Below are 144,179 nucleotides of genomic sequence, written 5' to 3' on the forward strand. Positions count from 1 at the left end.
GGTGTGGGGAAGGCTGGGAAACATTGACTCCTGCATTTTCAACAAGTCCAGGTAGAGAGAAAGATGGAAAGTGAGCCCGAACAGAAAGGAACTTGCAGAAGAAAACAGGTGAAAATAACCAATGCGAGAAAAGAGTTCTTAGGAGATACCAGGAAAGTGGTGTCTGAGGGCCACATCTAGTACTTCATTTGCTAAAGTGTATGTAGGAAAAGTGGTTTCCTTCATCATGTTCTTCTTCTGGGAATTCTGTGGGAATTTCCCGGTGCTGTGGGAGTTAGAAAAGCAAAAAGAAATAATTTCTGTTTCTGGAAGTAGTACAATCTACATGACCTGAAATCCCTCTTCACGACAAAACACCTAGCGAAGCTGGATAACTAGTGGGCTGTGGTTGCCACCAGAAGGCGCAATCCATCCCAACAGCAAAACAACTGAAAACAAACAACAAACAAACAAAAAAACAACACAGGGATTGTACTAAGAAACGCCTAAGATCCCTGCCATCCATTTCTATCATTCTCCAGTTCTTATATTCACTCATTCGCCTGAACATTTACTGAGCACTGATTCTATATCAGGTATTGGCCTGTGTTGTATTTTGATAAATACAAGTTGAAGGGCATAGTTCTTGCACTCGAATAGCTCACCATTTTGTGCAGTGGCTCCCAACCAGAGCTGCACATCAGAAACACACGAGAGGGTTTGCAAGAATGCACATGCCTGCCCTCCCTGCTGCCCTCAAGATTCCAACTGCAGCCTGGAGGGAAACAAATAGGCTGAAATTCTTTCTGTGGTAAACTCTAAAACCCGGAGCCTGAAAGGAATTCAAAGCATTAAACAATGTTGTATAGAAATATGAAGGGGTAAAGAGTCCTTTCAGACAGGAAGGTTCCACAAGCTTGGGGAAGGTGCAGAAGAGGCGCGGCCTCTCTTGTTCCCAAGAGGAGCGTGAATCTGGGCCTTGCCGCTCCCCAGCAATGCCAAGGAGAGAAATAGATAGATTTGACAGGCATTTCGAAAGTGGGGTGTACTGGACTTAGTGCCCGATTAATTGTGAGAGACAGGAAGGCATCAAGTGTGACTCCTAGATGATCGATTTGGCCAGCTGAACACACCTTGCTCATGCAGGGAATATCAGAAGAGAGAGAGCTTGGAGAGAAGTTGTTTTCAGTCTTGGATGTAGCTGAGTAGGAGGTGCATGTAGAACATGAATGTGGAGATGTCTAAGAGGCAATTGCAGACCCGTATCTGGAGTTTAGCAGTGTCCATTCTTGTACCACTTGTGTTATGTCATATGTAAGTTTTGCATTATTCCTAATCCCTTTTTTATTTTATGAATAAAGCATAATAATCAACTTTACACATTTCCTTTCAAAAGGATACACAGAATCAGTTATCTGTACCTCAGGGAATTGTAGGTTTAACTGTATTTTGAGTATGCCCAGTAACTTCTGCAGCTTTCAGCACCTGCTTCTATATGGCCCCAGGTAATGCATGCACTCAAACCAATCTTGTCTTACTACCATTTGGCTGGGGTCGGACTCCCATCATGACAGGGTCTTCATGTTTTTCCCCTTCTGATCCTAGGGCAGTAACATCTCACAAACATAACCAGTTCATAACAGCTCTTGCAGAAATTTCTTGTAATATGTGGCTTTGGGCAATTAAGACTCTTTCAAACCCTGGCCCCCGATTACCTTAGGCTGTCATTGGGTGTCTAGCGTCCCAGAGGTCTAACCCTTCTCTGAGGCTACATAGTCACGAAAAATGTTCTCCATCATTTTGGCCATCTTCCAGAAAACTTGTGGGAGCTTCTCAGTGCTGTGTGAGTTATAAAAGGGAAAGTAATTTCTGGAAATAGTGCACACTAGGTAACCTGAAAACTCTCCTGCTACCAAGTGCTTTAAAAGGCTGGATGAAATTTAATAAATATCCCTTCTGATGCACATGATGAGTTTGTCATGGAAAGTGCTCTCAGGTATCAGAAAACAAAAAGGATCAATGGGCATTTGAGTTTATGTTAGGCAGTAGGCCTTGACCATCAGGGAGAGGAGAAAAGCCCTGGTACCTCCTCACAAGGACTACACAGGCAATTAAAGGGTGGACTAGAAAGGACATTGGCCCATCACCTTGGGGCGACGACAAGGGAGTTTGGTCTCTTCATGGGTTCTGGTGGAAGAAAATAAAATGCTTCCCCTGATAATTTGTAACTCTAGCGCTATTCTCATCCTGATCTAGGGTTGGAGTTAATACCTCTTGTTTAGTCCAGGAAACTCCAAACTTACAAATTAATGTAAAAAATATACCATCCCAGAGATACCCTGAGGTCTCCTGGCAGAAGTAAACACACAACCTCTCTGGGAGACACATCCTCGGTTCAGATCTCACAGAAGTCCCACTGATGAAGCTCTGCTCGAAACTCACAATCAAAATGATAAAACACATAAGGAAAAAAAATCTGTGATTGTCAGCATGATGCGCAGGATTAGACCACCAAGAACCTCAGATAATTGAACTACCAGAGTATATAAAATAAGTTTAGGATACTTAGAAAAAATAAAGAAAGACCAAGATTCTGTGGATAAAAGAAGAGGCTGTTTTTTTCAAAGAACCAAATGAAACTTCTAGAAATGAAAAACAACATGTCCAGTAACATCGAAAGCTCAGGGGATAGGTTTAAAGGCAGATTTATCTGCTTTAGTGAACTGGAAGATAGAGCTAAATAAATTATTCAGAAGGCAACTAGGACAAAGGGGAAATGTATGAAAGGTTATGAAATATGGGGGGGGGGGAATGCAACGGACCAAAAAATAGCTAGTAGGAATGACAGAATCGGAGAATAGGGAGACAGGTATAAACCAATATTCAAAGGGACACTGGCTGGAAATTTTCCAGATTTGCTAAAAGATGTGATTTCTCATATTCTGAAATCACAAGCTACACAGAGAATCAGTAAAACCAAATCATGGGAAAACTGCAGGCCAACAAAGACAAGAGGGAGATCATAAAAGCAAGCTAGAAAGATGAGACACAGGACTATCAGGGTAATAAAAAACTGACAGCAGATTTCTCACCATCTGCAATAAAATTGAATTCATATCACTAATGCACCCAAAGGGGAAATTAGCAGGAGTGTCACACCCAACTCAACTATTATGCAAAGATGAGGGTGAAGTAAAGATATTCTTTTGAACAAAGATTGAGAGGGATGACCACACACAAACCCTCACTTAAAGAACAGCTTAAAGATGTTCTTCTATTACAGGTAAACTGAACATAAGAGAGAGAAGTAAGATGCAACAGAGGAATTGTGAACAAAGAAACCAGTAACCATGGCCATGAGTGTAAAACAGGATAGACTATATAAAATAGTATAATTAACAAAGTTATAACTAAATGTTGGACAGCATTGACTTGTAAAACATGGTTCTCGTATTATTTGGGATGAAATGGAGATGATGATTAACATAAGACTTGATAAAATGATAAAAATGTAAGGACCTTGATAATCACAGATCCATTAGCGTCCCACATATGAAAGATTAGAAATCTTACATTTGTCTAAAACTAATTAACTCAAAGTTAGCCAGAATATATCTCGAGGGAAAAATTAACAGTTTAAAACCAAATGAGAGATTTCTTTGTAAAAGATGGTGGAGTGAAGAAAGGTAAAAAAAAAAAATCTCCCTTTACCCATCATACTTAATAGATGAATAAGAAATGGTAAAAAGCAGGAGAAGAAGAGAAGGAAGGGAGGAAGGGAAAGAGGGAAAGAGGGAAAAAAGAAGGAAAGTGTCTTCCAAGGAATGGAAAAGAAAAAGAGTCTGGTAAAGAGAATCTTGTTTAACATACTTTGTATCTTGCCCCCATTCCCCAGAAGCAATACTGAAGGAAAAAATGTGCATCAGTTAAATTTTGCGAATGAAACTTAAGACCTTCTAACTTTAAATGGACTGAGGCAATATGTAGGAAAAATTCAAGTAAATACCTCTGTGAACAGAGGAACCCTTAATTGCTACTGTTAGAATTCACCAGCAATAGGAAGGCTCTAAGTTCTTTTCATTTTCCAGTGTACTGTGCTGAGTTGAGGGAATAAGCCCAAACCCTCAGAGTAGGCTAAGAGTTTGATAGTTTCTCAGAAAGTTCAACATAGAGTCATTTCTTGAATGGGATACTGCCGCAGCTTTCTAACTCCAATCTCAAACTTCTCTATTCTATTTTCCACACAGCTGCCAGAATTGTCTTTCTGGAAGCAAATCAGGTCATGTCACCCCCGAGCTTAATGACTGCAGTGGGCTCACAGTAGCCTACAAGGCATTCCAAACCCTGAACATAGCATACAAGGACCTTCATCTTGGCTGCTGCCTGTCTCTTCTCCAGCCACAACCACCACTGCCCACCCACACTCACCCTACTCGCCAGCCATGATAAACTAATTGCAGGTTCCCCCAAGCGCCTTGGCCTCATCATGCTATGGACACACACACACACACACACACACACACACACACACACACACACGTACTCAAGCAGCTTGCCTGGTGAATGTGAGGTTGGTTTAACATGAAAATCAATGTAATATACCGTATGAATAGAATGCAGGGGGTGGGGAACCTCATGCTCATCACATAGATGTCAAGGGGAAGGAAAGCATTTGACAAAAGCCAACACCCTTTCATGAAAATAAATTCAACAAAATAGAAGTAGAAGGAAACTTCCTCAACCTGATCAAGAGCATCTATAAAAACTGACAGATAACCTCTGGAGGTGCCTTCTTGGCTATTCTCTGCAGATGTATTCCCCCTACAGATACTGGTTGGCCTTCATCAGCTGCAGTGCTACAAAAGTAGGCTCATAGACAAGAATTTTGGAATGCATTTCAAGCCTACCTCATGGTCATTATGTGGATGAGGTTAGGGCAAGCAGAGAAGCATATTGTTTCCTTTTTTTGGTCACTACAATGTTAATTCTTACCTGACCTCAATTCTCTAGTAAAAGCCAAAACCACAAACTAGTTCAATGAGTAATACCTATTTAGGCTCTATTGGTACTTCAGATAATCAGTTAAAATGATGCATTTTGAATAACTGTGAGAAATAGTCAATTTAAGTTTTTTTAAAAAAACTTTTCAATTACAGCTGACATACAATATTATATTAGTTTCAGGTATACAGCATAGTGGTTAGACATTTATATAACTTTGAAGTGATCCCCTCGGTAGGTCTAGTATCCACCAGACATCATACATAGTTATTACAATATTATTGACTATATTCCTTATGCTGTACTTTCCATCCCTTGACTAGAAAATTGTCTTTTTGCTTTTGCTTCTTTCTGTTTCTTTCTCTGGGTGTGGATCTCTCTCTCTCTCTCTCACACACACACAGGGCTCTTTATTTATGAACAAGGAGAGTCTTTAATGAGTTTGAGGCTGGTCATTCTGAAATCCAGTGCCATTGTGAGCTGGATGCAGACAAGTGAGGAAGCACAAATGGCTGTTCCGGGACAATTTCTGAGCTGCACAGTCTCGCATTTTCCATTAACACTGAGTTGCCTGTGTCTGGCGGTTGTACCGGAAGCAGCCCCAGAATTTTCATGTGAGTTGATAATTTCTGATGCTTTCTCTTCTTTTGACACTAGGACAGGCTCCATCCCTACCCACCACACATTTGGTTCTGCTTATTATGTTATTACATTTAGTTATTTAGGTATTACTTATTACTACTGTAAAATGATCATAGGAAACATTTGTGAGTTGGTATTTCCTGACCTCATCTGATCAGCACCGCTGAAGGGGAAGGGGGATGCCCAGAGCCAAAGTTTCCTTAGAGCACAGACAATCGAGCTAATGTGGGAGTGAAATGTAAGGTAGAATAAGAAAATTGATGTGAGAAGAGGACAGACTATGAGAGGAGACTTTCTTCTTATCACAAACCCAAGAGAATCACTTGAATGCCCCCCACCCCTTTGCCAAGCATTTGTAGTTCTTCTGGGGACACAAGGGCATATGTTTATTTGCAAGAGGAAGGTGTATGATGTCGGAGAACCAGTAAATCAAGAAAAGGATGTCAAGAATAAATAGCCTGTGAGGTCTTCTGAGAAAGATAACAAGTACCTCTTTTTTCTAAGGGTCTAAGTATTGTTTGGCTTTTGTGAATGTTTCGAAGGCAGGTCTCTTCCTGTTGATACCGAAAATATCCGAGAGCCCAAGTTATAGAAAAACATTTCAGAGAAATAAGTGGGTTCCAGACCAAATACTTCCCTGGAGAACAGAAAGACAGAGTGTTCACCAGCGGGGCAAAGGAGGTCTTCAACACAGTAACCTGACTGATATAGTCCAGATGTCTTGGCAGGGCGAACACATTGGCACACTTTATCTGATTTGGAGGATTCCATGCCTATATTAACCAAATTCACTACAAATCTATCCTCACAGGCGGTTTATGTAGCTGCAGCTCTTGACAGTCCTTCCCTCTGCTTCTCTCCAGAGGACTCTTGGGGATACTACATAAAGTAACACTGGTGAACATCGGCCCTGGCCTGTCAGGAAAACATATTCTTTCCTTACTGCACAGATAGGGAAACTGTGCTGGATGAAAGGCAGATACTTGAGCATGGGAACAAGCAAGAGGCAAAGCCAAGTCCATTCGTTTGAGAATATGAGGATTTGGAGTGTCCACAGCAGCACTAGAATAGATGAGATCACTGGCTTCTTAACTGTTTTTCAGTTCATCCTGAAGCAAGCCCCTGGCTCATGATTTAATGTTGGAAACTTATAGTCCCTGTTAATTAGTTGAGTCAGTAGTTTAAATGGCAAATTCCTCCCCCCCTCCTCCGCCTCCCTCCCCACCACTCCGGTTCAAGCCGTTGTTTCTCAGTCTAGTTGTGTAGGACACAGTTCCCTGACCCAGGCTGGTATTATGAGCCTTGCGCTCCCCCGGCTGAGGCAGTCGGTTGCTGGTCATCAGTTGGCTGCTCACAGTAGCTCACGGCAGCTCTCACCGGCTGCCGGCCACTGGCCGCTCCTGGCAATACACGGCAGCTCACCGCAGCCCCTGGCAGCCCAGTTCCACGGAGAGCTGTTGTTCACAATCTTAGCTGTAGAGGGCGCAGCTCACTGGCCCATGTGGGAATCGCACCGGAGACCTCAGCTTTAGGAGCACAGGTGCTCCAACCACCTGAGCCACGGGGCTGGTCCTAAATGGCAAATTTGATGTTATTACCTTTTCCCGTTTTGTTTCATTTTTGAGGATTGTGTTTTTGTTGTTGAAAGTTTCATAAGGTTCTTGTTCGAACTTTAGAAAATATGATCATACCCAAAGCCACTAGGGTCCAGAGCCAACCCCAGGATTATTATTCTCTTTGGATAGAAGAGGAACTTCAGACACAGAGAGGTTAAGTAACTGAGGAAGGACGGAAGGTGGAGGTCAGTGCTTGAGGTCTAGTACCAAGTAGCAGATATGAGGAGAAGGCCTCAGTGTGTAGTAAATAAGAGATGAAGTTTAGAAGTAGGTCGGTAGGTAGAGAGCACAAAGGATGCAGTTTACCAGTTCAGGACAGAGGATGTGAGGCCCTGAGGGTTGCTGTTTCCTTTGACTGGGCAGATGTTTACATTTGACAAGTGCAAGATTGCTGGCTGCCATGGCCCTACTGTACTCCACCTTCTCCCCTCAGGCCTTCTCTGCTGAGCAGGTCAGATGAACTCTTTCCCCGATTTTCTCAGTGAAAGGCTGCATTGTAATCTGGATCAGATTTTAGGTATGGTTCCTCTCCTATTAGATCTTACATCAGAATTGGCTTTAAGGACAACAGATTTCTAGGATTCCTATGTGATACACTCTGATCCTCCCTATCCTGCTGTTTTGAATAAACACAGTGGTGTAGTAGTGTACAGTGTAACTTGGAATTAAAATGAGCTAAATGTACCAATAAAAGTTGGAGATGAGTGGTTGTGTGTGAATCCAAGGGCAGGGCAACAGTGTAGACTTTCTTCAAGTCAACTATCCCAAGATTTAAGTTCTAGCTCCTCAACATATTTGCTTTTCTCGGATCATTTTCACATTTTTTGTTGATTCTCCATATTCTAAAAACATTTTTTTCTTGCTAGCCCTCCTTGTAATTTATATGATTATCTGTAATGATGACTTATCTTTGTTGCTTATGTTGGTTTAATCTGTAGTGGTTTTATTCTTTTCCTTATCTTCTCTCTCTAATCCACATACTTTCTAGTTTCTTAATTTCCTAATTTTTCCATTTTTAATTTGTACATTCTTATGCACATGGCTTTCATTTTATTTCCAGCTTTTCATTTGATTATTTTCTGTTTGTTGAATGGTAGCCTATTCCCGAGGAACATCAAATATCAACTTGTTAGCTTTCCATTGTCTGTCAAATATTTTCTAGTTCACCTTCATTAATAATTTGATTTATACACAAACACATTATTCTTAAATTATTTACCATTCAGTTTTTATTATCCATAAAGTGGAGAGTATACCAACAATAAGCATGCATCTCCTTTTCACCTAACTTTGTTCTCTCCTTATGCTGTCCTAGTTCTGTTGCAAACAGGCCTCTTTTCCAAAACAATCTCAGAAAATGTATTCTGTATTTTGTAGATTATTATTATTTTTTTTAATTTTATTAAATTTATTGGGGTGACAAATGTTAGTAGATTATTATTAAAGATATGCTCCTTTTCTGAGTTAACTTGCTGCTCTTCCTGTCTCGTTTTCATTATTTTTTTTATGTAAGGTTCACATTAGTTGGTTTTTTTCTCTTTGCTTTTTTTTTGGGAAATATTGGGATTTCTCCAGATCAGTTGTCTTTAGCTAGAGTGAGTTAACTACCTTTGGTTCCATTCTCTGTCTGCTTGTGTTTTAGTGTACTCTCCTTTTGATATCTACAGTAAACTACAGTAATATTTTAGCTTGAATAAAATTGTAGCAGTTTTCACTTCATATTACTGTACACTATTGATATGGCTGCTTTATCCTCTCCCCTCCGCCAGATTCTCTGGCATCACCACATCAGCCAGCTACCTGGTGACAGGTTGATTACATCGGACCACTTCTATCAGGGAAGGGGCAGTGTTTTATTCTTACTGGAATAGATACTTACTCAGGATATGCATTTTCCTTCCCCGCACACAATGCTTCTGCCCAAACTACCATCCATGGAATTACAGAATACCCTACCCACCGTCATGGTGTTCCACACAACACCGCTTCTCATGAAGGAACTCACTTCACAGCAAATACTGTGAGGCAGTAGGCCCATGCTCCTGGAATTCACTGGTCTTGACACGTCCCCCAACATCCAGAAGCAACTGGCTTGTTAGAACAGTGGAACGGCCTTCTGGAGACTGAAGACTTAGTTACAGGGCCATCTAGGAGGCAATACCTTGCAGGGCGGGCACAAGGTTCTCTAGAAGGCTGTTTCTCCAAAAGGCAGGATTCACAGGCCCAGGAATCAAGGGGTGCAAATGGAAATGGACCACTCACTAAAGGTAAGTAGCATCACTTGCCTTTAGTGATCTGTTAGCAAAATTTTTGCTTCCTGTCCCTGTGATCTTATGCTCTGCTGGCCAAAAAATGAGTTCCAGGGGCATGAATGCTTCTGCCAGGCGACACAGCAATGATTCCATTGAATTGGAAGTTAGGACTGCCTCTTGGCTACTTCGGGCTCCTTGTGCCTGTGAATCAGCAGGCAAAGAAGGGAGTTAAGGTATTGGTTGGGGTGATTGATCCTGACTACGAAGGGGAAGTTGGACTGCTACTCCACAGTAGGTAATGAAGATAAGGACTAATATGTCTGGAGTATAGACAATCACTTACGGTATCTCTTAGTATTACTTACCATGCCTTGTGGTTAAAGCCGGTGGAGAACTACAATAACCCAGTTCAGGCAGGACTACAAATGTCCCGTACCCTTGAAGAATGCAGTTTGGGTCACCCCACCAACTAAAGAACCACAACCAGTTGAGGTACTTGGTGAGCTCAAATGGAATACAGAGCAGACAGTGAAAGAAAGTAATTATGAATACCAGATATGGCCATGTGACCAGTTACAGAAATATGGAATGTAATTATCATGAATATTTCTTCATTTTTTTATCACTATGTTTGTGAATGTGAGTATGTGCGTATAAAATATCTTTGTTTTCTTCCCTCTCTTATCCTCCTATCACATAACATAAAATGTATTGACTTTATACTATAGTATTTAAGTATTGTCAACTTTACATCATAGTATTTAAGTTTCTGGATATCAAGGATGAGAGTAAACATTACCCAAAGACTTTGCATCCTCTACTGGGGAAATGATTATTGTATCTTCAGTTGTATACAGGATATTTGTATCGTGTTAGGTCAAAGTGGGACCTTGTAATTGTCCTTTTTAGGAGTTTAAGTATGTTTTAAGGAGATGTATCTGGGTGCCAAGTTGATAAAGGGTGTACTTGTGATGGTTACTTTTATGTGTCACCTTGGCTAGGCCACAACACGCAAATATTTGGTCAAACATTATTCTAGATGCTTCTGTGAGAGTTTTTTAAGTTAAGATTAACATTTAAATTAGTGGATTTTGAGTAAAGCAGATTACCTTCCAAATGCCTCATCACATCAATTAGAAATGTTAATAGAAAAAGACTGACCACCTTGGAAGAAGAGGGAATTTGGCCTGCGGATGCCTCTGGACTCCATCTGCACCTCTTTTCTGGGTCTCTAGCCTGCTGGCCTACCCTGCACATGTTGGAATTTCTAAGCTTCCAATCATGTGACCCATTTCCTTAAAAATCTCTCTCTCTCTCTCTCTCTCTCTCTCTCTCTCTCTCTCTCTCTCTCTCCTGTTTGCTTTGTTTCTCTGGAGAATTCTAATTAATACTGCTTGTATACCCAATATCTGGCTCCCTGGCAATCCCTGCCCCCACCTCCTCAGTGCAAGGCGTTTAGACCAGAGGCCTAAGGAGGATTTTTCTTAAGCTCAAATCCAAATAGTATCACCATTCACATTATAGAACTCCTAAACATTCGTGTCATAAGACAGTGAGGCAGCCAGCCAGCCAGGCCTGCACCCTGTTGAGAAGAGGGTACCAGAACAAGCAGAAGCCCACGGAGCACGCACCCTTACCGGTTTTGCAGTAAACGGCACTAGGCTTTTAGGACTCCGAAGGACCCTGCCTGGCAGCCAAGTGCGAGTGCAGGAACGGTGGCTCAATCTGTCTCAAACTACTACCCTGTAGTTCCTTACCTATTGCTTCCACACTGTTGAAATAGAAGTAGAAAAGCATACCCCAAAGGTCCCACCCATTTTGAGGCACTTAACTCATAGTGACAACTGTCCCCATGCCCCCCAAAATGCAAAACAAAAATCTATCCCCAAACTGTGTCCTTAAATCTCACCCCAAAATATCAGTATGGCATACAACTTCAGCCTAAAGTGCATTCTCCCAAAGATAAATGACTGAGAATGAGATTATACTGGGAAGAGTTCTTGTTATCACTCTTGAAACTGTAAAGAAAATAAGAAAGAATAGAAAAAAACCCAGCTAAGTCAGTTTGCATGTAACATTGGGACCAAAACGCCTATTCCAGTTAAGTAAGCGTTGCAGGAAGATCCCTACTACAAATAAGAGGTCACAGACATTACAGGTCCCTCCCAGGACAGAACCAGAAATGTGAATTCCAATGCACACCTGACACATCTGCGTTGGGCCCCCCCTCCTACTCCCCCCAACCCGACCTTGCACGGGACACATTTGCATGGCAGCTGCCTGAATAAGGACCACATCGCAAATGATCTCGTACACTCACTGTCTGGTGTGGTCCGCAGGCCGCATACTAGGCACACTGTCAATTTCAAATGAATGCATACATCTTGGAACTGAAAGAGAATATGTTTGTTCTTTCTGCCTCCTGACATGTAGATAAATTATTCCCATTTTAGAGACGAAGTAAATCTAAACCACAAGTGTGTAGTACTGAAATGGCTTTATCATGGCATGGACTTAGGGCTGTAGCGACAACAGTGATGTACAGAATCAAATAATTCCCACAAATACGTAGGGGGAGGATACACAGAGGAGAAATTGGATGATCACATATAGAATACACCCAGAAATTACTCACGAGAAAAACACCACATAGCTTAAGTATTTAGACAGAGCTGTGCAAAATAAGATCCAGACTATGAAACAAAGACGGGGGCGGGGCAGGGCAAGTTGGGTGGAAGAGGAAAGAGCTAAAAGGATTGTCATATTGATGGTGCAGTTTTGGGGAAGAGAGTTAGTCCCCCACTCTGAGCCTAGCGTATTGTTCTTTTCTCCTACTATTGTGGAAAGAAGTCTTTGGGAGACAGGTAACTTTCAGTCAAACAAATCCCTGTGGTGGCAAGAGAAAGAAGCAAACAAAGGTAGACCGCTGGGATCCACGTCCTTTATTTCCGTCCAAACGCAAAGGCGGATGCGTGAGGTTTGGTAACACGCAAAAAGTAGTCACTCGGCTAATGGCTAATGGGACTCTTCAGATTCCCTCTCCTGAGGGGGAGATGGTTTCTTGCAGAACGAGGTGAAGCAGGTGGTTCTGCTCGGCACTCAACAGTGGCCACATCTCCACCTGCAGCGACTTGACAGCTTCCGTGTCCTTTTCGTGGGTAGCCATGACCAAGGACTGGAGCAGCAGGAAGAGCTCCTCGGGAAGCTGGCCGCTGCTCTCCTGCCCGTGGCTGTCGAAAGCCTCCCAGGAGTACTTCTCCAGGGTGTGGGCATGCTCCGGGAGGAGCTTGGCGGGCGGTGGCTGCAAGAGCAGCAGCAGCAGCACGCGGGACACCTCGCAGCGGACCAGCACGTCCGAGAAGGCGCCCAGGGCGGCGGGAGAGGGCGCGGTCGCAGGGCCGGCGTTCGGAGGGAGCGGCGCAGCGGGCAGGGCGGGGCCCGCGCCGGGCCCCTGCTGGGGCCCCTGCGGCTGTGGCTGCGGCTGCAGCGGTAGCGGCGGCGGCACCGGCTGCACCGGGTGGCTGCCGTGCTCCCGCGCCAGGCGCTGCATGCGCGTGAAGATCGCCAAGGCACCGGTGTAGTCGCGCGCCAGCAGCTGGCAGGAGGCGGCGTCGCCGAGCGCCTGCAGTGCAGCCAGGGGCAGCAGAGGCAGCTGCAGCTGGGCGGCGCGCTGGAAGTGGCCGGCGGCGGCGGCCGGCTGCCCCAGGTCGCGCAGAGCGGCGGCCAGCTCCAGGCACAGGGCGGCGGCGGCCGCTGGCTGGCCCAGCTGGAGGTGCAGACGCACAGCGGCGCCCAAAGCGCTAGCCGCGGCCTGCAGCGGCTCCCCGTAGGCGGCGGGGCAGACGAGGCGCTGGCGCGCGTCGCGCTCTTGCCGCAGGAAGAGGCGGGCGGCCTCGGTGAGCGCCAGCGCCTCCCCGGGCCCGTGGAAGAGCGCCTGCTGGCAGCGCGCCACCGCCAGCTGGCACCAGGCCGCGTATGGCAGGCACTCCTGAACGCGCAGCTCGCGGCCGAGCTGTCCGAACTGCTCGCCGGCCTCCGCCACGTTGGGTTTCCGCAGGAACCGCTTCTTCAGTTTGTTCGACACCTGGCGGTACCTGGCCAGGAAGTCCCCGGCCTCGGGGCCCGGGCCCGCACCGCCTCCCAGTCCGCCCGCGGATGCCGCCATGTTCCCAGCCCGAGCGCTTCTGCTGGGCGGATGTGCAGGCGCTGGCAGCAGGCTGGGACTTGCCCGGCATCCGTCTCGGGTCTGGCCGCGCCACCGCGCCCACTCGGGAGCCCAACGCCACCACATTGCCCTGGTGATATGCAAAATACTGGGTTCCTGGGGCGGGGCCTTCCTTAGTGCAGGCTGCATATGCAAATCACGGATCCTGGGACCGGACCTGGCCTTGCGCCCGCTGTTGTTAGGTGGTGACAGCTTGTTTACCAAGGTTGCTATGGGCATCTCCTAGCATCTCTAATGGAACATGACCAAAATGAAACTTGTGATCGAGCATGATCTTTATACCGACTTTTCGTCTTTCTTTTTCCTTTAAATGAAAGGTTTTTTATTTTTTTAAAAACTGCAAAAATTATGAACGAGGAAATAACCTGGCCAATAGAATGTGCTATATAACATATACTTATCAGATATATAATAAAAAGGTTATCCATAGAGGTTTGCCTATTGTCATTTAAGAACTGGAGAGGCCTTGAAATTACAGGCTCACATCTTCCCTAGTATTTCAGGCTTGTAACTAAATATGAAAAAAATAGTTAACTTTGCATCTTCCTGGATTGTCCCCTCATCATTCCTCAATCTTCCTGTCAAAGCTGCTGCCCCATGGGAGTCCCTGCCAACCTCTCTGTCCACCCCTCGACCCTGCAGCACCCTGTTCGCCATTGCAAGTTCACCCTATCACAACGCCGCAGTCATGGTCTTGTGCTCCAACCCAAGGAACTTTATCCTTCTGGGGACTTTGCCAGGCTCTGACTTGCTCAAGGGCAATGGCACAGTCTTCCGTAAGTCAGCCTCACCCCCCACCCCAGCCAGCCTCTCCCACCCAGGTCCACCCCCTGCACTGTCACCATGAGAGACTGCTCCTCTCTCATCCCTGACTCCAGCCCCCCGCCCCCAAGCAGACACCCCCGCCACCCCATCCACCCAACGAGTTATGTCCCTTGACCACCTCCCACACAAAGTGACTGAAGAATGCACATGGGTTCCTTTAAACAATTTATTGACCTTTTAAAATGACTTTCCCAAGGCACAAGACGGGCCCAGGCTGCCCGGACTGTGAGCAGGCCTGGAGCCCTAGGGCTGCGGCCTGGGGACCCAGGTCGGTCATGGGGGCAGCTATTGCTGAGGAGGAGCCACCTGGGAGATGGTCGTGTTCCGGAAGAAACCGCTGAGGAGCGAGTTGTTGTGGACGGCCATGTCGATGAACTCCGGAGTGATGCGGCTCTGACCGCTGCTCTGGGCCTCATTGCCTGCCAGCTCCAGGATCTTGGCCGTGAGGTACTCGATGACCGCCGCTAGGTAGACCGGTGCGGTGGAGCCCAGGCGCTGGGTGTAGTGGCCTTCTCTCAGGAGGCGCTCCACGTGGCTCACGGAGAATGGCAGCTCAGGTGCGCTGCTGCGGGAGCGGTTCCGCCTCTGGCGACCAGAAGACCCTCCACGGCTCCTTGGCCCCGGCATTCTCGGCGTCGGGTGCGCTGTCTCCGACCGGCCTAGTTCTGCGGTGCAGTTCGGTGAGGTCCGGTCCCGTTCAGCGAGATGCAGTGGGTGAGGTAAAGTGGGACGAGGTAAGGTGCGATGCGCCAGGCGGTCCCAACCTCTGAAATGGACGTTGCTCAGGTCCCTACTCTGTATCCTAGCAACCACGGAACGGCCGCTCATTGGCAGAGACGCACTCTACCTGGAATGTTCGTTGGGAGGGACCACTGCTTCCCCATTGGCCCCCGTGGGCCTGGGCCTACAAAAAAATGGCGCCTGCAGCAGCCTGCTCACTGGAACCTCTCTTTGAGGCGACTCGGACTTTCCACTGGACAGGGACATTGTGCAGATAAAACAAATGTGTGCCATCCATTGGCACTAGGTATACACTCTGGTGCTGGACGGCCATCACAACTCTCTAGCTGGCACCACTGCAAAAAGTAACCGCTGTACCCGTTGGGCAGTCACTGATTCTTTCTGTACCCCCCCCCACATCCCCTCCCCTGTCCCACCCCTAGACCCCAGGCAACCACTAACCTGCTTCCTGTCCATAGAGTTTTGCCTATTGTGGAGACCTCTTAGAGATGGAATCCTACATACAGTAAATAGGTGGCCTTTTGTGTCTGGCTGCTTTCACTTAGCATCATGTTCTCATTATGGTTCATCCATATGGTAGCATGAATTAGCACTTCATTCCTTTTCATGGCCGATTAACATTCCATTGTATGAACAGACCACATGTTGTGCATCCATTTGTTCATCAGTTGATGGACGTTTAGGTACTTCCACCTTTTCGCTATTGTGAATAGCACTGCAGTGAACATTCCTGTACAGGTTTCTGTTTGAACACCTGGTTGCAGTTCTTTGGGGTATATATCTAGGAGTGGAATTGCGAGGTCATATGTTCAACTTACTGAGTAAACACCAAACTGATTTCCACAGTGGCCATATCATTTTGCATTCCCAGCAACAGTGTATGAGGATCCCAATTTCTTCACATTCTCACCAAAATTTATTTCCTTTTTGTTTTGTTTAATAGCCATCCCAGTAGGTGTGAAGTGGCATCTCATGGTTTTGATTTGCATTTCCCTAATGGCTAATGACATTGAGCATCTTTTCATGTTCCTCTTGGCCATTTGTACATCTGCTTTGGAGGAATGTCCATTCAAGTCCTTTGCCCCCCTTTTTTTTCTTTAAACTGGGTTGCTTGTCTTCCTTTTGTTGAGTTGTAAGTGATATTTATGCATTCTGGAAAATAGATTGTTATCAGATATATGTTTTGCAAATGTGTCTCCCATCCTGTGAGTTGTCCTTTCACTTTCTAGCTATAGGCCTTTGCTGCACAACGTTTTTATCTTTTCATTTGGATGGCATATAATTTGTCTTTGTCTTTTGTAGCTCTGCTTTTGCTCTCATATTTTGTAACTGTTGCCTAATACAAGGTCATGGGGATTTACATCTATGTCTTGCTCCAAGAGTTTTATAGTTTCAGCCCTTACATTTAGGTCTGTGATCCATATTACAGTCAATATTTGTACATGGTGTGAGATTGGGGTCTGTATTCATTCTTATGTTCGTGGATATCCAGTTGTCCCAGCACCATTTGTTGAAGAGATTGTTCATTCATCCATTGAATGGTGTTGGCTCCCTTATTAAAAATTAGATATTGATAGATATAGGGGCTAATTTCTGATTCTAAATTCTAAAACATTGTCCTGTGTCTCTATTATTATGGTACCACTACACTTTTTAGGATTGCTGTAGCTTTGTAGTAAGTTTTGAAGTTGGGAAGTGAGAGTCCTCCAACTTTGTTTTTTTTGTTTTTTTGTTTTTTTTTTCAAGATTGTTTTGGCTATCTGCATCCCTTGCATTTCCATGTGAAATTTAGGATCAGCTTCTTACAAAGAAGCCAGATTGTATTGTAATAGGCATGGCATTGATTCTGTATATTGCCTTTGGGACTGTGGTATTCTTAACAATATTAAATGTTCAATCCACTAATGGGATGTCTTTACATTTCTTTAGATCCTCTTTAATTTCCTTCCACAATGTTTTACAGTTTTCAGAGTACAAGTCTTGCACATTTTTGTTAAATTTATTCCTCAGTATTTTATTGTTTTTTGATGATACTATAAAAGGAATTAGTTTAACCTCATATTTGGATTGTTCAATTGCTTGTGTATAGAAATACAACTGAATTCCTGGTCAAGATGGCAGAGTAGATAAACGCTGTGCTTATGTCCTGTCACAACCACATCAAAATTATAACTAACGTACAGAACAGCCATCATTGAGTATCACCTGAAACCTAGCTGAAGCAAAGCCCTACAACTAAGGACATACAGAAGAAGCCACCATGAGACTGGTAGGAGGGGTAGACATGTGGAATGGGCTAATCCCACACCCAAGTGTGACCATTAAAAATGGGAGGGATGGTAGGTGGCTGGTTTGCTCAGTTGGTTAGAGCATGGTGCTGGTAGCACCAAGGCTACCAATTTGATCCCTGCATAGGCCACTGTGAGCTGTGCCCTCCTTAAAAACAGTGGGAGGCTTTCTTGGCTGCAGAGGTCTTTCTGGAGGAGGGAGGGGTCACAGCACTCCACCAAGCTCCCCAGCTTAGGGTTTCAGTGCCGGGGAGAGAAGTGCCCATAACTTCTGACTGTGAAAACCAGTGGAGATTGTAGCTGAGTGAGAAGAAGGCGGCTGCAGTCCCAGGTGATCCTCTTAAAGGATCCACAGATGGACTTACTCACTGACGGACTCACTCACTCACTCTGAGCTCCAGTGTTGGGGCAGCAGCTTGAAAGGTGCCAGGAACATACTGGGAGAAACTGAGTTGTCTGTCTTCAGGGCAAGGACTGGAGGAGCAGCTTTCTCGCAGACAGAGGAGCTGGCAGAAGCCATTGTTATTTTTGTTGAGCCCTCTCCCTTCCCAGCATGCAGATGCAGGTGGCTGCCATATCTGAGCCTACATCAACCTGGCTACCACTGTTCATTCACCCCACCCTGGAGATTCTGAGACCCCACCACCCAACTTTTGGGCACATCAAATCAGCTTCCAGTGGCTTTTCCATACAAACTACCTGCCTTAGCTCATGCTGTACACTTTCCTAAAATCTCACAAAGGTTCACAAAACCCAAACAAGCAGCACCTGGCTTTGGCATGTCCTGTACCTCAGGCTGAGCAGCCCTAAGCTCGGCACTAGTGACAGCCAGCTTTGGTTCGTGGCTTGGCCTCTCAAGGCACCTCCAAGTATAGCACAGGCAGTGGCCATCTGTGGATTGCTTTGTGGCTCATGCCAGGTGGCCCCAGGCAGGGCACAGGCTGTAGCTGATTTTGGCCAACAGTGGGTCCCCTGCCAGGAATCCCCAGGGCTGGCATGCCTGCCTCCCAAGTTTGGATTGAGCCAGAGCATCACCTGGTCACCTCTAAGGATGACACACTCAAAGGGGAGACTATACAGGTACCAGAGCCCTGCAAAAGTGAATCCTGCTCTGTAGGTTCATCCCCTGCACTACAGCTCCTCCAATGTAGTCACAGCCAGTCCTAACAACCAATGAGCCCAAGGGTCAATCCCGCTCACTGATGTGGAAACAGCAACCAAGGCTCAACTACAATAGGAGGACACACAACCCTCACAAGAGATATACTTGGAACACCCGGTTCCAGTGACCAGGGAGACTGTGCAACTGGGCCCCACAGGACACCTACTACGTAAAGCCACTTCTACTAAAAATGGGAGGCATAGCAGCTCTATCTAATACATAGAAACAAACACAGGGAGGCAGCTAAAAATGGGGAGACAAAGAAACATGTCCCAAATTAAAAAAAAACAGAACAAAGCTCCAGAAAAAGAACTAAGCAAAATGAAGACAAGCAATCTACCAGGTGCAGAATTCCAAACACTGGTTATAAGGATGCTCAGTGATCTCTAGAACTTCAACAAAGAGATAGAAAACATAAAAATGGGGAAAGAAAACGTAAAAAACAACCCGTCAGAAATGAAGAATACAATAACTGAAATGAAGAGTACACTAGAGGGAATCAACAGATTAGATAAAGCAGAGGATTGAATGAGCAATTTAGAAGATAAGGTAGCAGAAAACTCCCAATCAAAACAGCAAAAAGAAAAAAGAATCTAAAAAAGTGAGGACAGTTTAAGGGGCCTCTGGGAAAACATCAAGCAAACAAATATTTGAATCATAGGGGTACCAGAAGGAGCAGAGAGAGGGCAAGGAATTGAGAACCTATTCGAAGAAATAATGATGGAAAACTTTCCTAACCTGGTGAAGGCAATAGACATACAAGCCCAGGAAGCATAGAGAGTCCCAAGCAAGATGAACTCAAAGAGGCCCACACCAAAACACATTATAATTAAAATGCCAAAGGTTAAAGACAAAGAGAGAATCCTAAAAGCAGCAAGAGAAAGACAACTAGTTACTTACAAGGGAGCCCCCATGAAACTATGAGCTGATTTCTCAACAGAAACTTTGCAGTCCAGAAGGGATTGGCAGGAAATATTCAAACTGATGAAACGCAAGGACCTACACTAAAGATTACTCTACCCAGCAAAGCTATCATTTAGAATCAAAGGACAGATAAAGAGCTTCCCAGATAAGAAAAAGCTATCGGAATTCATCACCACCAAACCAGTATTACAAAGAATCTTAGAGGGACTTCTTTACAAGGTAAAAGATAAAAAAATATAAATAAAATGGCAATAACTACATACCTCTCAAAAACTACTTTCAATAAAAATGGATTAAATGTTCCAATCAAAAGACATAGGGTGGCTGAATGGATAAGAAAGCGAGACCTATACATGTGGCCTACAAGAGACTCACTTCAGATCGAAAGGCACACACAACTGAAAGCAAAGCAATGGAAAAAGATATTTCATGACCCTGAGTGCAAGGGGAGGCAACTATACACTTTGGAGGCATTACTGAAGATAAGGGCTGAAGGAGAAGGTCCAGTTTTGGGTGGGAAGATTAGTACAGTTTGGAGTAGCTGAGATTTGAGATGCCTGTGGGATATCCAGATACAAGTGAAGGACAAATGGCTTGGGAGTACAAGAGCGAGGTCAGGGCTGGAGGAACTATCCTGATGACTCTCAAATCTGTATCTCCAGCCCTGACCTCGCTCTTGTACTCCCAAGCCATTTATCCTTCACTTCAACGTCCCTGTCCAGTGGAAAGTCCAAGTCCCCTCAAAGAGAGGTTCCAGTGAGCAAGGTGAGCAGGCTGCTGCAGGCGCCATTTTTTTGTAGGCCCAGGCCCACGGGGGCCAATGGGGAAGCAGTGGTCCCTCCCAACGAACATTCCAGGTAGAGTGCGTCTCTGCCAATGAGCGGCCGTTCCGTGGTTGCTAGGATACAGAGTAGGGACCTGAGCAACGTCCATTTCAGAGGTTGGGACCGCCTGGCGCATCGCACCTTACCTCGTCCCACTTTACCTCACCCACTGCATCTCGCTGAACGGGACCGGACCTCACCGAACTGCACCGCAGAACTAGGCCGGCCGGAGACAGCGCACCCGACGCCGAGAATGCCGGGGCCAAGGAGCCGTGGAGGGTCTTCTGGTCGCCAGAGGCGGAACCGCTCCCGCAGCAGCGCACCTGAGCTGCCATTCTCCGTGAGCCACGTGGAGCGCCTCCTGAGAGAAGGCCACTACACCCAGCGCCTGGGCTCCACGGCACCGGTCTACCTAGCGGCGGTCATCGAGTACCTCACGGCCAAGATCCTGGAGCTGGCAGGCAATGAGGCCCAGAGCAGCGGTCAGAGCCGCATCACTCCGGAGTTCATCGACATGGCCGTCCACAACAACTCGCTCCTCAGCGGTTTCTTCCGGAACACGACCATCTCCCAGGTGGCTCCTCCTCAGCAATAGCTGCCCCCATGACCGACCTGGGTCCCCAGGCCGCAGCCCTAGGGCTCCAGGCCTGCTCACAGCCCAGGCAGCCTGGGCCCGTCTTGTGCCTTGGGAAAGTCATTTTAAAAGGTCAATAAATTGTTTAAAGGAACCCATGTGCATTCTTCAGTCACTTTGTGTGGGAGGTGGTCAAGGGACATAACTCGTTGGGTGGATGGGGTGGCGGGGGTGTCTGCTTGGGGGCGGGGGGCTGGAGTCAGGGATGAGAGAGGAGCAGTCTCTCATGGTGACAGTGCAGGGGGTGGACCTGGGTGGGAGAGGCTGGCTGGGGTGGGGGATACAAATTTGAAAGTCATCAGGATAGTTCTTGAGGTCGTGGATGTAGTGAGATCATGCAGGGAGAGCACATAGAGAGCACACAGAAGGGAACCAAGGACAACTTCTTTTAAGGGGCAGGCAAACAAAGAAAAAATTCATGGTCAGAGACTGGAGAAGTGTCTGCACAGAAAGAGAACGGTGAGAGAATTGAACCAGAAGGAGAAGGGAGCAAGGGCTCAGAAGGAAGACAGAACAGAGCAAAGAGTGGCAAACCTGGAAATAGCTGCTGAGTTCCAGAACAATAGGCATTAAAACGTACACTGAATTGGGCAATGAGAATGTTGCTTGGGACCCTGACAAGAGCAATTTCAGTAAAGGGGTTGCAGGCAGCAACCAGGCCAGACTTGTACTAGGAACTAATGGGGAACTCTGAGACATATGCTTCCAATACCTGGCAGCACGATAAATGTCTGTATTAGACAGAATTGATCAGTACATCACTCTCAAGCAAAGTTTTCTGCATGCCTAGTGGATTCTCATACTGAAAACATATTTCAGTGTGATAAGGGTAGGTCTGGGGGCAGCAAATTATCCTACTTTTCTTTCATCTTACAATGACTTGATTTCCCCTGCGTTCTTTAAGGATAATTTCACTTTGTAGAGGATTCTGGTTCTTCTTCTTTCACCACTTGAGAAGTGTCGTGCTACTCCCTTTTGACCCCCGTGGTTTCTCATGAGGAAACACTGCCGTTCTCCCTGCTTTTCCCATACTAAGGTGTTTCTCTCTTGCTGCTTTCAAGATTTTTCTCTAGGTCTTTAGTTTTCAGATGTTTTACTGTGACATATGTTTCAATGGATTTCTTCAATCTTATTCTTTTTGGGTTTCACTCAGTTCTTAAATCTGTAGGTTTATGTCTTTTGCCAATCTTGGAAAAAATTCAGCCATCATTTCTTTGCATGATTTTTCAGCCCATCCCTTCTCCTCACCTGTGGTATACCAATGAGACAAATGTTGGCTCTTTTGTTATATTCCCACTGGTCTCCGAGTCTCTGTTCAGTTTTTGCCCATTTATTTGGGTTCAGGCCACCTGTTCTGATCAGCTCTCTATGGTGTGTGGCTTACAGTCAGTCCTATTTTGAAAGACTTTGCAGTGCTATTGCGTTTGGTGAAGCATGATCAGCAATTTGGGAGCTGGCAAGGTCTAGTTCAGTCTCAGTCTTTGCTATGTTGTATAGGAAGACATCCATGAATGCACAGCTTGGTGCTGAGCCCCGAAGTTCATACACAGCTTCCTGGCTTTATGTTCCCAAGCTCCTACCTTTCTGCAATCTCCCCAGTACTTCTTGCTTCCCTGAGCTTCCCCTTTTCAATCTTCTAGGTAGAAAGTTGTGACTTTAGTTAACCTTTGTCTGCTACACACTTCCTGTGCCTTTGCCTTCTTCTAGTGTCATACAGTGAGAAGACCAAGAGGGCAAACAAGTCATGTGTGTGTGTCTCCACCCTCTTGGGACCACAGCGCCTATAGTCAGAGAGGAAGGTTACCTTCCTTCAGAGTGTTAGGTACCTCAAGGCCTCTGCAGCTGTCACTATCACTGCTTTCTCTGTCACCACCGCTGCTGCCACAGGACTGCCTGTGGACCGGAACATAAGAGGACAGAGAAAAGAAAGAAAAACTGGGGATTTCCTTCACGCTCTGACTTACCGTGTAAGGAATGACAGTTCTCAGTACCCATCCCTCTCCTCAAGTCAGAACTAGAGCTGTGTCCATAGCATTGCCCACTTCCAACTTTCAGGCTATGCTGAACTGGGATATGGATGGAAAAAAAGTGGTGAATTCACCACTGTTTTAGTGGTACTTCAGATTGTGGTCTTCTTCCCCAATCTGCCTGCTTCTGTTTGCTTTTCAGTCCTCAAAGAGCGGTTCCATGACCATACAAAACATGTCCATGTTGTATAACTGCATTTAGTAGACCATTCTTGCTCCATCTTTACCCAGAGCCAGAAACATTCTGTAGAGTTTATATTTTACTTTTACATTTAAATGGAACCAACTTGTTTCCTTGCAAGTGATTGTTTTTTTCTGTGCCTAGGTTCCTGGAGAATTCTTTCTTAAAGTGCCATAAAAACTAGAATATATCTCAGTATTGATTGTCCTGTATCATCTTTCCTGGAACTCTCTCATACTGTATCTGTGGATATTTTTCTGTTCTACTTATTAGGTTCTTTACTTAAGGCATGTAAATTATCTTAATGCTGGCTCAACAATATTGTGATCATCTAAAGTCCTTCCTCCATGTTCTTATTTCAGTTTTTAAGCATGTCTTGTCTGTGCCTTGCCCTTCATAGTTTACTTCTTTGATCTGCTATGTGGTTCTTTGCATTCTGTTGTATATTGTTTTTCTTGTATATTGCTCCTCTCTCTCTCTCTCTCTCTCTCTCTCTCTCTCTCTCCCCCCCCATCTCTCATTGTAGATAGTTATCATAGTTGCTAAACCAATTATTCTTTTTATTTCAATAATGGGAAGGATTATCTAGACTTTCTATTTGCTCTAACATTGTGTGAGTGAATTCTTTTCACCCTGCACACCTTACTATCTCATACTGTAGGGTTTAAGGGCTGGATATTGATTTCAATTTACTTTTTCTTCTAATATCTTACTAAATGTCATGTGCTCCACTCCACCCATGCAAGGGTGTAGCCTATGCGAGAGTTAACTATTATTATTGGTCATTATTATATGCTGCAAACTTCTTATTTAATAATCACAGATTTGTTACAAAATCCTGTGAGGCAGGTATTTTCCTTACTGTACCCATGAGCTATGAGAGGTCAAACAAAATTACAGAATGGCAGAGTCTTTACATGCTGCCTCGTCCAAGACCTCTATTTTCAACCAAAGAAGAGAAAACTGAAGACCAAACTGTAGTTCAAAACAGGGGAGGTACATGCTTCAAGTCATTTGGTAAGTCAATGTCACAACTGGGCCTACAATTCAGCAACAGGGGTCTTCCTTTCACTGGGTGTCACACTTTGGCAGGCATCAGAATCCCCCGGAGGGCTTGCTTAAACAGAAACTGCTGGGTTCCACCCCCAGAATTTCTGGTTTAGGAAGTCTGGGATGGGTACTGAGAACTATCATTCCTTACACGTTTTCAAATGATGCTGCTGATCTGGGGATGCTGCTTTGGCAACCACCACAATACACCATAGTTCATACATCTTTTTCCTACTCATCATACACTGCACAGGTTGTGATTCCCAAAACATTTGTACAGAAATGGGAACCAGTGATGGAAACTAAAGAAAAATATACAGCAAGCAGCAAGAAGGTAGGATGACCAACAGTCCAGCTTTGTGTGAGAATTCCCTAGTTTTAAAAGTAAATTCTGCAGCCCCGGAAGGCCGTCAGTCACAGGCAAACTTGGCTGCTTGGTGACTCTAGATGAAGGTGAAAAAAATTCAGTGCCAGTTAATTGCCAACCACAGAAGAACATACAAAGAATGTGGGAATTTCTGGTGAGTTTGTTTGAAAAGGACTCATGTCATTAATTAATTTTTTTAAAAAAATTTATTGGGGTGACAAATGTTGGTGAAATTACATAGATTTCAGGTGTACAATTCTATATTACATCATCTATAAATCCCATTGTGTGTTCACCACCCAGAGTCAGTTCTCCTTCCATCACCATATATTTGATCCCCCTTACCCTCATCTCCCACCCCCCACCCCCTTACCCTCTTATTTTAACAAATGTACATTGTGAAATGACTATATTGGGTATTATGAAACTGTTAGGTACTGTGCTCCTGGCCCTATTGGTCCCATCCCACCAAATCAAAAGGTAAAAGTTACTCTGCGGTGAGTTTCATAGACATAGGCCCATGCTTACATTCTCGGAGACACCAGAAAGACCTATAGAAAAGAAACATCTCACATAGAAAGCTTTCAGTGCATCATGATCAGCACTCAGATAATTCTGTTCCCGAAATCTTCCTCTGAAGGGAGTGCATTATAGAAACGTTTTGATTAAAAATTTAGGAAGGTGAGAGTGAAATAATGAATAAAGGTCCCAGGGGAGACAAAAGATAAAGGGAGTCCTTCTGTAAGGGGGAAGAATGATCTGTGTCCTTATCTCTCCAGGGTCATGAATATGTCCTTTGCTTATTATGAATCAATGCTGACCTCAGTTATAGTGTAATTTTCAAGCTTAATTTAGGCAAAACTTCAAAAAAGGTAAATATCATGATGAAGATTAATGGTGACATATTTTAGGAGTACAAAATAGGAGAGGTAGAAGATTGCATGTTAAAATGCTGTTGCTTCTGTTCTGATTGCTAAAGACTATACGCTTTAAGACCCAAACTTAATTTCCAATCCTTTGACCTAAGAGGAAAACACATTTTGTGGAAGACCCCTAAAGATGCCTATTTATTATAGTACAAGTAAAATGCAGAAACATTTTGAGAACATATCCTGGAACACTGGGTAGGTCAATAAGATAATGTGTAAACTACTAACCATAACTGAGAACTCCTTGAAAGCCTCAGATTAAGCTCTATTCTGTCAGAACACTGACTTTTCTTTCCTTTGTGTCTCCTACCCTCACTAGTAATGCTTGTTTTCCCTCTTGTGCGCATCCTAGCCTGGATTCTCTCTCATCATTCTACAGTGGTCAGTGCCGTTATTGTCCAGCTTCACTTTCAATGGAAGCTGCGGGAAATAAGCCTCATGCCTCTCTTTCAATCTCTCTCTCTCTCTCTCTCTCTCTCTCTCTCTCTCTCTCTCTCTCTCTCTCTCTCCCTCCTCCCCCCCACACACACATATAAAAGGAAGCCATTAAAAATAAGAGAAGCATATTATAGTTAATTGAGTCAAATTTTGGCAATTAACATGTAAAGTATTTTGAGGAGGGGGGAAGAAAGAGATCACCAGAAATGGATGAAAACAGATTGCATCCTAAATCGCATCAAAAGCCAAAATACAAATTTGGATAGTAATCTCTAGGTCTTTGGAGGCACATTGTTTATCATGAGTTCCCTGAACAATCTGACAGACTAACCCTCTGCACCCTCTCTTGTGTTTTGTGTGTGCATGTGTATGTGTGTTTGTGTGTATTATCATACACATTTATAAGTCTCATACACTTTTTGCAGTTATCCCTTACAGAATCACCAAACTTATGGGTTTACTCCACAGCACCTATTGTGATTTCCTAGTGTAGCTCCTTAAGAGATGACTTGGATGGAGATAACCCTTCTAACAAGATAAAACACTATGTTTGTATTCAGTTCCTACCTTATAACTTAGGTTGTGCTATCAAGCAATTCCTACAGTATCTGTAGTTCTAGGAAACTGTTGAGAAAAATACTGGGTTTCAGCTAAACTAATCCACAGGCCTATGGAAAGGACTGTCTCAAGGTATCGTCCAGCTCACTGGTTCTCAAAGTGTGCTCTGAAGATACCTGGAGGTGTCCTTGACACTCTTTTAGTGGGTCTGTGGGTCAAAAACTATATTTTATAACACAGTACAATGATAATTGCCTTTTTCAATCTCATTATTGTACAGAGGACTTTTCCAGAGGCTACATGACATGTGATGATAGCATCTCTCTGATAGCTGAGGGATGTGTGCTTTTGTATTATTGAATGTTAAACATTCTCAGCCTTAATATCTAATACAATCAATATAAATAGATATAACCCACACCTAAGAATTCTTTAGGGGTTTTCAGTAACTTTTAAGATGTTAAGGTGTCCTGAGACCAAAAATTTTGCAAATTATTGCTTTATTAAGATTTTGTTATTTCTAGAATATGTCTGTCTAACTGATCTAGTTGCGCCAAATTTTTACCGAGTGATTATTACTGTTTCCCCATCAATGTGGAGATTATATTTCTGACGTTTATTCACCAAAATTATATCAAAAGTTCTAAAAATCAAATGAGCCCATGTTGTAATTTGGGGAAGAGAGCTACCACCCTAGACGGCTGACATAAGATAACTCAGAGGCCTTTCTCTAACAGGTTTCTCTATCAGACATGGGTGGCTTCTGTTTCGTGTGGTGAGGTAAGGAGACAATTTGAAGTAGGTTTTGACATGACGTTATTTTGCTGATATGAAATTTTGGTAGTCAGGGTGTCAGGTGTGTTCATAATCCCACTGCTGTCAATTTTAAGCCTGAAGCCCCAAGAGACGAGCTGTGTTTAATACGTCATCCCTTGTTAAATAGCAGCCACAGAGTTGACGATAGCCAGTGAAGGAGTCCCTGCCATGTAGGACACGCCAGTTATCTATAAATAGGACCTGTGAATGGGCAAAAAGAGAGATAAACACCATCAGAACAAGGGCAAACCAAAGGAACCCTAAGTCAGAAGAGATTATTTGAAAGTAAAGCTTTATGTTGTCCTCTGGTTACATTCCATGAGGTAGTGTTCTTTTGAGATTAGGCAAACAATTGGAAGCTATGATGTGCATAGCCCTGTGGTGGGCTAAGTGAAAGTTACGAAGGACACAGTAGGTAATAGGCCCCACACTTGAGGAGTTTATGCTTCTTGAGTAATTGTTCTCTTATCAAAACAAATCAGATAATTGGTTTCTTTTTCTTTTTCTTTTTTCTCTTTAATTCTTATTACATACTTTCTCAAAAAGTAAAACTATTCACTATGTTTTATGCTAAGCTGAAGCTATTCTTCATCCAGAGGAAATATCAAAAGCAAAAAAAAGAGAAAGGAATCATAAAGCTAGAAGAACCCTTAGTGACTACCTATTTCAACCCCCTCCTCATACAAATAGTCACTGAGTGATGCCTAGATATGGGGTGGGTCCTGCTTCCAGGTCCTTCAATGTAGCAAGACCAGAGCCAACACCCATGACTGACTCTTTTTTTTCCTTTGCAAGATTGCAACTCATATTAAACAAGTACCCATTCGTCACTGCTTCAGTATAACAAGCTTAGTTGACATCCTTAGAGTTTGGCACCCACCCTGCCAGGCGTTAGTTTGACCCAAAACTCATTCTCAGGTCTCCTCAGCTCTATTGTTAGAGTCCGATGTGCTGTATACCAACGATGGACAACATCATAAGGTACAGTATTGATGACAGACCGATCATAATTGTTGTACCTAAGATGAAAGTATGAGAAAGAAAGATCTCTTCATACTCATGTTAAAGAAAGATATCTGTTGTTTATTGAGCAATTTTACATAAGGCTTTCCCTATATTCATTACTTGTCCCAAAGATGAGGTGACAAGTCAGAGTTCTCTCAGAACCATAGGATTGTAGAGAGGAGCTCCACTGCCTGTTGACTATATTTTGTTTTTCTTTGGAGAAAATGGGCGTAGGGGATGGAAGTGTGTTCTAGCTGGTTTCTCCAATCTTAGGATATCATGTTTTATCTAAAGCACATTCCCTTTCAAATTCCACAGAAGCATTAGGGAAAGATCCAAGATTTCTTCTCACCAAGCTGAGATGCACAAGAGAGGTTATACTAACAAAGCTTTCATTTTAGCAGGATTACTTATTACTTCTCTGGTGTTTCCCCTTGTGGGAGAAATCCCAGCTATAGTCAAGTGTACATATTACCCAGGGATCTTCACTCATTCTTCATGCATTCAACCCTAACATTTACTGTATTTTGCCATGTATAATGCGTACTTGTTTGCCCAAATTTGTGAGGGAAAATAGGGATGTGCATTATATGTGGGTAGTACTAATCCCATATCTATATAAATATTTTTAAATCTTTTATTTATGCTTATGAGTTAAAAGTGTAACTCTAGAAATCAATAACGATATCCGTATATGCAAGATAATACCCTGGATTACGATCATCAGTTTTGTTGAACTTATGACGTACTTGCAATGACGAAGAGTTCTTGGCCTTCTATGATGCGTTAGCTATCGTAAATTTGTTCCTGGTACATAAAATATATTGTACCATAATATATTAAAAAATAAATGCTAAAATTCCTTTATAATAAAAACACAAGTACCTAAATGTAAACAAATAATACTTTTAATTAAAAAATAAAAAAAAAAAGATTTTCTTTCCCTGAAAGTTTAGGCCAAAAATGTGGGTGCGCATTAAACACAGGAGTATATTATACAAGGCAAAATACGGTACATGAACACCTGCTATGTATTAGGTGGTGCATGAGGCATTAAAGATACAGTGATGAATATAGCAGACATGATCCAAGCCTTTGGGGAGTTTACTAGGTCCTTTCTCTATTGAGAAAGATAGATGATGAGCAATTAATAAATACATAACTAGTTATAGATGCTATGATGAAAAATAGTGTTATGTAATAAAACGTGACTGGAAAGTCTATTTCAGATGGAATGTTGGACTTTTTTGAAGAAGTACACTTGAGCTTGTACCTGTATGATAAGAAACCAGCCATGTGACAAGCTGAGGGAAGAGTGTTCCAGGCAGAGGGAACAGGAAGTACAAAGTCTTGGGGGTAGAAAGAAATTTTATTATGTTTGCAGATCAGCAAGTTGGCGTTGTGGCTGGGGCTGAGTAAGCAAGAGGAATAATGGTAAGAAATGATGTGGAGAAGGTAGCCATGGGTCAGATCATGTATAGCCTTGTATGCCATCGTACGGACTTTGGATTTTATTCCAAGTTCTATGGAAAGCCACTGAGAAACCTTTGTTAAGATACTGGACTTTTTTTTTTAACCTAAGGCAAAATAACTTTTTACTGAAATACTATATGTGTGTGTGTGTGTGTGTGTGTGTGTGTGTGTACACATATAGTACACAAATCATAAGCTTGATAAATTTTTCATGATGTGAACATATCACTAGCATCCACGTCAATAATAGATCATACCCAAAGCCCAGAACACTCTCTTGTCCTCTTTCCCATCTTGTCCCCCGAAACCAGGAATAACTACCATCATGACTTCTGTCGCCAAAGATTAGTTTTGCTTCTTTACAAAACTTTGTATACATGAAATACTATAGTAAGTACTCTTTTGTATCTGACTTCTTTTATTCAAAACTATACTTACGAGATTCACCCTTGTTGTTCTGTGTAGCATTAGTTCACTTATCCTTAGTGCTGTATAGAATTTCATTGTGTGAGTATACCACAATTTATTCATCTATTCTACTGTTGATAGGCATTTAAGTAGTTTCCAGTTTGGAGCTATTACAAACAGTACTGGAGGTTTTAGTCCATGATGGCAACACAAGAGGCTCCTGAACTCACCTCCTATGGACACACCAAATCTACAGCTACACATGGAACAATTCCCTCTGAAAGAATCTAGAAACTAGCTGAGTGACTCCTAGACATTGGGCAAATGAGAAAAAAGCCACATCAAAATGAGGAGGAAAAGCTGACACATATCAGCACCTACACTTGTCATAAACCCCACCCCTGATGCAGTGACATACAATCAGGAGGGAAGTCAACTCCCAGTTTCTCCCTGAGGAGTGAAGGGTTTCAACCCAACATAGTGCCCCAAGTTTGAAGACTTCCACTTGAGGGATGGCCCCCAAAACACGCAGCTTTGAAAGCCAATGGGACTTGCATCCATGAGGCCAACCAGAATATAGCAAACAAATACCAGTTCTTAATGGGCTTGTGAGCACTCCCCATGGCTATGGTAGGCTGAGCACAGAGACAACAGACAAAAACACCCATAACCCAGTCTTTCCCTAAAAGAGGCCTATTTACATACTATAAAAGCCACCGCCTGAGGGTTAGGCTTCTAATTTAGCACACATCTAGGACAGACTGTGATCTTCCCTGGATAAGGGGAAGGCCAGCAGGCATCATCTCCACATTCTCCCTCTGCTCCACTCCAGGTCACCAGTGCCTTCCCTGGAATAAGCCTGTACACGTGTCTGGCACCCCAGCGTTCTGTGGCTGCTGCCCAGGGGACACAGCCTTTGATTTCCTGACTCTCACAGACAGCAGAGCTTGAATTACAGATTCTGTGGGACTGTAGCAAAGAAAGAAACACTTCTTAACTGCCCCTTCCAGGGCTCAGTGCAGAGGGAGCAGACAGAAACATCCACCTCCAGTTTTACCTGAAAGACGTCTACTTGCATACTTTAAAAGCTGATGTCTAAGAGTATAGCTTCCAATCAGCCTGTATCAAGGTATTGACTGGTATTCTCCCCTTTGGGACACTGACAGGTCTTAGAACACCCTCAAATTATGAGGAGCTGCTAAAAACAAAGAAGGTGACTTGGACAATCACAAAGCTTTGAGAGACCTCCAAAAGCTAGGGCTTAGCTGAACAATAAAGTTCATCTCCTACAAAAGACTACTCTGTCAAGACTGGGAGAGTTGGCTGTTTCATCTAATGTGCAGAAACCAACACAGAGAGTCAAAGAAAATGAAGAAACAAAGGAATATGTTTTAAACAAGAGAAGAAGATAAAATTCCAGAAACAGGCCTTAGTGAAAGGAGATAAATGATTTATCTAATTAAGAGTTCAAAGTAATAGTCCAAAGGTGCTCACCAAGGTCAGGAGAACAATGCATAACAACCTGAGAATTTCAACAAAGAGATAGAACATATAAAAAAAGTACCAAACAAATATTAGAGCTGAAGAATACAATAACTGAACTGAAAAAGTCAATTAAGGGATTCAACAACAGACTAAATAAGGTAGAAGAAATTTTTATTCAGATCAAAGACAGGGCAGTGAAATTCATCTAATCAGAAGAGCAAAAAGAAAAAAAGAATAAAGATAGCTTAAGGGAATTATGGCACTCTATCAAGCAAACCAGTACTTACATTATAGGGGTCCCAGAAGGAGAAGAGAGAAAGAAAGGGGCGTAAAGCTTATTCAAAGAAAAAATGGCTGAAAACTCCCCTAACCAAGAGAAAGAAACAGACATACAGATCCAGAAATTGCAGAGTACCAGAAAGATGAACCCAAAGAGACTTACAGCAAGACACTATATACATAAATCCTCACCTAACATCATCAATAGGTTCCTGGAACTGCAGTGCAACAACATATAACAAAGCCAATTTTTTGATAGGCTAATTGATAAACAAGAGTAACGTTCTTACAGCATCTCGTCGATGTTATAATAAAACAATGTTGAATGGAATGACATTATTCAAGCACCCGCTATGATTAAATTGTCAAAAGTTAAAGACACGGAGAGATTTCAAAAGCAGTAAAACTAAAACAACTTGTTATGTATAAGGGAACCCCCATAACACTAACAGAAGATTTTTCAGCCCAAACTGAAGGCCAAAAAGGAGTGGCATGATATATTCAAAGTGCTGAGAGAAAAAACTTCCAACCATGAATACTCTCCCTGGCAAAGTTGGAATTCAGAATTGAAGGACAGTTTTCCAGACAAGCAAAAGCTAAAGTGCATCACCACTAGACCAGTCTTAAAATGAATGTTAAAGGGATTTCTATAAGCTAAAAAGAAAAGGCACTAATTAGGAGCAACAGAACATATAAAAGTATAAATCTTGCAGGTAAAGGTAAATATATAGTTAAATTCAGAACTCTAATGTTGTAACGGTGGTGGGTAATCCCTTATAAATCTAGTGTAAAGGTTAAAAGACAAAAATAGTAAAAATAATTATAACTACAATAATTTGTTAATGAATACATAAGGTAAAAAGATGTAAACTGTGACATCAATAACATAAAACACATATAGAAGAGATTAAAAATACAGAGCTTCAGTATGTGTTCAAGCTTAAGTTGTTAGCTTCAAATAGAATGTTATAAGGTATTTAAGCCTCATGGTAACCACAATACAAAAGCCTATAACAGATATAAAAAATAAAGAAAGAAAGAAAGAAAGAAAGAAAGAAAGAAAGAAAGAAAGAGGAAGGAATCTAAGCACACCACTACAGAAAATCATCAAATCACAAAGGAAGAGAAAAAGAGAAGCAAGGAACAAAGGAATTACAAAACAGCCAGAAAACAATGAACACAATGTCAATAGTAAGTCCCTACCTACCAATTATTACATAATGGACTAAATTCTCCAATCAAAGAGGAGCTGAATGCATTTTAAAAAAATGAGGCCTAGCTATAAGCTGCCTACAAGACACTCACTTCAGCTTTAAGGACATACACAGGCCGAAGTGAAGGGATAGAAAAAGACATTCCATGCAAATAGAAACTAAAAGAAAGCAGAGGTAGCTATACTTATATCAGAAAAAAATAGATTTTAATCCAGAGACTGTAATAGGAGATAAAAAGGTCATTACATAATGATAAAGTGGTAAATCCAACAAGAGGGTAAATAAAATAGCATGCAAACAATAAGCATGAGAATATTAACATAAAATAAACTTGAAAGTCAACTTAAAGAGGTACACGTCATCGTGACGAAAGATCAGTTTATGAGGAAGACATAAAAATCACAAATGGGTATGTGTTTAATAACATATTAAAAAATACATGAAGCAAGAACTGGTGGAATTAAAGGTAGAAATAAATAAAATCACGATATTATTTGTTCTCTCAACTTGACAGAACAATTAGACAAATCAGAAAGGACACACTATCAAACACTTGACCTAATAGATATTTATAAAATAGTTCACCCAAGAAATGCAGAACACATGCACATGCTCTTTGAGTGCACATGGTATGTTCACCAACCTAGACCATTTACTGGGCGAAAAACTAAGTCAATAAAAATGAAAAACTTCAAATCTATAATATGTTTTCTGATGACAACAGACTCTAATTAGAAACCCATAAGATACCTAGAAAAAAACCTCAAGTATTGGGAAATTAAAGAATATACTTCTAATTAATACATGGTTAAAAAAAAGCATAAGGGTAACTAGAAAATATTTTGTACTTAATGACCATGAAATTAAAACATATAAATATTTGTGGGATACAGCAAAAAGGGCTTAGAGGCAAAAATATAGCATTAAATGATTATGTTAGAAAAGACTAAATGTATAAAATCAATGACCTAAGGTGCTACCTCAGAGAACTAGAAAAACGAGAATAAATTAAAGCAAAAGTATGTAAAAATAAGGGAATAATGAAGATAAGAACACAAACCAATAAGACAGAAACAAATAATGGAATTACCAAAGCAGTAAGGTGGATCTTTGAAATGAATAACAAAATTGATAAAATCTTAGCTAAACTAAACAAGAAAAAAAGAGCACAAATTACCAATACCAAGAATCTGATATCACTATAGAGACTGTAGGCATTATGAAAATGATAAGAGAATATTACGAATGACTTTATGAATACAAATCTGACAACTTAGATAAAATGTATAAATTTCTAGAAAGAACCACTAAAGAAGAAAGAGAAAATCATATTAGCTCTATATCTATGGAAAAAATTAAATTCAACATCTAAAACCCTCCCATAAAATAAACTCCATCTCCAGACAGTTTCCCTGGTAAATTCTAGCAAATATTTAAGATGAAAATAGCACTAATATTCCATAAACTCTTTGGTAAACCAGAGCTTTACAAAGTCAATATAATACCAACATGTGACAAACTTGAAAGAAAGAAAGAAAGAAAGAGAGAGAGAGAGAGAAAGAGAGAGAGAGAGAAAGAAAGAAAGAAAGAAAGAAAGAAAGAAAGAGAAGGAAGGAAGGAAGGAAGGAAGGAAGGAAGGAAGGAAGGAAGGAAGGAAGGAAGGAAGGAAGGAAGGAAGGAAGAAAATTGCGGACCAATATCCCTCTTGACCCCAGATGCAAAATTTCCCAACATGATATTATTAAGCTGAAAGTAGTTATGTATATGTGTCAGTTACTAATTTACTGCTTCTCAGTTCCATGTGTATCCTTACATCCATGTTCTCCATATAATAATTCCTGTAAGCATTTCTCCTTTACAGCAAGGACATATTAAACTTTCTCAGTAGAGGGCGCAGGAGGGACGCTCCAGGAGAAAGAGGTTCTCTTGCTATTTCTGTCCCCGGCCAGGGCTCCCCTGTTTAGGTGTGAGGACATCACCAGCCCGTGGGGTCCAGCCCTTGGTCCCTACATGACCTTGCAGCCTGAGCCTGGTGATGACCTTTCCACAACCCTCTCAACGCGGTGAACCAGAGCCCCTGCAAGACCTAGATGCAGCTGTCTGTCTGGACTCCCTGGGCAAGCCCCCTGCATGACCTACCTGCAGCCTCCTGTGTTCCACAGGGTCATACTGCAAGCTCCCAACCTTTACTCCCATGTCGTGAAATCTATGTGCTCTGAAGTCCTGCTTTCACTGACCCAGGCATCCTTTGCACACTCACACCAGCAGTTGGTGATCATTTGCTCTCTTGCCTGCACTCTGGGAGCGTGGCCTATTATTGTTTGCTCAGCAATACTAGACCAGCTCCTGCCTGGCCACACCAGCAACTTTCTCTGATAGAATATCATTGTCTCCATAGAAAAATCCCAAGAAACGTAAAAATACTTAGGAATAAAATTAACAAAAGATATACAAGATCAGGTTATGTTTTGACAGTATTGTAAGATAACAACAACAATAATAATGATGTTATTTTCCAAGAGTTGTGGGCCAAATCCAGCTCACTGCCTGTTTTTGTAAATAATGTTTTCCTGGAATAGAGTCACACAGATTCATTTATGTATCATCTCTGGCTGTTGTCGTGCTTCGACAACAGTACTGAGCAGTTGCCATAGAGACTATCTGGCCCTTTACAGAAAAGTTTGTGGACCCCTGATCTAGGACATCCAAAATAATCTTGAAAAAGGACAAAGTTGGCAAACATATTACCTGACTTCAAGAATTACTGTAAACCTGCAGTAGCCAAGACAGTGTGGAACTGTCATAAGAATCTACAAATAGATTAATGGAATCAAACAAAGAGCCCAAAACCAAATGCACATCTATATGGTTATTTGATTTTTGACAGAGTTGTAAAGGCAATCCAATGGGGGAAAAAGGGGTCTTTTCAACAAATGATACTATAGCACCCAGATATCCATATGTAAAAAATATCAACTTCTGACCCTACCTCACGACACAGAAGAAAATAATTTGAGACAGATCACAGACTTAAATGGTAAAGATAAAACCATAACACCTTTTGAAAATGTAGGAGAATATCATCATGTCATGGGGGTTGTCACAGACTTTTTATACATGTCACATAATCAATGATCATTGAAAGAAATTTGATCAATTACAATCCATTAAAATTAAAATTTTCTGCTCATCAAAAGACACTGTTAAACAACTAAATAGATAAGCCACAGACTGGAAGATAATATTCCTAAAATATACATCCAGTAAGAACTGGTGACCTGGGTATATAAAGAACTCCTACAACTCAATAAAAATGACAATCCAATGAAGAAAGGACAAAAGATTTAATCATATGCTTCACAAGAGAAGATATAAATGGCCAATAAACACGTGGAAAGATGTTGAATGTCATTAGTTCTCAAGCAATGTAAATTAAAATCCCAAGGAGATACCCACAATAATGGCTAAAATTAACAAGACAGACAACATCAAGTGTTGGCCAGGAAACGGGGCAGCTGCAACTCTCATACACTGCTGATGACTGTAAAACTGAACAACTACTTTAGTAAAAGTTCTGGCAGTTACTTATGAAATTAAACACTCACCTACTCTATGAGCCAGCAGTTTCACTCTTAGAATTTACCTGAGTGAAATGAAAACATATTATCTACAAAAATACTTTCACATGAATGTTCATGGTGGCTTTATTCATAATAACCCCAAACTGGAAAGAGCCTGGGTGTTTATTCACAAAAGAACAAATTCTATGGTATGAATTTCTAGAACAGGCAAAACTAATTTATGGTGGGAAAAAATCAAGACAGTTGTTTCCTCTGGGGTGTGTGAGCAGGACTGGACTAGGAAGGCATATGAGGGTCCTTTCTGCAACGATGGTAATATTCCACCTCGTCAGGGGTCTGGGTTACATAGGTGTATGCATAAATTTAATAATAAACTCAGAAAGTGTATATTTAATATTTTAACATCATTGTACAAGTGTTGAAGTACTTCAGGGGGACATGTACTCATACCTGCATTATACTTTAAAATGAACCAAAAAGAAGATTAATTGATAGATGGATACAGAGAGATGAATAGATAGGAAATAAAGCAAGTATAGTGATATCTTAATGGTAGAATTTAGATGGTGATCTATGGGTTTTCATTGTAAATGCTTTCAACTTTTCTATATGTTTAAAAATGTTCATAATAAAATGTTGGAAAAAATATCAAGCACCTTCATTGTTTTAGGCAGAGGATATAAGAGCTGACTGAGGGAGAGTTTTGCAGGGGAGCTTATCCAAGTGAAGTGAATTAGTATTTCTGTAGTTCCTACTACAATCCTGGGGCAAAGGTAGGGACACCAATTGATTCTCATCTTCACAACAACCGGGTGTGGAAGAGCAGGCTTGAAATGAGTGGAGAGAATGAGTTCAGTTTTGAATAGGGTGTGCTTTATGATCCTAGGTATCTAAGTGGCGACATCTCGTAGACTGTTGGCTATACAGGTTAGGAGATTTGCAGAAATCTGGGATACAGATAAATGCTGTGGATGTCATATCTTTGGGTACCTTAGCTGTTTGGTCACTGAGCACAATTTAATAACTATTTCTTATTTTAATAATACTTTCATTTTAAAATACTATCCAAACATCTGCTGCCCACCCCCGCAACTAGTAGTCTTTGCTTGTTGGCCTATTTATTATTCTATGGGAATTACAATAAGAATAGAAATTGTACAAATAAAAAGCTGTAGAGTAGCAAGATTAAAATGTAGCAGATATAGGATCTTAGGAATTTCCATTACATTTGATGGCTAATATTTGGTAAGTACATTTATACTGGGGGATAATTCTTTGGTACTCACCTGATCAAATAGAGCTCTTTATTCCATGGATAGATATTTAAGACTGGCCCAACCCCAATCATGTGGTTGTGACTTTCTCCAACATTTTCAATATATTCATGCTTCAACGGCACATTGCTGAGGAGTTCAAATTCCTCAGGCGCCTTTTGCAGGACCTGCTGTGCTGCATAGAATCCATCTACTAGCAGTGTCCTGCCACCTGTTCCTTCATGCTTAAGACAGTGAAACACTTGAATGCTACAGAGGGAAACAAGTTCAATTCTTCTGTTCAGTGGAGACATGAGAACATATCAACATTTTAGAAAATTATATATGAAACGATGACGGAATCTACTTGTGCCATTTTCTTTTCCTGAAGAAGTAAATCTCATTGTTAATTGCTTTTACCTCATAGCTAGTTGTACTTTTTTTGTGCTTTGACATATTCATGTCATTACATGTATCTTTTAAACGTATTCAACATGTACTGAAGCCTCTATGTGTCAGGCCCTGGGAATACAGGCATGAATAGGATACAGTCTCTGTTCTCAAGAAGCCTATAGTCTAGTGGAAAGAGATGAAGCAAATAACTACCAATAAAACACGATAGGTATTATAATCAAGTTGTATACAAGATATAGTGGGGCCACAAATAGAGAAATCATTCTAGTGGGGTATTGTATAAAGAAATGCTTTGGAGGTGGATGACAATGGCTTTGCTAAGTCTTAAAAAAATGGGCAAGAGTAGGGCTGGAATGAGACTGAGGTGAGGAGAGGGCATTCCAGGCAGAGAAAAAGTGTGACTAAAGATACTACTGTAAAACAACAAGATATATTCAAGAAAGAGGATAAGAAGTTTCGATAGGCACAGCACATAGAACCAGAAGAGGATTTTTAAACAGGGAAACTCTATGGTTATAGTAACATTTTAAAGACTTGGTTATGGTAATAGCATGGGAGATGGACTGGTGGGAATCAAGGTAACAGAAAACTTGGATACCTGAAATACTAGAGAAAAACGCTGAGGGCTTAAGCTCAGAGAAGTGTGTTACAGAAAAGAGGACACACCTGAGACATACTACAGAGGTAGAATGGGCAAGATCTGATAACTGATTAGATGTGGAGGATGAAGAACAGACAAAAGCCTAGAGTGACTCCAGGCTTTCCATTAGGTTACGTGATGGATGATGATGCCATTTGCCAAGACAGAGAATGTAGGCAGATGTGTAATTGGATGATAATGAAGGGGTCAGAGGGGTTGGGGAAGAAGCTCTGTTTAGAGGCATGTTGAAAAACTTGAATCATACATATATGGCTACAGATGTTAACAGGGAAAGGAAAGGTGATGATTAATGAACTTGAAAACTAAAGTCTTTAAAAAGTCTTTAAATACTCTTAACAGAAATTTAGAGAAAAAGCAAAAATAAGGAAAAGTGAACACCAAAGTAAAATAATAAATGCAAATAAAGATGGAAGGAATAAAATCAAAGGGAACCTAATATAAATACAATTAAAATAAAAAAAGTCAGTTCTGGCCATGTTGAGCTTTCTATGAAACTTCTAGGTCAGGGTTATTTAGTAGCAAGTTGAACATGTTTAACTCAGAAGAGAGGTAGATTTTGAATTGTCTGTAGGTGATAGCTAAAGCCGAGAGCATGGAAGAAGTCATTTGGACAGATTATTTCCAGTAAGAACGGAAGGACAAGGTGAAAACCTTGAGGAACAACAATATTTAGGACGTGCTCAGAGGAAAATAAGCCAGCACAAAAGGCTGAGGGAAAATGCTCAGAGATATACCATAGGAGCAAAACCAGAGGAGAATAAATATTTAAGAGGTAGTGGTTAATGTCACGCCCCAGGGGTCAAGTCAGATTAAGACTGAAAGATACACATTGGGTATGGCAATTAAGTTCTCTGTTGGTGACTGGAGAGGATAATCTTAATTGGGAGTGGGTAGGATAAACTAGCTGACCATAGGTTTGAGGAGTAAATGAGAAATGAGAATGAAAACATATTGAATGCAGATCATTTTAAAAGTAGTTTAGCTGTGAAGGGAAGAGTAAGACGGGGCTGTAGCTGGAGGGAGACCGAGTCCAAGGAAGGGTACAAAAGAAGAGATTTAAGATATGAGAAGCTGATAGGAAAGAGTTGATAGGTGTGGAAAGGCTGAAGATAAAGGAGAGGAAAATCCCCAAAGAGGTTGTGAAGGATAGATCTACACCAAAGGTAGTTTTAGGAAGGACAAGGTATTCTAGTCTTTACTGAGCACTTAATATGTGTCAGGTAGTATGCCAAATACTTTCCATAAATCATGTAATTCAATCCCTAACCTATACTAATGGATAGGTTTTATTAGTTGTCCCATTTTACAGATGAAAAACTGAGGCACAGAGAGGTTACGTTACTTTGTCCAAGATCACAAAGCTAATGCACGTTCCAGCTGGGATGCAAATCCCAGTCTGGTTGAGGCCATAGTCAGAACTCTTAACCACTCTTACTATACTGCTAAAGCAGTTGGTCCTTGCCATTCATTAGAAAGGGTTAAAGGCACAGACAACTGCTTATCTCTGGTAGTGGTCAGACACAGAAAAGCTAGTCGGTATTTGAACTTCAATCCCTGCCCAGCTGCTTCTCTTCCCATTTCCTCTTTCTTTATTCTGCATTCCCTAGAATGAGGAACGCAGGACTCTTCGTATATCAATAACATTAAGCAGGATCTCTAAAATATGCTTTATTCTTCCTCCCCAGAACCAAACATTCTTAAGTTCCAACCCCCTAAAGGAAATCAATGTAACCACAAGCAGTTGCATATTATCACCCTCTCATATTGTCTTTTTAAATCCATACATACACTCACTTTTACTACTGTCATTGTGCCTCAGGCTCATCACCTACATGCAGAAGCAAGATCAATAACAACAACAAAATAACAACCACAGAGGTACCTCTAATAAGTGGCAAATGGTAGGAAAATAAAGTATGATATCTATTCATCATGAACATAATTAACATTTGTTCTTTGTGGTGAGAACATTTAAAATCTTCTGCCTGTTAGCTATTGTGGTAATTATATTACCATATATAAGTGTATCAAATCAACACATTGCCCACCTTAAATTTACACAACGTTAGATGTCAATTATATCTTGATAAAGCTGGGGGGAATGTATGGCACATATCATTTTTGGCTCAATAACTTCTGGTTCCATGTGAAGGTTATTTTTCATTCATTCCTCCTCTCCAACTTGTTGTAAAATGGATCCAAATTCCTCTTATACCATATCCAAAGCAGCTGTGTTTGGAACATTGACCCCTTTGCAATATAATAACTAAATATAAGAAAAGTACAAATTCCAAAACTAACGGTTAACCAACACTCTTTTTGGTAAGTTATTTGTTATCACTTTTAGAAAAAACAATGTAAATTAATTTAAGGTTCATTTATGTAGTAAGGTGAATTTTGAATCATTTCAAAAAAAATGTATTTTTATAAGTCTAAGCAAGGGTGCTTCAAAATGATCATGTTTCTAGAAGAGTCAGAAATAGTCATACATGTCATCAGCAGATATGATCTTGGTTCAGATAGAATGGAAAATGATTAAGAAACTATTCAACATCATCACATTTAAAGGCCCTGCTCTGGAAAATTCTAATTCACTTACCCACAGGGCTCTTGAAAATAGGTAGTGTCAGTATGCCGATCCAGAGCTAGCTTGGTGTATGCGGTGTCACCCCTGGAAAAGTCGGAAGTGAAATACCACATCCTCCCATAGATGGTTTCCCTGTCAAATGAAATACAGGAAGACCTTTTAGCTATTTGAAATTTTCATCCTTATCTTTCAAAACTCTTTGTAATACTTTCATTATTCACAAATAACAATAGAGTTCTGGCTCTAGATTTCTATCTATGAGGTGAAGATGACAGTGGAAAACACCACCAGCCAATTCTGTCACTGATTAATATTCTAGGAAGTTGGGGAGGGGGGCTGGGGAGAAACTACGGAAGTATAATGTAGTCTGAAAGCTTAGAGAATCATCTCACTCTGTCTATGTGCCTACTTCTAATAGCTTTCCATTCAAGGTTCTTTGCTGTGCTCAGCTTCCTTGCATAGAAAAAAATGTTTTTATGCAGCTGCTTTTAGAAGTTATTAATGAAGCTACTCACCCATCTTTTGGACAAGGAGGAATAAGAACAAGACAAAAGGATAGTTTATGTTAGCAAGTATTTAGTGAGACTTGCTGTATCACTGTTCTTGTTTCTCTCCCTCAGGTATATATCATAGGTTTAGATTTTATAGTTATTTTCCTGGTGAGCTCAGATCTGACTAAAGGTCGCTTTAATTCTTTAGTTTTCAAGTTCATCTATTTTCTGAATCCTCAGAGTCCAAACGGGAAATGTTCTTCCTCTTCAACTTATAATCTTTACAGCGCTCTCAATTTGTTGCTTACCAGCACAGCTTCTTGTACTTGAACTTTCTCAGCCTGTGTTTCAAACTGAGTGGCTCACAAATGTTGGTTGTGCTCTATTGATGTAATACAGAATTCTACACCTGAAATCTATGTAATTTTACTAACAATTGTCACCCCAATAAATTAAAAAAAAAAGAATAGGGCGAATGACCCAGCATACTACCTGGTGTATGCAGTGTCCCACAATGAGCTATATCTGTCTCTTCTTAATTCAAAGGAAAGCACCAATTTCTAACAAAGTAGGTTTACATCACATTTAATACTACAGAAAATCAATCTATATTGAAATATAGCAATGCAGACTAGCAAGTGGAAACAACACTGTACTTAGGATCAAGAAACCTGAGCCATCTGAATTCCAGCCCCACTGATTACTAGATGAGCAATACTGAGCAAGCCACTTAAAATATCTGAGCCTCAAATTCTGCACCCATAGAACAGGGGATAAAATACACACTTATCTGGATTGTTATAATGACCAAAGAAAATAATAGGCGTGAATATGCCGGTTAAATGGTATAAGGCAGTATTACTAACAACCAGTCTCTGAACCAAGCCTTAGGAATGAGAGAAGGTCAAAACAGGACGATCTTTTGACACCATTGTATTCAATCCTCTCATTGATCAGATGGGGAAATAGAGGCCACTGGGGGTGTCGAGAGAAAGTTTTGTGTGTAATGGAGTTGCCTATGTTCCTACAACTGCTTGATGGTAGAACTCAGACTAGTACCTGGTTCTCTTTACTCACAGTTAGTGCTCACTCCAGTGTACAATGACATCTCTCACTTTGAGCATTGCTGGGCTCAAAAAAAAAGTATCAATGATTTTGAAGTCTTTACCATATTTAACATATAAGCATCTTCAGAAATTAAAAATCTGCACCTCAAATAAAGAACTATCAATGGGAATCTTCTTATTCAGGACAGAATATTATCGATTAAAAACAAGGGTGACCACACCTGCTACATGATTTTATTGGTGTTCATGCTCTGGAAATCAATCACTGCAGATATCAGGAAACTAATGAATTACCTGATCAAGCTGATCCTTTTTGCCAACTTCTCTGTGTGTTCTTGAGTGGGAGGGACATTTTCTACAAACGCAATTCCATAGAGCAGAAAGTTTTGCATGAAGTTCTTCAGTCCCTCATTGGTTTCTAAAAAGCTCTGGCAATCTACAGATGGCACTTGGGCTTGTTGGTAGATTTCCGAGTTCCATAAGATTCTAGGTTGGATGACCTTTTGTTTCTGTCCTTCATAACTGTTTCTCACCAGCCAATCCAAATCATATTTAGTCACATGATCATCTGGCCCTTTGAAGGGAAAAAAAATAAAAGGCATTAAAATAATAACTATAAATGCTGCCAATAATTTACTGGTTAAGAATGTTATTTTTAGCAATCATTCACCCAGTGCTGTATTGTTTATGAAACCAAATAAGAATGAGTGCCTATAACGTTCCCGAGAAAGAAATATTTGTAGGTTGAGTAGAATGAATTATAAGTGAATGAATGAACAAATAAATCTTCCCAGCAGGTAGATAAGTCTATGGAATTGTAGCTCTGGAGCATTTATCAAGTCATCAAAGAATGATAATGAAAAAAAATCCCAGTTGGTTTTTAGTCTACTTCCCTCCTTCTCCCCTTGCCCCATCCTCACCTCTCATCTACACACAAACCTTTTGAGCTAGAAGGGATTAATCTTTACTAATGGAGAAGAGTTAGTGACTAACTCAAGACCACACAGCTGAATAAGTATTACAGCTGGAACTGGAACTCTGGCTTCTTACTTCCAGCGGTTCTGTACTACACTATGCTGTCTTCCTCTTCTAAATGAGTTAGGTCAGTTTGGTCTATTGATACAACATCAATACAACATGTTAAAGTGATGTCATAAGTGAATTTGCCCACGGTGCAAACAAACAAACAAACAAACAAACAAACAAAACAACAACAAAAAAACAGTGCCCAAAATTCTTTTGATAAAATCTTCAGGATAAGCAAAGAATACAAGAGGAGTGAAAGGCTATAGGCTATGCTGGCATCTTCTCTCTCCCTTTTCTCTCTTTCTAGCTCTCTGTATTAGTCTCTGTTTGTATCTCTTGGCTTCCCACCCCCCAGATAATTAATGTATCATAAAGAATATGCAGGGCCGGGCCGGTGGCTCAGGCGGTTAGAGCTCCATGCTCCTAACTCCGAAGGCTGCAGGTTCGATTCCCACATGGGCCAGTGGGCTCTCAACCACAAGGTTGCCAGTTCAACTCCTCGACTCCCGCAAGGGATGGTGGGCAGTGCCCCCTGCAACTAGCAACGGCAACTGGACCTGGAGCTGAGCTGCGCCCTCCACAACTAAGACTGAAAGGACACTTGAAGCTGAACCTCACCCTCCACAACTAAGATTGAAAGGACAACAACTTGACTTGGAAAAAATGTCCTGGAAGTTCACACTGTTCCCCAATAAAGTCCTGTTCCCCTTCCCCAATAAAATCTGGAAAAAAAAAGAATATGCAAAGCATAAGACACTATGAGGAAATAAAAAAAATCACTGATACTTATCATTCTACCACCCAGATGAAACCACTATTAACAGCTTGGCATCATTCCTTCCAGTTTTTTGTTCTATGCATTATTTTACTTTATAAAGTTTGCCATATATGTGAATATATATATATGTGTGTGTGTATATATACGTACATAATATACACATATATATACACACACACACACATATATATTTGCACCCTCCCTTTGTTACTTAACATATTAACAATAATTTTATCATTGAAAATCTCCATAAAATAAATTCTTATAATTTGCAAAATATGGACTACAAAAATTTACTTAATCAATCTGTTCTTCTGGGGCATGTAGTTTGTTTCTTGAAAAAAAATCCCATTATTTGATAGTGATCATCTTTGTCTATTTTTTTTAAATATTTATTTTTTACTTTATTATATTATTAATTTTTTTTTATTGGGGAAGGGGTACAGGACTTTATTGGGGAACAGTGTGTACTTCCAAGCCTTTTTTCCAAGTCAAGTCATTGTCCTTTCAATCTTAGTTGTGGAGGGTGCCGTTCAGCTTCAAGTTGTTGTCCTTTCAGTCTTAGTTGTGGAGGGCGCAGCTCAGCTCCAGGTCCAGTAGCCGTTGCTAGCTGCAGGGGGCGCTGCCCACCATCCTTTGCGGGACTCGAGGAGTTGAACCGGCAACCTTGTGGTTGAGAGCCCACTGGCCCATGTGGGAATCCAACCGGCAGCCTTCGGAGTTAGGAGCACACAGCTCTAACCGCCTGAGCCACCGGGCCGGCCCCTTTGTCTATATTTTTGATAATTTTTTTCAAAATATACACATAGAAGGTGTAGTTGTTAAATCCAAAGACATACACTTTTAAGAGTCTTGACACATATTCATATAACCAAATTACTTTCTAGAAAGTCTACCAATTTTCATTGCCTCCAACGATATTTGTGTGCCCATTAAAGTTGCATATTCTTATTTTTAAAATATATTTTTCTAATGTGGTAAGCAAACTGCTCTTACTGTAATAATTTTAATTGATTCACTTACTAATAAGGCTAATAAGAACACTTGTTAGACATCTTATTTTTTGTTTCTGTTTTTTTTTTTTTTAATGGCAGGTCAAATATCCTGAAACATACATGTATTTTGATAGTCTTCTAATCCCAGTTGAGTTCAAGTATTAAAGTAACACGCATGAGCTAAAAGAATTCAATATTGTTTCAAGGCACTTACTGTATCTCCATAACTAGATGAAAACAAGGACAATTAGGATGGACAATTAGACAGCATGTACTATAAAAATAACTTTTTGCTTACAATTTACAACACGTATTATTATTATTAAAATTTTTCATCTCTGATAACTTGCAATGCTGGCTTCATGAATCTAGCAATTTTAAAATTCAGAAACTATTTTCTAAAACTTCAGGGCAAATAATTTACAAATAAGGTACACAAAGATTTAGACCATGCAAAAATTTTATGACTGCAATTTTATCAAATCATATCCCTACTTGCCCTGTCTATATACAAAATCATGCATACATGATAAAACATTAGCAACAGAGTAGACTTTAAAATCAACTTATCATAGAAGTATTACTATATTAACATGTCTATAAGCAGCGTGTAACAGGCTTGAGACATCAAGGCAATAACACTTGGAGTTACAGAAGAAACCATGTGTAATACTTTTTCCTAAGTGTAGTATATGGCAGGTAGATGGTCCCAGCAAAAAATACTAATGTAACAATCTACCCTGGTGTTAGTCCCACATTTTTAAGATGGAATACAGTAAATCTGTGTTTCAGAGGCACTTGAATTTTCCAGTATTATTTAAAGTGACTTTAGTTCCCTGAATCATTACTATTCTCAAAGTAGATCTCTTGGTCCTTTGGGTTTTCCACAGCAATTACCAAAACCAGTGTCTGTGACTTCTGTTGGACTTTCTGATATTTGATCTTTCTTGTTACTGAAAGTAGGTAGACAGTCTACACAAGTCTCTGTGTGAGACCTGCTGGATGATCCCATTTTTCACTGCCAGACGTTATCAAGCCTTCAGATTTGTTTTGATCAGACTCTTTCTGACTTTGAAGTTCACTCCACTCAGATCTTACAGGTGTATTATGTTCACTTGCTAATACAAAAGATGTGGGAGTTCTTTCAGGTAGGGGAGGAGGTGAATGAATCTTCACTGACAGCATCTTTCTCCGCTCCCAAATGTGTTGTTCCTGCTATAGTATGTGTAGCATTGGATGTTGGCAATACTTTCCTTGCAGAAATCCTTTCCATACTAGTGGCAGCAGAAACTGCAGCACTTGCTGTTGAAATATGAGTTTTATTCTTGGTCACTGGACCATCAGAGTTCCTGTCATCAGAGTGAAGAGGGTCAGTAAAACTGAAGGGTGCTCTGAAGAGAGGTCAACTCTTATGATACAAAGATCATGGGTTTCAACTAGTATTGTGGGGCTTGGTATTAAAAGGACAGTTTTCATTGTTTGGCTGGGTATCTGAGGCTTTGCTTTCTGAGGAATCAGGCATAGGTGGGATATTTTCAGGTCCGAGAAATGACCATATTACATGTCCTTTCTCATCAAGAGGCAAGCGGCCTGGCCTTGGAGGTGTGTCTAAATTCTTCTGTGATTCTTCTGGTGGAATACCTGGAACTTTATTTCATTGTGTTGCCCGGTGGTCCACGCAAGAATTCTGAGAAATATCACCAACTTTCAGATCCCCCGAACTCAATTCCTGTGACTGAGAGGTTTTATCAATCATGCAAGGTGAAGCCGATTTAATTTTAATTGCATGTCCCCAATTCAAGTGTGTTTCCATCAAAACCTTTTGGTCCCTCTTGGAAAGGGACCTTGTTAATCTCAAAACTTAAACTTCTCTCTAGTTTTTTATCTACCTATTCAACAGTTGATTCATTTTCCCCTGGAAGTTCTGTTGATTTACTATAATTTCTGTTGAGGTCTGTTGAATGTCGTTCTGATGAAAGCATGTGCAACAGTGGCTTTGGATGGTATGTGTCATTGTCCTGCCACACAGTGGTGACTGTTGGAAAAGCTGAAGGGGGAGAAGGTATCAAGATGGGTGGCCCTGGGTGAGGTTCCATCCGGTGGCTGCAGTATTTCTTCCTTAGCATCCCCTTAAACAAGGCAACTGCAGGTCCTTGGTGGTTTTGGAGGAGAAGAATCTTGTTTGTCAGGATCTATGGAGCTGACCATAGACCAGTGTTCATTTCATTCACTCCATTGGCAATGTTCTGGACTCCACGAATTTCATATAGTTGTAGGTGTTTTTCTTTTTTTTTTTTAATTTTATTTTATTAAATTTATTGGGGTGACAATTGTTAGTAAAATTACATAGATTTCAGAAAAAGCAGAGAACCATGTAGGTGTTTTTCAAACAGTTGGGTCATAGCTCTGTGGATAAGCTCATACTGCTCCTTAGCTTGTACTGCAGAATGCCTCTGTGTTCTCATTTCTTGTATTAAATTAAGTACAATAAATGCCTCTGGTATTTTCCCAGCCTTTAGTAAATTCCACGTGTAATCTACAGCCCAAATAGTACCTGCTTTTCCCCAGCATGCACTGCAATGAACACAAATAGGCACATCTTCATGTTCTTGGTATTTCCTCCTCAAGCTTGTCCTATCCAGAATAGAATCCAACGATGAGGGAACAGCATGGTCTGGCCAGTTCACATAATAAAAGCGACACAGCCTATGATACTCGTTCTGAAGTTCAAGTAAGCGTGTCCTAATGAAGTCGTCTGTTCTTGCTTGTTCAGATTCACAAGAAATTTTAAGTGGTGCAACTGTTACAGGGTCTTCTCCATACTAAGGCTGATAGCGCCCATATTTTTTCTTTCCATCTCAATTTCTCCACAGGGCATTACAATGATTACAACATTGTCCTCCCATGGCATCCTCCGAAAATCCATTACTGTGTTTGCTAAAGGTTCTTGGGTTGCCACATATGCTTTTGGCCCATAAAAACCCTTAATAAAATTTGCATTGATATCATCTGAATGTGAAGGAGTCTTTAAAGTCAACTTAACTCGCTGTGATCAAATGGCAGTATGTCTTTATACCTGCTCTTTTTGACATTTTCTTCTTTTCCTCCAGTGGCTATGGGACAAATCTTTTCTGTTCTATAGTTGGTAGACAATCTCCTTAATCGCATGAAATCCTGAGCTAAGTTGTCCTCCCCACTGTCATCTGGACTCTCTGGATGAATTTCCCCAGGATATCCACGTACTCCATCCAACCTCCCGAGTCCCCTGCCTGCCCAGCGCAGAGCCAGCTCACTCCCCCTGCCCCTCCCCTTCCCCCCCCATCCCTACTAACCCCAGCCGCCCCCTGCTTCACTCCACTGCCCTACAACTACTGGGCCAACCTTGCTCTCCACTGCTGCTAGCGCCAACCCCAACCCCAACCCACAGCTTGCTCCATCCTCCTTCTCCCTCCTCCCATTATCCTCCGCGCCCGCCCTCCTCCTCCCCCATCAGAGATGCTGTCTTGCCACCAAAGCCACAGGATCAGGGCTCTCCACTAGCCCTGCTCCGCCAGCCGGTACTTCCAACCCCCTTCCCCCGACTAGCAGCCGCAGCCACCTCTCCTCATGGGTGCGCCCCCATCCCGACATCTGTATTTTTTAAATCCAAGGATTACCAAAGTGTGCTCCAAGGGCCAAACCTGCCCAGCACTTGCTTTTTTCACACCTATTTTAGAACACGTGTCCATTTGGTTACATATTGTCTATGGCTGCTTTCACCCTACTACTGAAGAATGATAGCTGGGAAGAGCCGTGACAGAGACCTTACAGCCAGCAGTCTAAAAATCATTGCTATCTGGCCCTTTACAGAATGTTTGCTGACACGTGCTTTCATGATTTGTCTGTTCACTTCTTTCTCACATTTTTTTTTAATTTTATTAAATTTATTGGGGTGACAATTGTTAGTAAAATTACATAGATTTCAGGTGTACAATTGGGGATCGAATATATGGTCACATTTTTTTAATTGGAAAATTGGTGTTTTCTTACAAATCGGTAATAGCACCTTACACCTTATGGTTTTCAGTCTTCATCATTTTGCAAATATTTTGCCAAGTCAGTTGTTTCTTAATTAACCTTTCTATAACTTTTTTTCATTGTAGAGTATTAGTAGTCAGATGTCTTTATTGTAAATGTTTCTTTCCTCCAATGCTTTTTTTTTTCTTAGCTTGTTATTTTGAAATAATCATAGATTCAGAGGATGTTGCAAAGAAATGTATAAGGAAGCCCTGTGCATCCTTCCTTGAGCCTTCTCCAGTGTTAACAGCTTACACAACCACAGTACAATATGGAAACCAAGGAAGTGGCATTGGTGCAGTCCAGAGTTTGTTCAGATTTCATGAGTTATACAGGTACTCGTGTATGTGGGGTGTGTGTGTGTGCAGTCTTATTATGTGTGTAGCTTTGTGTAACCACTAGTACAGTCAGCATAGTCAATTCTACTCTCACAAGACTCCCTCATGTTATCTTCTTATAGCCACACCCCTTCCTCCTCTCACCCCTAACTCCTGGCAATTGCTCATCTGTTCTCCATCTCTATAATTGTGTTATTTCACAAATGTTACATAAGTGGAATCATGCAGATTTGTTTTTTCCTTCACATAACTAATTCCATCACATAACTAATTCCTTTGAGGTTTTTCTAAGTTATCATATGTATCCACAGTTCATTCTTTTGTATTGCTGAGTACTGTTCCATTCTATGGATGATTTGTTTAATCATTCAGTCATTGAAGGACATTTGGGTAGTTTCCAGTCCTAGGCTATTACAACTAAGGTGCTGTGAACATTAATGTACAGGTTCTTGTTTGAACATAAATTTTCATTACTCTGGGATAAATGCCTAGGAGTGCAATTGCTAGGGTGTATGGCAGTTGCATGTTTCATATTTTAAGTAACTGACAAACTGTTTTTCATAGTAGCTGTGCCATTTTACATTCCCACCAGCAATATATGACTGATACAATTTCCTAAAATCTTTTCTAGCATTTTGTGTTGTCACCATTTTTTATTTTAGTCATTCTGTTAGGTAGGTAGTGAAATTTTATCATGATATTAACTTTCATTTCTCTAATGGCTAAGGATGCTGGACATCTTTGCATGTGTTTATTTGCCATTTGTATATTCTAGTCAGTGAAATGTCTGTATATGTCTTTTATCCACTTTCTAATTGGATTTTTTATGTTGAGTTTTGAGAATTATTAAGTCCTAGTCCCAGTTGGGACCCAGTTCTAGATCCTGAAGATGTTCTTCTATGTTCTTTTCTAGAAGTTTTATAGTTTTATGTTTCACATTTAAGTCCACGATATATTTTGAGTTAATTTTTGTGTAAGGTGTAAGACTTAGGTCAAGGTTCTTTTTTTTTTTTTTTTTTTTTGCCTATAGATGTCCAATTGCTCTAGCACCAGTTGTTGAAAAGACTACCCTTCCTCCATTGAATGGCTGTTGCACCTTTGCCAAAAATCAGCTCACTGCATCCGTGCAGGTCTCTTTCTGGGTTCCTTTTTCTGTTCCATTGATCTATGTGTCTGCCCCTCGACTAACACCACACTGTCTTGATTACTGCAGTCTTAACATCAGGAAGTGATTCTTTCCGCTTCATTCTTTTTCAAAATTGCTTTGGCTATTCTAGGACATGTGCCTTTCCATTTAAATTTTAGAATAAGCTTGTTTATAGCTACAAAAAAAATCTTGCTGATATTTTGACAGAAATTGCATCAAAACTATAGATCAGTTTGGGAGAGAACTGACATCTTTACTACGTTGGGTATTCCAATCTGTGACCATAATTTGCCTCTCCAAGTATTAGACCTTCTTTGATTTCTTTCATCAGCATTTTTCACTGCTCATCATATAGGTCCTGCTCATATTTTTTTACATATATACCTAAGTATTTAAATTTCAGTGAATGCATTGTAGATGGATATTTTTGATTTCAGTTTCTGCATGTTAATTGTAAGTATACAAAAATGCAATTGATTTCTGCGCGTTGATCTTGTATCCTACAACCTTACCACATTTACTTATTAGTTCTAGTAGTTTTTGTAGACTATTTGAGGCAGTCTATATAGACAATCATGTATCTGCACATAAAAACAGTTTTATTTCTTCCTTTCTAATATGTATGCACTTTATTTCTTTTTCTTCCCTGATCGTAATGACAATTTCCAGAACTGTGTTAAAAAAGAGTGGTAAGAGTGGACTTCCTTGCCATGTTCCCTATCTTAGAGGGAAAGTGTTCAGTCTCACCATTAAGTATGAGGTTAGCTGAAAAGATGTTCAGTATCACTAATCATCAGGGAAAAGCAAATCAAAACCACAATGAGATATCACCTCACACCTGTTAGGATGGCTGTTATCAACAAGACAAATAATAACTAGTGTTGGTGAGGATGTGGAGAAAAGGGGCCCTTGTACACTGCCGGTGGGAATGTAAATTGGTGCAGCTGCTATGAAAAGTTGTATAGAGGTTCTCAAAAAGTTAAAAATAGAACTACTGTATCATCCATCCATCCCTCTTGTAGGCATATAATCAAAGGAAATGAAATCACTATCGCAAAGTGAAATCTGCACCTTCATGTTCATTGCATGATTATTTACAATAGTCAACACATGAAAACAATCTAAGTGTCCACAGAAAGATGAATGAATAAAGAAAATTATACACACAGACATAGACACACACACCAGGGGAGCCGAAAAATGTATACAAGTGGACACTCTGGTCAACGTTGCTCAAGCAGTAGTTCACATAATCAAAAGTGTCTGGACGCTGATGGTAACCACTTTGAGCACCTCTTGTAACTGCAGAAGTCAAATGTGACTTGTATTTATCTTTTGTTATTGGTGTATATTGAGTATCACAATTTTAATACAGTTTTTTTCTTTCTTAAAATGTGTATACATTTTTTGGCACCGTGTGTGTGTGTGTGTGTGTGTGTGTGTGTGTGTGAAATTCAGCTATAAAAGAAGTGAAATAAGTCAGACAGGAAAAAAAAGAAATAAGTCAGACAGAGAAATACAAATACTGTACTTACATGTGGAATCTAAAAAACAAAAAAACAAAAGCAAACACATAGAAACAGAGTAGATTGGTGGTTACCAGGGGCAGGGGGTGGGGGAAATGGGTGATAGTGGTCAAAGGGTACAAACTTCCAGTTATAAGATGAATAAATTCTGGGGAATCTAATGTACAGCATGGTGATATAGTTAACAATACTATATTGTATACTGGAAAGTTGCTAAGAGAGTAGATCTTCAGTGCTCTCACTACGGACACAAAAAAGGCATCTACGTGAGGTGATGGATGTGTTAACCAACCTTGTTATGGTGATCATTTCACAATACATGTGAATATAAATCATCACACTCTATACCTTAAACTTACACGATGTTATATGTTAAATATATATCTCAATAAAGCTAAAATATAATTTGAAAAAGCATGATATTAGTTGTGGATCACAACAGTTTTATTTTAAAAGATAAAAGGTTCAAAAATTAAACTATTCCAAAGAAAGGAAAAAAGTAGAAGTAACCAAAAGAATATTTTGGAAAGGGGCAAACCATTTTTTTTTTTTTTTTTTTTTTTTGCGAAATAACTGTTCTTTAGAAGAGTACCCCAAAGAAGACCAAATTTCTTGTCCACTCACAAGTGAAAAAGAGTGTGGTCTCATCCCGACGAATGGTCTTTGGCTTGATACATAAATCTATGCTGGCAGTGTCCAGGCTGCGCTGGTGAGTCTTACAGTTGTAGCAAGATGCTGAATGGCAGTGGTCGCGAAGCCAGACGTAATCAAAGCGCATCACGGTGTTTGCATATTGCAGTTCTAGGGGGGGAAATCACATTTGTTTATATTATTTGATTAGTTTATATTGTATAATTTATACAAATTAATGACTATTTAGGAAAACTTAAAAAATATCAGTAGCCAGAAAACTCATTTCAAAAAGTCTACCAAGAAAGAAGCAAGAGCAATGAGGGGAGCACTGGGCTTCTACCAGATATTAAAACGTACTATAGAACTTCTACGATTAAAATAGTGTGGTGTTGCTATAGGAATAGGAAGATAAAACAATGGAAGAATATAAAGTCCAAAAAATACCCGAATTGAAATTTGGTATGTTACAATTGCTGGAGAAAATATGAACTTTTAAATAAATGGTTGGCACAAATAGATAGCCATTTTAAAAATATAAAATAAAATTAATTCTGTACTTCATATTGTCACCAGATCTCTAAAATAAATTCAAACTAGATCAGAGTTCTAAATTTGGAAAATAAAACCATTCAAGTATTTAAGTAACGCAAATACTTAAGTCACCATGAGCTCCATCGGCAGTTCTACCAGGTGGACAGAGGATATTAAGGAAGTCCTTGTACTATTCTTGAAATGTTTCTGTTAGCTTGAAGTTATACCAAAATAAAAAGTTACCAAACATTGACTTTCCTATACACCAGGTTACTCATTTAGAAAAGGTAACTGAAACTGAAATCAAACATACATAGGAACAAAAGCTATAAAATATCTGGAAAGAAACAAAAATGTGCAAGACTGCTATGGAGAAATCTATAAAACTATCCTGAAGGACTTGAAAGAAACCTGAATGGAGAAATGTGCTCCAAGATGGGCAGATTCAATATTGAAAAGATACAAATTCTCCCCCAAATTTATATACCAAATTCCACATATTCCTGGTCCAAATCCCAGTAGAAATGTTCATGTACCGGACAGGCTAATTCAAAAAATCATATTCAGAATTAATAAAGTAACAATTTTGAAAAAGGAGAAGGAAGGAATGGGGGGACTGTCTTACTATGAGGTTGGTGCAGAAGTAATTGCAGTTTTTGCAATTTTTTTTAACCCTTTAAACCACAATTACTTTTGCACCAACCTATAGATATAAAAAAAATATTACAAAATTATAGTCATTTAGAAAGCATGGTATTTGTGTGGAATAGGTGAACAGATCGAGGAAACAGAACAGAGTCCCAAAAGAGACCCACGTGTACGTGGAACTATGGTATATGTTAAAGGTGGCATTTCATAACAATGGAAAAAAGATGGATTACTCAATAACTAGTTTAGGAAAAACGAATACTTGAAAAAATAGATTCTGGCTTATATCATTCAAAACAGTAAATTACTGATAGGTTAAAACATAAAAAATAAAACTATTATATGTTGACAAACTTAAGGTAGAAAAGACCATTTTAATACAACACAAAAAGCCAACAAGATAAATTTGTCTATATGAAAATAATAACCTTTCGTTCTGCAAACAATATAAAAAAGTTAAAAAACAAGTAACAGGAAAAATTTTAAACATAAAATAATTAATACCTAGCATATAGAATAAATCCCTGTGATCATTAAAATAAACACTCAATAGAAAAATGAGTGACGGATATCAATTGGAAAGTCACCAGAAGTGACCAATAAACACATGAATCCCCAGCCTTAGTGGTAATCAGAGAAATGGGTATTAAGATACCATTGTGTGTGTGTGTGTGTGTGTGTGTGTGTGCGCGCGCGCGCATGTATGTAGTCCTGCATTTTTCTATGGAGTGGATCCAGAACTTTCAACAGAATTTCTATGGGATCTATAACCTAAAAATACTGAAAACCACGCCCTTGGGGTGACAAAAGTGATAACACAGAGATAATCTGGGCTTGGACAAACTACAGCCTGTGGGCCATATAGTATATAGCCCATGGCCTGTTTCTGTATGGCTTGGAACATAAGAATGTTTTCTACGTTTTAAAAGGGTTTTAAAACAAAAAATATCATGCAGCTTAGACTGTAGTCATATCCTGCTCAGTGGTTACATCCTGGAAGGAGTCATTTATAAATTTTCATTTGGGGTTAGGTACCTCTCCCCTTTGTTCTTCTGGCACTCTGTATGTTGCCTAAAAGCATTTATCACACTGTCTTATAACTGTCTATGTGTTTGTCTCTGCCACACGACTGTGAACACCTTGAAGATAGGGGATGTGTCGTCTTCATCAATGCATCTTAGCACTTACCACGATGCCTGGATCCTGGTGGGGGCTCATTAAATATTTGCTGAGTAGATCAATGAGTGGTGGTGAGGCTGCCTTATTGTTCACTCTACTACAGGTGACACCATAGAAATGAGAAGGATCTTTTCATCAAAACTATGAGTGATATTCTCCTGCCCTACAGATACCCAGTAATCCTGACTGCCACCTGCTATATCCCATTTTCACCTTATGACTTTCTAGGCACATACAATACGCATATAGGAGTGGAATAACTTGTACTGCTATGTGGCTGGACTCATTTCTTAAGCTGTAAAACATCCCCTCCATTTTGGTCAAGTTGGTATGCTTATTGTCTTTCATTCCATGACTGGAGTTCATGTTTGCCTTTGCACTTGCCATTTTTCTCCTTGAAATCACAAGCTCTTCTAATTAAATGACTATCTTTTCCTTCAAAATCTAGCTAAAACTCCATGTATTCCAGGAAGCTTCCTTGAATAACCCTACATTTTCTTTGAAATTAAGTATTTGGAAGGTATCAACTTAATTTGCATTTGCATATGGCATAAGCTATTTATGCTTCTTATATTTATTTACTCATTTTATGTTTCATGGATACTGCCTCTTACATTAAGGCAGAGACTATGCTTCCATTTCTGGTTTTCTAGAAGTTCTCAGATCTGTATAAAACTGACACTAATCACATGTTTATCAATTAGGTCTTGCCAAAATGTCGATACAAAAGAGAAACGGGACTCATCTTGACTCATCTTTCTCATAACCTACATTTAATCAATCACCAAGGTTTGTTGATTGCACCTCCTAAATCTCTGAAATCCATATGACCTCTCCATTTCTACTCATTTCTCCTGCCACATTCAGGCAATCACTGTCTCTAACACTAACAGTGGACCTCTATAAAGAGATTTTTAAAATCAGAGTAGTAAAATCGAACTGTACTTTGGAAAGAATGCTCTAGTTTCTGGATCATCTGGGAGAAAGACAAGTCTGTACTGATCCTGTTACAATAGTTGCCTCCTTGTCCTTTGAAGCTCATGCTGTCCTGTATAACTCTACCCCTCTTCATTAGGCTAATCAAATAGTTCCTGAATCACTCTATAGTTAAATAAGTGAAGATCAGTTTACTGTCTTCCAACTGTCACCCGTCATCCCTTTCCCTGTCATCATTCTTGGCAATTCCATCACCATTAATTGCAATACCTTCATAATTTTCATTTCAAACTCCCTACACTCTGACTACCTCTTGTTCCCTTTCCAGCTCCATTATTCGGGCACTCCTCACTCCAATAATCATTCAATCCCACAAAGAGCTTCAATCCATTGACCATAAGCTCCTTTCATTATCCATCATCTTATCTCCTTTAATGTCTTCACTTCCCTCCTTATAGAGTCCAGCTTCCATGGTCCATCATTTTAATCGATTCCTCGCAAACACCCTTAACTCCCTCACCCCCCTCTCCCTCTGCCACACTTCCTTGACAAAGCCCCAACTCTGATAAACTCAAGTCCTCACCTCTTCTGTGCCTACAGGCAAGCAGCTGGACATTGCTAGCGAGAAAAAAAAATTAAACTGCATTGGCTACTCTCATTTTAAAATTATCACCAAAAATTGCAAATGAGTATTCAACACTGCCAAACATTCCTTGCATAATTTCCTAGTAAATTCACTCACTCACTCTCCAAGAAGATTATTTCACACTGTCCTCTCCTCAAACTGCCAACACTACCTCTTCCTTCCCAATTTCAACTGATGACCTTGGTTACTTCTTCAAAGAGAACATGGAAGCAATTAGAAGAGAATCTCCACAAACTCATGCCCCCCACCCATCCACTTACCTGCATCTGCGGCCTATAGTCTGCCGTCCTTCCTGTTACTACCGTTGAAATATCTGTGCACTGAACCAAGGCCAACACTTCCATTTATGAATTAGATCCCCTCTCCTCTCCTACTCAGGCACTACACTTCTGAAATTGTTCTATCCTTTTGCATCATCAAAATTTTCCTCCCTATTTGATCATTCTCATCAGCAAACATGTTGTAATATCTCCCATCTTAAAACAATATTCCCCTTCACTCTATAAACCACTCCCACTCCCACCCCACCTCGTTTAAATTCCCTTTCATAGCGAAACTTAAGGCTTTATGTTTTCACTGCCTTCTCCAATTCCCTCTCTTTTAATAAAGTTGTTTGAAGTTTTCGATTTACAGAAAAGTTGCAAACACACAAGTTGCCATATAGCCCTCATCCAGTTTCCCCTATTATTAATGTCTTACATTAGTGTGGTACATTTGTCACAACTAAGAATGAACACTGATACATTATTTATTAGCTAAATCCCATAATTTATTTGAATTTTATTAGTTATCCCCTAATGTCCTTTTTCTATTCCATGATCCCATTCAGGACCCATATTCTATTTAGGCATCATGTCTCCTTAGGTTCCTCTGGGCTGTGACTTTCCTTGTTTTTGATGACCTTGAAAGTTTTGAGAGATACCAGTCAGGCATTTTGTTAGAAATATCCCCTGATTTGGGTTTGTCTGATGCTTTTCTCATGGTTAAAGTGGCGTTACAGGTTTTGGGGAGGCAGCACACAGAAGTGAAGGGCTCGTCTCACCACATCACATCAATGGCACATGCTATCAATATGACTTATCACTGCTAATGTTAACCTTGAATACCTGGTCAATGCAGTGTTTGCTAGGTTTCTCTACTTCAAGTTACTCCGCCCTCCTTCCATATTCTGTTCTTTGGCAGCAAATCACTAAGTGCAGCCTACGTCATAGGACTGGGGAGTTATGATTCACCACCATCATTGGGGGAGGGAGAGCACCTACATAAATTATTTGGAATTCTCCTGTATGGGACATTTGTCTCTACTCTCCCATTTATTTATTTATTCAATCATTTATTTATATAAGCATGGAATCAAGGTAATAATTGTATACTTTGGGTTATAATCCAATACTGCATTATTTTCATGCTCAAATTGTTCCAGCTTTGGCTGTTGGTAACTCTTTTAGTTAGTTCCTGTGTTGCTTTACCATTGCCACATAATTTTTTTTTCTTAGCATTTCCTTCCTTTCTGGCACCACAAGACGCTCTGGGCTCGTCTTGCATTTTCCCTGTCCCAGCCCTGGAGTAAGCCATTCTCCAAGGAGCCCTTGGCTCCTTTTATTGGAGACTGGTATCAGAAACCAAGATTCGGGAGTGCTCATTGCTACTGGGGTGTCATTGCTTCTAGGTCCTCTCAGTGGACAGAACTAGGAAATATAGTAATATTTATGTAAAAACATGTCTATAATTATTTCTGTCTCTAGCCGTCTGTATCTATATTAAGCTAAACATGAGTTTGTACTGATGTCTCCAACTCTGATCCAGTATCACACGATTCATTCTAGCCTTTCCCTCTATGCTTATCTGTAACCACACTCTCTAGTGGTGAGAAATCAGGCTCCCACCATCTGCCATGCTTTATGTGTTCAATTTCAGGACACATATATAGCAGTTTCAGAATTGCAAATCTGTACTCATGTAACAAACAAATTTACCAACTAGAGTACAGTGTTCATGTATAGTTCTTTGTCTGTATCCATATGGTTTCCAGTCAAAACACCGTTTTACAATGTTACTTATACCAGCACCTACTCCTCTGTTCCCTTCAATGACATATGTCATATATTTGTAACAGGGTCAGATTCATACATCACAGGCTGCACTCCATCCTAGTCTCTGACCTTCAAGTAGATTTTTAAAAAATTTATGTACAGTAATGTTCACTTTTTGCTCTAAAGTTCTATGGTGCTTTTTCTAATGCACAGAGTCATTGCCACGACACAGCAATACAGATTAGTTCCACCAAAACGCTGGCAACCACTGACTTGTTTTTTGTCCCTATAGTTTTGCTTTTAACAGAATGTCATATGAATGGAATAATACAGTATGTAGCTTTTTATGGTCAGGCTTCTTTCACTTAGCAAAATGCATTGAAGATTCATGCTGTCATTGTGTGAATAGCTCATTCCTTTCTGGTGCCAAATAGCATTCCAGCATATGAATGGGCTACAGTTTATTTATTAATTAACCAATTGAAGGATATCTTGGTAGCTTCCCATTTTTGACAATCATGAATAAAGCTGTTATTCGTGTGTGAGTTTTTGCTGTAGATATAAATTTTACAACTCAGCTAGGTGAATACCTAGGAGTGCAACTGCTGGCAAGCCTACGTCTAATTTTATGAGAAACTGCCACACTGCCCTCCAGGGTGGCCGTGTCATTTCTGCATTATCCCAGCAATAGGAGTTCGTGTTGCTCTGCCTCCTTGCCAGCATTCAGTGTTGTCAGGTTGTTGTGGATTTCAGTCATTCTACTAGATATTTAGTAGTATCTCACTCATTGTGGCTTTCATTTACATTTACCTAATAAACATTATACTGGGCATCTTGTGCGATGTTTATGTCCCCTTTGGTGAAGTGTCTGTTCATATCTTTCAACCTTTTCAAAAACTGGGTTGTTTTTTGATTAAGTTTTAAGAGGTCTTTAATATATTCTGCATACAATTCTTTTCTCAGATATATGGTTTGCAAATATTTTCTCCAAATCTGGCTGTTCTCTTCATTCTCTTATCAGTCTTTCACAGAGAAAATGTTTTGAATCTTGATAGAGTCTAATTTATCATTTTTTCTTTACAGATTATGATATTTGAAGCTGTATCTAAGAACTTTTTTGCTTAATCCAAGGTAGCAACCATTTTCTCACACAAGTTTTATAGTTTTGCATTTTACATTTAGGCCTATGATCAACTTTGAGTTAATTTTTACACAAAGTCTGAGGTAGGTGTCAAGGTTTTGTTTTGTTTTTGCATATGGACAACCAGTTGTTCCAGCACGATTTGTTGAAAAAAATAATCCTTTCCCCATTGATTTCACTTTGCCCTTTTGTCAAAAACCACTTGACTATATTTGAGTGCATCTGTTTCTGAGCTCTCTATTTTGTTCCACTGACCTATGTGTCTATCCTTTTGCCAGCACTGCCCTGTCTTGATTACTGTAGCTTTATAGTAAGTCCTGAAATCAGGTAATTTGAGTCCTTTGCCTTTTTTTTCCAGAATTGTATTACCTATTCTGCTACCTTTGCCTTCTTAACAATATTAAGTCTTTTAATCCATAACCATGGAATGTCTTTCCAATTATTTATCTCATCAGTGTTTTGGAGTTCTCTCTCTCTCTCTCTCTCTCTCTCTCTCTCTCTCTCTCCCCTTCTGTGTGTGTGTGTGGCAGGTTTTATATATATAAAATTAACCACAGTACTTTTATATTTTAAAAATTATTTATTTTTTCAGTAACAATTGACATTCAATATTATTTTATATTAGATTTATGTGTAAAGCATATTGGTTACACATTTATAAAATTCACGCACTGATTCCCCTGATAAGTCTAGTACCCACCTAACACCATATATGAGGTCTGACAATTAAGTTTGTGAACTTGTTGCTACGATGTTGCTAACCGTTTTTGATATCAGAGGGATTACTCATTATGAATTTGTACCAAATGGACAAACAGTTAACCAAGCTGACTATTTTGAAATGCTGAAAAGGCTGCATGAAAAGTTAGATGACCTGAACTTTTCACCAACAATTCATGGCTCTTGCATCACAAATGTACCAGCTCACACCACACTGTCTGTGAGGGAGTTTTTAGCCAGTAAACAAATAACTGTATTGGAACACCCTTCCTAATCACCTGATCTGGCCACCAATGACTTCTTTCTGTACCCCAAGATAAAGGAAATATTGAAAGGAAGACATTTTGATGACATTCAGGACATCAAGGGTGATATGACGACAGCTCTGATGGCCATGCCAGGAAAAGAATCCCAAAATTGCTTTGAAGGGTGGACCAGGCACTGACAACAGTGCATAGCTTCCCAAGGGAAGTACTTCCAAGGTGATCCTGGTGATATTCAGCAATGAGGTATGTAGCACTTTTTTTAGGATGAGTTCGCGAACTTAATTGGCAGACCTTGTATAATTACAACATTATTCACTATATTGTCTATGCTGCACTTTACATCCCTGTGACTATTTTGTAATTACTAATTAGTACTTCTTAATCCCTTCACCTTTTCACTCGCCTCCCTAACCCCTCCTCCCATCTGGTGATGATCAGTTTATTCTCTGTATCTATGAGTCTGTTTCTGTTTAGTTAGTTTGTTTATTTTGTTCTTTAGATTCCACATATAAGTGAGATCATATGGTATTTGTCTTTCTCAGTCTGACATTTCACTTAGCATAATGCCCTCTCAGTCCATCCGTGTTGTTGCAAATGGTAAAATTTCAGTCTTTATTATGGCTGAGTAATATTCCATTGTATATATGTACCACCTCTTTTTTTTCCAATCGTCTATTGAGGGGCACTTGGGTTGCTTCCGTATCTTGGCTATTGTGAATAGCGCTGCAGTGAACATAGGGGTGCATATATCTTTTCAAATTAGAGTTTTGGGTTTCTTCGGATAAATACTCAGAAGTGGAATTGATGGATCAAAAGGTAGTTCTATTTTTTTAATTTTTTGAGGAATCTCCATACTGTTTTCCATACTGGCTGCACCAGTTTGCAATCTCACCAACAACACACGAGGGTTCCCTTTTTGCAACATCCTCACCAGCACTTGTTGTTTGTTGATTTATCGATGATAGCCATCCTGATAGGTGTGAGGTGGTATCTCACTGCGGTTTTAATTTGCATTTCTCTGATGATCAGTGATGTTGTCTTTGTCATATGTCTATTGTCATATGCCTTTGTCATATGTCTTTGTCATATGCCTTTTCATATGTCTATTGGCCATCTGTCTGTCTTCTTTGGAGAAATGTCTATTCAGGTCCTCTGCCCAGTTTTTAATTGGATTGTTTATTTTTTTTGGTGTTGAGTTGTATGAGTTTTTTTTTATAGATTTTGGATATTAACCTCTTATCAGATGTATCATTGGCAAATATATTCTCCCATTCAATAGGTTGTCTTTTTGCTTTGTTGATGGTTTCCTTTGGTGTGCTAAAACTTTTTAGTTTCATGTAGTTCTATTTGTTTATTTTTTCTTTTGTTTCCCTTGCCCAAGGAGATAGATCAGAAAAAAATATTACTAAGAGCAATGTCAGAGAGTTTACTGTCTATGTTTACTTCTAGGAATTTTATGGTTTTGGGTCTTAGATTTAAGCCTTTAATCCATTCTTGAGTTTATTCTTGTATAAGGTGTATAAAGGTGGTCTACTCTCAATGACCATATAGTTGTGGGTTTATTTCTCGGCTCTCTATTCTGTTCCATTGATCTATGTGCCTGTTTTTATGCCAATGCCATGCTGTTTTGATTGCTATAGTCTTGTAGTATAGTTTGATATCAGGCAGCGTGATACCTCCAGTTTTGTTCTTTCTAAAGCTTACTATGGCTATTCAGGGTCTTTTGTAGCTCTATATCAATTTTAACATTATTTGTTCTAGTTCTGTGAAAAATACCATTGGTATTTTGATAGGGATTGCATTGAATCTATAGATTGCTTTGGGTAGCACAGACATTTTAAAGATGTTAAGTCTTCCTATCCATGAGCATGGTAAATGCTTCCATTTATTTATATCTTCTTCAGTTCCTTTCTCCAGTGTCTTCTACTTTCCTGAGTATAGGTCTTTTACAGTGGGCCTATGTCTTAGGAATGTGGCCTTCACAATTGTTGTCCCTTTGTAGGGTGTTGTGGTTTGAACTGTATTCCCCAAATAGATATGTTGAAGTCATAACTCCTAGTACATGTGAGTGAGACCTTATTTGGAAATAGGGTCTTTGAAGATAAGCAAGATAAGATGAGGTCATACTGGATTAGGGCGGGCCCTAAACCCAACAATCGGTGTCCTTATAGTGAGAGAGATAGTTGAAGACACACAGGAGACCCAGGGAAGGAAGCCATGTGATGATGGAGACAGAGAGTGGAGTGATGTTGCCACAGGCCAAGGAACACCAAGGATTGTTGGTAACCACCAGAGTCTAGAAGAGGCAAGAAGACCTCTCCTAGAGTCTTTGGAGGGAACATGACCTGGCCAATGCCTTGATTCCTGACTTCTAGCGTCTAGAACTGCGAGAGAATAATTTATGTTTTTTTAAGCCACCTGGTTTGTGATAATTTGTTATGGCCTTGCTAGGAAACTAATACACAGAGGTAAAGCTTTTTCCCGCTCTTTCACCTAATACCTTCTCTAGCTGTAACATTCCCAGTACACCTCTCCCCTGTACACTGAGGCTTTCTTTTCTTTCTTATTTTTCCTTATATGAGGCAGGGAGACAAAGTGGGGTTGGAGCAGGGCAGTGTTCCCTTCCCCTAGATGGGATGAGATTTTCATTGTTGGCCTGGGTTATTTTTGTCTTTCTTTCAACCTGTAGGATAATCTTGGAAATAAATGGCTAGAGGTCCTCACAACTCCACAGAAAGTATTTTCAGCTCACGTAAAAAGTATCAGTTATTGCAGAACAATTGGAATATACTTAACACTACTGAACTGTACATGTAAAAAATGGTTAAGATGTCAAATTTTACGTGTTTTTTATCACAATTAAAACTAAAGGTCTCTTACCAAAATGGTCTTCATGTTGCTGCCAAGCACAGTTCAGAGACTTAGAGGCTGTATGGTGCCAATGGACCGTTAATGGAAGTAAGCTTTTGAAGTGGGGCTGTTGAAGGGTCCAATGTGTAACTCTTCTCCTCAGTAGGTCCTGGATCCTTCTTTGTAGGTAGGACAACCTGTGGCACCACATCCTAGAAAATTCAACTATAAGAAGAGAGAGTTAGTAACAATATAAAATAACGTTAATGAGGCCAAAGGAATAACACTACAGAAAAAAATGTAAAAAAATAGACTTAATTACCTCAACTACAAAGGATTAAACAAAGAAGAAATTCTGAAAAGCTAAGCATAAGTGCGCTATCACCAGTACTTCCACTTTCTTACCAGCCATCTTATTTTATGCCTTGCAATATTGCTTCTACTCGACTAACTGAAGCATTCCTTAAAAATTCCCTAAATTTAAACTTCCAACCACATATAAGGATTGGTTTTCAAGTTTTATCCTTCTGGGCCTCTTCTCTTGTGACAGTATTGATCACCCTTGCACTGACTCCTTGACATGTTCTTTTCTACTGATTATGTGTGATTGTAGGCAAGTTATTTAAACTTTCAGTGACTCCATTTCCTGTTTTGTAAAATAAGGACAATAATAATACTCATCTCATGGATTTAGTGTGAGGACTAAAGTACTTACAACTATGTCTGTCCCATAGTAAGCCCTATCTATGTCAGCTGCTATCGTCATCATCATCATCATCATCATCATCATCATCATCATCATGGTTATTGTTAGAAATACACTGTATCTGTTGGTAAAAGCATCTTGATAAATCTCCTTGGAGTTGGTAACTCCTGAGTGTCATGGTTTCAGAAAGAGTAATAAAATGACTTCATTTGTATAGGACCTTAAAAAGAATTAATTTATCCTGTGGCAGAAGAGGGAAATAGACATGCAACTACAGAGAAGCTGAATGGTACTTGATGTGGACCTTCTCAATAACCCGTTAAGGTCACTAAACCCACAAAACGCTTATTTTCAGTGGATGTGTACATGTGTGTGTGTGGGGGAGGGTGTAAGGTGATGCCAGGTCTAAATTTCATGTTGATGTAGGATGAAACCAATCACATACACAGAGGCCATAGCTAAAGACATACTAGAATTTGCTGATGATTTATGGAAGTTTCTGAAATAACAGGTTAGAAAATCAAGACAAAAAGGCAAACTTATTGAGATTTTTACAGGTAGGGGTAAGGAGCAGAGCATAGAGAAGCGTCTGCTGATATCTGGATTACATTTATTTTCTCCACTGTTTCTTGTTTCCCATCCTCCTACCTACAGGTACTGTGTAAGACAGAGGCTGGCAAATTATGGCCCATGCCTATTTTTATATGACCTAGAAGCTAACAATTGAGTTTGCATTTAAAGGGTTGTAAACAAACAAATAAACAGAAGAATATAAGACCAAGACCATATGTGGCCTCCAAAGTCTACAGTATTTTCTATCTGGCACTTCAAAGAAAAAAAAAATTCAAACCCTGATCTAATGCTCAATTCTTAATCAAATACTCTTCTTCAAAGAAAAAAAAATTTCAAACCCTGATCTAATGCTCGATTCTTAATCAAATACTCTTCTTCCTTTATATGGGATTACTCCCCCCCAAAAAAAAAACACTCTTAAACAAATATGTGAATTCATTTCTTCATTATTTTACCCAACGAGTATTACTGAACATGTGTATAATAGGTACCTTCTTAAGTACTGAGAATATAAACAAAAATAAGTCAGCAATCCCAGCTACTATTTAAGATGCTCACCATTTAGTAGGGAAGAAAGACAGAGGGTGATAACTACTACCATTTACGATAGTAATAAGCGCAGAGTACAGTGAAGAGGTGTAAAAGAGAAAGCAGTTAACTATGCCTGGGAAAATCGGGAGGACTCTATATGATCAGAGTTCTTTGTAGAAGTGTTTCATTGTTTTGTATTTATTTATAAAATAAAACTTGCTCATTGTGAAAAGAATAAAAAAGGAAATAAATCTAAAGAACCCAGAAATATATAAAATAAAAATTGAAAGCCTCCTTCCCTCTTATTTGCCATTCCCATTCCTTCAAGGAAACCTCATCAACAATCAACAGTGTGGAGGACCAACTTTCAGATCACAGACAGCTGAACTCTCCACACTGTCATATACCTATACAAAACACAAACAAGAAAAAAACACACAAAAAACAAAACAAAAAAAAAAACATTTTTGTGTGAACATGGTTTTCAGATCGCTGGCTAAATACCTAAGAGTGCTTACTGATGGGTGTATACTAAGTCTATATTTAAGAAACTCTCATTATAAGAAACCCCAAAATGTAATCCGAAGTAGTTGTAGTATTTTGCATTCCACCAGTAGTGAATGAGAGCTCTCTTTTCTGTGCATCCTTGCTAGAAATTGGTGGTACTGTCAGGTTTTGGATTTAGCCATTCTGATTGGTGTGTAGTGAAACCTCATTGTTGTTTTAATTTGCATTTTCTTGATTATGTATGATGTGTATATTTTCATATTCTTCATTGCCCTTTATATATCTTCTTTGGTCAAGTTTATGTTCAGATCTTTTACCCATTGTACATTTTCAATTAACATTTTATTTTGTAGAGAAGTTTTAATTTCACAGCAAAATTGAGGGATAGAAACTTTCCATATACTCTCTCCTCCCACACATGCATAGCTCCCCACCCCCATTATCAACACCACCCACCACAGTGGTAGGTTTGTTGCAACTGATGAACCTACATTGACACACTGCTGTCACCCAAAGTCTGTAGTTAACATTTGGGGTCACTCCTCATGGTGGTGTACATTCTATGGATTTAGACAAATGTATAATGTCATGGATGCATCATTATAGCATCATACAGAGTAGTTTCACTGCCCTAAAAATCCTCTGTGCTCTGCCTATTCATCCCTCCCCCCACCATGAGTTTTGAAATGCAGTATTTTCATTTCTAAATCAGGTGAGAATGTTTTCTAATTTTTATTGTGATTTTAAAAATTTGACCTACAGTTTACTTAAAAGTATATTACATATTTTAGGGAGATTTTCTAGTTTTCTTTTTATTGCTATTTTCTACCTTCATTTTACTGTGGCCGAAAAACATACTCAGTGCAACAGTAATTGTTTCAAGTTTTTGAGACTTGCTATATGGTCTAGCATAGCATTTATTTTTCTGTGTGAAGAAAAGAATATGTATTCTGTTGTTATTGCATGTGGTCATCTGCATATATCTATGTCAGTTAGGTCAGGTTTGTTAATATTATTGTTCAACTCTTTAATATAGTTGTTGGTTTTATTTGTCTGATATTCTATCAATTAATGAGGGACATGTGTTGAGATCTCTGATGATGACTGAATTTTTTTGGACTTCTGTCAAATTTTGCTTTGTATATGTTGAGTGTTAAGTGTATACAAATTAGAATAATTTTATCTTTTTGGTTGATTGCCTCTGTTATAATTATAAAATATCTCTATGTCTAGTAAAAATTCCTGCCTTATATTTTGTCTGATATTAATATATTTACATGAGTTTTCTTTTGGGTAGTGTTTGCATTGTATACTTCTTCCACCCTTTTACTTTTAATCTTCTTATATCCTGACATTTAATTTACGTCTCTTATAAACAGCACATAAGTTTTGTTTTTAAACAAGTCTGATAGTCTTTGTCATTTAATTGATGTGCTAAGTCCATTTTGAGTTTAACTCTACTGTATCAATATTTGCTTTCTAATTATTCCTGTTTTGTTACCTTTTTCTCTTTTGCTTGGTTTTCCACTGATTAGTAATTTGTCATTCTGTTTCCTCCTTTGTTTACTTGTTAGTTAAACATTCTTTTACTGATTTTTAAAAGTAGTTATCCTAGGGATTACAACATTTATCTTTGATTTATTAAATTATGATGCAAATTAGAGAATTGATGTGAACTCCACATGTTCTCCTTCCTCAACCATTGTTGTATATTTTAATTATACACACGTGCGCATGCGCGCACACACAGATATTCCACATGACATTAGTATTCTTGTATTATACAATCAATGGGCATTCAGATCTACCCACATATTTAACTTGTCCATTACACTTCATTCAATTGTATATCTTCAAGCTTTCATTTGGAGTCATTTTACTTCTGCTTAAAGATCCTTAATATTTCCTTTGGTGTTTGGTGGCAGGTTCCTTAAGTTTTAGACAATCTAAAAACATCTATTTTATTTTCATTTTTGAAAGCTGTTTTCACTGGATATAGAATTTTAAATTGGCAGTTACTTTTGCCAGGATTTTGAAGATATCCTTCCATTAGCTCAAGTTACTTCTGTTGAGAAGTCAAAGCCAATCTAACTGCTATTCCTTGTAAGGTAATGTATCTTTTTTTCTCCAACTTATTTTAAGTTTTTTCTTTTCCTTTGTTTTTTAGCATTTTTTTACTAAAATACATCTAGATGAGGTTTTCTTTGTATTTGTTCTGCTTTGAGTTATAGCACTTTTTTAAATCTATGACTTGATGCTTGTAATAGGCAGAATTCTAAAATGACCTCCAGTGATCCTTGCCATATTATAATCCCTTCCCCTGGAGTGTGAAAGGGACTGTGAATATGATGGAATTTCACTTGCATAATTAGGTTGTGTATATGGCATAGTTGGCTTTAAGAAAGGGAGATGATCTTGGATGGGGTGACCTAATCCAGTGATCCCTTAAGAGGCACAGGGCTCTTTCTGGTGAAAGAGACTTGAAGGAGGAAAGGGATTTGCTGTAAAGGAGATTCTCCATTGGTTTTGAAAATAGAGGGGACTACATGGCAAGTAATACAGGCAGTCTCCAGGAGCTAAAAGTGTCCCACAGTTGACATGCAGCAAGGAACAATGACCTCAGTTCCACAGCCACTTGGAACTGAATTCAGTCAATAATCTGAATGAGGCTGGATATGGATTCTTAGCCACAGCCTCCAGACAAAACACCCTGATTTCAGCCTTTAACACACTGACCAGAGAACACAGTCATGCCATGCCTAATCTGATTTACAGAACTGTGAGCTAATAAATGGGTGTTGGTTTAAGCTACTAAGTTTGTGGTGATTTGGTATGCAGCAAGAGCAAAATAATACAATGCTTTCGTTACTTTTAGAAAACTCTTAGTAATCATTTCTTCAAATGTTATTCTGTACCGTTCTCTCTCTCCTCTACTTCTAAGACTCCTATTACAAATATATCAGACCTTTACATGTTGCCAGGCACAGTTACAGGTGATAGAAATATACAGATAAACAAAACAAATATTCTTGTCCTCATGAAGCACTCATTAATGGCATCCTGATCGCCTCTACACCTAAACTGACTCCTCCCATAGTGTTCTTCCTCATAGTAGATTCCAGTACCATCTAATCAGTTGTATAACTGGTTCAATATGAAATCTATGCTTCAAAATTGATACCTTTTATTTAAAATTTCTCCCCTATAGACAATTATCATATCATTATAACTTTTACCCCCTAAATGATTATCAAACCTGACCCACTGCATTATATCTCTACTTGTCACCATCCCAGTTCAGGGCCACCATTATTTCTCACTCAAAGACTGCAATAGACTCCTAATTAATCTATCCATATACACACTTGCTCTCCCTTTAAGCCATTTTGCACACTAGGAAAAGTGAACTAAAAGAAAATAGATATGGCAGTATGTAATTCCCTTTGAATAGATCGCTAGGGCCTTCAGGGTGAAGTCCAATTTCCTCATCATGTTATGTAATGCCTTCCATTACTTGGTCCCAAGCACTTCTCAGCCTCACTTCCTGCTATTTATCTCTTTGTATGTTATTGCTTATAGTTTCCCAGATCCACTCTATGCTTTCCGATTCTAAGAAGCTCATGTTCATGTTCTCTGTTCCCTCAAACTGGAAGACCTTCCTACTCTATTTTTCATTCATCTTTCAGGAATCAATGGAGATATCCTCTCATCTAAGAATTCTTCCCTAACTCCCCAGAAGGAACTAGTGGCTTTCTTTTGTTCTCTCACAATACTCTGTTATGTCTCTATCTTCCTTCTTAATACATTCTGCTGAAATTACATGTTGTATGTCTTTCCCCCTAGTAATACTTGGATACTCCTCAATAGGAAGACCTATGTCTTATTCATTTTCATACTCTAACATCCAGCATGGTTCCTAGTACATAGTAGAACTCCATAAATATTTGTGGGGATTGGACTGAGTTACTTTTCTTCCAGCTTCATAACCTCTTTAAATCTGGTAAGATGTCTGCTCTAAATCTTTACTTAAATAATAGAAATATTGACTAGATCAAGCAAAAAGTAGGGTTTGAAACAGGCCATCAAAAACTCTTCCTTTGCCTATGGTCCATTAATCAGTGCTCTTTGAGTATGGTAACTTAATTAATTAATATATTATTGCATTAATTATGTAACACATAAATATGGGTTCATAATTCTTGTTCATAAGTGTGTCATAAAAGATGTGTTAAAATCTTGCTGAAATTTCATTCATTCATTCAATATACATGTTATATCTCCCATATTTCCATAAACTACCCTCTAATGATCTTGTCAGAAATAAAAATTAGATTTGTGTGGAATGTCTTTGTTGATGACTTCATAATTTTCTAAGTTCTCACTTGAAAACTCTTCCTTCTTTTTCTTTGTTAGAAGTGGCAATATATTTACATGAATCCAGGCTTTTTGTTTTTGTTTTAAATCTTCTGTACTTTATTTGTAACCAAGAATTTTATGTCAACCCAAACTATCAATCAAGATAAGGATAAACTAAAGACATTATTATTATTATTATTGAGGTAATATTGATTTATAACATTATATGTTTCAGGTATGCAACATTATAATTTGTCATCTGTATACACGATCGTGTACTTACCACCAAAAGTCTAGTGTCCATCTATCATCATTCATTTGACACCCTTTACTCATTTTGCCCTTCTACACCCCACTTCCCCATCTGGTAACCACCAATCTGTTTTCCATATCTATGAGTTTATTTTTATTTTGTTTGTCTGTTGTATATTCCACACACGTTGAAATCATATGATTTTTGTCCTTTTCTGTCTGACTTTTTTCACTTAGCATAATACCCTCAAAGTCTATCCCTGTTGTCACAAATGGCAATATTTCATCTTTAATTCCTTTGATCATTGGGAGTAGTTTAATGATATCATCTGAGTTATAACTTATCCATGTCAGAACACATGAACTTTTTCTTTCTGAGAACATAGTTAAAATATTGTCTTTGTTGTCTTTGTAAATATGTATTTCTACAAGCCTGAGGTAATTTGGGGCCTTATTTTTCCAAATATTAATTCTTTAGGCACATGCCACCTGTTATATCCATCCTTCTTTTCTATCTTTTATATATTATCCTTAAAAAAAGAAAGGAACTATGAGCTCATTGTAAAATTTCCTGTGCAGCCCTATGGTTTCCCTCATTTCTCCTTTAATAGAATAATTTGCTGTTTCATAGTCAAAATTATGTTTTTGAGAGCTTCCCAACCTTAAGAGTCTAAAGCCATCTTAATGTAAATTAAGGTCCAACAAGTATCAATCACAATAACAAACTTTTGGAGACCAGCCATAGCTAGAAATTCTAGTCAGAGTAGGCAATTACATAATAGGTCAATCTGAATCTTTTCATGGTTATTACTAAGGAAGAAGCATTACTTCTTGAAAGGCTTAAAGCCAAGAGTCCATTAAGCTCTTGTCAATTTTTCCTTCCAAATGTCTCTCAGATTTGTCCTTCTCTTTCCATTCCTATAGATGCCTTCATCACCTCATACCTGGACTACTGCCATAAACTAGATGGTTTCTTTGCCTCCAGTCCTTCCATATTCCAATCCACTTTCCATACTTTTGCCAGATTAATCTTCTTAAAACACTTTCATCATGTCACTCTCCTGCCTGAGACCTAGCTCTAATGTCACCTTCTTTGTAAATTCTTCCTAACTCCCCTAGGAATAGTTAGTTAGCTGCCTACTCAGTGTTTTTACAGCTCTTTGTGCATACTCTTATTAGTGCACTTATAACACATATAGTAACTGTCTGTTTATTTTTCTCTCCCTGTTTTCTGAGAGCTTCTTGAGGGCAGGCAAAAAGACTGGGTCATCTCTTTACAGTGGCACTCAAGGTTTTACATAATTGGCCCCATCTATCTTGCCCCACTGCTTCAAGGCTTTCACATACGAGTATGTTGTTCCCTCTGCCTATCATGTTGTCCCACTCATTCTTCCAACTCATTTTTCAGGTCTCAGATTAAATATTAATTCCCCGAAGAAACCCTCCCTGACACCATTATTAAGTAATTAATTAGTTAATCAATTCATTTAGCAAATATTTATCGGGTGCCAACCATAGTTTAGGTACTTCGGATATATCAGTTAACAAAAGATACAAAAGTTCTTGCTTTCATGCGGTTTAACTTCTAGTGGGAAGAGGCAGACAATTATAAAGTATATTATATACATACTTTTATAAAGTAAAAAACAATTTTACTTTATAAAAGTACAATTTATAAATTATATAGTATATTGGAAGGTAATAAGAGCTATAAAAAAGAAACCCAGCAGGATAAAGGGGTGTGCTGGGGCAGTAGGACTTTTAAACATGGTGGTCAGGGTAGACTTCATTGAAAAAGATGACATTTGAACAAAGAGGTAGTTGGTCATGAAGATATCTGGTGTAAAGTAGGCCAGTGCAAAGACACTAGCTGGGATTGTATCTGTTGTGGCCAAAGAACAGCATAAAATCCTGTGGCTACAGCTGAGTAATCAAGGAGATGATGTCATAAAGGTGGGGGTGGGTAGATTAGATCACACAGGGCCTTCTACGCCAACACAGAAACACTTTGGGTTTTATACTCTGATAGAGATGATGAACCATTGTAGGGTTTTATACAAAGAAATAACATGATGATTTATGTTTTAAAAGGGTTGTTCTGGCTGCTGTATTGAGAATGGGGGGCCTTCTCTTGGTACAGGGGCCAAGAGAAGAAGAAGGGAGACCTGTTCGTAGGCTATTGCAGTAATTCAGGCGAGAAGTGACAGTGGGTAGACTAGGGTGGTGGCAGTGGTGGTGGTGAGAGTGGCCAGATTCTGTGTATTTTTGAAGGTACAGACAGAGGACTTGCTGATGGATTAGATATGAGGTATGAGAAAAAAAATGAGTGATGGTTCAAGGTACTCTGACTAAGCAACTGAAAGGATGGAATTGTCATCAACTAAGTTAGGGAACATTGCTGGAGCAAATTTGAAGGGGATCAGGAGCTCAGTTTTGGAACCGCCAAATTTAAGATGCCTATTAGATTTCTAAGTGGAGGCAGGCAGCTGGATGTGTCAGTCTTGAGTTCAGGAGAGAGGTCTGAGCTGGAGATACAAATTTGAGAGTTGTACTACAGTTGATATTTAAAGTAATGAAACTGGGTGAGAATACCACAGGCGTCAGTATAAACAGGGAAAAGAAGAGGATCAACACTCTTGTAATTTTCTCATAGATCCTTTTCTTTTTCCTTCAATGTACTTATAATTATATATTTATTTGTTTTTATTTCTGTGATTATTTGGCTATTGTCTGTTTGTTATTACAAGAAATAGCTCCAAAGAGAGCAAAGTCTATGCCATGTTTCCCACTACCACCAGCACCTGGCATAATAACTAGCACAGTAATATACTGGATTACATGAATTAATGGAATGCTCCTTTACTTCAGGGTCTCAAAAATTAAATGCCCACAGGAGCTAGGCAAGTAACATAAATAAGTCAAGTATAAGAGACAACAAGGAATAGTGGAAAGAGGGGCGAACTAAAGAATGTTTGACCTTTCCAATAATCCTAGCCACTACTCACCTTTAGCTGATTATTGCCAGACAAGCCTAGTGTGGCCAGCTCTTCCAAATTTTTGAGAGGAGCCAGAAATGCAGATTCTATATGAAATCTCCCAGTTTGTAATGTTCACAACTGCATTTGTCTGGGTCCTCTGAAAAGGAGATGCCATCATACGAATAGATGTGAAAGTGATTTATTGGGTGAAACATGTGTGAGAGAGAATGGGGAGAGAATCTGAAGAGACTGGGAGAGCTGCCAGACGATGGCGCAGGTCTAACCCCTGTGGAGGACAGGAAAAGAGGTAAGGACTTAGACTGCAGTGCAGTTCTAAGAAGGTTTCAACAAGGTCGTTGGGGAATCATCAAGCCGAAGGTGCCCATTAGAGGAGAACGCATCTTCAAGAAATAAGCCTTCATGAGTGTCCTTGCCATGCTCAGTCCATGGGAAGTGTGGCCTCATGCAGCAGCGAGGCCCATTAGTTGGATATTTGAGAGACACTTTGTTGTGGGCACGATGACAATTAAACGTAACACTGTGGTGACCAGAATGGTATAGGACCAAAATACATATCTTCAAATTATATTCAGCCCCAATATGGACAGTTTTCAACTTCTGCTCTGGTTACAAAATATATTTCACTGTCAGTGGATTATTTATATATAGATCCCGAGGGAGGCCAGAAGAGATCCCCAGTAACATCTAGGTAGTGGGGTTAAGGTGCCAGATTAGTACTCAAAAGCATTAGCTGACATGTGTTAAAAACACACTGCCTGAACAGAGAGGTGGTTTTATAGTAACGCAAGAGCAAAAATTGTAATCCAAAAGGAAAAATATGAGTAAATCTATTGCTTAAAGCAGTGTCTTTAAGCATTATAGGAGAATAAACAGTGAAGCCGAAAGACAGAAACAGATAATCACTGACTACCCTGTTTCTCCGAAAATAAGACCTAGCTGGACAATCAGCTCTAATGCGTCTTTTGAAGCAAAAATTAATATAAGACCCGGTATTATATTATATTATATTATATTATATTATATTATATTATATTATATTATATTATATGTATTATATTACATTACAGTACATTACATTATATTATATAAGACCCGGTCTTATTTTACTATAAGATCGGGTCTTATAGTAAAATAAGACCAGGTCTTATTAATTTTTGCTCCAAAAGACGCATTAGAGCTGATTGTCTGGCGAGGTCTTATTTTCGTGGAAACACAGTAGCAGAGCACTGCATATTTTTTTACATGAAAGAAGAGTGAGCATCTATGCTGTGAGAGGAGAAACAAGAGCTTAAAGAACTGGGGGTTTGAAAAATAATGACAGCAGCAGCCATCCCTTCTGCATGGTCACGCCGAGTACTACCAGGGCCTGGAATCTGGCCACAGCCTCATGGCTACCTCCCACCACTTCCCCACCACAGAGGCCTGCAGAGTAAGTGAGCTCTGGGCCTTCGTGACAATGTGTAAGCAGGATTGGAGCATTCTGCACACCCAGGAAACGCGCTTCCTGAGTCAGTGGATGGAGAGCATGGGGAGTAAAATACCATTTGCTACTCATAAAACAGAAGAAAATATCAAGGAAGAAAAAACAGATAGTAAGAAGGTGGAGGAAAACAAAGAGACCGATGGACTATCAAGTGAGGAAAGTGATCTAGAACTTGACAATGAAGGTGTGATTGACCAGACACTGATGCCCCTCAAGAAATGGGAGAGAAAAAGCAGAGATAACTGAGGAGATGATGGATCAGGCAAATGATAAACAAGTGGCTGTGACTGATGCCCTAAATGATAGTGAACTACACAAAGTCATTGACTTGTTCACAGATGCCATCAAGCTGAATCCTCGCCTGGCCATTCTGTATGGCAAAAGAGCCAGTGTCTTCATCAAATTTAGGAGCCAAATGCTGCCATCCAAGCCCGTGACAGAGCTACTGAAATAAATCCCGATTCAGTTCAGCTCTGCAAATGGTGAGGGAAAGCACACAGACTTCTGGGCCACTGGGAAGAAGCAGCCCATGATCTTGCCCTTGCGTGTAAATTGGATTATGATGAAGATGCCAATGTGATGCTGAAAGAAGTCCCACCAAGCGCCCAGAAAATTGCAGAAAATCGAAGAAAGTATGTGTGGCAATATAAAGAGTGAGAGGTCAAAGGAAGAACGCAAAGTATTGAGAAGGTTCAGGAACAAACAACCAAAGTGTCCTTCGATAGATGATTGGACAAAGAAGTGGTACATACGAGGTCAGACAATTAAGTTCACGAACTCATCCTAGAAAAAGTGCTATACACCTCATTGCTGAATATCACTATGGTCACCTTCGAAGTACTCCCCTTGGGAAGCTCTGCACTGATGCCAGCGCCTAGTCCACCCTTCAAAGCAATTTTGGAACTCTTTCTGGAATGGCCCTCAGAGCTATCGTCGTATTACTTTGATGTCCTGAATGTCATCAAAATGTCTTCCTTTCAATATTTCCTTTATCTTCAGGTGAAGAAAGAAGTCATTGGGGGCCAGATCAGGTGAGTAGGGAGGGAGTTCCAATACGGTTATTTGTTGACTGGCTAAAAACTCCCTCACAGACAGTGTGGTATGAGCTGGTGCATTGTCGTGATGCAAGAGCCATGAATTGTTGGTGAAAAGTTCAGGTTGTTTAACTTTTCATGCAGCCTTTTTGGCACTTCTAAATAGTCAACTTGGTTAACTGTTTGTCCATTTGGTGCAAATTCATAATGAATAATCCTTCTGATATCAAAAACGGTTAGCAACATCGTTGCAACAAGTTCGTGAACTTAATCGTCTGACCTCGTATATACAATGGAATATTTCTCAGCCATAAGAAAAGATGAAATACTGCCATTTGCGACAGCATGGATGGATCTTGAGATGATTATGCTAAGCAAAATATGTCAGACAGAAAGTCGAGGACTATATGACTTCATTCGTATGTGGGATATAAAACTGAAAACAACAAACAAGACAAAGAAAGAAAGAAACAAAAAATCATAGACATAGACAACAGTTTAGTGGTTACCAGAGGGGAAGGGGGGAGGGAGGTGATAGAAGACGGTAAACGAGGTGATGGAAGGAGAACTGACTCTGGGTGGTAAACACATAATACAATATATAGATGATGTATTATAGAATTGTACACTTGAAACCTATATAGTTCTACTAACCAATGTTACCCCAATAAATTTAATTTTAAAAAAGTTTAAATTAAAATAAAAAGACTCAGGAAAAGGCCCGGGAAGAACCTGAGAGCACCCAGAGGGTGGAAGAAGCCAGAGGGCAATCAGGTGTTCAGTCCGGCTCTTTTCCAGGTGGCTTTCTTGGGGGAATACCTACTAATTTTCCTGGAGGAATGCCAGGAATGGGAGGGGGCATGCCTGGAATGGCAGGAGTGCCTGGGCTCAATGAAAGTCTTAGAGATCGTGAGATTCTTGCAATCATGCCGGATCCAGAGTTATGATGCCCTTCCAGGATGTGGTCCAGAATCTGACCAATAGATCAAAATATCAGAGCAACCCACAGGTTATGAATCTCATCAGTAAATTGTCAGCCAAATTTGGAGGACAAGCCTAATGCCCTTCTGACAAATAAAAGTCCTTGCTGAAGGAAAAGCAACATAGATGACCCAATGGATGTCACTATAACACAAACCAGTGTACCTCTGACCCTCTCATGAAGAAAGCTGGGGTGCTTTGCAGAGAATTCCTACCCCTCTGTCCCACACGCAGCTGTAACTTTTTACAGTGGTTTGCCATTAGGGTGTTCATTCCGATAACGTTTTCCTACTATGAATTACAAATTTTGAACCCTCTTAAACCTTAAAAATATTTAAAAACAAATTAAGATATTGTAATACCCAGTGCAATCACCACAAAAACTATAAAGAGAGAGAAACTCCAAAACACTGTGAATAAATCAAGATGGAATTCTAAAAAAAGAAAAAAAACAAAAAAACCAACAACAAAAAACAAATTAAAAGGGTGTGTTAAACCCTCCATTTTTCTTTACTAATCATGTTGGTGTTTTCCTTTCAATTAATTGGGCAAAGGAAGCATTTCAGTATGGAAGATTTATTGCTCAGTTTGAATGAAATAAAGGTTTAGTCACAGGAGGCAAATGTAACATAAATAGATAAAATTTGAGTTGGGTATATGGTTACTGACCCAATTTGATTTGTCTTTTTAAATGCTTTATTTTTAAAAGAAATGATTTATTTTGACAAAACTACTGGGGCCACCAGTATTGCAATAGGACCTGGGTAGGGACTTGAAGTACTGGCAGGGTGGCAGCAATCTTACTACATTTTATATAACATGTACCCTGTACAGATGCATTTAAATTTTACACTGTGGTGAAGGGATGGTTTTTTATAATGCAGTAGAGTTGGATTACGTAGCTCTGTTCTTGTCTGATACATAAAATAAATGTTTCGTATTATTTCCACACAGGGGAAATAAGGGAATAATTTTCTTTTTATATTTCTATATTTTAGAAATCACCTTTCCTGGTCAGAAAGTGCCCAACTCTTTGTCACCTTTCTACTTGTTTTCACATTTCCTCCCCGCCCCTTACTCTTCTTGAGCTAAAGATAGTCCCTTTTCACTAGCATCTTCACTGCCATCAGCATTCACAGCATAATTGAGCAAGCATATTTAATGCTGGGTTTAATTTAATACATAATACATATAGTGACTACGTACGGCAATACCCATAACAGCTGTCGTTTCTTACTTGACTGAGAGACTTCATATTTAAGTGTTAGATTTCTACTTCGGTGAAATCTTCTCATGTCAAAAGATGTTGGAAGGAGAAATTCCCTTTGGTATTTGATCTTCTACTTAGGAAATACCAATTGAGTTTGTGTTTGTATTTTGGAGAGTATGAGGTTTGAATTAATTGAGATACACAGAGGGGAACCTAACTGCTTGATCCAACATGAATGATAAAACTGATGAGATCCATGGTTGTTCTTCATTGTGGAGTTGTTGGCTATGAAAGATTCAGTGTTCTCCTACTCAGCTCTTATATATACTGCGATCATACTTCCACCTCTCCTTTCTCTCCTTCCCTTTCCTCCAAGGATAAAGAAAATGATGATTTTTTTAGTGTACATTCAGTTCCTATATTAAATAAAACTAAGGCCAGGCACTGTACCAGGAATTTCTAGTTTTTTTTTTTCCAGTCTTTCAACTAAAATGCTAGTGCAATTTCAAGGGATAAGACCCTCTGTATTTTGCTTATTTGAAGAACTGGTGGTAGGAGCAGTGAAGTAAATTCCATTGAATGCATTTTTGAAATAGCACATCTCTGAAATCATAAGTTGATTCAGATTCTAACCCTTTGCTGTATACAAGCAGATAGAAATGCATCTGTTATATAAGTAAGAAAAAGCTGTATGCTAATCGAGCAAGTTTTTAAAACCCTTTAAAAATACTCAGCATAGAAACTTGTATTTGAGCTCACCAGTGTTCTTTTTGTTAATACAGAGGGTGCCAAAAAATGTATACACATTTTAAGAAAGGAAAACTGTATTAAAATTGTAATAATATATATCGATGACAAAAGGTGAATACAAGTCATGTTTGACTTCTGCAATTGCAAGAGGTGCTCAGAGTGGTTCCCATCAGCATCCAGACACCTCTGATTACGGCGAACTACTGATTAAGCATAGATAACACCTCTTAAAATGTGTATACATTTTTTTGGCATTCCCAGTATGTGTTCTCCTTTGTCAAAATTTCCAGTGTACGCTGTGAATAACTCAAGACGAGTTGTTTCTGGATTTCTTATTTGATTTGATTTACTTAACTATACATAACCTAAGTACATTCTAACATGGCAAGTATTACCATAAATGGGTACAGGAAAAATTGGTCTTCTAAAAAATATGTACTGTGCTTTTTAGCCTTTTAAGTTCCACAAATACATTCTTCATTTTCATAGAAACTCAATATCATTTCTAAACAGAAGTGTTCTTATGCTAATAATGGTGTAAGAAGGAAAAGCAGTTTTTTCTGCTTAAAAATATATAGTTACTGGCTATCTCTAGCTACATTAAAAATAAAGAATGGTTTCAAACTGGAAAAAAGAAAAGGAATGGCAACTGTGGCCCTTGGTGAGAGACAATAACGTCAAGTAGGACATGGCCAATTTCGTCAGTGCATCTACTGTAATGAGTATGGCTTGTGCGTGGTACTGGGAGGCAGGCAGGACACGTTGAAGTAAAGTTTATGTCAAACAAGGGTGGTCTAGGGTCAAGAGTACTATGTGCTGCTGCCCTTTGGGTTTTCATTCTGTGTCCTTGCTTATAGTGCACAGACTTCATATTTATACATGCCAAAGGATATAATGTCAAATGCAGTGCCACCAAAAGTCTTTAAGTGACTTCTTCCAGGAGCTACACAGGCACACTGGGATAACATTATGGACAGGCAGAGAACTTGGGCTTGGACTTGGCCCATGACGACTTATAACTGGCAATGTAAGTGAACTTCCTCCAACCCATGGTTACACACACACGTCAACACATTTCATATCTAGGTGCTAAGTCAGGTTTTTCTGAATCTTCGTCAAGCTCTGCTGAGCACAGGCGTCAGTCTGTTGCTGCTTCTGGATGAAGCCTTTGACCCTGGTGCCCACTGGAGGGGGCACCCTTATACTCTAGAGAGGATGACTTTATAGCAGGAACCACCCACCTGTACTTTGCAAGCGGCCTTTGGCTGAGGATTTGTAGTAAAAGTATGGACAGAGCACCCCATCAGCCATGTGAGGTGTCCTGTCCTGTTGTGTTGGAGAAGACACTTTTTCAGATGCATAAATATTGTGGGATAAGATGTGGTATAAATGAACAGTACCCCTACGTGCCTTGGGATGTTTTGGCACCTCAGGGATCATTATGAAATCTAGGCAGCTATCATGAATTGGTAGAAAAATGTTCCAATAGAAGCATAGGTGTTACGGTTAGTGCCTTTATAGTGAAAACTGAACCAGGGCTCTGTTCACGTATCTGTGTATGTATGTGCTTTCCAGGGAAAGTAAGTGGAGCAAGATAACCCCAAGGCTAGCAACTATACTCTTGTGTTCTGTTAGCTGGCTTATTGGTTAGTATCCTTAATATGAAAGGAGGCAGCTTTTCTCAGGACCATACTTGCCAGATATATTGTCTACTGGGGCACCATTGTATCTTACAAGGACACATGATGGAGTCACTACAATCACTATTTGAAGGACAGATTTCCTGAGAGTCAGGTATTGCAATCCAAGGAGGATTTCCATCAGTGTCTAAGTGGAAGGTTGTGAGCACAGCTAAAACCAAAAGAGAAACAGTCAGAGGTAGTCCAAAGATGACCTACTAATAGGACAAGATAAGACTGTGGAAGGCAGCAGCAGAAGGTTACAAGGGGTGTTCAATACAAAGGATAAGGCAAAAGTGCTACAGGAGAAACAAATGGCAAATATGGTTTCTAGGAGAGTCAAGTGGGAGGTGGGCCAGTGTTAGTCAGATTGAATGATTCATGATTTCCCTGTGAATGGCAATTTATGTGCCAGGACTCCCTATTTTACGGCTTGAGGTACATGCTGAAGAAGTAGGTATATATGATTAAAGGGAACAGACTATTCTAGTCAACAACACATACAGTTTGAACCAAACATGACGGTATTGTCTGGATCTGAACTGTCCTCCTCCTGACTGATTCAAGTATGTAAGCTTTGATTCTCCAGATAGGCTGTAAATTCCATGAGGTCACAGAACAAATTTCTTTGTAACCCCCACAGTGCCAAACATATACTAAGGACTCAATACTTTTTTATGTAAATTAAATTAAATCAAGATCCAACAATCATTGGTTGCAGAATAATCATAAATACTTGGGAAATTCCCATAGCTAGAAATTCTAGTCAGAGTAGGCAATCACATATGGGTCAACTTCAGTCTCTTCATGGTTACTACAAAGAAAGAAACATCATCCTCTGGAAGGCTGCAAGCCAAAAACTAGGGCATTTTGATTCCTGAATGACTGGCAGTTCCATCTGAGCAGAATGATTGCATTAGGAATTGGAAAAAAATAACTTTGCCTCTACTTTTTCTGTAGCACAAGAATCACGCTAAAAACTTGAAATCCCAAATGTCTACATTTTAGCTCCAGTTACAAAATAAAGCAAAACAAATTATCCAACTGGAAAAAATAAATTACTCAAAATTGATGCTTAACATAAATATAGGCAGGACTTCTGAATGGCTATGTGAAGAGCTCAGCAAAACTACTCCTCAGAAAGCAAAGATAAACTGGACAAAGTTGTCAAAAACAACCCTTCATGACACTTGAAATTGACCAAAATTATACAAGAAATTGAGAAGCATTAATTCAAGAAAAACTATTGAACTGTAAAAATGGTGGTAACCTGTGGCATTTTAATCTGGAGCTGTTTCCATTCCCCCCACCATCTCTATGGCATGGTAGTTCTAAATGGGCAGTGGAGGCCCCAAGGACTGTAGAATTAAAGACAAAAAAAATAATTCAAAAATAATAGATGAAGACTTCAAGACCCCTCTTTTAATAACATACAAATCAATTATAAAGAAAATCAATAACGATATAGAAGACTTAGATAATACTATCTACCCCCATAGCCTAATTCACATAAATAGAACATTTCACCCCAAAACAGCAAAATACACATTCTTTTAAGCACACATGTGACATTATACAGGAAAGATCATATGCTAGGCCATAAAATATTTCCCCATATATTAAAAAGGATTGAAATAATGAAGTATATTCTCCAATCACAGTGGAATTGGAAATCAATAGCAGAAGGAAATTTGGGAAATCTACAAATATTTAAAACTTAAGCTACACACAAATAATCCATGGGCTAAAGAAATTACAAAGTATTTTGAACTTTAAAGAAAATGAAAATAATATATTTAAATTTATGGAATACCATTAGTGCAGAGTATAGGAGGAAATTTATAGCATTAAAACCTATATTAAAAAATAAGAAAGATCTCTAATCAATAACCTAAATTTCCACATTAAGAAACTATAAAAACAAGAGCAAATTAAACTCAAAGGAAGCCAAAGAAAGTAAACAATAATGGTTAGGGTAGAAATCAGTGAAACAGAGAACAGAAAATCAATAGAGAAATTTGGTCCTTTCAAAAGATCAACAAAATTGACAAAGTTTTAGCTACCTCCACCATGAAAAAAAAAGAGATGATACAAATTATCAATATCAACAATGAAAGATAGGACATCGCTCTCAATCTTAGAGAAATCAACAGTATTATAACAAAACACTATAAACAACTTCTTGCCAACAAATTACATATCTTAGAGGAAATTGACACATTTCCCAAAAGAATCAATGTACTGAAACCAACTCAAGAAGAAATTTATAAAATGAATAGATCAATAACAATTCAAGAAATTTATTTTGTAATTAAATATTCTCCTCCAAAAGAAAAGCCCAGGTCCAGTGGCATCACTACCGAATACCATCAAATATTAGAGAAGAAATAATACTTAGCCTTCAAAACTCTTCCAGATAGAAACACCTCCCAAGTCATAATATGAGGCTATATTAAAGCCAGACAAAGACATCACAACAAAAGGAAACAGCAGTTTAGTATCCCTCATAAATACATATGCAAAAATCCTCAACACCATGTTACCAAACTAAATCCAGCAACATATAGAAAGTATTATACACAATGATTAAATAGTATTTATCCCAGAAATGTCACATTGGTTCACCATCTAATAATCAATTAATGTAATACATCATATTAATAGAATAAAGGAGAAAATACACAGTAAGATACAGATATAGAATCTGACAAAATCCAGCACCCATTCAAAACAAAAACTCTCGGGCCGGCCCCGTGGCTCAGGCAGTCAGAGCTCCGTGCTCCTGACTCCGAGGACTGCCGGTTCGATTCCCACATGGGCCAGTGGGCTCTCAACCACAAGGTTGCCAGTTCAATTCCTCGAGTCCCGCAAGGGATGGTGGGCAGCACCCCCTGCAACTAAAATTGAACATGGCACCTTGAGCTGAGTTGCCTCCCAGATGGCTCAGTTGGTTGGAGCGTGGGCTCTCAACCACAAGGTTGCCAGTTCGATTCCTCGACTCCAGCAAGGGATGGTGGGCAGTGCCCCCTGCAACTAAAATTGAACACAGCACCTTGAGCTGAGCTGCCACTGAGCTCCCGGATGGCTCAGTTGACTGGAGTGCGACCTCTCAACCACAAGGTTGCCAGTTCGACTCATGCAAGGGATGTTGGGCTGCGCCCCCTGCAACTAGCAACGGCAACCTGACCTGGAACTGAGCTGCACCCTCCACAACTAAAACTGAAAAGACAACAACTTGAAGCTGAATGGCGCCTTCCACAACTAAGAGTGAAAGGACAACAACTTGACTTGGAAAAAAGTCCTGGAAGTACACACTGTTCCCCAATAAAGAACTGTTCTCCTTCCCCAATTAAAAAAACACACAAACAAACAAACAAAAAAACAAACCTATATATAAAAAAACCTCTCAGAATACTAGGAATATAAGGGAACTTTCTCAACCTGATAAATGGCATCTACTGTATTTCCCCGAAAATAAGACCTAGCCGGACAATCAGCTCTAATGCGTCTTTTGAAGCAAAAATTAATATGAGACCTGGTATTATATTATATTATATTATATTATATTATATTATATTATATTATATTATGTTGTATTGTATTACATTACATTACATTACATTACATTACATTACATTACATTATATTATATTATATTATATTATATTATATTATATTATAAGACCCGGTCTTATAGTAAAATAAGACTGGGTCTTACATTAATTTTTTGCTCCAAAAGACACATTAGAGCTGATTGTCCGGCTAGGTCTAATACTGGGGGAAACATGGTATGAAAAACCTACACCTAACAATGTATAATGGTGAAAAACTGAATGCTTTCCCCCTAAAATCAGATGTCTAGTTTTATCATTCATATTCAACATGGTACTGGACGTTCTATCCAGTGCAATCTGGCGAGAAAAAGAAATAAAAGTCATCCAGATTGGAATGGAAGAATTAAAGTAGTTTTAGTTGCAAATGACTTGATTCTATATGTAAAAAATACCTAAGGAACACACACACACATGCACACACCCCACTGAAACTTAGTTGAGTTCAGCAATGTTGCAGGATGTAAGACCAATATGAAGGATGTAATTGTATTTCTACATATCATCAATGAACAACCTGAAAATGAACTTAAAACAGTTGCATTTTGGGTGGCCAGATGGCTCAGTTGGTTAGAGTGCAAGCTCTCAACAACAAGGTTTCAGTTTCAATTCCTGCATGGGATGGTGGGCTATGCCCCCTACAACTAAAGACTGAAAACAGCGACTGGATTTGGAACTGAGCTGCGCCCTCCACAGCTAGATTGCAAGACAATGACTTGGAGCTGATGGGCCCTGGAGAAACATACTGTTCCCCAATATTTCCCAATAAAAATAAACAAAAAATAAACAGACAAACAAAACATGTTTGTTTTTGCAGAAGTAGACAAGCTGTTTGTAAAATGTATACAGAAATTTTGAAAAACAAAATTAGAGGACTCATACTTCACAATTTCAAAGCTTATTATAAAACCACAGTAATCAAGACAGTATGGTATTGGCACAAATATAGACATATAGATCAATGCAACAGAATTGAGAGTTGAGAAATACCATTATATCTATATCTATAAAAACTTCTATTTTTCTTATTCTTAATGACTCTAACAGGTAACAGTTTGTTCAAAGAAATAGATTATATCTAAAAGCAAGTGGTCATAACATTACTGCCTCCCTTATTCTTCTGCTTCAAGCCAATGTTAGGGGGTTTGCTGTTGCTGTTCAAGAAAATGCCAATTCCTTCCAGCTCATTTTCACTTGTCTTCTTATATCCCAAGGGTTTTAGAACATCCAGAACAATCAGGTTCAAGTTACATGTTTGGGCCACTGCAATGACTTAACAGGCCTCTACCTTCCTATCCTTGATAAAAAGCCTCAATAAAATTGGTATAGAAGATGAGGGTAAAGGAGATCAAATGCACAGTGATGGAAAAAGAATTGGCTCTGGGTGGTGAACACACAATGTGATATATAGATGATGTAATACAGAATTGTACACCTGAAATCTATGTAATTTTACTAACCATTGTCACCCCAATAAATTTAATTTAAAAAAAAAATAACTGGTATAGAAGAAAAGTACCTTAGCATAATAAAGGCCACATATGACAAACCCATGGGTAACATCATACTCAATGGTGAAGAAAAGAAAGCTTTTTCTCTAAGGTCAAGAACAAGACAATAATGCCCACATGACACTGTTATTCAACGTAGTACTGGAAGTCATAGCCAGAGCAATTAGGCAAAAACAACAACAACAACAATAAACAAAAACAAAACACTATTGGAAATAACAAATACAGTAAAGTTGCAGGACACAAAATCCATATACAAAAATCTGCTGTGTCTCTATACACTAACAACAAACTATCAGAAAATGAGATGAAGAAAACAACCCCATTTAAAATCACAACAAAAAGAATAAAATACCTGGGAATAAATTTAACCAGGGAGGTGAAAGACCTGTACACTGAAAGCTAGAAGACACTGTTGAACAAAATTGAAGAAGACACAAAGAAATGGAAAGATATTTTGAGCTCATGTATTGGAAGAATTAACATTGTTAAAATGTCCATATTACCTAAAGCCATCTTCAGATTCAATGGAATCCCTATCAAAATCTCAATAGTATTTTTCACAGAAATAGAATAAAACTCCTAAAGTTTGTATGGATTCAGAAAATACCCCAAATAGCCAAAGCAATCCTGAGAAAAAAGAACAAAGTCGGAAGTATCACACTGGCTGATTTCAAATTACACACACACACACACACACACACACACACACACACACTTTTCGAGCTACAGTAATCAAAATAGTATCATATTGGCAGAAAATCAGACAGACCAATGGGACAGAATTAAAAGCCCAGAAATAACCCCACACATATATGGACAACAATTTATGACAAAGGAATCAAGAACATACAATAGAGAAAGGAAAATCTCTTCAATTAATGTTAAGAAAACAGAACAGTCACATGTAAAAGAATGAAACTAGAACACTTTCTTACACCATTCACAAATATGAACTCAAACTGGCTTAACATTCTGAATGTAAGCCCTGAAACCATAAAATGCATAGAGGAAAACATAGGTGCTAAGCTCCTGGACATCAGCCTTAGAAGTGTTTTGGTGGATTTGACTCTAACAATAAGAGAAACAAAAACAAAGATAAACAAATGGGACCACATTAAACTCAAAAGCTTCTGCCCAGCAAAGGAAACCATCAACAAAATGAAAACGCTACCAAATGAATGGTAGAAGGTATTTGCAAATGATATTTCTGATAAGGGGTTAATATATACAATACATAAAGAAGTAATACAACTCAAAAATAAAAATAACAAAAAAACCAAAAAACAATTAATTAAAAAACGGATAGAGGATCTAAATAGACATTTTTCCAAGGAAGACATACAGATGGCCAACAGGCCCATGAAAAGATGGTCAACATCACTAATTATTAGGGAAATGCCAATCAAAACTACAATGAGATATAACCTCACACCTGTTAGAATAACTATTATCAAAAAGACAATTATGAGTGTTGGAGAGGAAATGGAGAAAAAGGAATCCTCTTTCACTGTTGGTGGGATTGTAAATTCACGCAGCCACTATGGAAAACAGTATGGAGGTTCATAAAAAAATTAAAACTAGAACAACCATATGATCCAGCTATTCCACTTTCAGGTACTTATCCAAAAAATATGAAAACTGTAGTCATGCACTGTTTAACAATGAGGATACGTTCTGAGAAATGTCATTAGGTGATTTCATTGTTGTGCAAACATCATAGAGTGTACTTGCACAAACCTACGTGGTACAGCCTACTGCTCCTAGGCTACAAGCCTGTAAAGCATGTTACTGTATAAAACAACACAAAATTAAATCAAGCATAAGACAAAATGATGCAACCAAGAGACAAAGTAAACAGGAGATGTATGAGGCTGCTGCCAGCACAATAGGGCATGCTGTTTTACAGCAGTTTTTTTTTTATAAGTAGAAAGGGTACACTCTAAAATACGGATTAAAAGTATAATATAGTAAACACATAAACCAGTAACATACCATGTTTCCCCGAAAATAAGCCCTCGTCAGACAATCAGCATGAATGCGTCTTTTGAAGCAAAAATTAATATAAGACCGGGTATTATATTATATTATATTATATTATATTATATTATATTATATTACATTATATAAGACCGGGTCTTATATAATGTAATATAATATAATATAATACCCGGTCTTATATTAATTTTTGCTCCAAAAGACACATTAGAGTTGATTGTCCGGCTAGGTCTTATTTTCAGGGAACACAGTAGTTGTTTATTATCATTATCAAGTATTATGTACTGTACACAAAAAAACAAAACAATATCATATGGACAACAGAATGGTGGTTACCAGTGGGGAAGGAAGGTGCGGGGAGGGCAAAATGAGTAAAGGGAGTCAAGTGTATAGTGATGGATGCAAACTAGACTTTGGTGATGAGCACACTATAGTATATACAGATATCGAATTACAGTGTTGTACACCTGCAACATAAATAATGTCATAAACTCATGTTACCTCAATAAACAAAAACCCCAAATTAAAAGACAAGCCACAGACTTGGAAAATATTTTAAGATCATATACCTGATAAAGGACTTGTATCCAAAGTATATAGAGAAATCTTACATTTCAATAATAAAAAGAGAAACAACCGAATTGAATAATGGGCAAAATATTTAATAGATACTTCTCCAAAAAACATATACAAATGGCCAACAACCAGATGAAAATATGTTCAATATAATTAATTAATGATTAGGGAAATGAAAATTCAAGCCATAATGAGCTATTACTTCACATCCACAAAGGTAGCTATAATCTTTTTAAAAAAGAAAAATAATTGTAGGTGGGGATGTGGAAAAATAAGAACTTTCATATGTTGTTGTCAGTACATGTAAATATAATAAGTGTAAAATGAGCAGCCCCTTTGGAAAACAATTTGGGAAAGATTAAACATGTAGTTACAATATGACCCAGCAACCCAACTCCTGGATATACACTCAAAAGAACTGAAAATGAGTCTTCAAACAAAAACTTGCACACAAATGTTGATAGCAGCACTAACCACAGCAGCCAAAAGATGGAAACAACACAAATACGCATCAAATGATAGATGGATAAACAAAAGGTAGTATATACAGTGGAACATTACTCAGCCATCAAAAGTAATGAGGCACTGATATACACAACAACATGAATAAACCTGGAAAACATCATGATAAGTAAAAGAAGTCACAAAAGACCACATGCTGTGTCATACCATTTATGTGAAATGTCCAGAATAGGCAAATCCATAGGCACAGAACGCAGATTAGAGGTGACCAGGGGCTGGGGTGGTAACAACGATGGACTGCAAATGGGTAAGAGAGACATGCCATTGAGGTAATGGAAACGTCTAAAACTGGAATGTAGGATTTACTAAAAATCCTTGAAGCGAACACTTAAAATGAATCAAGTCTATGCTATGTAAAATATATCTCAATACAAACTTTTAAAAACACCCTGGAAAGCAGAGGAAGAAAAGGAAAGTTCATCTCTTACACAGTTTATTAGGGGTCATACAGAGCTCATTGGGCTGTTGTATGTTGTTGTGTGTTGTTGCTGTGGTGATGGTAGGAGTGGTGGCTTTCCCATGAGGGCTGAGGGGCAAGCAATGATTTGGGTCTTTTAAAATAAGAAGTAACAAGTCAATAAAATAGAACGTTGCTGGCTTGAACTTTGGAGTAGCAGTGGAGGCGGCGAACAGAAGTTGGGTAGGTTTAAAAACTATTCAGGATGCAGAAGTGGCAAGAGTTTGCACCAACTGGTACAGGGAATGGGGAAGTGAGGATGCGTGGGATCCAGCGGGCTTAGAGTTGAATTCCTGTTGTCCTCCCAAACTTACTGTCCCCCGCGCTGCTGATCCCAGTGAGTGGGTCAGCATCCTGGCACAGAGTAAGCTTCACTGATTGACTTTGGAGGGAAAGAATGAATGAACAGAGGGAAAACATGACCAAAGCATCCCCAGGTCCTGCCAAACAGCCAGTCCTAAAGTCACACTCAGGGCTGGCTCAGCAGGTATCTCCCAGAATTTCCCTCTCAATTTCTGCCATGTGGGAAGTCATCAGGCCCCACGTCCTGAAGAACGCCCACCTTCATGTCAGCCACTCCTTGCCTAGAACCTGCAGGTGTGGCACAGGCGGGGTTTTGCCAAGAGCCTCTTACCCTGTACATTCTGTACATGAGGTCGGGGGCAGGTACATGTACAGCCCATATGAGCAAGGGGTCAGCTGGTGCTATAGAAAGAGGGTCACAGGTACCCAACTAGTGGACCTGTGTGCACTTTGGCTCCAATGAGAAAGACTCTTCCCAGGAAAGAGGTTTGTTAATCTGGGCCCCCCTCCCGCTTCCTGGCAGCAGAAAATACAGCTAAGCTGCCAGAAAGACTGCAGTCACCGGGTGATCAGCTTGGATGTTTCACTGCTGTTCCCAGGGTTGACAAGCAGAGAAACACAACTGCCTGTGGTTCCTAACGCAGATGCCAAAACACAGAAGTGATCCGTGCCAGTCCACACTTCCCAGAAATACTGAAGAATGAGGTGGGGCACCCAAAAGACAGCCCCCGACTCGACCAACCCTGCAAACATTCCCTTCATCATACTGGTTATGAGATAAAGTATAATCTCTTTAAGTATGGTGATCAATAAACATTCACCTCTCAATGTTGTGAAGATTACACTGTTTTGCATAATATATGGTTGTCATTATTCTCACCAGTTCCTTATGTGGAGGAATCGGAATGACACCACAATGTCGGTCCATGGTATTTATAAGTCTTTGCCTTTATAGTTAAGTTTGTGTAAAATAAAGTGTATGTAATTTCGACTCCAGTGTTTCCTGAAAGGGCAATACCAAGCTAAGAAGCAACTCTAAAAACTGCTGTATGGTAATGGATTATGGAAGTGTTCTTACATATGAGAGCTCAAGGTTTTCTTTCAGCGATTGGGTCTGGACAGTTAAATCACTCAAGTCTTTTATTATGAGACTTGCTAAGCAGTGTATTGTGTTCATTGAACACAAAACATTTTGGTCTAACAGTCATCTGGTTAAAATAATTAACAGTAAAGCATTCACAAGAGCATTCTTCAGAGTTGACATTCAACTAAGCATTGAATGAATGTTGTTTCCAGTTTTCGGGACAGTCATTAGTATTAAAAAGACTTTTCATAGTTATTTTCAGAACAGAGAGAGAATTTCCTCGCCTAGCTGCTCGGATGCCCAGCCCTGCCACTCCCGACTCCTGCTAGGCATCGTTGCTCAGGACGGGTAGACAAAGGGTAAACTCTGGGCAGAGAACATTCGTGGATATTAGAACGAAAGAAAGTCAATGCTGCAGGGTCTTGCAGACAGCCGAGTTCTACCTTCTACTCCACTGCCGAGCAAAGTGAAGCAGGGAGAGGGCAGGGACTCGCTGAAAGCTAGACACCCAGTCAGTGACAGACCCAGGACTGGGAAGTCCGTTCGAGTTTGAAACAATAAATACTGGGCGTCAGTCCCAACGCGAGCCTGCTCCAGGTCTTCCAGCTCTTTTGGAGCGCTAGGCCCATCTGGCCCCGCGCTGATCTCCGGGCGGACTCTTAGCCGCGCAACTGGCACAACCATGACGAAAGCCTTGCAGCCAGGGTTAAGGTGAGTAACACCGCCTCGGGGCCGAGCAGCTGGGCTGGGAACTGCCTCCCCCCACTGCGCCAGGCCCGAAAGCGAGCGCCTGGGCAAACCCCATCCCTCGCACCCCCCACCCAGGACACCCCTTCCCCGGTCCGTGAGGCAGGACCTACCTGTCTGTGCTGGAGGTTGCGGCTCCCAACTCAGCAAAGCGGGAGGAATTGCAAGGAAGGAGAGCCTCAGGAGGCAAGCTTGCACGCGCCCTTTGTTTTCCCCAGAAACTGTCCGCCCCGCGCTCCCTTCCCCCAGCCTGTTCGGGCCCAGCGACAAGCCTGCAGGCCCCGCCCCTCTCCTTCCGGCAGTGCAGGGTGGGCACCTCGCGCGCCTTGGACTTGGCCTGATGCGGAGGCGTCCTAGAGCCTCTGATCCAGAAGGATCGGAATGGGGCGCTCTAGTCGACAAAGCGCCTTCACGTCACAGATTTGAAGTCACAGGCGCAGAGAGAACAGGCGGACCCCTAAAACCACAGTGCGTGCAAAGCCCGAGTCGTCGTGTTGCCTTTTCAATGCTCCTCCAGAGTCTCGCCACTACGCTCCTATTTATGGCGGCTTACCAAGGTTTGCTGGAACTAAACTTCTTCCATATATTACAAAGGAGTACCAGAAAGGGTGCTAAATTAGTATGTGCAATGGAAACCCAGAGCAGAGGAAAAAGTTGGGAATGAGAACAAACAACATATATAATGTATAAACATTGAAAAGTGGGAAACTGAGTAGTAGTGTAGTTATTAGAGATGAAAAATAGTCTAATGTCAAAAGGGTAATAAAGAAACAGGTCGTAAAAGTAAGGATCAACAAAAAAAAGGTTTCATACCTTTGCCCTGGAATTCTTTCCACCAGACGCTCTGCCCCTACTCGTCTATTTGGTAAACTGCTACTCTTTGTTTTTGACTCAGTTTACATATTACCTCATCTGTGAATCCTTTCCTGTCTTTCCCAAATAAATTGATATTCTCATTTTCCATGGATCCATTATGCCCAATGAAACCAATATAGGCCTCAAATATACCACATCACTGTGGATTTTAATTTCCATCTTTAGAGGCTTGTGTCCTCCAATGAACAAGTACCTTCTTGAGAGCAGAAAATTTGTATGTTTCAAATTTATTTTCCGAGACCCTAGCATAGAACCTAACATAGTATTTGTTTATTTGAATATTTGTTGAAAATGGTCTAGAATCAGTGAGTAGACAGAAAAAAGGGGAGTATAGCTAGGGTGTGAATTAATATACAGAGGAATAACTGAACAAGGTAAGATTCTAGACTCAGGTTAGTATTCATGCAACAAACGTTAATGTGTTCCTACTATACACCAAGTACCGTATTAAGCCCTGGGTGTAAAATAGTAAGCAACACCCAGATGGAGTCCTTGCCCTTATGGAGTGTAAAGGACAAACAAGAATTGGCCAGGCAAATGGGAAAAGAAACATTCCAGACAGAGTGACCAGCATGATCAAAGTTCCCGTGATAGCACAATGTGATATATATATGATGTGGTACAGAATTGTACACCTGAAATCTATGTAACTTTACTAACAATTGTCATACCAATAACTTTAATTAAAAAAAAAGTTCCCGTGATAGGAAAGAGCGTGACAGTAGCAATTAGAATGAATAAGATCAACAAAGGTAAGGTAAAATGAACAGATGGGAAGTACAGAAAGAGGCAAGAGGTTGATAGATAAAGCCTGTTTAAGAGCAGGAAAAAGAAGCCAGTCTTCTTAGTAATTGTAACTAACATTTATTAAACCTGCACTGCATACCAAATGCTGGGTTGTTTTATAACAAACACTTAAGGTAGATAATATTATTATTCCAGCTTTAAGAATAATGAAAGTAGGGCATGGAGAAGTTCAGCAATTTTGCCAGGATCATACAGCACTTAAGTTTTAGGACTGAGATTCAAACCTAGGTAATCTGGTCGCAGACCGAAGGGCAGGGACTGTAAGAAAAGCACAAGTAAAAACTACAAAGACCTCTTTCACAAACTATGTTCATTGTTCCCTGATATTTAGCATCTCTGAGAAACCATACTAAGAGCTTCAAGAACCAATCCTCTGGACTTGAATATTAATACTCTAGACCAGGGGTGTCCAAACTTTTTTCAACGTTTTTACCAAGGGCCATATGTGGTAAAATACACAAACAGCCGGGCCACTCACTCGAAGTGCAGTACGTATTGCCTCACCTGGTTTATTTAAGCAAACTAAATATATTTTTGGAATTTGCTGCGGGCCAATTAATAATGGATTGCAGGCCACAGTTGGCCCAGGGTCCGCAGTTTGGACACCCATGCTCTAGACAGAGGACTTTGCAGTATGGGCGCCTTTGGTAGGTGATGCCATCAAACAGCAATGATCTTAACATTAGGCAGCATCAGCGAGCCAGAACAGAGAAGGGAGAAAATAGTAGATGCCCTGAGTGCTACTTTGTGGAGCATGTATGAGACCTTGGGCCAAGGACTTCACTTCTCTGACCTTTAATTTCCTATTTTACAACTGAGCATAATAATGGTATCTATATCACAGGGTTGTGATAATTAAATGAGACAACATGTGTAAAGTACCTGGCTGTATCTGTCACACAGTAAATGCTCAATGAGTATTAGCTGCTATGATGATGATTATTGCTATTATGATGATCGATGATGCATTTTAGTGACTGAAGTAGGGGAGGCATGACCAACCAGGGAAGATGTGATTCAAATACAATTGGAGGAAAACTACGTGGAATATCAGACACATATTGAGTGGATGGTGAGACAAGAGTTTATTGCCTCTTCTTAGCATCAGTTGCATCCTTTCCCCCTCATTTTTAGTTACTACTTACTATTCTGTGTTGTAATTGTTTACTTGTTGGTTTCCCTTATTATGATTTTTGTGTGTTTGTGTATGTGTGAAGCAGCTGAAAGTGCTGGCACAGAGTGAGAACGAAAAGAATAGTCATTGAATGAGTGAATGATGTCCAAATTGAAAGCAATAGGTGCAAATGTGCTACAAAATCGGGGGGAAAATGATGGTATCTAGGTCGACTTATGGCCTTCCTGTGTTTCCAGAACACACCAGACTTGTTCCTGCTCTGCTTCCAATAATATAACCTGCTCATCTATAATAAAATTAGTCTCCACCTGCACTGATAGCACTAGAGGCCAAGGGTTGGCTATTTTTTTCTGTAAAGGGTCAGATAGTAAATATTTCAGGTTTGTAGGGCACATACAGTCTCTGTTTGCCACTACTAAATTCTGCGTTCACTGAGCAAAAGCAGCCACAGACAATACTGAAATGATGAGTGTGGATGTGTTCCAATAAAACTCTATTTACAAAAACAGGCAGGTGGCAGAATTTGGCCTAAGGGCTTATAATTTGTCAACCCCTGCCCTAGAGCAAATTACCACCATCTCTTGCATGGACTATTGTATATGAATGATGTGTGGGAGCCATCATCTTTGACCAACATCTACATCTTGGTTTTATCAGCATCTCAATGAAGATTTTATGCTCTCTAATCTTGTTTATAACCGTAAGAGTTTGGTGAAAAGTGATTAAAACTGTGTTGTAAAAAAAAAAAAAAACTGTTGTAATTATGAATTTTTTTTCAAGGTTTCGTGTTTGTTGTTGTTGTTGTTTTTTAACTTTTTTTAAGTGTGTTTTCCCCGGACCCATCAGCTCCAAGTCAAGTAGTTGTTTCAATCTAGTTGTGGAGGGCGCAGCTCACAGTGGCCCTTGTGGGGATCGAACAGGCAACCTTGTTGTTAAGAGCATCACGCTCTAACCAAATGAGCTAAGCAGCTGCCCTGTAATTTTGAGTTTTGATTTGTCAAAATGATACTAAAAGCCAACTACTAGTGATCTTTGAAAAGGTAAAAAATGCAGGAAACTGAGAAAGAAATGAAGATTTATTATAAAATTAACTTTGATTATGTAACTTATGTAACTAAAAGTGACTTTTAGCCAGAAAATAAATATTCTGGACACAGTGCAATGTTGAACTTGGCAGAGGCTTTGGTCTATGACAATTCTACTACATACTCTGTACAGAAACAAATAAATGCTAAAATTTTAAAGAAATCATTTAGCCCATGCAATATTTTCCTCATCTACTGATGGACAAAATTTGTTAAAAGTGGAAAGTGTATTAATTTGTGTCTGAGGATATGAACAGGATGTGAACATTTCCGACTCTCAACAGACATACGATTCAGCACAAACTCAGTAGCCTTTGGAATGATGACAATGTTGTATGTCTTGATTGTGATGTTGGCTACGCAGTGTCTACATTTGTGAAAATTCATTGGTCTGTATGGTTAAGATTTGTACACTTAACTGTGTATAAAATACACCTTGAAAAAAATTAAGTTGAAAGAAAGGCTAGTTGGTAGCTCACAGAATCATCATGAGGTACGGAGAACTAGGCAAGGGGCTAAGATTCCAGGTTCAACAATCAAAAATTCACTGCGCCACTGGTGTCGTGAGGAAACCTCTTTTCATATCACAAAACACTATGAATACCACTGCTACTAATGCAACAGGAACTTACTGAAGTCAATAATATTGATGACTGCCACTTCTATGTCAATCTGGCAATTATTATGGCTGCTCACAGACAGCATGAATGTAAGAGTATTTTGTGATCAAACACAATCATTGTCAGTTTAGTTATTCTTATATTATGTGATTCTAAATAGTTTTTAACCTTATTTGAGAAGATTTATTCCATGTGTACACTGCATTAGAAATGGCTTTGAATCCATTTTGGATTTGAGTCAAGAAATGCATAAAACAATGAAAGGATATATTCTAGTCACCAAATCATATTAATTTTTCTCTTATTACTTACTACTTTCTTTCCAGTTTTACTGCTGGTAAGGCAAAGACACTGGAGTCTGACAAACCTAGGTTTTGATCCTGGGCCCCATGCATTGCCCACCTTAACCCTTCTTAGATTTTCCTTTGTTTTGCCACTTCCCAACTTCCATGAGTCTTCCCTAGATTAAATATGCCCTATTGCTTCAACTGTTTCTCATAAAATGAGTTGGAGTACCATCACATGCCAACTGGAAAAATTGTGTCTTCAAGAGTCTGGAGGCCAAGTTCCCAAATGGTATCCTGTACACTTGGGAGTCAGGTTGATGTCAGCCAAGGTCCTCTCCTTCCAGTATAGCCACAGATTTACTTGGGCTTCATAGGGTATTACCAGTATGCTGGGCCCAACTTCTCCAGTATCACTGACTTTGTGGGCAAGAGACTCAGGGTCTCTGGAGTTCCAGGGCATTCCAAGTACTCAGGGTGCTCTTCATTTATACCCCATTTTATCCCACAGCATCTGTACATCTGAGAGTGGGACCTCTCCAACAGAGCAGTGCAAGAGACCCCTGCCCTGTCCGTGCTCTGCCCATACTTTTACTACAAAGTCTCAGCAGTCAAAGGCCACCCCCAAAGTGAAGGTGGGTGGTCCCCATTATAAAGTCAGCCTCTCTGGGGGTGTAGGGTCATCACATCCAGCTTCCGGCATTTTCCTATTTAAAAAATTTTTATTAATGGAAAATTTCAAACCTGCACCAAAGAAGAAAAAATGTTATAATGATCCCCATTTACCTTTCACCCAGCTTCAACTATTCCATTCATGCTAAGTCTTGTTTCATGTAGATATTTTGAAGCAAGTCTCTTATATTTTATCATTTCATCTGTAAATTTTTCAGTATGTAGCTATTAAATATGAGGACTTTTATTTGACATAACCACAATACCATTGTCACGCCAAACAATATAATCCTTAATATCATTGAATAGTCAGTCAGTATCCTAATTTCCAATTGTCTCATACATTTGATGAATGTGTTCTCTTTTTTAGTTTGCTTGATTTGACCCCAATAATATCCAGAATTTGAAACTGGTCAGTTTGTCTTTTAAATCTCTTTGAATATAGATTTCTTCTTCCTCTCTCTCTCTCTCTCTCTCTCTTTCTCTCTCTCTCTCTCTCTCCTGTTTTAATTTTTTCTTCCCATTTGTTTGTTGATGGATGTTTATCTGTATTTTTCCAGAGTCTCAATTTTGCTGATTATTTGTGGGCATGTTTTAAAAACAGATCTATTGAGATATAATTCCCATACAGTTCACACACATAATACTTAAAGTATACAATTCAATGAATTTTAGTATGTTCACAGAGTTGTGCATCGACCATCGCAATCAAGTTTAGAACATTTTCATTACCCCAGAAAGAAACCCCACACTCCATAGCCATGATTTCCCAACACCCAACCCCACTGCTGGCAACCACTAATCCACTTTCTGTCTCTACAGATTTGCCTATACTGATTATTTCGTATAAATCAAACCATACAATGTGTGGTCCTTGTGACTGGATTATTTCACTTAGCCTAATGTTTTTAAGGTCAATTCATGTTGTAGCACGTATCAATACTTCATTTCTTTATATGACTGAATAATGTTCTATTGTATGAATACAACCACATTTTGTTTATCCATTTGTCAGTTGACGGACATTTATGTTGTTTCCACTTTTTGGCTTTTGTGAATAATGCTGCTATGAACATGTGGGTACAAGTTTTTATGTGGAGATATGTTCTCATTTCTCTAATAATGGAATTTCTGAGCCATGTGGAAACACTGTTTACCCATTTGAGGAACTGCCAGACTGTTTTCTACAGCAGCTGCACCATTTTACATTCTCACTAGCAATATATGAGGGTTCCAATTTCTTCACATCCTTGCCAACACTTGTTATTACTATTTTTTAAAAAATTATGGCCATCCTAGTAGGGGCGAAGTGGTATCACATTGTGGTTTGGATTTGCAGTTCCCCAAGGACTAATAATGTTGAGATCTTTTATGTGCTTATTGGCTATTTGTAAATCTTCTTTGGAGAAATTTCTATTCAAATCCTTTGCCCATTTTAAAATTGGGTTATTTGTCGTTTTATTATTGAGCTGTAAGAATGCTTTACATATTCTGGATACAATATTTTAGTAGATGTATGATTAGCAAAAATGTTGTCCCATTCTGAGAGTACTCTTTTCACAGTCTTGATGGTGTCCTTGGAAGCACCAACGTTTTAATTTTGATGATGCCTAGTTTGTTTCTTTTGTTGCTTGTGCTTTTGTTTTTCATATTTATGAAACTATTGCCTCAACCAAAGTCATGAAGATTGATACCTATGTTTTCTTCTAAGGATTTTATAGTTTTAGCTCTTACATTTAGATCTTTGGTCCATTTTGAGTTAATTTTTGTATGTGGTGTGATGTAGGCATCCAACTTCATTATTTTGCATTGTGGACATGTTTTTAATGTCTTGTTTTTAAGCCAAAAATGATCATATAAGCAAGTTCTCCCTCAGTTCAGTTCCTCATCTCAAAGTAATGGGAGATGTCATTAATATTTGGTGGGAAGCCAAAGCTTCATGATTATTCTACCCCAAAGATCTTCCATCAGAAGCCACAGCAGGCATCCCTGACTTTCAGAAAATATTTTTTTTACTCTTCTTTTGGTTCCTTCTTTTTACAAAAATTGAGTTTTATTGAGGTATAATTGACATATAACATGATATTAGTTTCAAGTGTACAGTGTAATGATTCCATATTTGTATATATTGTGAAATGAGTACTACAATGAGTCTAGTTAACATTGATCACCTATACATAGTTACAAATTAGTTTTCTTGTGATGAGAACTTTTAAGATCTATTCTTTTAGCAACTTTGAAATATACAATACAGTATTATTAACTGTAGTCACTATGCTGTATATTACATCCCCAGGATTTATTTATCTTTTTTTAAATTTATTTTTTAAATTTATTGGGGTGACAATTGTTAGCAAAATTACATACATTTCAGGTGTACAATTCTGTATTACATCATCTATAAATCCCATTGTGTGTTCACCACCCAGAGTCAGTTCTCCTTCCATCACCATATATTTGATCCCCTTACCCTCATCTCCCACCCCTCACCCCCCTTACCCTCTGGTAACCACTAAACTATTGTCTGTGTCTATGAGTTTCTGTTTCTCATTTGTTTGTCTTGTTCTTTTGTTGTTTTTGGTTTATATACCACATATCAGTGAAATCACATGGTTCTCTGCTTTTTCTGTCTGACTTATTTCGCTCAGCATTACACTCTCAAGATCCATCCATGTTGTTACAAATGTTCCTATATCATCTTTTCTTTTCTTTTTTTGTAATTGAAAATTTTTATTTATTTTTTATTTATTTATTTTTATTAAATTTATTGAGGTGACAATTGTTAGTAAAATTACATAGATTTCAGGTGTACAATTCTGTATTACATCATCTATAAATCCCATTGTGTGTTCATCACCCAGAGTCAGTTCTCCTTCCATCACCATATATTCGATCACCCTTACCCTCATCTCCCACCCCCCACCCCCCACCCCCCTTACCCTCTGGTAACCACCAAACCATTGTCTGTGTCTATGAGTTTCTGTTTCTCATTTGTTTGTCTTGTTCTTTTGTTGCTTTTGGTTTATATACCACATATCAGTGAAATCACATGGTTCTCTGCTTTTTCTGTCTGACTTATTTCGCTCAGCATTACACTCTCAAGGTCCATCCATGTTGTCACAAATGTTCCTATATCATCTTTTCTTACCGCCGAATAGTATTCCATTGTGTATGTATACAACAACTTCTTTATCCATTCATCTATCTAAGGACATTTTGGTTGTTTCCATGTCTTGGCCACCGTAAACAAAGCTGCAGTGAACATTGGAGCACACGTGTCTTTATGTATAAATGTTTTCAGATTTTTTGGGTAGATACCCAGGAGAGGGATTGCTGGGTCATATGGCAATTCTATTCGTAATTCTTTGAGGAACCTCCACACTGCTTTCCATAGCAGCTGCACCAGTCTGCATTCCCACCAACAGTGTATGAGGGTTCCTTTTTCTCCACAGCCTCTCCAACACTTGTTACTATTTGTCTTGTTGATGATAGCTATTCTGACTGGGGTGAGGTGATATCTCATTGTGGTTTTTATTTGCATTTCTCTGATGATTAGTGATGTTGAGCATTTTTTTATATGTCTACTTGTCATTTGTATGTCCTCTTTGTTGAAATGTCCCTTCAGGTCCTCTGCCCATTTTTCAATTGGGTTGTTTGCTTTTGTTGTTCAGTTTCATGAGTTCCTTGTATATTTTGGATATTAGCCCCTTATGAGAAGCACTGTTTGCAAAAATCTTCTCCCGTTCAGTTGGTTGCCTCTCTATTTTGTCGAAATATGCTAACTATCTTGATGTTCCACAAAATAGTATGCTGCTCTTCTACACTGATGGCATTTCAGTGATTATACTTGGTGAGAAGGAAGCAGTAAGGACTTTAGATACCTTAGTAAAACATGGGAAACAAAACTGCCTCAGTGAAGTTTCTGGGGGTCCACTGGTTAGGAGTATTTTGAGATATCTTCTCACAAGTCTTACCTGGATATTGTTACAGATGAGTACCTAAACTGCCAAGAGAAAAGTGGAACATTTAGCTCCATTCCGTTGGAAGGGAAAAGGCAGCCTCCTGGTGGTAGGTTGACTACATAGGATTGCTTCTCTCAGGGAAGTGGAAGCAATTTGTCCTCACTGGAATGGACACTTGCCTTGGGTATGAATTCACTCCACTGCTTCTGCTAGCTCTGCCACGTGTGCACTTGTGGAATGTCGTATTCACCATCATGGCTTTCTAATGACTGATTCTGAATAAGGAATTGATTTCACAGCAAAACAAGTATATTATAAGTGGGCTCATGTCATGGAATTCATTTGTCTTACTTCATGCCACATCACCTACAGACAGCTGGCCTGACTGAGTAGTGGATGTGCTGCCAAAGACTCAGTTGTGGCACCAGTTGGGAGACAATATGCGTGTATCTGGGAATCAAGGGACGGGAGTGGAAGTGGCTCCCTAATAAACCACTTGCAGAATTTTTGTTTTTTTACTGATCACTTTGGGCTTTGTTGGCTTAGAGGCCTTATTTCCCAAGTGAAAAATGCATTCAGGAGGGGACACACCTTTGGTTCCATTGAATTGGAAGTTGAGACTGCTATCTGCTATTGGATATTTGGAGATGTTTATTCCACTGAACCAACAGACAGGAAAGGGGAGATACTCTACTAGCTGGAGTGATTGATCCTGATCTCCAAGGGAAATTGGGTTGCTGTCATACAATGGTGTCAAGGAAGATTATGGTTGGCACCTGGGAGATTCTCTGGGGGTAACTCTACAGTACTGCTGTGCCCAATAGTAACAATTAATAGAAAACTACATCAAACAGAATATCAGCAAGATCATTAAGGATTTAAACCTTTCAGGAATAAAACTGTGGGTCTCCCCACCAGGTGACACAAGCTGGGGCAGAGGATATACGAATGAGTAGTGGAAGAAGGATGCTTTAGATATTCACTACAGCCTCAGAACCGGAAGCTGTATGTATAGAAATGAGACATAGTTTCTTTGTTAGTTTGTTATGTATGCATTTTATATATATATATATATATATATATATATATATATATATATATATATACACACATACATATACATATGTATATATACATATATATGAATTATATGCAAATATTTGACTGATTTCTTTTGCTTTCTCCGGTTCTTATTATTTTAGGTAAAGATTGTTGGTGGAGGTTAACTTTACAATTTAGTCTTTAGGTAACAGAATTTTCAGATGGGGCTGTAACTAAATTTTAGGACAAATCAACATAATCCAGACATGTATACAATGACTATTCAGACTTTGTTACTCTTCATTTGGGGGAGACTGTGACAGTATTTTGATTGTGTGAGGGACAATTACATATTGTTAAAAAATACAAAGAGAATAGAAAATACATGTACAGGGTACATATGGATGCCTACTAGCCAAATGGTTTGACTATAATGGTTGTTAAGAAATTGTCTCTGAGATTCAAGCCCACACTAAGTATTATGCCTTGTGATGTTGGGGCTCATAGTATGGACACCACATTTATTTGCCTGCTGGCACCCTGGTAGGCTTTGCCAATAAGGAGTGCTAGAGCAGCGTCAATTCCTGCTGGGAGCAGCTGCTGAATCCAGTTTGCAGTTGTCCTCATGTTTCCAGAGCCAGCCTTGTTGTAACCACCAGCTGGAAGTGCCCCCTCCTCAGAAGTCTCCCATTGGTGACCCCTCTCTGCACTCAGGGACAGGAGCATCAGCAGGCCTTGCCCCTTTCTCAGAGGTCTGAGTTTCATATCTGTAGGACATCTCCTCTAAGCTTCTAGCATGTAGTCATTCCAAACTCTTCTCTTTGTTCCCCAGCCCTAAGGGTGACAGCTGCTTCCTGCCATTATTATATCCATGATAACTCATTGTCCTCTTTTTACCTTTTCATTGGTCTAATGCTTGCTTAACAATTCTTGATATTAATTTGCCTCTGGTCAAACAATTTGGTGTGGTTTCTGTCTCTGGAGTGGACCCTGACTGATAGAAGCAATTCATAGACATACCAACAGTGTAAAGGAATGTTATTTATTCCACAAACCTGACAACAGAATTGTTAGTAATGTCAGGTTTGGATCCTTTAAAAACAATAAAATTTAGCCTTTTTGTGTGAGTATGTATGGTATCTCATTTTTTTTTTCCTTTTTAAAATTATTTTTATTTTTCAATTACACTTGACATTCAATATTATTTTATATTAGTTTCAGATGCACAGTTTCATGGTTGGACATTTATATAATTTATGCAGTGATCCCTCCAGTAAGTCTAGTACCCACCTGGCACTATACATAGTTATTACTATATTATTGACTACATTTCTTATGTTGTTCTTTATATCTCCGTGACTAACTCATTGGATTTTCATTTAAAATTTCCAGATGATTTATAATGTCAAGCATCTTTTTACATTTTTAGTGGCCATTTGAAGATCTCTTGTAGTAGAGTGTCTGAGTTTCGTATTTGGCTGCCTTGTTTACTTTTCTCATTATAGTCCTTCATATATTCTAGACATGAACACTTCTATTGCATATGCAGCAAAACTCTTCTCTCATTTTGTGATTTGGCTTCCACTCTCTTAATGGTATTTTTGAATGGATAAACATTATTTGTTAATTTAAATGTAATCCAATTTAAAATCCTATTCTTTATGGCTAGATAGTCCTTTTTACGTTCCATTTAAGAACTCATGGTCACAACAGTCCTCCCTCATGTTCTATAAGCTTTATTATTTTGTCTTTCACTTTTAGATATGCGGTCTCCCTATGATTGTTTGTTTTTTTGTGTATTTGGTGTGGCAAGAGGTAGGGCCTCATTTCATTTTCTCCCAAGTGGATATCCCATTGATCTAGCACCATTTATTGAAAAGACCCTCCTTTCCCTGTTGTTCTGTAATAAATCCAGTATCTGTATATGCATGTGTCTGTTTCTGGACTCTCCATTCCATTCCAGTGGCCTATTTGTCTATCCTAGAACTAATACCTCAAGTCTTAATTAACCTAGCTGTATAATCTTCCTTGCTAACCCATATTCCACCTTGTCCTTCTTCAAGGATGGCTTGGCCATGTGCATTTCTATGTAAACCATCAGCTTGTCAAATCTCACAAAATAAACCCGTGGAGATTTTGGTTGGGATTAAATTGCATCTATTGGCTCAATTTGGAGAGAACTAACACTTGTCATATTGTTTTCTAGCCCATCAATATGAGTGCTGGATATATTCTAGTTGCTCTTCCACACCCATCATTATTTTTCACCCTACCCAATGTTCTAGACATATGAACTATGTTAATGGAATTACTTGCCCCCTGGTTTATGATGAGGTTTGGCCAATGAGGATACCCCAGAAGGAGATAACAGTGAGTGAGGAGGGTGAGGTCACAGTATTTAATCCTCTAAGTCTCTCCGTGAACAGTTGTCGAGGTAGGTCTCAAGTGAAGCTTACTGCTTATTTTAAAGCATCTATCTCTGATAACTGCTTCCTCTTTTTCTTTACTGGACTAGGCTTGGTAACTGTACCTCCACTATTATTAGCCCTAGGTCCTATAATATTCTTGTGGTTTCCCTAAAATTTACCTATACCTTTGTAAATAGTTACTTTATAAATACCCCCTCCCAAATTAACCTACCTTAATAATCTTTTTCCCTTGGGAATTCTGACCAATGCAATGGTATATCCTTGCATTTATTCAGATCATCTTTGATTTCTCTCAATAATCTTTTAGGTTTCTGTGTGGAATTCTTGCATATCCTTCATTTGACTTATTCCTATATATTTGATAACTTTTGATTCTGTTGTTCATGGTATGTTTTTAAATTTTCATTTTTATTCCTTTTCTGCAAGTATATAGAAAAACAACTGAGGCTTATATCAATTTCAATACTTACCTTTTTAATTCTAAGAATTAGTAAATTAATTTGGATTTTTCATGTACACAATCATATAGTTACAAATAATGACACTTTTATTTCTTAATTTTCAATTCTTACATTATTTATTACTATTTCTTACTTTATTTAAATGGTTAAGAGTCCAAATACAGTGTTGAATAGGCATGCTGATAGCGTGCACGCTTGTCTCACTTCCAACCTTAGAGGGAACACTTCCAATATTTCACCATTAAGTATAATACACACTATAGGTTTTTGTGGTTACCCTTTATAAGATTAAGGCAGTTTCCTTTCTATTCGTAGTTTGGCAAGGTTTCTAAAAGTTATTAATTTGAATTACTATCTACCATTTTTTGTAACTTTTCCATTTGTTACATTTCTTCTTTGCCCCCCTACCCAATTTTTCTGCCTTCTCTTGTTTTAATTGAGCATTTGATATAATTTGATTTTGTGTCCTTTCTTAGCATGTCAGTTATACTTTTTAAATTTTCTTTAGTGGTTATCCTAGAGTTTGTGATACACATTTTTTTTTGTCTCTTTTTTTTTTAAATTAAATTTATTGGGTGACAATTGTTAGTAAAATTACATAGATTTCAGGTGTACAATTCTGTATTACATCATCTATAAATCCCATTGTGTGTTCATCACCCAGAGTCAGTTCTCCTTCCATCACCATATATTTGATCCCCCTTACCTTCATCTCCCACCCCCCACCCCCCACCCCGCTTACCCTCTGGTAACCACTAAACTATTGTCTGGTGATACACATTTTTTAATTAACCTGAAGCCACCTCCAAATAACACTGTACTTCTTCACATGGAGTGCATGAACCTTGTAATAAGTACCCCAGTTCATTCCTATGATTTTTCTTCTAGCCATCACACTTTCTATTATATACTATAATCACCAACACATTCTTACTTTTATCACTTTAAACAACAGTTTTTAGAGCAATTAACAATAAGAACACTTTTTACAAATTGTTTTACCTTTATCTGTTCCTTTTCTGATGCTTTCCTTCTGGGTGGAGACCCAAGTTTCTGATGTATGTCATTCTTCTTCTCCCTGAAGAACTTCTTTTAACATTTATTACAGGGCATATCTGCTGGTGATGAATTCCCTCAGTTTTTGTTTCTCTGAAAAAGTATTTATTTCTCCTTTACTTTCACAGGATAATTTTACTAGATATTGAATTCTAAGTGATGGGTTTTTCTCTTTCAATACTTTAAATATTTAATTCCTCCCTCTTCCTCCTTTTGTGGTGACTGATGAGAAGTTCTCTGTAATTTTTATCCTTATTCTTCTAAAGTTACAGTGTTTATCCTCCATGGCTTCTTGAATATTGAATATATATATATATATATATATATATATATATATATATATACACACACACACACATATACATATATATATATATATATATATATATATATATATATATATATATATATATATATAATGTTTTGCTCTGATCTATTTTGGTGATTGTCCATAATTTTTGAAAATTTTCAGCCATTATTATCTCAGATATTTCTTCAGATCCTTTCTTTCTTTACTTTCTGCTAACCAATTAAGTGTATGTTACACCTCTTGAAATTAACCCATAGTTCATAGGTGTTCAGTTCTGAGTTTTTAAAACTCTTTTTTTATTTTTGCATTTCAGTTTGGGAGGTTTCTCTTGACCTATCTTTACATTCACTTATTCTTTCATTGGCCATGTTTGTTACAGTGGTTTTGATTTCTAGAATTTCCTTTTGATACTTTGTAGAGTTTCCACTTCTCTGTTTACATTTGTCATCTATTTAAGAGATATTGTCTACTTGTTCCATTAGAGCCCTTAACATATTAATCATGTCTGTTAATTCCAATTTGTTTTTCATGTCTAAGTCTGGTTCTGATGCTTGTTTTGTATCTTCAGATGGTTTTTTATCTTGCCTTTTAGCATGCCTTATATTTTTTCTCTCGAAAGCCAGGCATGATATATTGGGTAATACTACTGAGATAAATAGCCTTTAGTGTGAAGTTTTGTTTTAATCTGGCTAAGAGTTGAGTTTAATGGTTGCAGTATCTATAGGTGTCAAAGGCTTCAAATTCTTCTTGATCAAGTGTCCTTGGTTTTTCTCTCCCCTGTGTCTGGTATGACCTAAGAACTACTCATCAGATAGAGTCTGCATCTTACAGATCTTTCATCTGTAATCTTCTCTTATTTTACTGGAGCCTGTTGGTATGGTGGTAAGGTGTGAAATAGGGGATGCATTCTGTAATCTTATGATTAAGTCTCAGTTTTTTAGTGAGCCTGTGCCCCTGCACTGTGATCTTAACAACATTTGATAGCTTCCCTCTGTTGGCGAGACAGGAAGGCATGAGAGGGCTGAAATCAGACAAATGGCCTTTCCCAAGATTGGATAATAAAGTCTTTTCCCCTGGAGAGCAGATCTTTGTTATAGAGACAGCTCTTTTTGGAGAACACTCTTCTGTGGACATGCAATGTTTACTCTCCCTTCCCCTGCCAGAACCATGTGGAAATTGTTTTGGCTCTTTACTATATTAACCTGTTGCAATTCACGGAGGTAAAAACCCGTTGAAAGTCTGAGTTCCCCCTTAAGACTGTGGCCCCCAAAAGACTTCTCCCTGTCAAGGTAGTCCATACTCAACCTCCACCAATTCGTCGAAATTACGATTTAGGTAAATGGGTTTCTGCTCCAGGTAAATAGATCTTGACTGTGCCTCTCTGGATTTGCCAGTCTGTCCAGATTTGGGGGTGGCAGTTTGCCCTGCAACCTAAGTTGTCTGATGTGTCCAAGGAAAGTCACTGCTTTTCAATTTGGTCAGTATTTACTTGTTGTAAGGAGGGGAATGACAACTTTCAAGCTATTTACATGCCAGAGCTGAAACCAAAATATCTGCTGAGTTTTTAAAATGATGATCTTGTAGCTTATCTGGGTGACATTCACTTTTAGGGCAAGTAAAAGAGTCTTTTGTAACTGTCTTCAACGTAACCAGAAGAGGAAGCTCCAGGCTTCAGTGTTAATGCTTCAGAAGACTGGAAATGATGCCTTGGGTCCTTGCAAAGCATAGAACTGAGATGGGGAATCTCAGAGGTCTGTACACTTTGTGAACATACGGTTTGTGGGACAAAAATCCACCAACAAAAGAGCGGCACATTGAAGAAAATGTTCTATCTTGGCCTGGGCTATGGGTAGGCCTTAATTAGGGTGTAGATTCAAATGCCTGTAAAAGAGACCAAGACGGGAAGGGGAAGTGGAAAAGGGGAAAGTGGGAAAGTGGAAGAAATGAAGCCCTGAGTGCACTGTGGTGGTCTCACCTAGTTCCCCATGGAGTCTCCAGTTTTGAAAGGCTCTGGGTAGAATAAAGGTTGATGCCATATATATACGTATGTATGTGTGTGTGTGTATATATATATATATATATATATATATATATATATATATATATATATATATCCAAAAAACGTATACACATTTTAGGGAAGGAAAACTCTATTAAAATTGTAATACTCAATATATACCGATAACAAAAGATGAACACAAGTCACGTGTGACTTCTGCAATGACAAGAGGTGCTCAAAGTGGTTCCCATCAGCGTCCAGATACTTCTGATGACGGCAAACTACTGCTTGAGCAATGTTGACCGAAGTGTCCACTTGTATACATTTTTTTGGCACCCCTGGTATATATATCAATTGTATATATATATATCATGTGTATAATATATATTTATAATACATATGCCACATATATATACCATATATGGTAGATATATATATCTGATATATATATATATATATATATATATATATATATATATATATAAAACGTATATAATGTGGTATGTGTGTTTGTGTATGTATGAATAATCTTAGAGAAAAAGCGTTCCAGGAGAAACTTTCTCAGATAAATCTGCAAAAGTTGTGATGTTGGAAAACTACTTGTTGTAAATGAGATGACTAAACAACAGAAAGATGGGAGTCAAAGATTTTACATCCAAAAAAATTAAGTTTCAGGTGTAAATACAAGCTAAACGAACAGGCTAGAATTCAGGAAATATTATTTCCATGATGCTTTCCTAAGGAATTTAATAGGAAAAGAACTTCAGGTAACCAGTAAATCACAGAAGTTTGGCATATGTTTGATGGTGAGCAGTAACTATATTTACCTTTAAAACTAAGAATAAATGATGGAGATGGAATGACAGAATAGAAGAAAATATTAAATATTCTGAAATGTAGATATGATGTAAACAACAAACATGGATGTAGAAGGAGGATAGCCTTATAGACATTAACTAGGAGTAAGAAGTTATAAGTTTAACTCTGAGGCTGGATCAGGAGGAGAGAGGCAGAAAGAGGTTACTAGGAAATTTCATTGTGACTCATGAAGGACATCAGTAGACACTATTTTTTAAAGGGGGATCAAATTATTCTGTGTAGATATTAGTATGAAATAACAGTTCTTCAAGTGTGGTACTAGACCAGTAGGCCCATATCACTTAGAAAGTTGTTAGAAATACAATTTCTCATGTCCTACCCCAGACCTCTTGAATCAGAAACCCTGCAATTGAGGCTCAGTAATCTGTGTTGTAACAGCCCTCCAGGGGATTCTGATACATGCCAAAGTTTGAAAACCACTAAAATAAAAATATCATTAGAACAAAAATGAAATCTTTCTAAATAGCAAAAGATACACCACAAAGTTAAGAGCAATGTAAACGGATCACATAGTGAAATACTTTATGTGTGTAAAACACACTCACACATATACATATGAAAAAACTGAGAACCCCCTCCCGAAGGTACTATTTATGATAGCAACAAAAATTACACGGTATATTAAAGTAAATATCATAAAGGATATAATACTTTTAAGAAGAAAATTACAAAACTTTAATTTAAAATATTTTAAAGGCCTAATTGAATATAGTTATACTATGTTCATAAAGGGAATATTCATTATCATTAACGTGATTATTCTCTTCAAATTATTCTGTACATTAAATGAAAATATAATCAAGATATAATCAATATATGGATTTTATTTTTACAGAAATTGGCATGCTGACACTAAAATTCATATTATAATTTATATAGAAAATAGAATAGATAAGAATAGTCATGACAGTTTTGAAGAATAAGTATAAAGAACTTGCACACCTAGATGGCAGAATTTACTACAAAACTATAATAATCACAATAGTATAGCATTATGGCATAAATAGACAAATGATGGACAAAAGTAATGAACTTATAAACAGAACCATGTGTAAATGTAATCTCGATATATGACACAGAGAGAATAATAAATCAGAGGGTGAAATAATTGACTTTTCAATGAATGGTGTTAGGATAACTGGCTATCCTATAGAAATAGATCAATTTAAATCAATACTTCACACTGGTTATAAACATTTAAAAATTTAATTCCTGGTGAGTTAAACCCTAAGTAAGAAAAAAGAGAACAGCATATACGAGTATACAGTTGACCCCTGAACAGTGAGGAGGTTAGGGGCACTGACTCCTGCCCAGTTGAAAATCTGCTCATAACTTTTGACTCTCCAAAAACTTACCTACAGTCATCCCTCAGCATCCACAGGGGATTGGGTCAAGGAACCACCATGGATACCAAAATCTGTGGATGCTCAAGTCCCCTATATAAAATGTCATAGAAATCCAAGAATTCCCAACTGCGCATGGGAAGTACTGTTTTCCATCCCTAGTTGGTTGAATTCTCAGATGCCAAACCTAGAGATACGGAGGGCTTACTGTATATTTATTGAAAAAAATACATGCATAAGTGGATCCCAGTGGTTCAAACTGTTGTTCAAGGGTCAACTGTATATAGTTAAAGTGAATGAACTAGATCTATGTGTAACAATGCAGACAAATCTTAAAAATATATTGAGTGATAAAACTTAAGTTTCAAAAGGTATGTACGATATGAAATCATCTGTATATAAAGTTATATATACATTATATATTAATCATATATATAAATTAAGGAAAAGAGAACAGTAGAATATCTTTATGATATCTAGGTAAGGGAGGAATTATTTAATAAGACATAAAAATAAACCATAAGACATAAAAATATAAACCGTAAAGGGAAAGATTGATAAATTTAATTACATTAACATTTAAAATATCTCAGAATAAACAAAGATAAAGGCAAGTTACAAACAGCCAGAAAATATTTATCACCTTATATCTGACAAAGTTTTAAAATTATGAATACGTAAAGAATTTCTACAAACAAAAAGGACAAACAGACCAAAAACATGGGCACAATATGAGCCAGCAGCTACTAGAGGAAGAATCTTGGATGACCAGTAAACATAGTAAAAGAAAATCTACCCCATCAGTATACAAGGAAACACATCACAATGAGCTATTATTTCATATTCACCTAATTGATTAAATTTAGTCTGATAACACCAAGTGTTGAGGAGAATTAGGAAATTTTAAATTGCTGGTAATTGTAAGTTGGTGGAACTGCTTTGGAAATAATTTGACAGTATCTAGTAAATATTGAAGCTGTACAGATCCACTTCTAGGCATATACCCTGTAGAAAACTGTACATATGCATAAAGAGATAAGGTGAGGGAAATTCATTGCAAAGCATTTGTATAGGTAAAGGTTGGAATGTACTTAACTCTAATACACCATGATTCATTTATTCAAAGAATACTTTGAAGCAGTTAAAGTGAATGAACTAGATCTATGTGTACCAATATTGATAAGAAATAATGGGTGTTTATTTGTTGTTTTCTTCAAAAGGGAGAGATAGGAAAGTATTTAAATACTAATGAGGAGGAGCCAATTCAAGGTAGAGTTTGAAGGTACAGAACAAATAGGGGGCAATTGATAGTGTCTAGTTCCTAACATGATAAGATTCTATGGGATTCAAAGCATAGAGGAAGAGATTGACCTTAGCTAGGAGGAAGAACAACTCCTGTATTATAATGAGTTGAAAAGAATATAGAATGGGGACAGAAGTATCAAGTGTAGGGTTGGTGGCAAGAAAATGAAGAAAATCCTGTCTGGTGGCTTTTGTTATCCCTGTAAAGTAGGAAGTAAGTTTTTCTGCTGTAGGGGGATGGTGGTGGTGGTGTGTATTAGTTCTGTTCATCAAAAGATACCATTAGTAAAGGGGAAAGGATAACCACAGAATAGGAGATGATTGCAATACATATATATGGCAAAAGGCTCAAGTTCAGAATATATGAAGAACTCTTATAAATCAATTACAAAGGACAACAGCCCAATTAAAAATGGGCACAAGACCTGACAAGACACATCACAGAAGAGGATACCCAAATGATCAATATAAGCATATGAAAAGATGCTTAACGTCATTACCCGTCAGGAAATGCACATTAAACCCACCGTGTGTATACCGCTCACCCACCTGAATGGCTTAAATTAAACAGTAGACAATACCAAGTGTTGCCAGCATTGTTAAACAATTGGAATTTTATACATTGCTGGTGGGAGTATAAACTGGAACAACCTATTTTAAAAAATTGACGGTATCTACTGAAGCTGAAAGTATGAATACCCTAAGACCTAGCGATTTCACTCCTAAATATATATCCAACAGAACAGATGTGCATGTATATGACTGATTACTTCTAATAGCCCCAAACTGGAACCAATCCAGAAGTCCATCAATATTGGAATGAATAAAATTTTCATTTGAATACCATTACAAACTACTGACACATATAACAGTATGAATGAATCTCAAAAACAGTTTGCTCAGCAAAATAGGCAGACACAAAAGAGTACATATTGTATTGTCCCATTTATACCAATTTTTAGAAAAAGCAAATCTAATCTGTGATAATAAAAAGTCAGAATAGGGGTTACCTCCTGGGAAGGGACAGATGGAATATAGAATCAGAAAGGACCAGAGGGAACTTTCTCAGGTGCTAGATGTATTCTATATCTTTGTCTCTATGGAGGTTATGCAGGCATGTATACATATATACAATTCTATTTAGCTGTACACTTAAGGTGATTGCTCTGTGCATTTTTATGCATGTGGTATTTTAATAAAATTTTTAAGCTCCTGAGGTAATTCTTATATCTCTCCTCACTCCTTTGTTTTGGGCCTCTTCTTTAAACCATGAAACTCCACACTATCCTGGGGTTTCCAGAGTAACTAACTCTCCTTAGGGCCCATATTGTCACTGTGCCTTCTCTGTTCTATTGCTGGTCCTCTTTCCCCTTCCTCTCCTGCTTAGGCCAATCTTATAGAATATTCCAGTCAATATGTTTCGAGCCATAACTATCAGCTCTAGGATAGTCTATTTCTGTCCTCTTCCCTGTTCCATGATTTAGGACTGTCCATGATATGAAGGTCCAAGGGCTCACGGGTACTTAGGGAAGATTTGTTCTTTAAGTGTCTTTCAAATAAAAAAAGTAGGCCATCATAGACAGTGAGCCATTAGTAACCCTAATGCAATACTGGCCCCATTCCAATGATTTGCTTTTGGAGATAAACAACCTAGAGTAGACAAGTAATAAAGGGATTCTTTCTTGGCTTTAAGTACCCACTGAATAATTTCTAATGTGTCTCTAAATAATCATCAATGGCTTTTATAGAGTTACCTTTAAGCTAATTCTCCTTTGCCCTCTTTTCTCATCCTTCTTCTATCCTTATGTTCTTATTCCTTCACACCATGCTATCCATTTTAAATACTTATACTATTGTATTCCTCAGTCATCTTCCACAAAGCTTTTCAAAAATTTATCCTTAAACTTCTCATCCCTCATAGTCTAAACATTGAACTATGTAAGGTGTACAACACGTATAAGTCAAATTAATTTCTCATATTATTACCTATATCTCTAAGAAACTGACCTTAAACTGAAAATCTCACACCTTCCAGAAAGATGAATCATAAGCATATTTCTAATCCCTATGCTGATACAGTATTTACTACTCAGAACACAGATCACAGTATTGTTTCAATTAATGGCTAGACATGTTTACCATTACATTTTTTTTCTAAATTAAAATCCATAGAAAATACCTAAATCTACAGTGACAATATCTAGATATTCCTCAGGAAGTTTCATCGCAGTGTGAATGCAAATGTGTAGATTAGTATTCTAAATGATTTAGACACCCTTTACCTGCATGCTCAGTTAATTGAGTGCTCACATGTCCCAAGTTAGTGAAGAAGGTAAAATGGTGTAGTGGAGAAAGCACTTGACTAGGAGTCAGGAGAATGAGTTCTTATTTGGCTCTGCTACTAAGTACCTATATATCTTGGAGTAAGTACTACAATATCTCTTGGCTTCAGAATTGTCTGTTCTGTGAAGTAAAGAGCTTAGAGGAGAAAAATTCCTTTTATTTGTAGTCTGCTGTATAGTTGTAAAATTTATTAAGAACTGTCTTGTCTGATCTCATAACAACCTGTGAGTTATGCAAATTAGATATTATTCTTTGCTATTTTACAAATTAGGCCCAGGTTGGCAAAAGGACATGTTGAAGGTCACACAGGGCAGAACCAGAGCTAGAACTTCTCTATTGCAGTGTTCTCTCCATACTACCGTACTGGCCTGTTCAAACCTCTTACGGGCCAGAACCACTGATCATCCTGAGTTCCCTGAGAAAAGCCACACCAATGACTAGTTCTTGACCTTCCCTTGTCTTCAGACGTGAGCTCGTGGTAACCTTTTCCATTCATATAGCATACTTGGCACACTCTGTGCCGTTTACCTTTTTTCTCATTCAACTTTGTTTTAATGGGTCTCAAAATTCTGTCACAGATTTTTGGTCAAGTTGTTTCCTTTGAACGATTGTACTCCCACTTTCTGAGGCCTTTGGAAGGTGCTGAGGCAATGTGCTACAATGTGTGATACTTTATTGTAGAGATAATGAGGAAGCCGGGGTCTTGAGGATGCAGAACTAGGAGACATGGGGGAATGATGGACTGTAAAGAGGAAGACGATTCCTTATTTTAAATTGTTTTTCTTCCAGACTGCTCATGATTTAAACAGTAATCTTTCAGCCTGATAACATTTTTGTTAATCACACTCTCTCTCCCCTGAGTCATTCTGATCCCTGAGGCAAGGAGCCAGTTTTCTTCTGCAGGAAGGTTATTGCTTCTCCTAATGTTGGGGGGATGGGGATATCTTGAGGGTTGGTGTTTGGGCCTGGTGAGGAAGCAGGAAGGGCGTGCCAAGGGCTAGGACAAATCATTCTCACTCTTATGGATGCCATTCCAACTCTTAACAATTATCCAATTATTTCATGAAACTTGTTTTGAGCAGTTATTCATAGTATATCTATCTATCATCTAATCTATCTATCCATCCATCTAATCATCATATCTATCTATCCATCCATCCATCCATCCATCCATCCATCCATCCATCCATCCATCATCTAACTACCCATCCATCTATCTAATCATCTAATCTATCTATCTATCTATCTATCTATCTATCTATCTATCTATCTATCTATCTATCTATCTGCTCTGTTTGGCACTGGAATACAAATAGAAAAGCTCAAAATAGTTTCTGTCTTTAAGGACCTCATATCATGAGCACAAAATATGACTATGAGTGTGATATGCTTTAAAACTACTATATGTATATAACACTTTTTTCTACTTTGTTCACTAAATATGAAGTAGATTTGAAAACATGTTGGTATTGCATTTGTTGTGAAAAGCATCTGTTGGTTTTAGCAAATCCTTCCTGGTATTCTCAAAAGGGGACATTGCAGTGGGACAGGTTCCTGGCTGAAGTTTGTCAGAAATGCTGCCAAAGTGTGAAATCAGCCAAGGTTTCTTTGGTGACCTTCCAACCTCCCTGACTACTGGCTCTCGAATCTCTACTGCCTTCAAACTGTCCCCCAGCTTTCCAAGCCCTCTTCTTATTACATCTCACCCAGATCTTCCTTACTTGGGCAGTTCATACTTGGAGTTTTTATATTTAGTCTTTTGCTGGGTAAAATGTATCAATACTCTTTTTCAGAAGGCCATGGACTTGGAGAAACTAACCCTATGGAAAGAGGTACTGATTCAGGATACCCTTAAATAGAGGGAAGTCCTATTCACCTCTGGTCTATTCTATCAACATACTGAGGATGGGATTTCTCCTCCTTGTAGTATACTGGTAGAACTGTGGCCTGTCCCACTTGCCTTCTTTACCATCTTTCTCTAAGTCACATTCCACAGAAGCTATCTTAATTTTGCTTCAATTCAAGATTCTATAGATGTTTTACTCTCTATTACGAGTGCTATAATTCAGAAAGAACCCTGGACTAATTTCTGTTGACAACTCTATCGCTAACTTGGACAATTCAGTCACCATATTTGAAAGGAACCCAAAGTTCATTTTCGACATTGGTTCCCAATCTTTTTCACATCGTGACACAAAGAGAAAATGTGTAGTGTTTGTATATCTCACTGGGACAAACAGGCAAGGCTGCTTGTAGCCAGAGGCAACTGGCCTGGAATTTCCAGCCACCCAAAGTCCTGTCTGTTCACTGTGAAGGCTGAAGGAAGCAATATCTTATTGCTTCTTTATAGTCCATTTGTGGAGAACCAGTGTGCCAAAGACAGCACACCAATTGGGAGATTCCAAGATTTCCTTTTTTTTTTCTTCACCATCCTCTTATATTGAAGACAAATTTCTTGTACAAAGTCTTTTCAATTATATTTCCATTCTCTGCTTGAAAACGTCCAGTGTTGAAAAACTCACTGCCTCTCAAAGGATGAAGTTGGTTCCGTTGTTGGCTAAATCTAATGGTTACACACTTCTACTTGTTATCAAACTAAAATTGGCCCCTCAGAACATAGCGCATTCCTTCAGGTGTGATTTCATCAGAGCAAACTTCAGTAAATTTTTTACACCTTCCTTGCTCTGTATACTATACTTTTATTAATAACGACTGAGATTTTACTCACTTTTTTTAGTAACTACACATTGTTGACTCATAGGCTTACTGTCAACTAAGTCCCCTAAGTCTTTTTTCACATCTGAAGTTCTTAAGCCAAGTCTGCTCCATCCTGTGTATTTGAAGGATATTTCCATCGATCATTATCACGTTTCATTTTTTAAAAATACTAAGTCCATTTCAGCTCTCTTCATCCTTATCCAAGTCATCAGCAAAAATATTGACTAGGCCAGGAACTACAGATCTCCCTATGTTTGATACCTTTTATCCCTTCACTTAACATTTCTTGAGCACCTTTTATGTAAAGGACAAAATACCTGCAGTTTCCATCCTCATGGAGCTTATGATTAGTAAGCAGAACTGTTTGATTGTAATTGTTCAATTAGTTGTGAGTCCATCTAATTGTATTGGCATTCTGTTGATTTCATAAGTATATCATATGAAACTTTGTCAAATGCCCACATTGTTCAATCCAGATACACTATGTACACAGCATTCACATTATCTACTAACCTAGTAACCCTAGAAAGGAAATGTAACATGTCTGTAAATGGACATGACATTGTGAGTTGGAAGTTTAGCTGTCGCTTGCTGGTAAGTACACAACAATTTATGTAGCTGTGTCTCAGACTTACTTGAGGAGAAAGGCTTCAAGAGAAACCTGAAATATGTCTCTGCATGGAAAGAAGAGAGGGAAATCTGGAGGGTCATGGAACGAGAAGGGAGATGTATCTAAGTGACCAGCACATAGCTTAAAGATATGCCAGTACGTCGAAAAGTAAGTAAAGTAGTCCACTAGGGTGGGAGGGACAAGATTTTAGGGTTAGGAGACACATGGCAAAGGTGTTGGTTCCCAAAGAGGAATATTCTCTACAATTTTGATCATTATATGTGAGACAAAGGACACCCCAAAGACTCTGAATTAAGCAGTGTGGCAAAGGTGTGGCTCGCCAGCTACATCCATCTGCCAGCTACTGACAATGTTGTTATATATTGTTTTCTGTTAATTGAGCTTCTTAATGTAATATCATGCCAAGGGTGTAAAATATGCAAAATATGATGCTTAGGGGAAAAGAAAGCTGCTTGCCTCATTACAACAGATGTTTCTAGCTGTACCATATACTAAAATAGAGTATTTACAGTAACTGAATTTGGGCCTTTTGTTCTATCAAAAATCAGCTTGGAGTTTTCAGCAAGAAATTAGAGTATTCTATCAAAACTGTTGGTCATACATGTTAGCTCCTGGTGATCACCACTTTTTTTTCTTCTCATCAATAATTCTTTTTTGGTAATCAGTTCTAAAGCTCTGACTAAACTTTACATTGAGATCACATTTTATAAATTCTTAAATTTCCTCTTATTCTTTTGAAACTAAGGGCCATATTTTTTTCAGCCTCTATTTTTAATAGACTTAATATTTTTAGGGCAGTTTTATATTCACAGCAAGTACAGAAAGTACAGAGAATTTCTATATACCACCTACCCTTGCACATGCACAGCCTCCCCTACTATGAACATCCCCACCATAGTGGGACATTTGTTACAGTCAATGAACCTACATTGACTCACCATTATCACCCAAAGTCCATAGTTTACATTAGGGTTCACTCTTGGTGGTGTACATTCTATATGGGTTTAAACAAATGTGTAATGACATGGATCCACCATTATAGCATCATAAATCTGCCCTAAAAATCTTCTATGCTCCACCTATTCATCTCTCCCTACCCCCAACCCCTGAAAGCTACTGACCTTCTAATTGCCTCCATTGTTTTGCCTTTTCCAGAAAGTCATAGACATGGAATTGTATACTTTGTAGCCTTTTCAGATTGGCTTCTTTCACTTAGTATATGCATTTAAGGTTCCTCCGTGTCTTTTCATGGCTTGCTAGCTCATTTCTTTTTAGTGCTGAAGAATATTCCATTATCCGGATGGACCACAGTTTATTTATCCATCTACTCACTTGAGCACATCTTGGTTGCTTCCATGTTTTGGAAATGATGAGTAAAGCTGCTATAAATATCTCTGTGTGGGTTTTCATGTGGAAATAAATTTTCAACTCATCTGGGTAAATACCAAGGAGTGTGCTTGCTGGATTGTATGGTATGAGTATGTTTAGTTTTTAAGAAACTGCCAAACTGTCTTTCAAAGTGTCTGCACTCTTTTTGCATTGCCACCAGCAATGAGAGTTCCTGTTGCTCCACATCCTTGTTGCCTTTTTATCGTTCTAATAGATGTGTAGTGGTATCTGTTTGTTTTTCAATATGCAATTCCTGATGGCATCTGATGTTGAGCATCTTTTCACATGCTTATTTGCTGTCTATGTATCTTCTTTGCTTAGGTATCTGTTCAGATCTTTTGCCCATTAAAAAAAATTGTGATAAGAACAAATAACATGAGACCTACCCTTGTAACAAAATTTTAAGTGTACAATACAGTATTTCTAACTATAGGTATTACGTTACATGGCTGATCTCTAGAACTTATTCATCCTGCATAACTAAAACTTTATGCCCATTGAACAACAATTCTCATTTCTCCCTCCCCCTGGCAACCAACATTCTATTCCTTGCTTCTATTAGTTTGGCTATTTGAGATTCCTCATTATAAGTGGAATCATGCAGTATTTGTCCTTTTATGACTGGCTTATTTCACTTAGCATAATATCTTCAAGATTTATCCATGTTGTTGCATAGGGCAGGATTTCCTTCTCCTTAAGGCTGAATAATATTGCAATGTATGTATGTACCACATTTTATTTTTCTATTAATCTGTCAATGGACATTCAAGTTGTTTCCATGTCTTGTCTATTATAAACGATACCACAACGAAGATGTAAGTATAGATAAATCATTTCAGTTATGTTAATATCCTCATTTCAGTTATTTTGGTTATATACCCAGAGTGGGATTGCTGAATCATATAGTAGTTCTGTTTTTAACTTTTGGAGGAACCTCCATATGTTTTCCATAGCAGCTGCACCATTTTACATTCCCACCAACAATGTATAAGTATTCCAATTTTTCAACATCCTGGCCAACTCTTGTTAACTTTTGATAATAGCCATCCTAACAGATGTGAGGTGACGTCTCATTGTGGGTTAGATTTCGATTTTCCTGATAATTAATGATGTTGAGCACTTTTAGAGTTCCTCTCCCATACTCTGTAAGTCTTCAAAGATTGCCAAGAAGGATATCATCCATAACTTTTCTCAATATAAATATGATTCATCTGGTCATAAGAATTGAACCTATTGAGTGAACTACATACTTTCCTCTGTTTCATCACTTGCATTGGGTTTAAAATATTCTTTTTCTAAAGTTTTAATATGACCTGTGTAAAAATCATTATCTTCGACAAGGAGGATGGGGAAAAAATGGTACCTGGGTAATTCGTATCTTTTATTTTCCCCATCAGATGTTAACATAATATATGGCCCAAGCATTGTCTCCGCATAAATCAGCATATGTGAGTGGTACTCAAAGGATAAATCTTGGTGATATATCTTGTAATGCAAATCAGAAGACCTGAATTTTAGTTCCACTTTCCTCCCTATGCTCACATTTGTTGTTATGATTTTTTGGCAAGTTGCTTCCTCTCTATGGATAGTGTCAAATGAGTCAGGGCAAATGATGCCCAAGATCTTTTACAGATTCTGTGGTTCTAAGGGTCTATTAGAATATGAAACTTCTATAGTCATGGATGCTCACTGCTTTTATATTATCCATTGTCCCTTCAGACACGTTAGGCTCCTTTTGTGTTCTTGCTATGTTTTTATTTCATCCTGTCCATTTTTAGTTGTTTTTTTAGCCAATTCAGATCAGTGATTATAGATGATAATTGAATCATAGAATTGTATATCTCTCTCAAAATGTTCACAGTGAGAAATATCAAGAAATTACAGTCATTTGCAAAGGTACCATTTGCAAAGATAAATCAAGTTAAAAATAAATACTCATCAATAAAAGATACTAATGTAAAGTTTGGAAATATCTATTTACTCTATCTGTAGACATAGATTTTTGAATATAAATGTTGCAGGTGAAAAACTAGTCTAGGAGGTGGAGACCAACTTTTCCACTTTCCTCTGGTTTCCATGAGGAAAGACTTTCCCTACACTCTCCTCCTCACCTACTAACTCTGGTGACTTACCTGACTGGTGAATTTGGAAGCATGAACTGAGCATGTGTGACTGAACCTCTTCCTCCTTTTGTTCCTTTGGTTGCCATCTGACTGCAAGGAAGTATATGGTCCTGTCTGCTTCTTTGCTCCATATGTTTTACAGGATCAGGCTTTCACATAACCATACCTATGGTTGTATAGTATTGTCTGTGAATGGATGGGTAAGTCTGACTAATTATTTGGTGCAATATTAAGAAAGCCACATTTTCTAAATTAGCTTTATCAGTAATAAAGTTGAGGTTTTGATCTCCATGTGCATAACTTCTCTATCTTTCAGTTGGGGCCAAACACAGGCAAAGAAAGGAGGAGTTATATTTTGGCCCCCTTAGACCCTTATAATCAGAAAGTAGAACTCCTACAAACCTAGAAAACACATGAAATCTCTGTGGACTTCAATCATGCTCCATTGTGTATCTGAAAAGTCATTCCAAGAAATGTCTTGTCAGAGCAGATAGGTTATCTATTTTCCTGGTCAAGGCTTTGTGGATCTCCTGATGGAATACCCTTTCATTAACAGACTGAAATGTCTACTGAGTAACTATTTGGTACTTGACACTCCAGTAACATTGGAAAACTCCCACCGGAAAGACAATACACAAGATCTTGTTCTTATGAAAAACCTTGGACTTGTGCTTGACTATACTGGCGCCTTCCACATAAGCTTATAGGGTTTTTGAATAAGGCAGAGATACCTCCAGGAGTATATCAGCACTGTCACGCTGAATGAGATGGTCTGGATTGAAATATGAGGATCCCTACAGACTCTAATGGACTATTACTTCTAGACCGAATGGGCTTGTTGTCAAAGGGGATTTCTCCCAGTGTAACAGAAATTCTTCTCTCCTTACTTTTATTGTCTGTACTCTGAATTTGGGAGGAAACCATTCTATCCCTAACTTCCTAAAATGCAGTTAGGAGAAAGATCCTATAATCTTATTTCAGGAGACAAAAAACAACAACAACTCTGATGCCTGCGGTAGAATGACTCCAGTACCCTTCAGAAGGGACAGGAAAAACCATGCTGAGTAAGATACTGGCCTGTCTACTTGTGATTCTGTTATGTTAATCTATAAAGTATCCAATTTTAATGTCCTATTTTTCTGGCTGGAGAAACCCCTTAGCAAATACTTAGCAAATTAACAGTCTGTGTACCTTTGCCAGAGCTCCCAAATCAACCCTGTCCCTTGAAGCAAAAAAGGGACTAAAAGTGGGAGAGAAGAAATGGCTGTACTGTTAAAGAACTGAAAAGAGTGACTTTTCGATGGTGTCTTTTAAATACTTTATTGAGGTAAGGGAAAGAAATAGGAAATTGCAATGCCTTGCAAATGGTGCAAGCCAAGTCAGTCTAGGCTAGATTTTATTTAAATGTGGATGAGAAACTTGTAATCTATAATCCCCCTTATTACTATGTGTTTTATTTTCCCTTATTTTCTTAGCAAAGTTTAATTTTGAAAAATTGTAAGTTTTTTCTTTTTAAACTGAAATCAGAGTGTAGTGAGTTCTCTCACACTCAAATAAATACTGAGAGAGGATAGATTCACAGATATTTTTGAGTGCCTTCTATATGCCAGGTACATATAAAGCACTGACGTTTTTATTATGAGCAAGCAATAGATATGGTCCCTATCATTGTAGAGCTTTCAAAAATACTACGAAGAGCTAATCATTAAATAATCACATAATAGCAGTCTGTACTAGCATTTATAAAGAAAAAAAATACAGAGAAATCTGAGAGCGTATACACTTGACTTTGTCTGAGTTGAACAACCAGCAAAGATTTACCTATGAATGGGATTGTTTACATTGAAAACTAAAGAATTAATAAATGTGAGGTAAGCAAAAGGTAGGTGAAGACATTCAAGGCAATGGGAACAACACATGAAGAGTCCCAGAGTCGTGAATTTCTGGATTTATAGAATAATCAAAAGAAAGGTAATGTGACTAAAAAGTGAAAACCAAAGAAGAGCCAAAAAGTGAGACCAAAATGAGAGATATGGGACAGATCCTGCAGGGTTTATAAGCCAAGTTAAAGATTTTTCACATTGGACTTTAAGGGCAATGGAGAGCTACTAAGTGGTTTTAAGCTGTACATGTGTGTGTGTGTGTGTGTGTGTGTGTGTGTGTGCGTGTGTGTGTGTGTGTGTGTGTGTGTGTGTGTGTGTGTGTGTGTGGTGGGGAGGGAAGTGTCAGATTTTTATTTTATACAGAGACTATTCTGTCCCTAGTATGAAGACTAGTATATAAAAGGACTAACAAAGAGAACAGGGACACCAGTCTGGGAACTATTAAAATCACCATGTGAGAAGTGATGGTGACTTGAGTTAGAGTAGAAATGAGAAATTGTGGAGATGGGAAAAGGTGGTCAAATTTGAGCGACTTTTGCGAACTAAAATACAACAGGACTTGGTACTAGATTGAATGTAAGTTATAGGGTATTCCCCATAGCCATTTTGACTTGGTTGACTGGATGGACGGCAGGATCATTTGCTGAAATACAAAATACTGAAATAGTTGCATTCATTTATTTTTGGCAGAAGAGAGATGAGTTCTATTTGAACATTCAGTTTGAGACACTTGTGGAATATCCAAATAGAGATAGTAAAATAGCAGCTGGGTATATAGACCTGGCACAAGAGAGAGGACTGGGCTAGAAATATACATTTAGGAGTCATTGGCATATAGATTGTGACTTTGGCAATGGGAATGGATGAGGTGATCCTTGGAAATTGTATAGAGGGAGATGAGAAGGCAGCCTGGGACAGAAGTCTAGCTTTTCAGGGGAGGGCAGAGGAGGACGATCCAAGCAGGGAGGATGAGGAGTGTCCAGATAGGGTCAGAGTGTGCTGTCCTGGAAGCCAGTGGACAACTGTTTCCAACAGGAGGGCCTAGGCCGTTAACGGAGATGTCAAGGAAGATCAGGGCTCACAGGTGACCCAGGTGTTGACACCAAGAAGGTCCTAGGTGGCCTTGGCAACAAGCTGTTTCGGTGGGGTGATGGAGGCAGTGCCAGGTTGGAGTAGGTTGAGAGAGAGTGGAAGGGGAGATTATGGAAAGAGGCAGCATAGATGACTTTGGAGGTGCTGACGGAAAAGAAAAAGGGAGGGGAGAGAGCTCAGTGGATGGGATGTGATTCTGAAGGAGGCCTTTTCCTTCTGTGCTGTCTTACGTGGGGGGATGTTGAAAATAGAAGAGACAGAGTGAGATGGAATGATGGCTGTTACAAGGAACCTGGGCGGAGAGGAGAGCTCAGGGTCCTGTTCACAGCAGGACTGGCTTTAAAAGGAGTAGGGTCCTTCTCCTATGTCACAACAGAAGAAAAAGGGGACAGGATGGATGGGACACGAATACATCGGCAGCCTCAGAGGCAGGAAGTTAGGGGGCCCCTGAGCGAGTGCTGGAGCCCTCTTGAACAGTGAGCTCAGGAAGGCCCCTCCACACTTGTCAAGGAGAAGCAAGCCAAGAGCCTTGCAGTTGGAAATCAGATTCCTTCTTCTGCCTGCCAGGAGCTCGAGTCCCCCTCTCGGGCCTGGTGGATGGCAACAGGTCTGCCCCTTCCTGTCCTCCAGTCACTTCTTCCTGAGTAGACGGGGAGATGTGGTCATGAGAGGCCCTCGGGTTATTTGGAGCTCACTGGCATCGGAGTGACCTTACCTTGTGTGTCCTGCCTCCAGGCCCCTTCCGAATCGTGGCCCTGGTTGTCACTGTGGGTCTCACCTGGATCGTGGCCAGCATCCTCCTGGTGGGCCTGGCAGTGGCTTTCCTCGCATCCAGCAACTCTTTATCAGTGAGTGTGAAACTCTGGTCCTTGCCTCGCCATGGCGGTCATCAGGGTGGCCACCTGGGCCTGCAGGCTGAAGCTCAGGGTGGGGATGGGTGAAGCCTGGGTTGTCTGTCTCTTCATGGCTGGCCACATGTAGCTGCCTTCAGTTTGTCTCCTGGCACCCAGCACAGCCTTTCCCCTATCACCCAGTTGATTCAGCTGGGAAAGCCGATCCCCACTGATTAGAATTCTAGGCCCAGTTGGAGTAGGTGGGGCTCAAGTGAGGGGCAGGGGGACATCTGGTAAACATTAAGGTCAATGTCCTGATTGCTCCTTGCCAGCTTTCCACTAAGCTCTGAGATGGGGAGGGACTCTACACACATCACTGGTGACAGGTCACCTAAGTCCTTTTACAAATCCAGTTTGCCCTTTTCCTGGAGCAGGGAGCTTTGCATCTGCACATCATTTAGACTTGAGCAATAATGTGACAAGGTCAGCCAAGACTCTACACGTTGTTATTGGTGATACTTCACCTGAATACTTTTTTTTCATTTTATGAATAAAAATTTCAGTATTTACTTATATGTGTTCATGAAAGATATGTTTGTCTCTATAAAAGACTTAAAAAATAACCACACCTAAAAATAATTGATGAACTTAATACAGTTAAATATACAGCAAGTGTTCAAATTTAAAATTGTCTCATGAATGTAAAAAACATTTTATATAGTTTTTTTTTTTTTAAATCAGTATCCAAATAAGGTTCACATATTGTGAGTAGTTGTTTTTTTACTTTTTTTTTTTTTTCTTTTTTCATAGACACAGACAATAGTTTAGTGGTTGACAGAGGGTAAGGGGGCGGGGGGTGGGGGGTGGGAGATGAGGGTAAGGGGGATCGAATATATGGTGATGGAAGGAGAACTGACTCTGGGTGATGAACACACAATGGGATTTATAGATGATGTAATACAGAATTGTACACCTGAAATCTATGTAATTTTACTAACAATTGTCACCCCAATAAATTTAATTTAAAAAAAAAGTTGTTTTTTTAGATTTTTATTTTTATAATTATCATACACTAATGACAGTTTTACTTCTTCCTTTCCAATTTGGATGCCTTTTATTTCTTTTTCTTGTCTGATTGCTGTGTCTAGGACTTCTAGTACTGTGTTGAATGAAAGTGGTGAAAGTGGACATCCTTGTCTTGTTCCTGATCTTAAGGAAAACACTTACTTTTTCACCATTTAGTACGATGTTAGCTCTGGGTTTGTCATATATGGCCTTTATTATGTTGAGGTGTGTTCCCTCTATTCCCACTTTGCTAAGAGTTTTTATCATTTAATGAATGCTGGATTTTGTCAGACACTTTTTCTGTATCTATTGATATGATCCTATGATTTTTATCCTGCATTTTCTTTATGTGAGGTATCATGTTAATTGATTTGTGGATATTGAACCAGATTTGCATCCCAAGAATAAATCCCACTTGATTGTAGTATATGATCTTCTTGATGTATTGCTGAATTCGGTTTGCTAATATTTTGTTGAGGGATTTTGCATCAGGGATATCAGCCTATAATTTCCTTTTTTCATAATGTCTTTGTCTGGTTTTGGAATCAGGGTCATGACAGCCTTGTAAAATGAGCTTGGGAGCCTTTCCTGCTCTTGAATTTTTTGGAAAATTTGAGAAGGATAGGTGTTAATTCTTCTTGAATGTTTGGTAAAATTCACCTGTGAAGCCACCTGGTGCAAAACTTTTGTTGGTAGTTTTTTGTTGTACTTTTATTTTTCATTCAGAGTACTGAAATATATTCAAGAATGGTACCTCCAGAAACATAGGTACAGCGTGATAGATTTTTTTTTTTTATATATAGAGTCTACATTATTTGGTCATAACAGTGATAGCTCTCAATCTCAGCTGAACTTACCCAAGTAAGCAATAATTTTCATGAGTAAATGTTGACATGGAAGTGGTCTATTTCAACTAAACTATCAAATTTGTGGGCTAGTGCTGTTCGTATTACTTTATTATTCTTTTTTTATTGGGGAAAGGGTACAGTACTTTATTGGGGAACAGTGTGTACTTCCAGGCCTTTTTTCCAAGTCAAGTTGCTGTCCTTTCAGTCTTAGTTGTGGAGGGCGCAGCTCAGCTCCAGGTCCAGTTACCACTGCTAGTTGCAGGGGGTGCAGCCCACCATCCCTTGTGGGAGTTGAACCGGAAACCTTGTGGTTGAGAGGATGCGCTCCAACCAACTGAGCCATCTGGGAGCTCAGCGGTAGCTCAGCTCAAGGTGCCATGTTCAATTTTAGTTGCAGGGGGCGCTGCCCACCATCCCTTGTGGAAGTCGAGGAATTGAACTGGCAACCTTGTGGTTGAGAGCCCACTGGCCCATGTGGGAATCGAACCGGCAGCCTTCGGAGTTAGGAGCATGGAGCTCTAACCACCTGAGCCACCGGGCCGGCCCCTTTATTATTCTTTTAATGTTCATCAGATCAGTTGTGATCACCCATCTTTCATTTCCAATAATACTAATTTCTGTTTTCTCTCTTTTTTTTTTCTTGGTTAGCCTGGGAAGAGTTTTTTATATTTTGTTGGTTTTTCAAAGGACTGGCTTTGGCTTCATTGATTTTTCTCCTTTAGTATCCTATTTTCAGTTTCACTAATTTCTGTCTGATTTTCATTATTTCATTTCTTCTGCTTAACTAGTAATATATGCATTTAACACTATAAATTTAGCTGTAAGCACTACTTTTCTTACATCCCACAAATTTTAATAAGTTGTATTTTCATTTTTGTTTAGTTCAAAACAAGTTTTTTTTATTTCTGTTGAGATTTCATCTTATACCCATATGCTATTTAGAAGTGTGCTGTTTTATTTCCAAAAGCTTTGGCATTTTCTAGTTATCTTTCTGTTTAATTCTGTCGTGGTCTAAGAGCACACATTGTATGATTCTTATTCTTTTAAACTTGTTAAGATGAGTTTTATGGCCTAGAATTTAGTCTGTCTTGGTGAATATTCCATGTGAGCTTGAGAAAAATGTGTATTCTGTTGTTGTTGGATGAAACATTCTATAAATGACAATTAGATCCAGTTAATTAATGGTGCTATTAAGTTCAATTATATGCTTATTTTTTCTGCCTTCTAAGTATGTTAATTTCTGAGAGAGGGGTGTTGAAGTCTCCAAATATAATAATGGATTTATCTATTTCTCCTTGCAGTTCTGTCAGTTTTTGCCTCATGTATTTTGATGCTCTGCTTTTAGGCATGTATACATTAAGGATTGTTGTATCTTAGAGTATTGACCCCTGTATCATTATGCAATACCTCCCTTTATCCCCAAAACTTCCTTGCCCCAAAAATCTGCTCTGTCTGAAATTCATATAGCTACTCCAGCTTTCTTTTGATTGGTATTAGCATGGTATATCATTCTCCATCACTTTACCTTTAATATATATGTATGTTTATATTTAAAGTAGGTTTCTTGTAGACAACATATAGTTAGGTCTTGGTTTTTAATAAACTCTGAGTCTCTTTTTTTCAATTAGTGTATTTAAAGCGTTTACATTTAAAGTCATTATTGATATAGAGGATTAATATCTACCTTATTTGTAACTGTTTTCTATTCATTGTCCTGGTTCTTTGTTTCTTGTTTGTTTCCACTCGTCCTGCTTTCTTTCATTTTTTAATTGTGCATTTTATATGATTCCATTTTCTTTCTCCCCTCTTAGCATATTAATTATGTATACTTCTTTAAAATTTTAAATGGTTGCCCTAGAGTTTATAATATACACTTATAACTAATCTAAGTCCACGTTCAAACAACACTGTATTACTTCACAGGTAACACAAGTACCTTATGATAAAAAATAATTTGAATTCCTTTTTTTCCATGACTTATAACACTGCTGTCATACGTTTCACTTATTCCTTAGCTATAATCATCCAACATATTATTGATGTTATTTTTTATAATCTTTCCTGATAGGTTATTTAAGAACAACAAATATGAAGAATATTATTTTACCTTCATTTATGCATTCTCAAACACTCTTCCTTTCTTTATGTAGCTCCAAGTTTCTGACCTATATCATTTTCCTTCTCCCTGAAGAACTTCTTTTAGCATTTCTTGGAGGGCAGGTCTACTGATGACACACTCCCTAATTTTTGTTTTTATGAGAAAATATTTCTCCTTCACTTTTATAGGATAATTTCACTGGATTTAGAATTCTAGGTTGGTGTGTTTTTTTCTTTTGAAACTTGAAATGTTTCACTCCATTCTCTTCTTGCTTTCATGCTGTCTGATGAGAAGTCTGTAATTCTTATCTTTGTTCTTCTAAAAGTAAGGTTTCTTTTTTCCTCTGGATTCTTTCAAGATTTTCTCTTTACTTTTAATTTTCTGCAGTGTGAATATGACATGCTTAAGTGTAGATTTTTTGTCATTTATCTTGCTTGGTGTTCACTGAGCTTCTTGGATCTGCTGTGTTTTGGTATCTGTTAATAATTTTGGAATATTCTTAGCCATTATTACTTCAAATATTTATTATAGTCTGTGTATTATATTTCTTTGTTTCTTTCTTCTCCTTCTGGTATTCCTGTTATATGTATGTTACACCTTTTATGGTTGTCCCCACAGTTCTCGGACATTCTATTCAGCTTTCTTTTCAGTCATTTTTCTCTTTGCCTTTTAGTTTGGGACGTTTCTATTAACATATTTTCAAGCTCACTATTTTTTTTCCTCAGCTTTGTTCAGACTACTGTTGAGGCCATCAAAGACATTTTTTTATTTCTATATTTTAAAAAAAATTTCTAGTATTTCCTTTTGGAAATGCTAGAATTTCCATATCTCTGCTTATATTACCCATCTATTCTTGCATGTTGTTCACTTTTTTCATTAGAGCTCAGCATATTAATCACAGTTCTTTTAAATTCTTCGTCTTATCATTCCAAAACCTCTACCATATCTGATTCTGGTTCTGATGCTTGCTGTGTCTCTCCAGACTGTGGTTGTGTTTTGGTTTGTTTGTTTTGCCTTTTAGCATGTGTTATCATTGTTCCTTGAAAGATGAACATGATATAATGGATAAAAGTAACTAAGGTAAATAGGCCTTTAGTGTGAGGCTTTAATTTTATCTGTTTAGGAAACTGTGTTTACTCTTTGATGTAGCTATAGACATCAGAGGCTAAAATTTCCCATAGTATCCTCGTTTTTGTCTCTCCTGTTGTTTTGAATTTTCCTAGAGACTTCTTTTTTACAAATAGGGTCTGAGCCTTATAGTTCTTTGCAGCTGTAATCACCCTGTTATTATATCGGAGCTAGATTAATGTGGGAAGGAGAAGGGATCTATAGTGCTATTATTATTTCTCAGTCCTTTAGTGAGTTTGTGCTTTGGGGCTATGACCTCACAAGTGCTTCAGACTAGAATCGGGTATTTGTCTCCCCCAATCTGGAACAATAGAGGAGTCTGGATTTGGGTATTTCCCTCCCACCAAATCATTTAGACTCTGGTAAAACCCACACTTGTTAGGCTCTGGTAAAGAGTTTCTCTTGAATGCAGGGCTTTGTTAAGGAAAATAGAATACTCTAGATGTGTGTCAAAATGGTTACTTTTCCCCTTCCTCTACTATTAGGTCGGTGCAAAAGTAATTGTGGTTTAAAAAGTTAAAAATAATTGCAAAAACCACAATTACTTTTGCCCCAAACTAATAGAAGCATGAGGGGATTTTTTTCTGATCTCCACCCTGAGAACATGGTGGGGTTTCCAGAGGTAAAAGTCATAAATGTGTGTGCCCTTCCCTAAGGCTGTACCTCCAGGATGTTTTAATCTCTCAGTTTATCCACCTCAGTCCCCAATAGCGAGCCAATTACCCATTAAGTGTTTCTATCCAATACTGGCTTCAGTGTAGTTTCTGTTCCCACTAAGCCGTGATTCTCTTTATCCACCCATCTTTTTTGCCTCTCTAATTTTTTGTGGAGGTGGATTTCCTTGTGACCTCAGTTCTTTGATGGATATAAGAAGAGTTGTTGATTTTTAGTTTTCAGCTTTTTTCTTGTTGTGAGGACAGGAATGGTGACTTCCAAGCGCTTTCCATGTCAGACCAGAAACCAGAATCAATTTAGTTTAATTTTAATGATTTCTTAACAGTTACCACATTTTAAGAATTGTCTCTGCCCAGTATATTTAAAGTGAAGTTTAAAATTTTCCAAGTATTTGCATTTTGAGTTTTATGTAATCTTTAAATTTAATTTGTATTTTAAGTTGTGGTCAGAGAATTTGTAAGTTCCTTATTTTTAGAAAATTTGAGTTTGTTCTTAGCATATTATACAATTAATTTTATAACTTTTTCATAGACATTTAAAAATAATTTCTAACAATATGCTAAATGTGTTCAACATTGTTGATTAATTATATTATTCAAATAGTTTATGTTCTTCCTATTTATCTATTCATCACGTACTTGTTGAACATCAATTTGATTTAGGCTCTGTTAGTTACTTATGACACAATGACGAGAAAAGTAGAAACAATCCTTTTTCATGTAAGGCTCACAATCTGGAGGTAAGATGCAGACAAGTAAACAAACAACTATAATATAATGTGAAAAATGCTATAATGAAGGTCATACAGAGTTGTATGTAAGAACATAGGAAGGGCACATAATATAGCCTGGGCAGTCAGAGAAGGCTTTCTTGGAAGAAATTATGACCAAGATGATACTTAAAGGATGAGTAGGAGCTAACAACAACAACAAAAAGAAAACAAAAAGGAGAGTTTAAAAATCTTCCACACATGTTTGAAGAACTGGAGTTGATAGTTAGCATTTTTAGGAACTTAGAGAAGTTCACTATGGCTGGATTGTGCAATGTGAATGGTGGGTAGAGAACAAGGTGGCAAAATGAGACTGGAGAGAGTCCAAATTATGTAAAACCTTTTGCTCATATTAAGGAGTTTGGAATTTATCCTAAGATAAGTGAGCAGCCATTTAAGAAATTTAAGCAGGTGAGTTACATGATACGAATTGTATTTTAGAAAGATTCTCTACTTTCAAAATGTAGAATTGGAATAGAGAAATATAGGAGTGTTTAACCTTGTGTTATCACCTCCTCTAATTTCTATTTTTAATTAAATGTGAATTACCTGTAATATATGAATCCATTGGCCTAAAAAAAGAATTAGGACCTAAACCTCACACCTTATACAAAAATTAATTCAAAATAGGTCACGGACTTAAATGTAAGACTCTAAAATTTTTAATCCAATTAGAAAATGTTCAAGAGACATTAACAGACAGTTAATCAAAGAGGATGAATAATGTATAGATGGCAAATTAAAACATGAAAAGAAATTCAATATTATTAGCCATTATTAAAACCACAATGCAATATCATCACAGACCTAATAGAATTAGTCAAATAAAAAATAATGATAATACTAGATGCTGATGAGGATACACAGAAATTGGATGTCTAACTGGTGGTAATACCAAATGGTAAAGCCACTAGGAAAAACATTGTTGCCATTTCTTATAAAACTAAATATGCAATTGCTATAAAACCAAGTATTTACACTCCTGGACTTTTATTCAGAGAAATAAAGACTTGTGAATGTTAATAGCAGCTTTATTTTATTTTTTAATTGGGGAATATTGGGGGACAGTGTGGTTCTCCAGGGCCCATCAGCTCCAAGTAGTTGTCCTTCAATCTAGTTGTGGAGGGTGCAGCTCAGGTCCAAGTCCAGTCGCTGTTTTCAATCTTCAGTTGCAGGGGGCGCAGCCCACCATCCTATGTGGGAATTGAACTGGCAACCTTGTTGTTGAGAGCTCCCACTCTAACCAACTGAGCCATCTGGCCGCCCCTCCGGAAGCTCAGTGGCAGCTCATTGTCTTCAATCTAGTTGTGGAGGGCGCAGCTCACTGGCCCACGTGGGAATCGAACTGACAACCCTGTTGTTCAGAACTCACACTCTAACCAACTGAGCCATCCGGCTGCCCAGCAGCTTTATTAATAATACAAAAATATTGACAATGACTCAAATGCTATTCAACAGGTGAATCGTTGAGCAAACTGTGCTACATCCATACCATAGAACATTCAGAAATGAAAAGAACTGGACTATTGATATATGCAAAAACTTAGATGGACTTAAAGTGTATTACACTTGATGGGGAAAAAAAGCCAGTCCCCAAAAGTTACACACTGTATGATTCCATGTATATCACATTCTAAAAATGACAAAGCTATAGAAATGAAGAGCAGATTAGTGGTTACCAGGGTGCAAGGATGGAGGTGGGGTGTGTGATCAGAGTGAATGAGAATACAAAGAGGTAGAACAACAGTGTTCCTTTATGGTGATGTAACAGCTCTGTATCTTGATTGTGGTGATGAGTACACAAAACTATACATGGGATCAAACTGCATAGGAGAGAGAGAGAGAGAGAAAGAGAGAGAGAGAGAGAGAGAGAGAGAGAGAGAGAGAGAGAGAGAGAGAGAGAGAGAGACAATAATAAAAATGGTGAAAACTGAGTAAAGTCTGTGATCTAGTTCACATAAATGTTCCAACGTCAAATTCCTGGTTTTTATATTGTACTACAGCATATAAGGTGTCATCATTGGGGAAGGGTTCACAGGATTTTATGGACTGTTTTTGCAACTTCCTATTTTAAAATTTAAAAACGCTTTTTTCCCCCAAAGAATTAAGACATTACAGTTAAGTCTAAAATCCCCTTTGGTCACTACCCCTGATTTCATTAATTTCTCCCCACCCCAGAAGTCACTACTGCTATAAGTTTAGTATGTATCTTTCCATAATTGTTTTTCTTAATATTTATATTCCTTTATTGGAGCAAGATTCCTGACCAGTATACAGTGATGTGTTTACTAGACAGAGACCTGTGCAGAAATTACATATGATCCATCTATATAGGTTTTCATTACATTTTCCCTGTTGATGGAATAGTTGCATTTAAAAAGTTTTATACATCAAAAAAGCTTTGAATTTGACCAATTGTCCATTAATCCAACTCTGAAAAAGTGGCATTTAATTTTAGTTACTATATTTTACAGCATTCAAAAGCTTAGGCATTGGGTAGCTTCTCAAAGTGTTCTTCTATGCACAATGGCATTTAGCAGACAGACCAGCGTCCATCATCGCACCCAGATTCACACAGATGGGTCTCATTTGAGAACTATATGCTAAATAGCTGGTACTTAGAGACAGAAGTATTCCTCACCTGAGTTAATTACCACCAATGCGGACTTCTTACTCCAAGAGCCTGTCTTCTTGGCCACATTTTATAGTGCGAACGAAGACATGCCAGCAATTGCCCTGGGTGTAACTTGGCATTAGAGCACCAGGTCTATCTGATGGTGGTGGTGGGCACTGTTTTATATCCATGTAAATAAAGGCCTTTTTAAAAAAAAAATAGCCATTTTGAAATACAAATTAAGGGTACAATATACTCAGAACTGAGTTTTGAACATTCTGGTATCCCAAATGATTTGAAAGTTTTCAGAAACTGATGGCAAATTGTACCCATGATGTTTCCTAGCTATGGAGACATGAATACATTGATTCAAATCCCTTTACTCAATCCACATAGCCCTGAAGTCATCCTGCAAAGTGCAAAGTGAGTATCAAAAAATATGGAGTTAGGGTGACAAAGTTTGACAATAAGTTATATAAGTCAAACCTGTTCTGAGAGAAAAGCATCGAATCCTTTGGGTACACATTTAGTTTTATTGTAACAAAGCAACTTGTACACTTTTAATGTTTAAAACTGAGCATCCTCTTTCCTTTCCAGTGAGACAAAAAGAAAATTTAAAAATAAAGAGGAGCAAAATTACAATAGTGGATGTGAATTCCAAATAAGATTCTACAGCTTCTGCCAATTCTCCCATCAAGTAGCAGGGCTCAAGTCATCACTAGGAGAGAATTTTATTTTAAAAGTGTCATCTTAAACTGCAAGGATGTCCATTAAACATCACAATTAAACATGCCAAAGGAGAAGCCATGTTGTCAAAACGCCCAGTTACCCCCAAACATCTCAAACTCACCCTTTGCTCACCTTCTATAACCCCCCCTTTTTTTTAAACAAGAGAAAGTAGACAGACACATGTTGGTAAATGCTAACTGTCCATACTCACATAGAGGGACAGTGTAATCTCTGAGTCCAATATACAAAGGAGGGAAAAAGCTAGAATTCTATGCACTACTACACAGGGGCCTGGCACCCTCCAGCTTCCAGCAGAGCTAAGGGAGCAGAAGGTTTTTTGTTTTTATTTTTTCCCCATAGAGCACAGAGGTGTTGATTCCATAAAGTTTTGTTGGGACAGGAAAGGATATAAGTGAATTTGGAATAGAAATGGGCAGAAATTCTTTTCCCACTGTATTTTGCTCAAGGTATTCTCCACCCTACCCCCCAAAACAAAGTGAGAACCATGATGTAAGGGAGTGAAGAGACCTCAGAAACAGGGCAACTGAACCCAAGAGGGGGGGAAAAAAGACTGCAACTTGCTTCAGATACTGGAGAAAATTTTAAAAAGAAGGTTGGAATCCATCAGTGTTTCAGGAGTCATCTCATCCTTCATCTTCCTCTCCTTCCTCCCCCTCATCACCTTCATCTTCTTCGACTTCATCCCTCTCCCCTTCTTCATCAGTATCTTCCGATCCTTGTTCATCATCATCTTCTTCTTTCTATTCTTCTTCTCGTTCCCCTTCATCATCCAAGTCAGGAACCAAGTCGTACTGTAGCGGATTTGGCCAAATATCATCTTTGATGACTTCTCCTAACTCATCTGCACCTGCATGAGAATGGTGCTTAAACCAGGTAAAGAAGCTCTCAGGTTCCTCGCGCTGTCTTTTCCTGCGGGCTTTATTCTGCATTTCACTTGAACATTTCATCACACCCTTTCCAGATTTCCATTTGATTTCAGTGGACTTTGAAGATGGATACCACTCTCATTCAGATGAAATTCTTTGGAGAGAACTTTATTTTCGAAGTGAAGATTTTCATCAAAATAAAAATCTGTTCTGTAACCTAATTTAACATCTTCAAATTCTGTCACTTCAACTCTTGTCAAATAATGCAGTGCCTCTTCATCCTCTTCCCCAAGCAGTGCAGACACTTGTGGATGGTTGACACGTTTCCCCAAAATTTGGTATTTTGGGGCAATCAATTCTGACCTCGTCTGAAAAAAAAAATGGTTGGCAGAGTTTGTTACATTTCTGTTCTATTTTCCAAATCTCCTCACTGGCTTGTTCATTAAGTCTGTTTCATTTTGTACTTCATCACTATGTTTAGTTGCTTCTCACTGTTCTTTTTCTGAGATCGATCTCATTCACCTCATCGTGGTTGGAGTTGACCTCCTTTTTACTGACTTTGGCCGCCAGCGTAGATGGGGTGCTGCTCACGGTGGCGGTGGGGGTGGGAACAGGGAGAGAAGGGAAGCGAAGAGGATGGGCAATGGCTTCCCCTTCTGCCACACACACGTGTGGGCAGCCTGGCTGCCTCCTCACAGTGCCCGTTGGCTTTCCCTCCCCCTGGCTCTTGCGCGCACTGCCACCGCAGCCTGACCGCGAGGTAGGGAGTGGGGCAGTGTGCCACCCTGCCTGGGCTCCTGCTTGTGGAGGAGGGACCTCTGGGCTCCCTCACTCACGCTCCACTCTCCAGCACTCTGCTCATTCTCCCAGAGCCACCTCCACCTCCCTCCCCATAATTCTTTTTTTTTTTTTTGGTTTTTGTGGGTTTTTGTTTTAATTTTATGCACACCTATGTGTATTCATAAAAACACATGTAAATATATAGGATTATTTTTGTGTACTTCTTTCTACGTAAGCGTTGTCATATGGTGTGTGTCATTCTGTAACTTCCTTTTTGTCACTCAGTGTTATATTCTGAAGATATATTCATATTGATACATATAGCTTTAATTATTTTGACTGCTCTGTTGCATTCCACTGAATATGCCATTTTTAAATTAAATTTATTGAGATAGCATTGGTTAATGACATTATATAAAATTTAGGTGTACAACACTATAATTTGATATTAGTATACTATACTCTATTTGTACTCACCACCAAAAGTCTAATTTCCTTCCAGTTACCATTTGTTTGACTCCGTTTACCCAATTCACCCTCCCCCACTCTTTCCCCCTCTGGTAATCATTGTTCTGTTGTCAGTATATATGACTTTTTTTGTTTGTTTGTTTGTTATGTTTTTGTTTTATATTCCACATGTGAGTGAAAACATACTTTTTTTGTTCTTTGCCATGTGACTTATTTTGCTTAGCATAATACCCTCAAGATCCATCCATATTGTCTCCAATTGCAATATTTCATCTTGTTTTGGCTGAGTAGTATTCCGTTCTCTATCTATCTATCTATCTATCTATCTATCTATCTATCTATCTATCTGTCATCTATCATCTTCCTATATTACATCTTCCTAATCCATTCATCCGTCAATGGACACTTAGGTTGTTTCCATATCTTGGCTATTGTAAATAATACTGCAGTGAACATAGGGGTACTTACATATATGTTTATGAATTATTGTTTTCATTTTTCAGGTAAATACTCAGAAGAGGAATTGCTGGGTCATAAAGCAATTCTATTTTTATTTGTTTGAGGAACATCCATACTTTTTTCCATAGTGGCTACACCAATTCACATTCTCACCAAATATGCACAAGGGTTCCCTTTTCTCCACATCCTCGTCAACACTTATTTCTCATATTTTTCTCCTCTCTCATCTTTTAAATATTTTTATTTTTAAATTACAATTGACATACAATATTGTATTAGCTTCAGGTGTGCAACATAGTGATTAGACATTTATATATTTATATAACTTACAAAGTGAATCACCCAAATAAATCTAGTTCCCATCTGACACCATACATATTTATTACAATAGTATTGACTGTATTTCCTATGCTATACTTTATAATAGGCATTCTAACAGGTGTAAAGTGATATCTCGTTGTAGTTTTGATTTGCATTTCCCTAATAACTAGTGATGTTGGGCATCTTTTCATGTGCCTGTTGGCCATCTGTGTATCTTCCTTGGAAAAATGTCCATTCAGATCCTCTGCCAATTTGTTAATCAGATTGTTTTATTGTTGAGTTATATGAGCTCTTTATATATATTGATATTAACCCCTTATTGGAGGTATCATTTGCTAATATCTTCTCCCATTTGATTGGTTGCCTTTTCATTTTGTTGATGGTTTGTTTTGCTGTGCAGATTTTTAGTTTGATGTAGTCCCATTCATTTATTTTTGCTTTTATTTCCCTGATTTTTGGAGTCAAATTTACAAAAACACCTTTGAGACCAATGTCCAGAAGCTATGTACCTATATTTTCTTCTATGTATTTTATGGTTTCAGGTCTTATATAAAAGTCTTTAATCCATTTTGAGTTCATTTTTGTGTATGGAGTACTATAGTGGTCTAGTTTCATTCTTTTGCATATGGTTGTCCAGTTTTTCCAACACCATTTATTGAAGAATCTTTTTTTCTCCATTGTATATTCCCGGCTCTGTTGTCATAAATCAGTTCCCCATAAATCTGTGAGTTTATTTCTAGGCTCTCAATTCTGTTCCGTTGGTTTGTATGTCTGTTTTCCTTCCAGTACCATACTGTTTTCATTACTATAGCTTCAAATATAGTTTGAAATTGGGAAGTGTGGTACCTCTGGCTTTGTTCTTTTTTCTTGGCATGCTTTGGCTATTTGGGGTCTTTGGTGGTTCCATGCAAACTTTAAGATTTTTTTTGGTCTATTTCTGTGAAAAATGCCATTGGGATTTTGATACAGATTGCATTGAATCTGAAAATTGCTCTAAGTAATATGGACATTGTACCAATGGTAGTTCTTCTAATCCATGAACATAGAATATCTTTCCATTTCTTTGTGTCTTCTTCAATCTCTTTCAATGATGTCTTCAATGTAGTTTTGTTTCAATGTAGTTTTCAGCATACTGGTCTTTCAACTCCTTTGTTAAGTTTATTCCTAGGTATTTTATTCTTTCTGTTTCAATTATAAATGGGATTTTTTTCTTCATTTCTCTTTGTGATATTTTGTTAGTATGTAGAAGCACAACAAACATTTGTATATTGATTGTATGTCTTTCAACTTTGTTGTATTTGTTTATTATTTTTAATAATTTTTTGGTATAATCTTTAGGGTTTTCTATATATGAAATAATGTCATCTACAAATAGTGATAGTTTTACTTTTTCCTTTCCAATTTGGATGCTTTTTTTTCTTTTTCTTTTTCATGCCTAATTGCTCTGGCTATGACTTCCAGTATTATGTTGAATAACAGTGGCTAGAGTGGGCATTATTGTCTTGTTCTCGATCTTAGAGAAAATATTTCACTTTCTCACCATTGAGTATGGTGTTAGGTGAGGGTTTGTCATATATGGCCTTTATTATATTGAGGTACTTTCCTTCTATACCCATTTTATTGAGAGTTTTTATCATAAATGGATGTTGTATCTTGTCTAATGCTTTTTATGCATCTACCATGTTTCCCTGAAAATAAGACCTGGCCAGACAATCAGCTCTAATGCGTCTTTTGGAGCAAAAATTAATATAAGACCCAGTATTATATTATATTAATTACATTATATTATATTATATTATATTATGTTATATTATATTACATAATATTACGTAAGACCCGGTCTTATATTATATTATAATATTATATTATATTACATTATATTATATTATAAGACACGGTCTTATATTATAGTAAAATAAGACCAGGTCTTACATTAATATTTGCTCCAAAAGACACATTAGAGCTGATTGTCTAGCTAGGCCTTATTTTGGGGGAAACACGGTATTAAGATGACTGTGTGATTTTTTTTTTGTTTCATTTTGCTAATGTGGTGTATCACATTGAGTGATTTGAGGATGTTGAACCATCCTAGAGTCCCTGGAATAAATCCCACTTGATCGTGGTGTATAATCATCTTAATGTATTGTTGCATCTGGTTTACAAGTATTTTGTTGAGGATTTTTGCATCTGTGCTCATCAGAGACATTGGCCTATAATTTCCTTTTCTTGTGATGTCCTTGCCTGGTTTTGCTATTAAGGTAGTGTTGGCCTCATCAAATGAGCTAGGAAGCCTTCCCTCATCTTCAACTTTTTGGAAGAGTTTGAGAAGGACAAGTATTAAATCTTTTTTGAATATTTGGTAGAATTCACCAATGAAGCCATCTGGTCCTGGGCTTTTTTTTTTTTTTTTTTTAGGAGGTTTTTTATTACTGTTTCAGTTTCCTTACTAGTGATCACTCTGTAAACCAAAATTAATTATAGGCTGTAATAAAGAGTGAAAAGCATTTATTTGAGCAAAAGTAGCTATAGCCTGGGAGACACAGATTCAGGTAGCAACCTAAATGGTGTTCCCCCGAGGCTAAGAGGCTGTGGATTTTTATAGTAAAAGTTTCCACCCAGGTTCTCAATTAGGTCCATTTTATGTAAATGAGGTATTTGCATTATGCAGTTCTGTATTACATCACCTATAAATCCCATTGTGTGTTCATCACCCAGAGTCAGTTCTCCTTCCATCACCATATATTCGATCCCCCTTACCCTCATACACTGTTGGTGGGAATGCAGACTGGTGCAGCCGTGATGGGAGGCATTGTGGAGGTTCCTCAAAAAATTACGAATACAATTGCCGTATGACCCAGCAATTCCTCTCCTGGGTATCTACCCAAAAAATCTGAAAACATTTAGAGATAAAGACACGTGTGCTCCAATGTTCATTGCAGCTTTGTTTATGGTGGCCAATACATGGAAACAACCAAAAGGTCCATATCCTTTTCTAGGCTCAAATCCCATGTATAATATTGCCTAGATTACCATTTACATATTACGTGGGCACCTTAAACCCAATGTACTCAATGCTTGTTTTTTCAGTGTTCCCTCCATATCTCAGAAAATGACACAATTAACACCCCACATCTAGTAAGTCATTAAGTCTTATGTATTCTACCTTCCACCAACCATCACTTTCCTTCATCCACACTGTCCCTATTTTGGTTCAGGCCACAAATACTTCTCATCTGATTTAGTGACAGATTGTATTGCACTTTATGCATTTATATGTATATTTATTCTACTAGACTGTGAGTAATGAGAGCATAGGACCACTCATTTATTCATTCCACTACCGTGTTTCCCCAAAAATAAGACCTAGCTGGGCCATCAGCTCTAATGTGTCTTTTGGAGCAAAACTTAATATAAGACCCGATATTATTACATTATATTATATCATGTTATGTTGTGTTATGTTATGTTATATGATTATATTGTATAAGACTGGGTCTTATAGTAGAATAAGACCGGGCCTTATATTAATTTTTGCTCCAAAGACACATTAGAGCTGATGGTCCAGCTAGGTCTTATTTTCGGGGAAACACGGTAGTATGTACTGAGGGCCTACTATGTGGCATATTGTGTCACATTCATCTCTGTGTCTTTCACATCAAGTATATTGCCTGATATTAAGTAGGTACACAATATGTTTGTTTTATTGAATTACATTGAAACTTGCTATGTTACAGATGAGACATGACCTACCAAACTTACACAGCAGGCTAGGATACTGAATTTACATTTTCTTACTCTTAGTCCAGCTTTCTTTCCACAGGACCACCTTGTCCCTCCCTTGTACCCCTCTATACTCTCCCAGGTTATTTTTTTCTCTGACTTTTCTATACCATTCTCTCATTATTGGTGATATTAGTCCTATATTAGTTTGCCAGCTCCTGTAGAATAGACAATAATTATCGCCATCCCTGTAGGCTTCTTGGTTAAGAATCTATATTTCCTTGGCATTGTCCTTCTTCTGGCATCATCACTGCTGAATCAGGATGACCACAGGTCAGCTTTTCATCTGGCACTTCTAAAGAGCTCCTCTTGTCTTCAGTGGAATATGGCTAGAGCTGGTCTCATATAGGAACTTACAGGCTCTCAAACAGATTTGGGCTGGATTCTGGGAAAAAGAGAATGAGGACACATTGTCAGCATTTATACAGAATATGTGTTCTATGCAGACAGAGTATGGGTTATAGTTATAAACTGAGCGAATTTGATATTTGACTCCGTTTGTGGATGAAGATTCTGATAATGATTATTTTAGACACGGTATTGGACTATCATACAAAGTTGGTTTTTCATGTATAGTCTATTTCCACTTGCTACAATTTAGGGAAACCTAAATGAGCTTAGTACATTCTAGGAAAGTGAATAAAACATATGGGTGGTGCCTTCTAGAGAACATTTCTGCTCCTAACTTGTTTAGGCTGTAAGTGTAGGAAACCCTCTTAGAATGGTTTATAAAACATGTTGTTTTCACATCTTTGTATCTTTGCTCATTCTGTTATCTCTGCATGCAATGGTTTTTATTCATTATTCTATTTATCAAATATTTTCTGAGCATTATACTGAGTTTGGGAGATTCAGTGATGGTTCCTTTTGCAGTTCATCCTGTCATCATTTCTGTTACCTCTTGGCTTTTGTACATGCTATTCCTTCTGGCTGTGATGCCATTCTCATCCTTCAAATGTGTATTTTCATATTACCTTTTCTAGGAGGCATTCCATAACTCCCTCAATACTGGATTAGGTGCATTTCTTCTCTGCTCCCTTCCATAGCACTTATTCTATATTACATTTGTCTATTTGCTATATTCCCTACTAAATTATGAGCCTCTTGAGAGTAAGGATTCATTTGTTAATTATGTGTTAATTAATAATATAATTATTATACAGTTGACCCATGAACGATGCAGGGCTTAGGGGCACAGACTCCTGCACAGTTGAAAAATCTATATTATAACTTTTGACTCCCCAAAGACTTGAGTTGCCCTCGGTCTCTACAGGAGCTTGGTTCCAGGAACCCCCGTGGATACCAAAATCCACAGATGCTCAAGTCCCCTGTATAAAATGGCATAGAACATTGTGTACAGTCAGCTCTCCACATCCGCAGATGCCCAACCATGGATCAAAAACAGTACAGGTGTTTATTGAAACATTCAACCTGTCTTATGTTAAGAGAAGTGGAAGCAGTATAGAGTTGAAGAAGAACTTGATGGGCAGACAGAGTAATTTAGACTTAATGCTCTAGAAATTAGAAATAAGTTTTTGAACAGAGGAATAAAGTGTGAAAATAAGTCAC

The 144,179-nt window shown here is 38.6% G+C and overlaps 4 protein-coding genes and 3 pseudogenes across 6 annotated transcripts; 2 read left to right on the forward strand and 5 right to left on the reverse strand.

The window, feature by feature from the left end:
* Positions 1–12,411: 12,411 nt before the first annotated feature.
* Positions 12,412–13,775, reverse strand: LOC141569630 (40-kDa huntingtin-associated protein). Its single transcript, XM_074323692.1, has one exon. The coding sequence runs from the start codon at positions 13,653–13,655 to the stop codon at positions 12,519–12,521; it is 1,137 nt and encodes a 378-aa protein (XP_074179793.1). The 5' UTR covers positions 13,656–13,775; the 3' UTR covers positions 12,412–12,518.
* A 619-nt stretch (positions 13,776–14,394) lies between these two features.
* Positions 14,395–15,167, reverse strand: LOC141569631 (histone H2A-Bbd type 2/3-like). The gene has a single exon (XM_074323693.1). It carries the CDS (start codon positions 15,165–15,167, stop codon positions 14,826–14,828), a length of 342 nt encoding a protein of 113 aa, XP_074179794.1. The 3' UTR covers positions 14,395–14,825.
* Positions 15,168–20,732: 5,565 nt separating this feature from the next.
* LOC141569758 (histone H2A-Bbd type 2/3-like) lies at positions 20,733–21,252 on the forward strand. The gene has a single exon (XM_074324324.1). The coding sequence runs from the start codon at positions 20,733–20,735 to the stop codon at positions 21,072–21,074; it is 342 nt and encodes a 113-aa protein (XP_074180425.1). The 3' UTR covers positions 21,075–21,252.
* A 6,210-nt stretch (positions 21,253–27,462) lies between these two features.
* TMLHE (trimethyllysine hydroxylase, epsilon) lies at positions 27,463–93,057 on the reverse strand. 3 transcript variants are annotated; one of them, XM_019716081.2, is made up of 9 exons: positions 92,830–93,057; positions 90,273–90,362; positions 64,877–65,071; positions 53,888–54,064; positions 43,692–43,971; positions 41,852–41,971; positions 38,211–38,447; positions 28,360–28,498; positions 27,463–27,680 (listed from the first exon to the last, which is right to left on the reverse strand). In XM_019716081.2, the coding sequence occupies exons 3-9, from the start codon at positions 65,055–65,057 to the stop codon at positions 27,549–27,551; spliced, it is 1,266 nt and encodes a 421-aa protein (XP_019571640.2). In that variant the 5' UTR covers positions 65,058–65,071; positions 90,273–90,362; positions 92,830–93,057; the 3' UTR covers positions 27,463–27,548. The 3 variants fall into 3 exon arrangements, with proteins under 3 accessions (XP_019571640.2, XP_019571639.2, XP_019571641.2); XM_019716080.2 differs by lacking the exon at positions 90,273–90,362 and having other exon boundaries at positions 92,830–93,054; XM_019716082.2 differs by lacking the exons at positions 38,211–38,447; positions 90,273–90,362 and having other exon boundaries at positions 92,830–93,038.
* LOC109437102 (tyrosine-protein phosphatase non-receptor type 12) lies at positions 47,050–49,444 on the reverse strand (annotated as a pseudogene).
* LOC109437094 (hsc70-interacting protein) lies at positions 74,963–78,347 on the forward strand (annotated as a pseudogene).
* A 43,490-nt stretch (positions 93,058–136,547) lies between the features above and the next one.
* Positions 136,548–137,664, reverse strand: LOC109437095 (protein SET; annotated as a pseudogene).
* Between the last annotated feature and the right edge of the window lie 6,515 nt (positions 137,665–144,179).

Source organism: Rhinolophus sinicus, chromosome X (assembly GCF_036562045.2).
Source record: "Rhinolophus sinicus isolate RSC01 chromosome X, ASM3656204v1, whole genome shotgun sequence".
In the NCBI taxonomy this organism is placed as follows: Eukaryota; Metazoa; Chordata; class Mammalia; order Chiroptera; family Rhinolophidae; genus Rhinolophus; species Rhinolophus sinicus.

What these genes read in the sequence shown, in the direction of transcription:
- TMLHE (XM_019716081.2), bottom strand. Translation starts at nt 65,057, where the DNA reads ATGTGGTGCCACAGGTTGTCCTACCTACAAAGAAGGATCCAGGACCTA. An exon ending in TATTTTCAAGAGCCCTGTGG is followed by an intron (nt 38,448 to 41,851) that starts GTAAGTGAATTA and finishes TTCCCTCTGTAG; the next exon opens with CATTCAAGTGTTTCACTGTC. An exon ending in TCAAACTAACGCCTGGCAGG is followed by an intron (nt 27,681 to 28,359) that starts GTGGGTGCCAAA and finishes GCCCATTCACAG; the next exon opens with GTCCTATTTATAGATAACTG.
- LOC141569631 (XM_074323693.1), bottom strand. Translation starts at nt 15,167, where the DNA reads ATGCCGGGGCCAAGGAGCCGTGGAGGGTCTTCTGGTCGCCAGAGGCGG.
- LOC141569758 (XM_074324324.1), top strand. Translation starts at nt 20,733, where the DNA reads ATGCCGGGGCCAAGGAGCCGTGGAGGGTCTTCTGGTCGCCAGAGGCGG.
- LOC141569630 (XM_074323692.1), bottom strand. Translation starts at nt 13,655, where the DNA reads ATGGCGGCATCCGCGGGCGGACTGGGAGGCGGTGCGGGCCCGGGCCCC.